Genomic DNA, 144,179 nt, shown 5'->3' on the forward strand with positions numbered 1-144,179 from the left:
CCTCACACCAGTCAGAATGGCCATCATTCAAAAGTCTACAAATGATTAATGCTGGAGAGGCTGTGGAGAAAAGGGAACCCTCCTACACTGCTGGTGGGAATGCCATTTGGTGCAGCCACTGTGGAAAACAGGATGGAGATTCCTCAAAAGACGAGGAATAGACTTACCATATGGCCCAGAAATCCCACTCCTGGTCATATATCCAGAAGGAACCCTACTTCAAAATGACACCTGCACCCCAATGTTCACAGCAGCACTATTTACAATAGCCAAGACATGGAAACAGCCTAAATGTCCATCAACAGATGACTGGATAAAGAAGAAGTGGTATATTTATACAATGGAATATTATTCAGCCATAAAAACAACAACATAATGCCATTTGCAGCAACATGGTTGTCCCTGGAGAATATCACTCTAAGTGAAGTAAGCCAGAAAGAGAAAGAAAAATACCATATGAGATCGTTCATATGTGGAATCAAAAAAAAAAAAAAAGAACATAAATACAAAACAGAAACAGACTCATAGACAGAATACAAACTTGTGGTTTCCAGGGTGGAGAGGGGTGGGAAGGGACTGCCTGGGAGTTTGAAATTTGTAGATACTGACAGGCATATGCAGGATAGGTAAACAAGATTGTATTGTATAGCACAGGAAAATACATACAAGATCTTGTGGTAGCTCAGAGCAAAAATAAATGTGACAATGAATATATGTATGTTCATGTATAACTGAAAAATTGTGCTCTACTCTGGAAATTGACACAACATTGTAAACTGACTATAACACAATAAAAATAAATGAAGCCCCAAGGGGAGAAAGCAGCTGTGGTGTGGTTGCGTTGTGCCCCTACCCCTCCTCACACACATCAGTAGTGGTGCTTTTTTTATAGGGGTCTCAGGCTGTTTTGTTCTGCATACACCCCCAGCCAGAGCTCACACCTCCTTCCAGTCCACTAAGGCTGCCTCTGTGCAGTGGGCCCCAGCCCTCTGCCTGGGATCCTCCCTGACGTGGCCCCCGTAGCCAGTCCTGGCTTGTCCCTGCCGGCTCTCATGTAGGGCTGGGGATCTTAGGGACCACTCTGTGCCAGTTTCCCTTAGTTCTGCCTGCTAAAAGGCTGCCACTTTCTCCTCAGAGCCTTGGAAGCTCTGCTTCTGTCCCCAATTGACCTCCCAGCTGGAGAGGGGGCATCCCAGCGTGAGGGTGCCTTTCTTCCTACACCACTCCCTCCCACAGGACCTGTCCTGCACCGATTTTTTCTTTTTCTTTCTCTTTTTTTTTCTCTTACTGAATTTTATGGGACTCCTCCTGTATTTAGAAATGAGAGACACTCTGCCAGAATTTCGTAGGTGTTCTGTGCAAGTCAGTGGGTTTGTAGATGTAATTCTTCATGTATTTGTGGGAAAGGGCAAGCTGTGAGTCTCTCTACTCTGCCATCTTGGCACCTCCCCTAGGATTTCATACCTGCCTCCTCTTCCATACCTTTGAGCTTTGGATGGTTATTTTCCCTGAGGAAGCTCACCCATACCTTTAAAAACAGCCCCTTTGTGGACCTTCCTCAAATCATCTTGATTTGAGTGTGCATCCTGTTTTCTTCTGGGTCTCTACCTGAAAAACACAAGGCAAGTGTCACTCAGAACAATTACAATCACGCAATCAGTTCTTCTGCTTTTAGGCACAAATATCCTTTCAACAGCCTAGCTTGATGCTTTTCTAATTTTTCCTAATGATTTTTAGGGAAAGAAACTCAATGTCTTCTCTCAATAATGTCTCCAGCATCAAACCTTCCCAATAGTGGATCAAGCATTAAGCTAACATTTGCTAATAGAAAGTTGTATTTTATACATAATGAAAATCCATCCCTTTTTCCCTTTTATGCTTGTCACTGGGATCACAGGATATCAGTGTTAAGACAGAACATTGGACACTATCTAACCCAGAGGTTTCCAAACAGGTGTTCCTGTTTATGCCCTGGTGCATTTTCTAAATTTCAAAACGATAAATGGGAATTATTCATTTGTCTATGATAGGACCACATGGGTTATTCCATTGCTTGCCATGTATTTAGTGGATCGATGCTTTCCAAACACAGTTATATGAAAAGTTGGGGGACCTGCCAACTTAGCTTAACTTCCTCTTTATGGCTTAGAGAGGTTATTGCTTATCCAAATGCACCCAGCTAGTTTGTTGTATAACTCGGAACACAGCCCTGGTTTCTTGGCTCCCAATTAGCCCTCTTTCCATTATACAATCTTCCTTCTTAGATGAAAACTTCTTGCCCCAATATACCTTTATTATCCACTTTCCCTTGGGATAAATCCCCAAAAAGCAAATTGCCAAGTAAGCAAATGCCACACTTGGGAGTAGCATGATAAATGTAGCCTTGCTTCTCCAGTTGTGGTCTGAGAACCTGCTGCATCTCTATAGCCTGGGAGTTAATTAGAAATGCAGGCTCAGTCCTCCACCCAAACCTGCAACATCATAGCAAGATCCCCTGTTGATTTACAGACACATTAGAATTTGAGACACTCTGCCCTGTAAGCTTGCTAATTTTAAATCTATGAATGACACCTGTAGGTGGTCTGTCCCCAGAATCCAGATGCATAAGGTAAATGCCTTATTTTCCCCCACCTTCATCACCTGCAGCAGAATCAGCTGTTAAGTCAGCTTACAAGGAGGAGAAACTGTCTGAAATACCTTTCTTCCCAGAATGACAGATTTGATGCTGTTGCCTTAACACGACCCCACCGGCCACTTAAGAGAGCTTGACTTCTAGTGTGAAATATTTCCGACTTTGCCCAGTGTTGGTTGTCTTCATGAGTTAGAGCTCCTTGAGAACCCATGTTTCTTCCACCTCATTGCCTGAAACCTGCTAATGGAAAATAGGAAATTAAAATTGCCTGAGATAGGCATCTGGAGGCGGGGGAAACCCAGCTGGACAAAGGGAAATCACTTGGAAATTAAAAACAAAACAAAGTATGAATCCAGGAGTCTGGGAGTTGAAAGGGAAGTTTTATGTAATTCTAGCCAGTTGATGTCATTGTAGCCCATTCTCTGACCGACTAGAGAGGCCAAGGGGAGGGGGGATGTGGAGGTGGGAAGGACCCAGACATTCTCCTTTGGGTCTGATGCGGGAAGGATGGGGTCAGTGAGAACAAAGGGATGTGTCTGAGCAAGAGCCAGAGCCATTTCCCTGCAAAGATGCTTCCGCAATCCCACAGGGGGCCCCACCGTGAGCCGAAAGCCCCGTCATCCCTTCTGGGCCTCCCCTCCCTCCGCCAGTCTTTCTGCGGCCTCCCGAGCTCCATCCTCAGCGCAGTGACACGCCCCGGGCTTCGAGCTCATCTGTGTTCAGGAATGGGAGGGTCGGGGCCACTGACACACACCGGTATCCTGCAGCCTATTATTTCCTGCCTGTCCTGGCTCCCCTCCAAGGCCTAGCATGACAGGTGGATGAAGTTCACGAGAAAGCTCAGCCACCGGCCGGTTTTCCAGGAATGCTTCTGCGAACTAGATTCACAGACCCAGCTGCCCTGCACCACCCCAGGCTGAATGGAGAGCCAGCTGAATGGGGCAGAGGTGCTTTTTTTTCCCTCCCCCTCTGTCTCCAGTCTGGATCCTGTGATTGTTTCAGCTGGTACAAGCAACTCCCTGCTCGGGCCCCAGCGCTGGAAGTGCTTCCAAGGCCCTGGAAGGAACAAGGGTGCTTAACTCCAGCCTCCGCTCCCAGCCGATGGTCTGAGGTTGAGGACTAGAAGGAAGGACAGTGCTCCTGAGAGGGTCACAGAGTGTGAGGTCCTCAGACTACTCTAGAGAGAAAGGTCTCAGGGAGACAGCCATCTGTCTGTGGAAGGAGGAGACAGGAAAACACACACACATACACACACACACACACACAGAGTACAGCTTTTTAAAAATATTTATTTTTTATTGAAGTGTAGTCAGTTTACAATGTTAGTTTCATGTGTACAGCAAAGCAACTTAGTTATACATATACATACATATAAATACATATTTTTTCAGATTCTTTTCCATTACAGCTCATTACAAGAAATCTACTACAGTTCCCTGTGCTATGTGGTAGGTCTTTGTTGTTTATCTATTTTATATATAGTAATGTGTATTTATTGATCCCAAACTCCTAATTTATCCCTTCCCCACCTTCCTGCCCCCCATCACATTCCGTTTTCTATGTCCATGTCTATTAAGAAAGCACAGCTTTTAATAAGCCATCCAGAAGGATTTAGAAAGCCAGGTTAAAATTGGAGAAATTACTCCTTTTGAGCAGGGCTTCAGACTGTGAAAGTGTCTGATCTTTCAATAAGCTGATGACATTTTTTCCCAAGTAAAACAGAGTTAATAGGGCAAATAATGATGCAAGTGCTTCTTGTCTGTTGCCTCAGGTTGAACAGCTCCAAGTAACCCTAATAAGGTACCTTCAACAGCAAATTCACTGAGCACTAAAGCTATGCCTCCCACTGTACTGAGAGGGAAAGGAGAAGGGAGGGAAGAATGGACATATAAGTACATATAAGTCCCTGCCTGCCTGGAGCTCACAGTCAAGCAAGGAAGACAGACACGCAGGTGGGTAAATTGTAATATGGTGTAGCTGGCATTGAGGTGGAGGCCTGTGTAAATGCCATGGCAACACACAGGAAGGAGACACAGGATGTTGGGGGATGGAGAGTCATACTCTTTGTGACTCTGGATAAGCCAGACCAGAACGGGATGGGTCTGGCTCACTAGATTCCAAGGCAGAAAATCTGCTAATGGAGCTGGGAAAGGTGACTATGCATAAAAGAGCAATCTGTGGGCATCTCGTTGGATGCTAAATGATCACCATCTCTTCCTGATATAAGCCCAGGCACCATTCTGCAAATGAGGCATTCGCAGAAGTCCTTAGAAAGTTCCTGCCAGATCAGCATGGCTGCTGGGGGAGCTAGCTTCAGATTTGACACAGGTGTCCTAGAGATCTCTGGAGGGAAATTAATTTGGGGAAAGATGTATTCCAATGTCCTGACCAGTATCTAAATGACTTGCTTCTATTATTGTTTCCATGGTTACACACTAAGTGTATTTTCCCTGGGCCATAGCGTCAGAGCAAAGGAATGAGCCAGAAGCAACCATACTGCACCCCAAAACACTTCCTGAGATATGCACTTGCATTTCCAGTTTCCTGCGGACATCTCTGCATGTGAGCCTTTCTAGTACCTCAAACTCTATGTGCCTACACTAATGGGAGTCATCATTTTCCATCAAACCGGTCCTTCACATTATCTCCGTTTTTGTGAATAATACCATCAGCCTATCATTCATCACATTTTCCTACCCAGCCTTTGTTCCAACTTCCACTGACACCTGGCAGAGTCCATGAGATGCCTTCAAGGTATCCCCAGCTAGGAGGAGAAGCACTTGTATCTAAATAAGAAATAACAGGTGCAGAGAGCAGCTTTCCACTTAGCAAAATTCCTTGGAGACTTTCTAAGCCTGGTGGCCTGTCTCCCCTTTACTCTTTTTTTCTGGTCTGCAATCCTTGGCTCCTGATCCAGACTTAGTATCTGCTTTCATCTTTGATATTTGAGGCTCCAACTCAACTTTTCTAGACTGTGGATTAATGGCTAATCTCTGGAACCTCAACTATTGCAAATACTCATTAACTGATCTCCCTTTCTTCAGCATCTTCCTGTCTAATCCAGCATTCCAAAAGGGATCACCTTAATCATCCAAATAATTCCTTTAATAACATTACTCCTCTATAGATAAACCTCAAGAGCTCTTCCACTGTCGGCAGCATAAGTACTGAATTATTTTGCCTGGAAATTATGTGAGGAACTGTCCCACTTGATTCTTACCTATCTTTCTAGACTTATCTCTCACTGTTACCCTGGATGAATTCTTTATTTAATGTCCATCTAATTTACTTAACTGTATAAGTGAAGTGTATTTTTTATTTTTGGTTGTCCAACAGTTCAACCACCTTAGCTTTTTATTTGGGGGATAACCCTTCCATTATGTTATTCTTGATGGAAACAGGGTCAAATGTACCATCTCTTCTCTCCTTGCTTCCATTGTCTGAGCGCTGACTTAGCCTTGGCCAATCAGATGCTTCCATCCAGGACGATGACTGCTAAGTGAGTGATGCAAAGATGGAGAAGCAGTTGGAATTCACTTACGGTGGTATTGGTGATGTTGGCTGGGTCCTCTGGCAGTTGTAGCAGCATCCTGGCTAGATTCCTTTTGCTGAAAGACTATTGCACTGCTTGCTCCTAGGCTTTGGGGAGTACGTTTGCTTCCTACCTTTTTCCAAGCCTGGTCCTCCACCTTTCTGATGATTCTGTAAACTGCTGACATTATTCCAATACATTTCCATTGTCCCTGTTACAGAGATAGTTCCTACTGCTTTCAACCTTAAGAATCCTAACTTATCTATCCCCCAAAGTGCCTTGTTGTTTTCACCATTGTCTCTTTGCTATGGTTATTCTGGGTGTAAAACACCTTTCTTACTTCTCTTTGCTTTTCCACATCAAGTTCAAATCTTACCTTTCTTGATCATCCTTAACATGATCCAATATATAGGAATACAGAGAGACAAAATCTACACAGCCAAAAGACACAGCCCCTGTGTTCACACTGATGTCCTGCTTAGTGAAAGACAAACATATGAAGAACAATTGCATTTCAAAAAGACAACAGCCAGAAGGTGTGCACTATGGTCATTAGGGCATGAAGGGAAAAGTTCTTGCTTGTGCTGAGCTGAGCTTCAATAGAGAGAGACTTGTCAGGTATTGAACTGGAGGACGGGCAGTGCAGGCACCAAGCAAGCATCAGTAATGGTGAGAAGGCATGAAAAACATGGAATACAGAGCAATGGCTGACGTTCAGTGTGTCTACAACATAGGATGTGAGGGGAAGAACAGTGGTGGGACATAAGGTGGTACCTTCCTGACAAGTTCAATGTGGTGGGCTCTGTGCTCTAGGCTGAAGTCTCCCAAACTTCTTGATCATGCATTCCATCCAATTTTTTTTGAGCATTTCCCCAAATATATGTGTACTTAATTATAAATCTTATATAGTATTTTGATGGATTCATACAGGAAGATTAATTATATAATTTCATATCTAAGTTTAAAAGGTAACAATAAATACAGCACTAACATGGCCTTCCCACGTGCCAAAGGGTTGTCTTGCTGGCCTGTCTGGTGTTGTTAGAAGAGTTTCTTAGAGGGCAAAGGCAAATTTGCTTTTCTGTAAGATAATTCTACCAGAATGGAAAAGGGACTAAAGGAAAATCCTTGAGTTTTGAGATGTGTAAAATTGACTTGGGTTATTTTAAAAATTAGGCACCAGAGCCCCCAGTGAGTTAATGGAACTGAGCAATGATCATCAATAGCGATCAGTATTATAAAAACACAATCAGACATGTGGTGCCCCCAGATGGAGGCATTCAATACTTCATACCACCTGTGAAATATTCTAGACAAAAACATCAAATCTGAACCTGATCAAGGCTTTACACTTCAATGGTAATAAGGGAATTATTATTAATTATTATATACTTAGAACATAATAAATTGTAAATTTAATTATTGTATGACATTATTGGATATATTAAAGAAAAAAACAGGGATCAAAGTGTACGTTAAGTGATATCACAAAGATGTAACCAACAAAATACAGACTATGGGAAACTGTACAGGACAAACAAACCAATTTCTTCAACAAATAAGAGGCAAAAGGGAGGAAGAGTGATAGAGGAGGAAAAAAGGGGGCAAGCGATGTATCAGCCAATTGCAGTGTAGGAAATTTACTTGGGTTTTGATTCAAAAAATTGTGTGACCACATGGGAAATTTGAACACTAAGTGTCTGATATAAAGAAAATCTTGCTAATTTTTAAAGAAACAATAATTGTATTTAGAGTTCTAAAAAGTCTTTATTATTTAGAGATACATACAAATATTTACAGATGAAATGACATGATATCTGGGACTTGCTTCAGAATAATGTGGGGACAGGATATTAATCAAATAATATTGGCCGTGAGTTGCTAATGATTAAATCTGGTAATAAATACATGGTGGGTGGTTTACTAGACTTTTCTCTTTGCTTTTTAAATGTGCTTGAAATTTGCTTAATAAATGTTTTTTTCAAATCAGATTCCTTGGTTTCACTCCTGGTAGATTCTCATGCCATAAATCTAAGATGGTGCTCAGAAATCTAAATTTTTAACAAGCACTACAGAGAATGTGGAATCATCAGATGGCCCTAAGACCATAATTGAGAAAATCAGTGATGTGTCTTGAAGGGAAGAAATCAAGTAGGAGAAATTGGCAGTGTCAAGTAGAATGGCGATAAATATCTGCCAGTTATATCAGATAATCGTTTACAAATAGTTGCCCCAAATCTTAATAGTGTTATGTATAATAATCAGCCAGGGTGTGATGGCTATTTCCTGACATGGGCCTTTTTTTTCTATTAGAGTTTTTAAGCATCTCCTAATGCTTGTCTCCTGAACCAAGGCTAGTTCCCTGATTAGATAATCATCCTTATGAATGCTTTCTTCCTAATCACAATGGTACGCGAGATGTCGCCAGGCCTTCCAGGAAGGGAGAGACACCCAGTTGTGACCACTAAATTGGCATCGGCTCCCACTCCACCCCTTCCAGGAGGAAAGGCTCTTATAACCCTGGAAAGGGGACAGAGCAGGGAGGTGACCCATCCATCCCAGTGCTGTCAAGTCCCATCACCTTTCAAACACGCCCTACCCCCTTTTTTCTGTCCACATTTGAGACTTTTTTTTTAACGGGAAAGCACCCCAGGTCCTGGGTCTGGGTGTGTAATGAAGACAGGGTGGGTTGTGTTATGAGGCAAGCTAACTGAACAGGGGGTGATCCCGCCACAGGTCCCTTTCCAGCCAGAAACCTGCAGGTGGCCCGCCCAGCAAAGTCAACACCAGTGCTGCTGCTGGTTGAACCGCCCTGGAATTGCGGACGTGATTTCCACCCAGACAATGCTCGGCTGTCCTGCCAGCAACTGAAAGGGAATCTTCCAGGAGAATCTCCTCCTTCTCTAGAGCGGTTCCAGGCTTCAGACCTGTCTGGATCAGCTCATCCCAGGGCAGGTAGATGGGGGCTGCATTCCACGCCTCCTTCCCCAACACACTGTGAGCCACGGTGGCCCTGCCTCTCCCTCACCAGCCAGGAAACCTCGCTATGCCCCCCTGATAAGGGAATGAAGCAACAATAGCCCAAGACAGGCCCTGTTCACATCCTGATTTTATAGACAAAGACTTTGAAGTTCAAGGCCTCCATGATTTAGCCAAGGTCACTCAGCTCAGGGTCAGAGCTAGGATCAGGTGATCCTGCTTTAGGCTTTGTGCATTTCATGCCCTCCGAAGTTTTCTGCCATTTGCCTGGATACAATCAATTTGTCTTTGAAACCCTGTTCTGCTCCTGGCCTGTGTGCATTTCCCTGAGCAAATCCCACTTGTTCTCATAGATTTCCTTTCTCTTTCATCTTTCTTTCTTCCTGAAATGCTTTCTTCCCCTCAACTCCAATTTCACTAATTGAACTCCTGCCCCAGCTTCAAGGCCCATGTCAATGGCACTTCTTCCAAGATGCCTTTTAGGATTCATTTCCCCACTCCCATCCCAAAGTGATATTTTCCTCCTTTACATCTTCATCATCTTCTGCTGATAACATTTTTTCTCACTCACATTTGGTTCCTTTTCTTGTCTTTTTCTTCCAGCAGATTTATGGCCACATGTATACTTGCCTTAAGAATCCTGTTACGTTGCAACCTCCTTGAGCCTGAAGACCATTTATTATTCAACTTTTTATTTCCCCTTGAATCTACAATAGCTTTATATATAGTAAGAGCTAAAAATCTATTGAATTGAATGTAGGCAATTGTAAAATATATCAAACTTAATTTTCTTTTAAGATATGATTAAAGGCACAGGCTGAGATGCTGCAGAGGCTTAACCCTGTGATTCGTCCTTACACAATTAAAAGAAGCATTTCTTAAGCAACACTATAATTTATATCTTTGCCAAGTCTTTATTTACGTATGCTAAACACACTGCAAAGGGACTGCTTTTGTGTTTTGAATGTCTTGCTCCCACTTCTCCATTTTACGTAGGTGAGAAAGGAGACTAGAAGACAGAGTTACGAGAGCAGATCTGTTCAGAGGCTCACCCTCACCCTTCCTTGCCTTTTTGTGATTCCAGATTGGATAGGGTGTGTGAGGAGGGAAAGGGCAGCCCTCTGGGGAGATTGATAATAAGGTCTAAAGGATGAACATCAAAGAACAGCTTTGGCTGTGGACCACGTAGTAACTGTAGTAACGGGCAGGGACTCTCCATGCTCCTCCATGGCCCCTGTAATCTCAAACTGCATTTTGCACCCTCTCCTGGGGTCAGCATCCTTCTCAATTACACCCACCCTTATTTCTCTTAAGCTCCACTTCCTGCAAGACCATAGGTCTGCTGTTTACCTGCCATCCGACACACCACTAAGAAAAGTTTTACAAAATTAATGTGAAGCCAATTTTCAGTTAGTATGAAAATTCAAGGGAAGTTGGTCTAAACATTCCTTAAAATAGCTGTCCAAAATGAATTATCCTAATTGGTCTTCTACAGCCTTTAACTTCACTAACTAACTAAGTCATAAACTTCATAAAAGTTTGTCTTTTAAATTATCTGTTGCATGTTGTCTGGGACTTAACTCCAAAATAATCTGGTGGTAAATGGGAGTTGGGGGGGAGGGTACCAATGAACCCATCGGGCCATGAGTTGATAATTGTTGAAGCTGGGTGATGGGTACCTGGGGGTTCATTATACCATTCTCTCTTGTTTTAGTATATGTTTGAAATTTTCCTTGAGAATTTTTTCTTTAAAGAACTTATTTTGTCTTCACATTCTGCCTCCGCACAGTTCAAGTGTGGTTAACGTTTCTGTTTTAGAAGATGGGAATTCTTTCCTTCTGCCTTTCTTATGGTCCCAATTTGTCTTCTTTTCTTGAACTAGCTGGTGAAACAGGGCGGGGTTTGTCTCCTTGGTGAATCTTAAATACGATCCACCGAGTGGCCCAGGAACCTTGGGCACTGCCAGTATGAACGCTCAGACTCCTTTCGCAATGGTTTAAAAATACGCCTTGGTAGCGGGAGTTCCAAGCCTGAGGGTTGCGTTTTTACCAGAAACTTCAAATGCTGCCACTCAGCTGCAAATAGAAATAGAATGGTGGCTTGTTCACAAAAGTTGATCTTTTTCTCTTTCCTCATTCCTTCTCTCTCTCTTCTTTCTCCTCTGTTGGAAAACTATCTACTGATGGGTAGTTAGCAAGTTGGGTATACAAGCACTCTCTGATGTTAAATATTTCCAGGATATCAATTTTAGAAGGCTGCTTGGACTGCTGTGAATGACACAGTAATAAATCAGCACCCTCTTTGAAGAATTAAACTATATTGTTGGGCTGGGAGGAAAACAAACTCAAAAGGCAAATGTGAGCCTCTCTATGAAAGGTGACGTGCAAGTTGTGCTTCACAGGTGTTTGGCACACAAAAGTCAAACAGGGCATTTCTGAAATCACACCAGCAGACAGACTCATCATTTGACCCACAGCAGAGCTCGTCCTGCACAAACCACGTCCAAAATACTATTCCACTCAGTGGACGAATCCCTGCAACGTGTCACTGGCAGGCGTCCCTCGAGTTCTGCTCTGGGGAGCGTCTCCTGAGGGGCTGCCTTTCTTTACAGTTTGTCTGGCTCCATGAGGCCAGAGACTCCTTGAACAACCAAGAAAGGCAAACTGGAGAAATCGAGCCATCTGACTGGTCAGAAGAAGCCTGGCTGTGGAGGAAGATGGCCAAAGCGGCTGGATTTACAGCCGTCACTCACCCCTTTCATTTTGCACAGGGAAGGCATTTCTTTAATCCACCTGTCCAATTATTTATCATGCTTGTGTGTTTCCTCTTAAATTGTCACTCGGGCAAAGCCTTTATGTTGTAAGGCGACACCCTAGCATTTTTTAATGACCTTAGGCAAAGTGATTGACACTGGATCCCAGAGTCAGATGTTCCCAGTGACGCAACTTGTTCTCCTCAGTAGCAGAAAAGCTTCCTGCCATGATTAAGTTAGAACTGTGAAAGCGCTAAAATGTGTTGTCAGCCTTCCTCTGATGCAAGCACTTTTATTACAGAGTCGAGTTGCACAGGAGTGAGGCAACACGGATCTTGCCTCCAAATGCCCCTTTCCTCTCCAAACCAGCCACGCTCCATAGAAAGGCACTGTGTGGAAATACCAGTAATCACGCTCACGCCTTCTCCAAACCTACGTTTCTTTTTTCTGCCTCTGCCCTTTCCCTCTTGTCTATTTCTCATTCTGGTTTCATAGGACAGTGTGATCACAACTGAATTATGTCTGGCGGGCTGCCAGTCTCGGAACTCTCATTAACTACCCCAGTCAAGCAAAACAAAAAGCCGTCCATTCTGTATTTGAACTTGAAATGGAAAATCATCTGTGTGTGCTTTTCTCGATAGGAGGCTGAGATGGAGCAAAAGTGTCATTCTATTTTAGTTGGACATGGCCTTCACTTCCTGACTGAAAACGCTTGAACCCCTGAGAGCTGTGAGTATCAGACCCACTGTGACTCAACGCTGGATGGTCCGTTCCCTGTTAAAACAGGACGAAGGGCTTTCTCAGTGTCCCCTGAATGGGTTCTCTCTACTACTATTCAGGGTTCCTAAGTAAAGAGCATTTTTTTTTTTTTTTTGGATGTGGCTGCCTCCTGAGTGAATAGCCTCAATTATCACTGATTCAGTAATTTACCAATGTACCACAACCAGTGCAGTGAGACCAAAACACACATAAGGCCATGGCCTATAAAACTCTATGATTAACTTAGAAAGGAAGGAGAAATCAACGGACCATTCTTACACTTAAGGCTCTTATAGGTATTTATTCTAAATTACCATAGGCACTTTGTTCCCATTCTAGCCTGATACCAGGGGTACTGGAATCCAAATACACGAGGTTAATACACAGACTAGGAAGTTGACCCTATAGGCTTTTACTGTTTTTGTAGGATTATGCCTGAATACCTAAGCCAGACTTAATTCAATCACAAGACATTTTTTTGCTTGAATTTCCAACACCTAGATGTGCTTAATACATTACTGTGCACGCTCAGCAAATATTGGGCAAATGAGTGAGTGGTGAATGAATGAACAGAGAGGAACCTCTTCTCAGAAGGGAGCTGGCATGAGTCAGCAGTTCCCTAACGTTGTGCATACCAGACTCACTTGTTAGTGCTTTATTTTTATTTGTAATATTTCTCCAAGGACCACTTTATTTCTCCCTCTCATTCTGCATCCTTTAAGTCAGTGCTCATAATACTAATTCAAACAATACAGAGGACCCTAAAGAAAAATTGCCTCCTTTTTTCTGGAAGTAACACCCCAGTGGTATACATTCACTTCGTGATTCACCACGTGCTCTTCTATAATTCTTCTTTGTTTAAAAGAGCTCGAATACACTGCCAGTTTATTTTATAGGAATAGTATTGGATAATAAATATTAGCTGAAAACTTGGTTTTTTATATAGTATGTTGTAGACATCTTTCCAAATTGATGTTAGTACATACCAGTCTGCTTTATTCATTTAATTAGCTACATGGTATACATAATATAGATGCACCATAATTCATTCAAAGTTGGTTTTGGTGTATGCGTGTGCATTGCAGGCAGTGCAGAAATAAATATTCCAGTAATTCTGTTTCATCTCTAACTGTCGTAAATTTACAGAAGTGGGATAGAGAGTGTAGACATTTAAGTTTTAGGAAACTATGGCTGTATTACCTGATTCTTCACCCATACCAGTTCTTGTATTTATCAATCCTCTACTATATTGTAAATCTATTGAGAAATAAAATGGTATCATATTGTGGTTATTAATTTGCATTTCCTGGGACAGTTTGTTTGTTTTTATATATGGATTCTGGACCCTACTGAATCCACTGAACCAGAATCTCTGGGGTCAGCACCTGCATGCACATCTTAGTCTTTATAGAGCTGTTAGGTGGGTCTGAGGCCATCAGTGCCTGGACAGGCGTTTAGGAACCACCAATCAAGACAATCTCTTGATTGAGACATAAGCTTCTATTATTTGAAAACAAAACAAAATCCTCAAAACTGATAAGATCTGGCTAGTGAAAAATATGCATTGCATAATCATGTTATATTTTCTATAAGATTTAGAACTATACACGTATGTCAGATGTCCATGCAAATCTCAGTTCACCAGCTTAACTTTTAAAAAATGTCTGTGTCCAGTCACAAAGAACAATAAAGTGTAACTGTAGGCATAACCCATTTTAAGATTTATTGAAATGTCCTTAATTGCATGGCCAAGGGGCATAGAACCCCAAGGGAGGGCATTTCTGCTCTAATATCTTCTCCCATCTCTGACCTGCTCTGTTCTGCTCCATCACAGCCCAAGTTCTAGTGCTGCACCCCCTTTTAAAAAATATTATTAGCATGTTAAATATTAAATATTAAAAGCAAGTGTTACACCCACCAGCATGACAAAAATGAAAAGACAGCAAATATAAAACATTGATGAAGTGAAGTAAGCCAGAGAGAGAAAGAAAAATGTCATATGACATCGCTTATAGGCAGAATCTAAAACAAACAAACAAACCACGAATGAACTTATTTATTAAACAGAAATAGATTTACAGACATAGAGAACAGACTCATGGTTACCAGTGGGGAAAGAGAGTGGGAGGGGATAAATTGGGAGTTCAAAATTTGCACCCTTAGGGGAGTGATGGAAATGTTATCTATCTTGATTTTGGTGGTATATACAGCTATCAAACTACATCAAACTGTACATTTGAAATATGTGCAATTTACTGTGCAGAAATTATACTGCAAGAAAGTTGTTTTTTTAAAAAAATTGACAGAGGTGTAATGCATCCAGAACACTCTTGTAGTGCTGATAGGAAATTAAATTGATTCAAACATTTCTGAAAGCTGGCAGCAAAGCTGAACACATCACCCATCCTTTAATTCAGGAGTTCCACTCCTTGGTCTTTCTCAACGCGAATGTGTCTGTCTGTAAACTAAAAGTCATGTAAAAGAAATTTCACAAGAGCACAGTGTTAGTTATCTCTTGCTGAATAACAAATTACTCCTCACCTTAGCAACTTGCAACAACAAACATTTATTATGTCAGAGTTTCTCTGGGTCAGGAATCTGTGAGTGACTTAGCTGGTGGAAGGGCCAGTTGACCCATTAGGGGCAGGATGTGCAGTGCCTGGAAACCACAATGCTTGTTGCCTTCTTGCAATAAGTGAAATTCATCTTTCTTTTCCTTTTTTTTTTTCTTTTTTTTTAAGTGGAGGAAAGAGCCCATGAGACGAGTGCTACGGGCCCACAAAAGTCATAGAATCATATATTGCAGCCCTGACTGGGCAGCTCTGGCTGAAGGTCCCTCATGAGGGTTCGGTCAAGCTGTCAGCTGGGGCACAAATCCACTTCCAAGTTCACTCAGGTAGTTACTGGCAGGTCTCAGCTCTTCTCTAAGCCATTGGCCAGAGGCCTCAGTGCCTCACCGCACCGGCATCTCCATAGTGGCCGGAGCGTCCTCACAGCGTGGCAGATGGCTTCCCCCAAAGAAAGGGGAGAACGAGAGAGAGAGAGAGGCACCAAGGTAAAAGCCCAACTGTCTTTATAACCCAGTCCTGGGAGTTATATATCATCACTTCTGCCATTTTCTATGAATCACACAAGCCAAACCAGAGACAACATAGGAGGCGTGTGAGTATCGGGAGACAGGGCTCATTGGGGGCCACCCGAGAGCCTGGCCACCACAAGTCCTATTGTAACAGCCAGAAACTAAAAACTATCCAAATGCCTGTCCACAGTAGATGGGATAAATAAGTGATGGTGCACCGCACAATGGAATGAGGGAGACACACAGCCATGAGAGTGGCAGCATGGATGTACCCTCGTGAACATAATATTGCACCCAACAGGCCAGGCTCAAAGTGTACACACCCTACAATTCCATTTATGTAAGGTTGAAAATCAGGTAAAACTACTCTCTATATTAGAGGTGAGGAGAGTGGTTCCTCCTGGACTGGACGTGGATTCAAGGAGGGCTTTTGGGGGCCCAGCAATATTCAGTTTCTTCATCCGGTTCCGTGGGTTTATTTGTGAAATTCATTCAGGTGTACACTTTTCTCTATGTCTATTATATTCAAAGAGAGTTTTCTGAAAATAGCTGTTGGAACATCTTATTTTTTTTTCTTTTGATGTCCCTTTCCTATCATTCTGGAAGTGACATCAGTCACAGCTGAGTGGCAACCTGGGCTAACTATAATCTGGTCAGCACACAGGTCTGACTCCAGGCCCGGCCGGCTGCGAGGCCTTGATTGAATCAGTCGCTTACCCTCTCTGAACTGCAGTTGGCTTCTCTGCAGAGCAGGGTAGACAGGTGCTTCCAGCCTCCAAGTGTGGTGGAGAAGCTCAAGAAATATCAAGTACAGCTGCGTCCTCTCATGTACGGGGTCAAGTACTAAAGTTAGAGAGCAATGTGAACATCGAGTGTAAACACACCGGAAATCGACACAACACTGTAAACTGACTATACTTCAATAGAAAATAAAAAGTAAAAAAAAAAATCAAGTGTAAGCAAACCCTTGAAAATTCCTTAGATGAGCACTGGGATGCCCTCGAGGCTCAAAAACCGGGAACCAAGAATTTGCTGGGGTTTTTGGTTCTCTTTATCTTTCCGCCCGGGTCTTCTTTTCTGTAGGGGAGGCCTGGGACCAGATTGGCATGAATGGCGGTGGGAGAGGGGGAAGGGAGGTGGGGGAAGGGCTTCTCACTCTCCTCATCTCTTTTTAGTTAAAGGCACATAATTGAATTTCTGTATTCAACATAACTTTTACAGTGACTCCAATATATGTGAAAGCACCAAAAACTCTAACAACACTAAGGAAATGTGAGTTATTTTTCCGTCTTTGAATCAGGTGTTTTCCCCAGATTATTTTGGTCTAGAAACCCTTTGTGGATAACGTCAAGGTTAAACAAAGTGACTAATTAAAGCCTTTTAACCAAAACAGGGTGCAGCTTGATGCTTAATGACATGGGAGTACTATACCTTGAGAAAGAAGCCGAGGTCAACATTAGATAGAGAAATAGCAATTTTCCAATTGCATAGTGCTTTATATTTACAAATTTAAAATTATTTTTTAAAAATTAACTTTGTTTTTAAAGATGAGGCTTAGCATCTCAAGATTACCTGACGAGTTTAACAGGTGAGCTGGGATTCATAACCAGATCTTCCTAGTTCAAAACCATAATACAGTACTTCTCAGGAGACCAGTATCTCTGTCTGTCTGTCTGTCTCTCTCAGGGATGATGGTGGAACAGAGAGGTAGGTTTGAGGATTTGTTATCTGGTTCTCCTGGGCTTATCTGGCCTCAGCCACCTGTCAGGTGATACAGCTTGTTTCTGATGCTCTAAGGTGGGACCAGGTTATCTTTTCAATACATATATGCCTGTATCATGCTTATGCATGCATTTAACACCTGCTTATCACTAGATCATCAAACCATTTGTAAAGACAAACCTCGGGAAATAAAGACACATGTTACAAGATAATTGAGTTACGATGATGATTCAAGTCTGGGTTTCTTCTCGTGGGAGTTGGGAGTCATAGGGCATAAGACTGTCTCTGTGCCTTACAGCTTTGCAGACACGTACACCTTTTAATGTGCCTGGAGGCTCCCTTGCCAGAGTGAGACCTTCCTGTACTTCCTGGGAGAACCCAGAAATAGCCATTGTGAAGTGGCTTAGAGAGGAGGGTAGAGGTGGGCTCAGCGGAAAATCTTCAGCTTCTCGCATCTAGGAGAGAGATTGCTATTTCCAGTGGGATCCTATTTCAGTCCTTATATTTGAGTCATTCCATGGGGTTGCTTTTGGGGCTCTCAGGTAGCAGCATGAGGCCCCCTGGTGGCCTGAAATAATTCATGAGTTTACTTTTCAAGCATTTGGAAGGGTAGGCCCTGCTGGCTAGCTAAGTACAAAGTAGAAACAAGACAGAAAATACTCACCTAGACCCATCGCTTACAGTGGAGGCCGGGTGGAGGAGAATGGCCTATTTTGGGAGATTTGAGAACTGAAGTTTTTCCTTTGCTTAGCTTTGGAAGAAGATAAAACATTTATGGCACTAACATGGTAGAAAATGAAAGTTGTCATTAGAGAATGAATGGAAAGAGACTTTTGAAGGAGCAGTTATACAGATAAATGGGAACCTCTAGGAAGAGGCTGCATTTAAGCTGGTGCTCTGATGAGAAGAAGGGTTTGGATGTGATTGAGTTGGAGAGGAAAATTTCCCTCCTGGCATTATGCAGGAGGGAAAAAGGAAGCTTGGACATCCATGGAGGTGGGAAAACTGAAGCCTGACCCAGGAATTGGTGAATCGTCTGGTCTGGCTAACTCTTGAGTTTTTGAGTTGGAAAGCTGGAGACATCTGTTTGGATCAGACAGTGGCAAACCTTGAACACTTGCCTGAGAAATTTCTTCACCAAGCAATGGGGAGATTTTGAATGTCTTTGAACAGGAAAAAAAAAAAAAAAAAAAAAAAGGGCATGTCAAAGCACAGTCTCCTTCCCACTGTAATACACACGAGGCCATACACTTGCATTTGGTCCAGAGGAGTGTTGAACTGCATGTTTAAGATAATGGTAGGGTACCCTCTGGTATTCAACAACTCCAGGCTTTCACCATCTGACCTTCAAAGCCAGGAGAACCTAGGTCAGTAAGGTGTCTCCCCTTAACAATACTACCTGCACGCCAGGGAGCAGTCAGTGCCCGAGGTCTCCTGCCATATTTAATTAAAGTCCTTGAGAGATTGCCTTTCCTTGGAAATGCTATGCTAGGTTTGTTTTGTTTTGCTTTGTTTTTCCAAGGATTAAGAAACGCTTCATGCTTATCTTCCCACTCTAGGGAAGTCATGAACCAGGGATATTTCTGGCTTGAGTTCTGGGGCAGCATCCTAGCTTTCTGAAGAACAGTTAAACATCCACAGAATTCAAGCAGTAACCTCATTTGCATCCTATTAGAACTAATTCATTTAAGCAGCCTGTGAAGCCACACAGTGCCGGGCATATAGCTGGTGCTCAAAAATATGTCAAGCAAATATTTGACAATATTCAAAACATTCGATAAATATCTCACCCACATTTAACAACATATTATAAAATTCCTGACCCCAGGCATTGATTTCCTAACTGTAATGGCATAGAAAACTTTTTGACTATAGTAAATATAATTAATATTGTTCTTCAGAAGTCATGAAAGAAAAAGATGTGATAAAAATAAAAATCTTTTCATTAAGTTAGGAAGAAGCAATGCGTGCATTTGAGAAAAATACACTTGACGTCGCAAACGAGGCAAGGAAGACGGGCAGCTTAGACTCGCAGTAACAAGAGCTAAGCAGGAGCAAGCATTTAAGAAGTTTCAGCAGCAATGAGTATTTATTATTTTGAATGAAATGTACATTAAACTTTAATATAAAAATCATCAAAAGTGCGATATTGGATTACTTTAATATTAATTTATCCCCCCATGTCACCTAGTAGCTACACCTTTCACCTTTTTTTAACTTCTGACTTATCATGACAATCATCTAAAAACTGTCCAATGTTAAAACATAAAAAATATTAGGTTATTCTTCAAGAAAAGTACCACCAGTGATGAGTTACTGAGAGTGAAAAATAAAACAGTTGCCAGGAAATCAACTTACTGGGAAAAAAATTATCACAGAATTTCATAGGAGTGTGCAAAGTTCAAGGCAGCTTAGACCCTCAGCAGAATGTCTTTATGATACAGCATCTTAAAAGTGTGGGTTATTTCTTCTGGAGGCAGGTCGCTGGTGTGCTAGAACTGTCCATCTTTTCATCTTCTCTTGCCTGCTTTCCAAGGTGAATCAGACGTTGTCTAAGGCCACATACCTCCCGTGACCCCTAAAACGTTTAATGTAGAGAAAAAGTTGATTTTTCAGTCTCAGAAATAGCCCTTAGAATTAAGTTTGTCATGAAAGAAGACACCAGACGAGAACCCCTCCACCCCCAAGGCACCCCCATGCCTCTCGTCTGTGGCAATGCAAGTCCATCCTCTGCCACACCAGCCCTGGACGCACTGGCTGATCAAGTGAGAGTAGGCTTTTCAGGCCACACACCCCGTTTGGTCTCATTCAGTCCTAAGCAAACAAGCTTCTCTGATTTGCCACGAGAGCCGTCTGACTCTCCCGTCTCTTGGCTTTCTTGCTCCTCTGTCGCACCTTCCAGCACAGGGCGCTGGAGGCTAACAAAAGAAGTCCTGACGACAGAAGGACCAGGCCTAAGATGGAGATGATGGAGCCATGAGAATTGAAGCTGTAAGCCACGGCCGTGACCACGATCCCGGCGATGAGGACCACCACGGCGAAGGGGATGATGCAGCGGTAGCAGGAGAGCTCGGCGCCCCCCGTGGCGGCCGTCAGCTGAATCTCACTGACCAGGGGAACCATGGTGACCACTACCTCTCTGTTAGGGCTCTTCTCCATTGTCCCTGGCTTGGGGGACTTTGGGGTTCCCACGGTCTCCTTAACGGGCTCTTCGGTCATTTTTACAGTGGCGTTTCCTAGCTGAGTTCACAGACTAACCTGGGCCGTCTCACCAGGGCCAAAGCTGTGGAGAAGACAGGAGATGTCAGCTAAATGCATCAGAGTGAGCCCTGCAAGTCAGAGTAGAGAGCTGGGGGAAACACCACTGTGTTCTTTTCTAGGAGGCATGGATGCACGTGAAAATCAACTTTAATATTTTTTCCCTGATTGTTTGCATTCTCTTTGCGTTGGGCAGAAAGTGACATAAAGCAGAAAAACCATAAAGAAAGGGAAGATACAAAAAGCAGGAAGCACTTTACAGCACTTACTACACTCTGGCGGTCTACAAATGTTTTACAAGCTTCTCTGCTTTGTCTATTGCTTCTCTTTCCTCCAAACACACAGAAAAGCCTCAATCCTATTCCAAAATCAGCCTCATTCAAGAGGAGAACACGTTATAAACGGCACTTTGCACAGTCCGTTCCACACTCACAGCACCTTGGACTCTGCCAATGTTTCCGGGCATAACATGCATTCTTTCCAAACTGTCGCCCATTCACTGTGCATCAAATCAATGTCAAAATCAGCAGCCAGCGTACAAATGATGTTCTTTTACATCAGTCGACAGTCAGCAAGTCTTTATTGGGGTAACTATCAAATACAGTGCAACACGCATCCTGGGTCCACGGTGGGGGCACAGTTTGGCAAAAATTCAGTGACAGTGAGGTTAGGATTTGTGATCCAAAATGTAGCAATATCCTCTGATCCATTTGAAAAGGAAAAAATAGGAAAAAACATTTCAACAACTTCATAGGACATAATTTTGTGCTCTTTTATGATAAAGATAAAATCAACTGTTAAGTAATTAGCTGGCAGTTCACAAGTTTCCCAATAAACTCAACAAGGAGTTTTGATATTATCTGTACCACGACATGTTTTTAAAAATAAGCATACTCGATTTTCAATAAAGATTTACAAGTTCATTTTTACACCATGCTTCTGTATACAAAAACTTGCTGAGATGCACCTTTCTAGACATTTTGAACCTGAACATTTCAGGATGAAATCTGAGACCCTTGTTCAAAAGCATCTGTTTGAAATGCCATCTGTGAGAAATCAGGGAACACTCTTGTCTTGCTCAGACATGGTCAGTCATTCTCTTTTGTCCTAGAGAAGTGATCTAGCAGCTAAAGGGCTGAGCCGTTACAGTTACTGAAAGCATTTAAAGGAAGATACTGGAGACAGTTTCAGTGAGATGAGTATTTTGATCATATTAAGCATCCACTGAAAACTAATTCAACCCCAAATCAAACCACATAGGTTCTCCCTTGCCCTGGGGGAGTCAAAATATCACACCCTGGGCAACGAAGCTAAAAGTTAAGAGCTGCCTATTTGCATGTAATTTTCAGTCACCAAATTAATCACTGCTGTTCCATGATACCTAAATACTGGCTAGGCCAGTAAAAGGATATTTGAGATTCTGTCCGAAAGAAAAAAAAAATCTTCACACTAAAGATGAGACTTCGGCTCTGTCCCCAAACGACTTACTTACACATACCTCCGACAGATGCAATCCATGACCAGGGAGACCACTGGACTTGGGAGAGAGGGAACCGCAGCCTGTGAGCTCCTCCGGCAACTTCTGGGAAGAGCGCTTGTAACAGCACGTCTGTTAATAAATTGACAGCACGAGGCTCTCCTCTGGGGAAAAGAAAAGACAGAAAACACTGGACTATACAGTTGGCTTTAGATCCCGGAGCTCTTTCTTCGACTCTACCTCTTCCTAAATGACGCTTGTCTTTCCCTCTCTCTCTTTTTATTTCCTCCCCTGCCGGATTGCCCCTCCCTGCCACTTTTTTTTTTTTCCTTCGTTCTTTGCTTTGGCTTCCCCCCGCTCTACTCAGAGACTTGATAAGTCAGAATCACTCTAGAGTCCCCAGAGACAGAAGCCAGCTTTTACTTTTATTTCTCTTGCAGCAGTTACTGAGTACACCGCTTTGCGTTACTCATTTTTTCCCCAGCCAACCTCCAGATCTTCCTCCCACCCAGCAGGCATTTTCATAAGAAAATCCCCGAGTCAGCGTTGCAGATCCAGTGGAGGGGACACAGCCGAAGGGACAGACGCTTTTAGGGCATCAGGAACAGCTGTGAAGTCATCGGGCAGCTGAATCCAGCCTCTAAACCAGCAGAAACCCATGTTCCTAGGTTTCCCAAGAATTATTTATTCATATATGTGTGCTGGTCATAGAAAACTTTCTTAAAATCCCCCTTATTTGATGCTAATTCATTTAGGAAAGAGGGTGGGAGATACAAATATTTGTGGTTAAGGGGGAAAACCAGTCATCCTGATCTAAACAGGATGATTACTCATGCTAGGAAGTGAGTGACTTTGGTGATGCCGAAATCATCATCATCACCATCGCTGTCATTTACAGAGCATCTATTATGCGCATGGCACATGCAAGGTGCATGCATTAACATGAATTCTCACTGGTTTACAAATGAGTGTATAAATAATTTATAAATGAGGCTCAGAGAGGTTAAGTAATCTGACAAAGGTCACACAGAAAAAGAGAAACCTTTGGTTTGAATGCTAGCCTTTAATGGGCACCTAAATCAGATGGGGAACTTGTTAAATGTAGATTCTGATTTAGCAGATCTGTAGCAAACTCCTGTCTGATGCCAATCTGCTGCTCTCTGACCCATTTTCAGGAGCAAGACATTTGAAACATTCAAACATATATGGCTTGATATGTCACACTCTCAAACAATAAAGTTAAAGGTCTATTTCCCACTCCCTCGCTCCGATGGACTTAGAGCTTTAGACTTTCTTACAAATAAGCTATTTAAAAATTTAAAGCCCCAGATTACTGGGGGGAAATGAGATAATACTGGGTGACAACTTAAGCTCGTTCCTATACTTCTGTAGCTAAAAGTTATCCATCCTCTATTTTTTAATCTGTTCAAGTTTGAATAACTTTTTCCCAATTGATATAATTAATACTACAAGTATAAATTAAATCTTGAAAGAGATTTGTTTTCTTCTCTCTCTTGAGTTGTTCGCTTTGTCTAGCTCTGACAGAGGGCATGGATATTCTGACATCTCTCCTCCATTCCACAATGGTCTGCTCTTTCTGACCTTGTCCAGTAACAGTACCTTGGTGATATTGTCATAAAAGGAGAGGGTCCAGAAGTCCGTTTTTCTAGGATGGAAACCAGAGAGAGGGCTTCATCATTAAAAAAAAAAAAAATTGAAGTTGGAAAGTTCCTATATCCTGGCTAAGTGCGGGGAGCCTAGCCTGCTGAGGAGGATGAGTGCCTGGTGGGCTTCTGGCCATCACTATCCTTGAACGTCTAAAACGGGGGTGTAAAGGGACACAGCCATCATCCAGGAGGAGTGCTGTCACCTGGTGTTTGAGATAGGGGATAATTAGAACCAGCATGTTTCAGCACTTGCCAGCAAAGCCCTGGGAAGATGGGGATACGGGGGCCACTAGTTACATAATCAGAGGTTCTTGCCAAGCTCCTTATGAGAGCACCAGTCTTCCCACTGGGAACCGCGGCCTTTGGAGGCAATTCCTCTCTGCTTCCTAGCAGGGGCCCCTTCCCCATCTGCCAAATAATCCAATAACCTCACTGAAGCTCTGAATATCACCTTAGCCGGTTGAAGATCATGTTCCCCCACTGCCAAAGGCAGAGGTAGATGATTTGAACTTATTCCAGACAGAAGCCGGAGGCACCTTTTTCCCACAGTGAGCTTTTGGCTGAATTCATAATGAGGGGCAGTGAATGTATCTGTGTGCTGGGAGCACAGCTGGTCTGTCATTATTGCTCCTAATACCAAAGCTTTCTTTAGCCTTTTCAGGCTTCAGATGCTACATTCACCTTAATTCTTCTTAACAGTGTGCACATCTGCCCCACTACACAGATGCGCATCCCCAGACTCTAAGTAGACAGCTGATGTTTGTACTGATAAATACAGAGAAGTAGAAAGCTTAGGCATAAAGAAGAAATTGTATCTAAAGAACAGATAACTCTCATTATACCCTTGAACGCCTGCAGTTTTAAGTGACTTTTCCATCTTCAAGTTAAAATTCAAAGATAATTCCTAGTGATCAACCCCTGAAGTCTTTGAATGATTCCCCTACTCCTCCTCTCCGTGTCTATAAGATATTAAACACTCCTCGGAATGCTTTAAGGGACACCTGCCCACAAATGCAAAATTTCATCCACAATGCAACCAGCTTGCTTTCTGCCAGCCTTATTTCAGAAGGGAGAGGAAATCTTTCTGGTTCTTTTTAAACACATGGCTCCAGAAGATTCCTTTAAGCTTAGAGAACTTTTCAGAAAGCTTCCAATTCATGAATGAAATCTATATTCCCCCCACCGCACCCCACCCCTCCGTAGACATTTAACATTTCCCTCCCAGATCTTTCAAAAACCAAGGCAAAGATCCTTACCTTTCCCAGCCAGAATTGGACTGAGACAGCTGCCAGCTCTGGCCAACAGCTACCCAGAGAGGGGGATGCAAATCGCTGCACTAGGGACCGTGAACAAAGTACTCAACAGGCTTACACACAATTAAGGGACCGGAGAAAAATTGGTGAGAGGAAATCCCTTAAGCGCTACTGTTATTTTCTTCTATGACAAATACAATCCACTTTATTTTTTTTTTAAAGGGAACCAAGTTTGGAAAGTGTCCTCCTTTGTTTTTCTTTCTTTGTATCCTCATTCAGGCTTTCATTTTCAAGGTTTTTCCCTAACCAAAGCCACCATTCTGATCCTATCCCTCTGTAACACTGTTAACCTGCAGAAAAGAATTTGTAACCCTTATTCTGTACTTCTAGGAGGCTGTGGAGTGGGGGGAGTATGAAAGGGGGGAGTGAGAAAGCAAACTAATTTTTTTTCACCATAATATGTAAGTAATGAGAGGAATAAAAGAAGAAAAGGATTGATGGCGGAATAGTATTTGGCGCCTTGCGTGGGCAGTCTCCGTAAAGCCAGAGGAGAGGTCCTATGAGCGCTGTCCATCAGAGGGCGACAAGGCACCATGGAAACAGTGGTACACTAGACGATCACATCACTGAGCGACCCAGGCAACCTTCCACCAAAGGCATCTTAAAGAGCAGGGTTAAGAACACTCACTGTTCTGGAGAAAACTCCCCCAAATTTGGAAACAAAAATCTCATTTTACTTAGAAACAAGCCAGAAACAAAGTTATTTGAGTGAGCGAGGTACAGAAGTGAAGGAGGAAGATGGCGAGTACCATGACAAAGATTTTTGCCTCTTTCCCTTCAGGAGGCACCAAAGGTTCAGTTTCCCAATTGGAGAGGGTAACATTTTGATTTTGCCACTGGGTAGACGCTGTTGAAGACCTAAGAAATTTCTCCTTTGGGGACACACACACACTTTTCATTTTGTGAGGAGCAAACCCATGTGCATTTGATTACTCGCCCATATTTACATATTACAGTTTGCTTTTGCTTGGTGTGGTTGAGTTGGTTCATTCCTAGCAGCCCTGAAGATGCCAGCTCCTCCTGGCCCTCTGTCCGTCCAATCACCACATGCCTTTAATCTCGGTCATCACCTAGTCCAATTGGATTCAGTGAGATTCAGGAAGCTGGCCAGTTTTTCTCCTTTCCAATGCTTCTTTTAAGGGTGTGTCTGCATTTCTGCTCTGAAATCATGGACATTTGGGGGAAGCGATCTGTGCTTGTGTGTTCATTCTGGATAACAGGCTATGTTATTACTACCCCCTCTCCCTGCCCCAAGGCACTTCTCTTTGAGGTCTAGGACCTTAAATAGAGAGATCTGAAAGTACCAAGTGGAATAACAGGTATGCCTTAAATCTGTATTTTACTATCTGCTGATCAGTTTCCAATTACCCAAAACTCATAACATCCAGGTGGATACAGAAAGGAAAACACACCTCCTGGTCACCATTCTCTTACCCATTTTGTCCTGAGTCACTATGAAAGATCGCAGAAACACTTAAAAAAAAAAAACCAAAAAACAAAAAAACAGAGTTGCTGAAATCAAATAACACAGTGGGACCTGAGGGACGGATGAGAAAATTATCTCTCACTTCAACAAGAACTGATTGTCATTCTGGCCTCAGACGAGAAGAATGGATTTTCTTGTTTCAAAATCCAAATTTATGCTGAAACAGCAATGAGCCTGATACATCCCCATGTACCTTGCACAATCCTTTATACTGATATATATTCTTCCTTGGAGGTGTAAGATGCGAAGCCCAGAGGCAAAGATTTACAGCAAGTTGTGCCAATACTTCCCCCAGAAAAGGTCACAGCCCTTGAGTCAGCGCCCCCTAGTGGGCTCCGGGTCATGTATTTAAGGGCTTGCGGAGCTCACCTTTTGACATTTCCAGAGAAGGGAAGGGACCAAACCGCCCTCGCCCCTTTGCCACTCCTCTTGGTCCCTGATAATACGGGGCCATTCTATGCCTTTTTACGGAAAGAATCGCCCCTCGCCTCTGTTGACAAATATCACTTTCCATAAAATGTGCGGCAACATTGTGTGAGCCCAGTCCACTCCTAATCAGCACAAAATTTCTAGGCTTCAGCAGCAGCCTGGTGCTGGGGATTTGAAACTGCCCTGCAGCGTGTAACATTTTCTAAAAGCTAATAATCGATGGCGCTCTGTAAGGGTCAGCCAGCTTCTCTTTGTGCCATATAGATAGAGCGGAACGGATCTTCTTACCTGATTTGCTAGTTCCCGGTTGTGTGGCAAGTGTCCTAAAATGACCAGCACAGGATGGGTGCACCCAGTCTGGCCCTCCTCCAAATAATGGAACATTCAACCATAGATTTTTAAGCTCTGTGCTTGAGTAAGAGGAACGTGAGTTTATTTTCACAAGTAGTTTTGGTTATCTCCTTTTTTTTTTTTTTTTTGGAGAAAGAAATGGGGGTACAGAGGATGTTCCTGTTCCCAGGTCTAGCTCCAGGGCCTGGGCTGCTTTGAGTAGCCCATGTGGCTGAATTTGAGAGAGCCCAGGGCAGACTGGGAGCAGTCCAGCTAAAGACTGGAAATGGTGACTAGTGAGATCATTGCTTCAACGTTTGGACTTTGGAGAGCAAAGTTGAAAAGGATGGCGTAGTCAGCTCCGTGCATTGTCAGTAGTAGCTTGATTAGAGTACTGGGATGCATGGGAGTGCTCTGGGGAGAGTCAAAACAGGGAAGGCAGAAAGCAGACCAGTTAGAAAACCTTTCTGATGGTCCAGGTGAGAGTGCCGGTGATCATGGGAAAGGAATAGAATCAACAAAACTTGGCAGTGAATTTCATGGGCTGCGGTTATCAAGGGAGAGGGGTCTGTAAGGTTTTTAAGCCTAGGTAATTAAGAGCTTATTGATATATCAGCAGAAGTAGAGGCAGAGCAAGGAGCAGGCATGGGGTGGAGGACTTAGTTAGCACTTAGTCTGGTTAGCATAGCTCTCCATTTCTCCAGCAGAGAGGCACGTGCCAGACCAAGTCGCATTGCTGCCTGACTAACAAATTCGTGAAGCATTGTCTGAGTTTCCAAATAGTGCTGTCTTGGGCTCACAGATGAATGTTCCACTAGAATTATGATTGAATTTATAACTCACTTCATTTTATGCCAACACACAAAATTGCAGACACACAGGCAATATACAGACATGATTTGAGGTTGCTAACCTTCTGCCTAGAACAAGAAATAAATATTTTAAGAATTCTAATTGGAACCTTTAGTAGGACTGACTATATGCAAATCACATATGGATTCAGTTTTAAAGGTCAATTTTAAACTCCTCAAAAACAAGAACATAACTATGCGATTATTTTTGTACAGTGCCTAGTATGGGAAAAATACCTCTGCGATGTTTTCTGGGAATGAAAGTGTTTTTTCCTCCCATTAATCTCTACCCCAAAGTACTACTCACAGACAAAGGTACATACAGAAAGTTCCAGTCACTTCACATGTGGAGAAACGCCTTTGTCTTGCCAAGAGCTAATTTTATATTGCCCTGTGAATTAAAGTTTTATTTGGTTTCTTTTTTTTTTTTAAGCAGTCCCACTCCAATTATGGATTTCTTTAGAAATGTCATGTTTTGGGCCTCGTGCAATATAAGCAAGTCTTCCCATTGGGGTTTTCCAAAACCATGTTGATTGGAATACCTCCCATAAATTCCCAAAGGATAATACCGGTAACTGTGCGTGTGTGTGTATGGAAAGTCTTTGCCAAATAAATGAACAAATAAATAAAGAATGACTCCACATTGAAATCAGATATAAGTTTTTATTTACTTGTTTATTCTGTTAAGTGCAGGTAAAGGGGATGGAACCCAGGACCTTGTGCGTGGTGAGCATGCCACCACTGAGCTATCCCCTCCCCACCGAAATCAGAGATAAATCTGAAAATTAAGATCATTATTCAAATGGAGTATTTCAAAGTGTCCACGTATTTAGTGCCAAGAGTACTAATTACCCAATTATGATTGATAATTACTCAACGATTATTGACATTTTCCCAGTATTCTTTGGATGGTGCATACCATGTAGACCCAACAACAGGCTCTATCTAATAAACAAATTTTTATTGAACACTTACTTTATGTGCTATAACTTTTATAGATTTATTATGTCACTTAATACTTGTAAATAATCCAGAGGTCAATATCAGATAGTTTCATTATAAAAATGGCAAGATTAAGGGACTTGTCTTGGGAAGTCACCATTTGGGAAATGGTGGTGCCCAGAACCAGAACCAAAGCCCGTTTGACTCCCAAGTTTACCTCCTAATCTCCGCGCGATATTGTGTCTGTGTTCAGATGATTTGCATTCTTTCTGTTGCTCATAAAGAGTTTACTCTCACCCCCACAATGAACTCTGGGGTTTTGAAAAAAACTATTTTGCCAGAAAAAAACATGCAATCACCTTCCCACAGAGCCTCCATAGTGACCCGTTTATTGAGAGTAGGATCAACTTAAGAAACTGGAAACATTTTTATCCACTTAAAAAGTCTTTGATGCCCGCGATGTGGGTGGGTAGTGGGAAACAAAACCATTTGTCCAGCTGAACCGAGGTCAAAATAGAACTATTTATCTTGGGAACTTATGGAACAATGCAGAGAGCCAATTTCTGGCTTTCATTCTCTAGAGAGAAATTTTAAAGTCTTGCTTCACAAAGGAGATGGTACCTTGCTGTCTCCTTCTTGTTTACTTAAACAACTATACAGGAAACAGGCATTGTTGTCTTTGTAAAAGCAATTGTAAAACTTGGTAAAAGTAATGATCTCAAGACAGTGCATGGCCACAGAATGAGAACACGATGTTTCTTCCATCGTGTACACTGAAGTCATTAAGTCCATTCTGAATTCCAACTGGCCACTGTGCATGGTTAGTAAATCTGCCATTGATAACTTTGGATGACTTCCAATTTGAGGGGCTCAGTGGTCTCAGGGGAAACTCTCTCTTTCGACTTATTTCTTGCTATTTATATTCTAAGTTAAACTTAGTTTGGAAGACTTTCTTTACAGCTCTGATATGACTTGATCTTTCTTCCTGGGGTTACAGGGTAAGGTTTTGGATCACTTCCACAACAAAATGAACATTTCTGACTCTTCACTCTTGTGCAATGAAAATAACCATAAACTGGAAGTCAGGAAATTTGGGTTTAAATCTTTCTTTTCCTCTATGTGGACTTAGGCAAGACACCCAGCCTCTCAGGGTCCCATCTGTAGATCCTTTACTATTATTTCCTTTTATTCTATTTTAAAAATCCTACTTGGGCTCCTATAATTTCCTATATTATCATCAGAGAACATAGATAAAACAGTTTGGCAAAATAGCTAACACAACTATCCAAGCTACCAGGAAACCCCTTTTAAAAAAATATTCCCTGGGGCAGCATCTGTCAGCAAAGCCCTTGACCTCTTATTGTGGGCATTCCTCTGTTTCCCTGAGAGAAGAGCCACGGGCATCTGGCTCAGAGACTGATCACAGTGCAAAGGTTTCCTTCAGTTTGAATCAGAAATTCTTGGATTGCAGTGAGTACACACTAATTTCCACTCTCGTTGACCCAAAGGTAATGCCGTAAGAAGTGTGGGGTGTCCAAGGAAATCAATAACGCAATACATGGCAAATTGAATTTGGAAGGCCAGAGCAGGGGCCAGAATTCCCTCTTTGGAGCCTTATTTTTCTATGGCTGATACGGCAAGATCTAAGCTGGAGACCTCAGTTCACGGGGCCATGTGACAGGACACAGGAGCAGCCAGCTTTAGGGAAGACTGATGGGAAAGCCCAAGGGTGAGTCCCTCCGGGAACAGGAAGCAGGTACCGCTGTACCAGGAAGGCTTTCAGACACAGAATCTTTCAAGTTTCGCAGAAGCAACTGGGCTCCCCAGAGGCTGTGAAGAGGGTGTCCCGTGGAGCATGCTTCTCCCCTTCCAGATCACAGAATCCAGAGAGGAGCAGCTGTGTTGCTACGTGACTCGAATTATCACAGTAGATTCCTGTATAAGCACCCAGCTCAGATTCTCATATCATAGATTAGAGCAGAGAAAAGGAGGAGTCTATATATTCCTCTCTTTCTGAAATTCCTTTTTGTTTTCTTTGTGGTGGGATCACAGTCTTATCACTATCAAATCTTTGGATTACCTGCATCAGAATAGCATAGGGTTCTCAAAAAATACAGATTTCTGGGCTCATTACATCATTGCATTAGGTATTTTGTGAGTGTGTGTGTGTATGCGTGTGTGTGTGTGTTGGTAGGTCAGGAATCTGCATTTTTTTATCCATATCACAAATGAAGCTTGAGATCCTCTGCTTGACACTAATGTAGCAAGCTATTGAGTGCGTGAGCCCAACCACACTGCTCTCTAGTTAAAAACCATCAGTGATTCCCTTTTATTGAAGGGTCAGCTTCAGCTTAGATCAAATTACAAATGCAACACACTATTCCATGGTCCTCACGCCCACTGGTTTCCATTTTTAGATACTCAGGGTGATGCCTACTCACCGTCTGCTTCCCTGAAAAAGTCCTCCTCCATCTGTGGACCAGGCAGGCTTGAGTTTCCTTCCACTGTGTCCCTACACTGCTCTGTGCTAGGGTTTCTCAGCCTAGGCACTGTGACATTCGGGGCTGGATAAGTCTTTGCTGTGGGTGGCTGTCCTGTTCCTTGATGGATGTTAGCAGCATTCTTGGCTCCATCCACTAGATGCCAGTAGCAACCCCCGAGTTGTCAGAGCCAAAGATGTCTTCAGACATTGCCAATGTCCCCTGGGGGGCAAAACTGTACCTAGTTGAGAATAGTGCTCTGAGCTTACAAATATCACAGCCCTCACCAAATCGTGTGGAATTGGTTTGCTTGTCTATCGCCTCTGAGATTCTGGGAGTTTGCAAAAGCATATCCTTGTGCCAAAGCATAACACCTAATGCATAGTCAACATGTAATACACGTTTCCTTAGCAAAGGTACTTCACTGAGGTACTAGCTGTCAGCAGACCTAGATTTTGGCTAGTCTTGGCTGGATCTAGTGCTTAAAATGTGGTGACTGTGGACCAATCAATTAGCATCTCTGTTCCTCAGTTTCTCACATTTGGAAAATGAAGATAGTAAAGGAGACTCTCATGCCTTCGGGTTGTATGTGGACGGAATGCCACTGGGTATGTAAAATTGTAAAGTGCAGAAGGAAGCCTGGTTAAGGCGACGTGTCCTGACGGAGACGAGCTGCTGTCACATTTGCATCCTCTGGGCACAGAGTCAGGATAGGGCTGGAAGTTCAGGTCTACGCAAACAATACAACGCTCTATAGTAACACCTGGAGGATTCCTTTAATGTGGAGTATTCTACATATAAGAAACCTTGTTGAAATGATTGAACCTGCTGTTGGGAATGAGGCCACCTCAATTCCTAAGCATGCTGCTGTACAACGCACCGTGGAAACCCTAAAGGGCCAACTCTTGGCTCCCTGTCCCAGATCCTGAAAAAGACGCAGCCAGGCCTGACCCTTCTCGGCTCTAGGTCTGTCTGACGTTCTGCATCCTTAGGGGGCTGCCAAGCCGATTCTCTGAGTCCTATTCTGCTCTGTGCTGGGACTGTGGCTGCCTTGTCTCCTGAGATTTTTGTATTAGTGGAAGGAAATTAGCAGGTTTTGTATCTACAACTGCACAGAATGCTGGTGTTAGTAGGGAGTCAGTCTCATCCACTCTTCGTAGAGGTTTTTTTCTCCTCTAATGCACCCTACAGGATGCCTGTCCAGTTATTTATTACCTTCAAGAAGGCTCTTTCTCTCTGTTTCTCCCTCTGCTCACCTACTGTATGACGTCCTTTCACCCTGGGCGTTCCACTGCTGTTTCCTCTGTGTCTCCCAACACTGTGGTGGGCTGCTTTACATCTCGTCCCCCTCCTTTTTAGCAGAATTAATTAGTTTCCAGATTGAGTTCAGCTGAGAAAATGTGGGCTTGGAGACTTGTGTGTGTGTGTGTGTGTGTGTGTGTGTGTGTATGTGTGTGTGTGTCTGTTTACCACCAATCAACTCCCCTCCAGCTGCAGCCAGCCAGGGCATCCTTGTTAACCATTTCATGCCCCTAACATGTAGGCTTCAAGAGCACTTACAAAGTGTAAAATTCTATACAAAGAAGTCAAAAAGTCCCAATCACAGGTACTGTTAGGGCTGCAAGAGGGCTTGATAACCATCCAGTCTAGCTCTTCCATTTTAAATTTGAGAACACTGACCAGGTTATCCAACTCGTACCATTTTCTTTGGAGTTTCTGACCATCCCAAAAAGCCAATCTGAATCATTCTGTTACTTTTAAAATGCATCACAGCTCATCTCTATTTTCCAACTTTTTCTCTACTTTGTGATCCTCTCTTTAAGCTTAAAATAATAATTTCCTTTCAATATTGGGTTTGGGGATGTCTCCTCTGAAATAGGTGATAGAGTTTTTTTTTAAATAGTGGGTTTTGTGTATTTTTACAGTAGCACTTGGTTAAGAGCAATGAACAGGATTTCTCCTCTTCCCACTCAAGAGAACTACCTTTTTCCATACAAATTAAAAATAACACTATTCTGTTCCAAATTTTTTTTCTTACAATTTCTTTTAAAAATGTCTTAGGCAGATTACTGGGATTTGTTTGTAAAAAGACTGCTCTTGGGAAGGGATAAATTTGGGAGTTTGAGATTTGCAAATGTTAGCCACTATATAGAAAAATATATGAAAAAGCAAATTTATTCTGTATAGCACAGAGAACTATATTCAATATCTTGTAATAACCTTTAATGAAAAAGAATATGGAAACAAATATATGTATGTATACACATGACTGGGGCATTGTGCTATACACCAGAAATTGACACATTGTAACTGACTATATTTCAATTAAAAAATTTTTTTTAATGACTGCTCTTAAGAAAATTTGCACTGCTCATTAGCCACTGCAATTTTTCTACTTGCTCTCCCTCTCTGTTTGTCTAACTGCAGCACTCAGGGACAGTTTTACTGAGAAGCTTGGCAGTCTGCTGCAGCCTGAGAGTCCACGATTGTTCACTGCTGATCAAAACCAGGGTTTCCTTAGGAACTCAGATCAGTGGGGGAAAAATAAGTAAAATGAGGAAGGAGAGACTGATAGAGCATTTCAAAAAAAATTTTTGAGCACCTAACTTGAAGAACCAGGAAGCAACAGTCCCTCCTGCCACGCACACCATCCCTAATCCGTTCTACCTAAAATTCCTTTGCATTGTGGGCTTTCTTTTTCATTTTAATAATTGTATTTTAAATTAGGCTTCTAAGAAAGGAGGTGACATTTCTTATTCTTTTCAGAGTGGCCTGGGAAATGCTACATTGATGCACCTGAGGGGGGGAAAAATAGGAGAACAAGATCTCTTGTCACTTTGTTTTGGAATCAATGCTCCAAATAATAACCAAAAGCAAAAATCCACTGGTGTGTCCGTGAACAGGATGCTGGGCCAGTCAGGTCAGCCAACAGCCCCCGAGATGTTCTCCTGTGGGCTCTACGCCGCAGCTGCAGGCCCCTAGAGCAATCGATAATGTAGGACAGAATGACCAGGACTATGATGGCAAAGAACATCAGAGTGAAAAGACCCAGCACTGTGGAGCCTTTGGCCAAGGGAGTCCTTGGATTCCAGGGAAATGCGAGCTGTGAGCAGGGCAGTTGCAGTCAGTGGAGAGAAATGGCTCCCTCTTCCCTCCACTGCTCAGCCCTCCTTTTCCCCTCCTCCTCCTACCAGGGCCTGAGACTCAGGGATGCTGCAGCTCCATCAGCAGCTTACTTCCCTCCTCCCCCTCCCTTCACAGCCAGCCAATCACAAAGCCCGGAGGAGGAGGTAACCAGGGAACTGCTTCCTTCAGATCAGGCAGAACTGAAGCTCAGTTACTCCCTAGGAAACCAATCCCATCCCTTGGCATCTAAATGGAATCTGCATTCTGATCTCTATCCAGATGCCTAAGGAATGAATCCTCCTGAGTGCCTTTCTTCTCCCTTTCCCCTCTCACACACCCTGGGCAAATTATCTCAGAAAAATGATGGTTGGGAATTGGACAGGCTGGCCACCTGCAAGTTATAACAGTCATGTCATGGAGGGACATGGACAACAGTCATGTGTGAGTCTCAGCTGGCATCTGGCAATGGAGCTAACACTCATGGGATTCCTAAACTGTCAGACATCACACATGTGGCGTAATTTTTTAGAACAATTCAATTTATTTAAAACAAAACAATTCACCCATCCTTCCACCCCAACCATCAATCTCTTCTCTGTATTTATGAGCTTGCTTGCTTTCACTGAGTAAGTACTTAAAAGAAAAAGCAAAAGACCCCCTGCGTCAAAACCCTTGACTGTTTCCTAAAAGAAAGAGTACTTTAGGGCAAAAACAAAAAGAATACGATATAATCTCACCACATTGCTTTATGTTTCACGTTTTCAGTGTGTGTCTCTAAACTGACATGTGGAAATCACCAAATCTAGATTAATTTATCCAGGAACCAGAGATGTGAATTATAACGGCAAATCCCATTAAGAAAAAAATGGAGAACCAAAATTATTTGATTTGTATTGGATTTAGCTATTGTTCATATCGTGTGGCTCTTCCGTGGGGCCAAGGTGTTAGTTATTTATGAAAATTTCTAGATTATTAGAGAGACAGCATAGGAAATTAGGATGCCAGACACACAGGCCCGGCTAAGAGAATCTCTCATTTTACCACGTTCCATAAACCACTCAGCCTATTTGCTCCCTTATCCGTAAAAGAAGGATCTGTTTTACAGGATGCTGTATGAAATGAAATAATAAATCTGAAAGCATTTAATAAACTATAAGATGGTCTGCAGCTGTGAGATTTTATCAGTTTTGTGGACTTCTTCTTTAACCAAAATCCTACCAAAACTGTGTTAATCTGTTTACAATGTTTACAATGTCTGGTGAAACACCCAAATGCGTTCCATGTAGGAGACTACCGTATATAATGAGGATGTCAGTGCCTGGCACAAAATGGGCACTCAGTTATTTTTAGTTCCCTTTACCTACTGCAAATACGTGCTTTGACGCTCTAGGTAACACATCACCAAACGTTTTGCCACATAAGTGATAACCAAACTGTAATTATGCTTCTCTGAGCTTTTTGAAATTTTCTTGGATAAATGAATGGAAAGGAAATCAAAACAATCTTTATGTGATAAAAACTCTCGACCTACTCACACACTAGCTTTTCCCCTCACTTCCTTCTGTTTCTTCTTGCGCCCTCTACCGACTGCACATTTGTATTGATTTAGCAAATTGAACTGTTTTTCCCTCCAGTCTCTGACTGAAAGCCTGTGACTGTGATTAATATGTATGCTATTTTTCTCACAAAAAATGGGATCATGCTGCATCTAATTTTTACAAACTTGCTTTTAGCACTAACCATATATGGCAAACATCTTTGCATGTCAATAAATGGACCATCAATGGCTACATAGTGTTCCGTGGCAAGGATGTACCATAATATCTTTATGAGTGCACATGCAGTCGGCTTCAGCTTTTCTCATCGCTGGTTTTTGAGTTTCCTTATATGTCTCATGTTCTCCGTGAAGATGTGTTAGAAACTAGAGCCAACATTGATAACAATCCATAATTAATATTGGAGGCTAAAATGATACACTAGCATTCAAGATCATTATATACTATATTGTTAAATATTTCTCCTGCCCCTTTCGGCTCTCTGCACTGCTTATCCTTTTCTACTCAATCACATCAAGGTACATTTATCATAAAAGAAGTTGTGATATATTTTTACAATGGAATACTACTCAGTGATTTTAAAAAAAGAATAAAATAATACCATTTGCAGCAACATGGATGGACCTGGAGATCATCATTCTAAGAGAAGTAAGCCAGAAAGAGAAAGAAAGATACCATATGATACCACTTATATGTGGAATGTTGAAAAAAAAAAAGAGAAGAAAAGAGAACACTAATGAACTCATCTACAAAACAGAAACAGACTCACAGACATAGTAAACAATCTTATGGTTACTGGGGGAAAGGGAGTGGGAAGGGATAAATTTGGGAGTTTCAGATTTGCAAATGATAACCACTATAAATAAAAATAGAGAAAAAACAAATTTCTTCTGTATAGCGCAGGGAACTATATTAAATATCTTGTAATAACCTTTAATGAAAAAGAATACGAAAACACATATATATATGCATGACTGGGACATTATGCCATGTACCAGAAACTGACACACTTTAACCGACTATACTTCAATTAAAAAATAAAAATTAAAAAGATACATTTATCATAAGAGCAATCACTTAAAATGATTTGAAATCTTGTTCTCAGTAAGACCCAAGAAGCTATTTCATCTCCCCAACGAGGGTTGGTAGTCATAAAGACGGACAAATCTGAGGTCTGGAAAGCCTGGGTGAAAATTAGAAATATGTTTGCCATGTTGAACCCCCAGTAAAAGAATGAATGTCCTATATTTTACTGAAAAAATTTCAATTAATGAAACTGAAGAAAAACTTGAAAGGTCTCTCAAGATTCATGGGGAAAAGAATAACTGAAAATAATGAAAGGGACAGAAAAGAAATAAGGAGTCCAAAAGGTATAGTTATGCAAAGCACGAATTCCAGAGCAGGAAATGAAACCAAGAGAACACAAACAAAACTTACACAACAACAGAAGAAGAAGTTTTTGAGTGAAAAATATTTAAGTTTGAAGCTCTAAAGAGGTTCACTAAAAATAAAGGAAACATATGCTTAGGTACACCCAAGCAAAATTCTTGATTGTAAAAGACAAATCAAACTTTCTACATGAATTGAGGCTTTTAAAACAAAAAATTGTATTTTCTAGAGAAGAACACAAGTCAAGCTATTCTCCCTAAAGCTAAATGCTAACCCTCACTGTTTACAGAATTTTGAGGCTGGGTCAAAGTTAAGAACTCAAGAATAGTAAAGACATAGTTTAAAAGAACTAAATTGAACAATAAAAGCATGGCTTTGAAGCATTTTGCACGTGTGATAATACAATCCTTCAAAGAGGAGATGCATGTTATAAACCACAGCAGTAATAAATAATCTAGGTTATCATTCAATGATAGGCTTCAAAGGTTCATGAAAGGCAATATAAAATCACTATATTTTTTCTTTTTGATGAGATTAACATTTTTAATTGAAGTATAGTTGATGTACAATATTATGTAAGTTACAGATCTACAATATAGTGATTCACAATTTTTAAATGTTATAGTTCATTTATAATTATTATAAAATATTGGCTATATTCCCCATGTTGTACAATATATCCTTGTAGCTTATTTTATACCTAATAGTTTGTACCTCTTAATTCCCTACCCCTTTTTGCCCCTCCCCCTTTCCCTCTTCTTCCCTGCTGGTAACCACTGGTTTGTTCTCTATATCTGCTAGTCTGCTTCTGTTTTGTTATATTCACTAGTTTAACTTATTCTGAAGATTTCATGTATAACTGATATCATACAGTATTTGTCTTTCTCTGTCTGACTTATTTCACTTAGCATAATGCCCTCCAAATCCATCCAGATTGCTGCAAATGGCAAATTTTCACTCTTTTTTATGGCTAAATAGTATTCAATTGTATATATATACCACATCTGCTTTATCCATTTATCTGTTGATGGACACTTCCTTTTCACCCATAGGAAGTTTGTTTCCCTATCTTGGCAATTGTAAATAATGCTTCCATGATCATTGGGGTGGGGTGCTTGTGTCTTTTCAAATTAGTGCTTTGTTTTGTTTTGTTTTGTTTTTTCAAATATACACCAGGAGTAGAATTTCTTGGTCATATAGTAATTCTGTTTTTAGTTTTCTGAGAAACCTCCATACTGTTTCCACAGTGGCTGCACTGATTTACATTCCCACCAACAGTGTATAAGGGTTTGCTTTTCTCCACATCCTCGTCAACATTTGTTATTTGTGTTCTTTTGATATAGCCATTCTGACAGGTGTGAGGTTTTGATTTGCATTTCCTTGATGACTCACAACGTTGAGCATCTTCTCTTGAGCCTGCTGGCCATCTGCATTTCCTCTTTAGAAAAATATCTATTCTCCTCCTCTTCCCATTTTTCAATCAGGCTGTTTGTTCTTTTGATGTTGAGTTGTATGAGCTGTTTATATATGTTGGCTATTAATCCCTTGTCAGTCACATCATTTGCAAATATTTTCTCCTATTCAGTAGGTTGTCTTTTCATTTTGTCAACTTTTTTTTTTGTTCTTGATGCTAACACATATGATCTGTGTATTCAAAACCCTAGCCATTAGTAGAATGTTTTCTTCTATTTTTCCTTCTTTTGTAAGACAGGTAGGTGGATAGGATGTATGTCTTCTGTTTTAGTGATCTATGGGTGCTTAATGAACCACCCTGAATCTTGAAGGCCTAAAACAACAGCCATTATTCATTTTGCTTGTGTATCCGTAATTTAGGTAGGGCTCAGTGAGGACCACTCGCCTCTGCGATATGCTCAGAGGGACAGCTCAATGAAGCATGGAAAGGTTGGGCTACAGTATCTGCTTTCAAGATGACTCACGTGGCTGACAGGCTAGTGCTAACTGCCAGCTGGGAACTCAGCCAGGGCTGTGGGCCAGGGGTCTCAGAGCCCCTCCAAGGCGTTGTCTTCATAGGCTGCTAGGGCTTCCTCATGTCATGGTGTCTGGGTCCTGAGACAGATTTCCAAGGGAAAAGGAAGCAGTACTATCTTCTATGATCTGCTCTCGGAACTCACAGAACGTCACTTCTGATGTGGTCAGAAGCTCACCCTGCTTCAGAGTGAGGGGGCACAGACTTTACCTCTTGGTGGTAGAAGCGTCAAAGTCACATCGTAAGAGATTACGTGGGATGAGAGATACTGTTGTAGCCATTTTTTTTTTCAGAAAATACAATTGTCTACCTTCATATCACCAAAAGGGAAGGATATTTTAAAATCTCCACATACATGGCCTTATTTACCTTAGTAGGTATGAGAAATGGCTGGGCTCAGAAAGATCTGGATTTGAATCCTCACTGTGACATTTACTTTCTTTGCATCTGTGGACATTTCACTTAGCCTTTTAAAAAACTATTTGTTAAATGGAAATGTTGAGACACAGCTCACAGGGTTTGCAGTGAGAAAACTGCTGAGCATAATCCCTGACTCATAAATAGCCAATACATGATCATTTAAACAAAGACAAGGGTGACGGTGACACCACTGTTTACATTGTTTCAGAAGTTCTAGTGCAGATCAACAGAATTTTTATGTTAATTCACTCAACTGGTATTTACATGCAGATGTATGTTCATAACTGGGGATGCAGTGGATAGGTCTCTGCAGTGAGTTTGTGCTCTGATGGAGAAGATAGATGTTCAGCTAAATATAGATCAAGACTGATGCTGGAAAGCAAATAGCATTTATTTATTTACTTTGTATTGTTTTCCTCCTGCCCCCACTGGGGCACACAGGTTCAATCCAAGTGGAAATACACTTTAAAAAGAAAAAAGAAATACACTTCATACAGCTAAAAAGCAAAGGGCTGAGATAGCAAATAAAAGAGACTGGGGAAGAGAGTCTGTGGAAGGAAGATTTCGGCTGCTACCCGAAGGTGGAGAATGAGTGAAGAGGGTGGGAGGAGTAGTTGAGGCAGAGAAAAGAGTGATGGCTATGTTTCCATGGAGATGGAGCTGCAGGAAGGGCCAATCAGATGGCAGAGGCCTCTGTAGGCCATGGGAAGAAGTTTGAATGTTATTTAATGTACTGTGAAGCCAGTGGATGATTGTAAGGAGGGGAGTGACAGGGTGACTCAGCATTTTAATACAGCTCTCTGTCTCTGTGTGGGGAGTGGACTCCAGTAGGGAGACCCATCAGAAGGTCACTGGGCACTCGATTGAACAGTGACGGTGGTGGCTTTGGCTAGGTGGGCAGTACAGTTAGAAAGAAGTGAACAAATCCAAGCTATGTGGGAAACAGAAATAGCAGAAACTGTTAACAAATTCTACCTGAGGTTTGAAGGAAAGAGAGGAGTATCACTAAGATTTTTAAACCTCCAAATAAATCTGATCTATCCTCAGTAGTGAGACAGCGAGTAGAAGGGACCCAGATGAGAGCATCGTCTACAATCCCAGAGAAAGAGAGTCAGGTGTTGGATCCAAATTTGAGAGCTCCACTATAAAAGAGGATTCCAGGGGTACAGAAAAAAAAAGGCGTCGATATTTATGCAGACTAATACAAGAATGGGGATCACAACCCAAGTGAAACCCTAGACTCCTGGTCTCAAATGTCCAAGTCCTGAACTCGGATACCTGCAGTGATTAGTCAGGAAGGAACTTGTAATACAACACTTCCAGCTAGTCTCTGGAATCCCCTTACTGGAAGGAAGGTGCTTGATGACTTTATTCTCTGATCCCTTCCAGGATTCAAGCAAATCTCATTTTATGAACGATCATTTTCATTTAGTAAAGTTCACCTGACGTATATGCTTTTAACAGACAAAACTATAAACTCATCTTTCCTAACACCTAATTTGCATGTTTTATTACATTTATATTAGCAGGCAAAATACACTAGGGACCCTTGGTCTGCATGGATGTGTGACATCATGATTTGACTAACTGGATAACCAAGTTATTATCTGAGTTATTACCTCTTTGTACCTCAATTTTCTCATCTATAAAATAAAAATGGTGGATTAGTTAATATACGGCATATACATCAAATACTATCCTGATTAATTGAGTTAATGTGGACAATAAGCTAAAGATGAGAATTTGCATGTCATTTTTCTGCCCTACTGTAGCTGTTACTGCCATAAAAGCATAAAATCTCATACTTAAGGAGGATTCAGATATTGTCTTTCATTTACTCTTTTATCTGTTAATGTAGTCATTTGTTTGATAAATATTGATCAATGTTCAGTAAATACCTATCAATAAATGAGTACATGAATAAATTAATAAAAGAATGAATTAAAGGTGATATCTAAATCCTGCTTACAGTATTAAATTTTATAGTTTTATGGCTATAACGGTTCATAGAGAGTCTTTTAGGAATGGGAATCTTTACAGATATAATTGGGTTAGAATTAATGTTCACTCCTTCTTGTCTATAGATCCTACATCAGTAGTAGGTGACCTAGACATGAGAAAATGGGTTCTAGAATCCAACAGAACTGGCTCAAAACCTCAGTTCTGCCTTTGACCTACCCATGTGGCCTTGGACAAGTTCCTTTACTTCCCTAAGCTTCAGTTTCTTCATATAAAATCTGGGGATTATAATAGTACTGATTTCAAAACTGGTATTGTTGAAACAGAGCAGGGCCCTTTGGGGCCTTCCCAGGGCAGATCCCCCACCCATGTCCTCTGCCTGCCTCTTGTCTGGAGAGAAAGTTTGGCCAAAGAATAAGCTTAATTGGGAATAAGAAAATACAAATAAAGGGAAATAGGCAAGCAAAACAAAATAATAATAGTTTAGTCATTAAACAAAGTCAAGGACATTTAGTTCCTCCTCAAGGGCTATAGATAATATTCTGAGCTGTATCCTTTGAGCTGTTCTGTAGCTACTGAAACCCCTATCAGGTAGAAAAAGTTAACCACATAATGACCAGACTGTAGCCATGACAGAAGCTGCCACCATTCTGAGAAGTGGCCTCAAAGAAATGGAAACACACCAACCCTGGAACTGAAGATTAATGCACTTAAAATAGTCAAGATGGTACAGATCAGACCACCACGTGACTAACTTCAAGATGACAATCAGAGGACGATCAAGATGACCATGCTGTTCTGCATGTAGCCCCCTCCCTCTGCCTTCACATCCCTGAAACTCCCCTTGAAAAGCTCTTGCCACTGATCTGCAGTGGGGAGTTGGCCTTCGGACACAAGTCCACCTTCTCTCCCCCATCCCCTTCCCAAACCCATTGCCAGTCTCTGGAATAAAGCAAACTTTTCTTTCTACCAGACTTGCCTTTCAAGGGCTGAGCAGCCAGACCTGAGTTTTGGTAACATTGTAAGGATTAAATGAAAACACTTAGCATACTTTCAGTCATAATGAGCACTCCGCAGACTTAATCTATTATTAGCCAACTTATAGGTTACTATTTTATGAGCTTTGGAGCCTGGTATCAACGACATACCCCTCTTCTGCTTCTCCATTGCCCTATCAAGAGGGAACCCTGGAGCATTTTAATAGGAGCAGACAATCAACAGCACAAGTTGAGTAGAGTAGAGCTGCAGTGATTTGGATGGCCTTTGAAACAGATTAACAGCAGCTCAGACATAGAATTTCACGTTAAATATTGAGACAATGCACTTCCTAATGTTTACTTTCTCTTTACAGAGCACTTTCATTTGTACTATTATATTTACATCACTGTTAAGTAAACAGGTTTAAAAAATCAAAGTGATTTGCCTGGTCCTTAAAGTCACCAGAACCCAGATCTTTTGATTGCGAAGCTGGTTTCTGTGACCAAGATAGACTTGGGAATCCACAAATGAAGTTAGTTCTGTCCTGTAAAAAACAACCCGAGTGAAAGGAATCAGTTCTGATCTTTACACAGATGTTTTATCTAGGGTACCCTATATTTCATTTTTCAGTTGCTTGGTGCCTAGCAACTTTTACTAGCAAGTAAGAACAGATATTCGTTTAGTCTCCAAATTATAAACAAAAATAAAAACACTGATCAATCACAACAGATAATTCATGTGCTTCCTGTGCAAAGTTCAGCATTTGTGAATATTCAGCATTCATTCATTCATTCATCAGAGTATCCCAGAACAGTGTTTGGCTTTTTATTCCACTATTAATGGCAATTATAGTACTACACTTTTATTAGAATTATTTCTTGTATTTGTTTAAATTACACACATTTCAAGTATACAGAGAAAGGCAGAGAATATTATGACATTCACGAACCCACCACCTAGCACATACATTAATATTGTACCTTATTTGCTTCATAATTTTTTGAAGAAATAAAATGTTATACTGAAGTTAACAGGAATCCTCCCCACACACAGTCTCCGTTTTCAGAGCATATGTATGGTCTTTAAACATTATAAAATATCTTACTCTCTACTCCTTTTGCAACTTGCTCTCTTCACTTGTCAGTGTCTTCAAGATTTATTCATGATTTACAGGTAGATTCTTTTTTAATTTCAAAAACTGTGTAATAAATAAGCCACAATTTATTTATTTATTTTCTAGTTGGTGGATAGTCATGTTTTCCCCCTTTTTATTTCACCCCTAAAACAATGCACATCCTTACACAATATTCGCAGCTCTCTCAGGCATACTGGTAGAAGTTGTGCCAGACAATGTGCACTCTCAAGTTGAACAGATCTTTTCAAGCTGTTTTTCAAACTGTCACTTACACTTTTTAACCAGAGTATTTTATGGAAGAGCTATCATTTCCCTGTAGAGTCACCAATGCCTAATTGTTAAGTTTTTGCCAATTTCATATAAATTTTGTGTAAGTTTATTTTGCATTTATCCACTTACTGTGGAAATTAAACAACTTTCCATGTGTTTTTTGTGCTATTTGGGTTTTCTCACTGTGCATATTTTCAAATGCGTTCTTTGAGTTTTTCTCACTGATGTCTAGGAGTTCTGTGTGTATTGCCCATATCGATCCTTGGTTGGTTTTGCGAGCATCAAATGTCTTCTACCAATCTCTGTGTTGGGTTTTAATTTGTTTATGGTATGTAGTTGAACAGGAATTCTTGCTTTTTTAATGTAGACAAGAATTAATCTTTCCTTGTATGGTTTGTGCTGCTTTATGTCTTTAAAAAGGTTTTAAACTCAAGTCACAAAGGTTTACTCCTATATTATCTCCTAAAAATTCCAACATTCACCTTACACAGTTCTTTTACAGTTCTTTTATACATCTGGAATTGATGTTTGTGTCTGATATGATACAGTAATCTCATTTTTGTATAACGCCAGTCCATCTGTTCGAACACCATTTTTCAAGTTGTCCATTTTCTTTCACATGCTAACTTTCAATAGGCATGTGGATTTGTTTCTAGGTGAAAGTTGTTTCATTGTTTTATGATTATTTTCTTAGATTTGGGTCCATATCACACTATTTTCTGCATTATTCTAATATTTGATCAGGGATGTTTCCTCTCTCCCCTCCCCCACTTTAAAAAACTGCTTTCCTACTTTTTCAAATTGCTTGATCCCTATCCCTTTCCTAGAAAAGAGTCTTCAGATGTTCCACTATGATTATGAACTTGCTAATTTCTCCTTGTACAGCCTTTCATGTTTATGGGTTCTGAATCCTTGATTTCAATCAACCACAAATTGAAAAAAATTCCAGAAAGTTCCAAAAAGCAAAACTTGATTTGCCACACACAGGCAACTCTTTACATAGCATTTATACTGTATTAGTTGTTGTAAGTAATCTAGTGATGATTTAAAGTATTTGGGAGGATGTGCATAGGGTATTTGCAAATATTATGCCATTTCACACAGGGGATGTGAGCACCTGTGGATTTTGGTATCCTTGGGGGTCATGGAACCAATCCCTAGAGATACTGAGGGAAGACTGTGTTGGTGACAATTTTTGCCTTACTAACGCGAGATTATGTTGTGAAATGAAAATAAATTTTAAGCATTCAGAATTCCTGAAGAATTGTGTCTTTGTCCTTTAACTCATGAACTTCTTTCTACTAATTTTTTTCTTGCCCTGACGTCTATTTTGTCTGATATTTTTAGAGTCACATCAGCTTTCTTCTGTTTAAGGCTTGCTTGTGTATGTTTTCCCTGTATACCTCTGCATTTTCTATGTTATTATATTTTAGTTATTGTCTCATGTAAACATATATAGCTGGGTTTTCTCAGAATTTCTATTTTGAATAGTTTCAAATATGCAGAAAATTTGAAGGAATAGAACAGAAAGTATTGCTACCCTTACCTAAAATCATCAGTTACTTATATTTTATCACTTTTGCATTTCTCTATGTAAATTACACAATTTTTTAATTGAACAATTTGAATGTACATTGCAGGTGTTATGTTACTTTGCTCTTAAAGTGAATGACTTATTCTAAATTGCATGCATTACATTATATATGTGTGTGTGTGTATATAAACACATACATGTGGACACACATTCATATACACACATTTTAATCATTTAAATGTTTATTGCCAAGTAGCACTTCATTGATGGATACATCACAACTTGTTTTATCAGTTCACCCATTGAAAGACATTTGGGTTGTTTCCAGTTTTTGGCTATTACAAATTAAGATGCTATGAACATTTGTATATATAAGGGCAATGATATATTTTTTTCCTCTTGGGTAAATACCTAGGAATGGAATGGTTAGATTGTGTGGTATGTGTATGTTTAACTTTTAAAGAAATTGTTAAGCAGTTTTCCAAAGTGTTTGTACCATTTCCATTCCTGTCAGCAAGGCATAGGGTTCCACTTTTTCCATAACCTTGCCGAAGCTTGTTTTGGTCAATCTTTTGAATCTTAGCCATCTAATAGGTGCATATTGGTACTTCATTGTGATTTTAATTTACATTACTTAATGACTAATAATGTTGAGTATCTTTTCATGTTCTTGTTAGCCATCAGTATATATTCTTTGGTGAAATGTCTGTTTAAACCTTTGCCCATTTTCATTGGTTTGTCTGTTTTCTTAATGAGTTTTAAGAATTCATTTCATTACATTTTAACATGCAAAGGAGACTAAATTAATCAGTATCTCTTAACAATTTTCTACACAAAACTCTGGCTTTGCCCTGTTTGTTTGTTTGTTTGTTTGTTTTTTGTGGTTTTTTGCTGTTTAGAATTTTAGTCCCACTTTATCTATCTCCTCCTCACTCATCCACCTCACCGCCTAACCTTTCTGTTCTCTTCCTGTGGAACTCCAGTTAGAAATGCTTCACCTTTTCAATATCACTTACTTCACCGTTCATGATTTTACTTCTTTTCCTCTCTGTGTTCCTCTCTTGGAATTTCCTCGTGGCCACCTTCTTATTCCTTCTCTTGAACTTGAATAGTTGTGGCAGGACAACCATTTTACCTTCTCTTTTAAGTTTCTAATTTTAGCAACTATTACAGTTTTCATTTGCAGAAGGTGGTCTGGTTTTTTATATTCTTTTTCAAAGTCATTTTTCATGTATGTGTGTGTGTGTGTTTGTGTGTTCCATTTCTAGACTTTCTTTTACTTCTTTAATTATCACAAATACATACTGAATAATTTCTGTCACATTGGTCTGTTATCTATGGTTCTTTGCTTCTGACAGTTCTGTCTGCACATTTTCTACCTCTCTCCCATAGAGACTCACTTCCTCGGGTCTTTGTAATTCACTTTTGATACATGCATCTGCTGTGAGTGTTGTTTCCTCTTGCATAATTCCACGTGTCCTAGTTGTGAGAGTGTCACTGGTTTTGATTCTGGCAGGGTCCCAGGGGTTTCAATGGTCCTGAATCAGCTTTCATGTTAATTTATCTCCTTGCAGCTCCCATACAGTGCAGAAAATATAAATTTGAATTCCATCTCTGGCACAGGCATAAGGTGTGGTTTCTTTCAGTTGCCTTTTTCTTTCTTTCTACCTAAGTCTTTAGGAAAAGCATGAACTGCCTTGAGGGCTCCATGGTCTACTGGCTGGGAATTTTCTGGTTTCCTTAGAATGAAAGGGGCAGCTCTTAGAGGATCTATGAAGGAGTACCCTGGTCCAGCTTCTCACCAGCAATGGCCCAGCACCACATTTTTAGTCCATTTGTGAGTATTCATGAAACCAATCTCAGCTCTTAGAGCTTCTATCAGTTAGGATTTTAGGAAGCCTCAAGTATATTATTCCTCTCTTTGCCACCTGCAATGTTGCTGGAGAGAGCGTTTTTCACAAAGGACAGAGGCTGGCCTATTATAATAGACAGGTCTTTCTAGACCCCTTTCCAATCCTTTTCCAGACTTTTGCCACAAAATAAAAATTATTCCCTGATGTAGCTTTTTCCCCCATTAGCTGTAATAAAGTAAACATGGTTGTAAATCTCAAAATACCCCAATAAATATACATTTACCTTCTGAATTTAGTAGGTAAATATACTTCTAAACATGTGTCATAAATATAATTTAAATTTCATGCTTTATATTTTATATCTTGCATAATGCCATTTATACTTTAATGCTTATCTGCATGAATCCACTGCTATATAGTGATAAAGGTGCAGCTTCATTAAAGCACCCCTTTAAAATGGGATTCCTTGGCGATATTTGAAAATGCTTCATAGCAAATGGTTTTTGATGAAATTCCTTTTTTTAAGTGATTGAATCTTAGTTTAAATATTTTTTGTAAGGATGAAAGAACTTAAAAGGCATTATAAAAAACAGTAGTCTTTAATGTCTTGTGTATTTTGTCTATGGATATACCACATCCCTCTTCCCATCCTCATGAAACAGAACAGAACCAGCGTTGAATAGAATAAAGCAGAAACTTATCTATGTTGCCACGTCTGATCTCTTATTGGAAATTGGCATCAGTGTAGGTTTGCCATCAACTTCAAGGCTTGCTTGCAAGTGCAGAAGAAGAAACATTTCAATATAGTAATGTAAAACAAGGGGAAAGTTTTATGAACATTTACTTCAATAAGCACTGTGCAAACATGTTCTGTGTTTATTTTATGTGGTCACCTCCTCCATGATAACTGGTTGCACAATTCTTTCCCTATTTTACAGATTAGGAAACATGGGTTGCCAGAGTTTACTGGCACCCATGTGCTGTTACATTGATTTGATGTTTAAACTGTCAGCTTTATTCAAACCAAAGTACAGTCTGGTGGTGAGAAATACAGTAATACCAAAGGGACGTGAGGGAACAAAAAGATTAGTTGCAAGACACCTAAGTTACGCAAGCTGCAGAAATCCTGGAGGGAAGGCACATAACTTTTAGATCATCTTTCACAACCAGTTGGCAAATCACCATCACGGATTAGTTCCCTAATCCTTTTCGTGCTATGGTCCCCTTTGGCCTTCGGGGAATCCCATGGACCCCCACTTAGAAAAAATGCTTTAAAGTGCAAAACAGGAAGAATGGAAATTTTATTGAAATATGGGTCTAGCATTTGACCCCTGAGATTTTCAAACATTTCTGCTTTGTCCATCTCACCTCCCAAGTCTACCAAAACGCTCGGAGACTTTCCATAACCTTCTTCAGAGAAGGTAAAGGAGAGACATCCAAGCAGATATGGGGAGGGTCTGGGATTGGGGGGGAGTGCGAAATGGGTTACAGACATGTTTCTGAGATGACATGCGTGTCTTCCTTTTCCCATTTAGGAGCCTCCCCGTTTCCTAGCCCCTTCATCCTTTCCCTAGATCAAGTCCAGTGTTTCTCTGGATTTACTTCTTTTCCACCCTCTTTACTTCTGCTCAGCCCAGTCCACTTCTCCAGGCCCGCCCCTCACTGGCCCAGCCTCCCTTAGGCTCCTCCCCCAAGTCCCGCCTTCTCCCAGTCTCTTTTCGGTTACCTGCCAATCTTGCTGGGCCAGCCTCTCTCCCCGCCCCCGACAACACACCAAGCCGGTCTCCGGCCTCCCCTGCGGGCGGTGGAGCCGCGGCTGCGGAAGGATGGCCACTGGGTCCGGGGTCTTCTCCCAGGAGCAGTTCTGGCCGACCTGCGCGGAGCTCCAGCAGCCTGCAGTTGCCGGGGGCGACTGGGAGCTGCTGTTGGAGACCTTGGGCCTCAGCGTGTACCGGCTACTGGACCAGGTAGCGGTCCGCCCGCTGGAGGACTGCGGGGCGGCGGCGCGCCGGGGTGCCCCCTGCCCGCGGGGAGTGCGGGGCTGCAGCCCGAAGTCCGGGCCCCACGGGTCTCCTGGAGCCGGGAGGAGCGAGCGCTCGGGCGGTGCCTCCAGCTGACTTTGCCCCCTGCGGGTCGCGGGGAGTGGGGAGGTCATCCAAATTTAGTCTCAGGTCTGAGGCCCAAAGTAGGAAGTGCTTTGTTACAAGTTAATGATCCAGTTAACAGGCAGGTCGGTGGAATCTTAGCCCCATGCAGTTGACTGCAAGAGACTGGGAGCCCCCATCCCCGGTGGATGCCAGTCCTGTGTGCGGCCTGGGGCGGGGGAGGTGGGCTGGGGGGCGGGGGAGCGTAGTACGGATTATCCCCAGATTGAATGGATGTAGAAAAGAGACTGAACGTTTCAGAGAGTGGATGTGCAGGGTGACTAGCGTGGGGGGAAGAGTGTTGTTGAGAAAGGACCTACTGTCATTTCTAGTAATTTTAGTAACTTGCTTGCTTTGGCGGCTGCGCCCTTATCGCACTTCATAACTTTAGTCTGAAGCTTCTGGGAGAAAGTTTAACTGAAAGGCTAGGAGGAATGGAGTTGGGGGCGTGTCTGGAGGCCTTTGGAGCCAGGTAGCCAGCCAGGTGGATTGATGGCTGGTCATCTGTTGCTCCCTGCGCCAGAGTAGCTGCCTGGCAAGTAGGTGAAAAGTCTCCTCTACGCAAAGTAGGTGAAGTGGAGGTTTCCTGGCAGAGGACCAGTGTTGCAGTGCCAGTGAAGGGAGGGGCTCTGCATGTGTGTGTGTGCCAGGGCCACTGGCTACAGCAGCATAAGCACAAGCTCACAGTCTAGAGCAGGTAGAATTCATTTCCGAGTGTCATTTCAGCAGTTACCTTGGTGCAAAAGTGGACATGTGTTCAGACAACATCCGTTCACCTTCTGACCATTCGTTTTCCACACCAAACACATCAGGCATTTGCCAAGTGTTGTCAATTCACTGCTCAGATGTATCTGATGTCTGGCCTGTTTCCCTTCCTTTTTTCCCCTTGACCTTTGCCACTTTGGGTGACACCTCTCACCTAGAATTGCACTGACCTCTTAACTAGCTTCTTGGCCTTCCTGCTCCCTGATTCCTTCCAGCCTACGCGTTACCCTATTGATGGCAGAACTAAAAATAATAGTAACTACTGTAATAGCTGACGCATTGCAGGCTTTCTTAGGCTCCAGGCACTATTTAAGTGCTTTGCAGGCATTGACTTACTCAATCCTCGCATCAACCCTAATGTAATGCACTGTGATTGTCACCTTTTTACCTCCATGGAAAAGAAATTTACTTCCACGGAAAAGGCTAAGTTGATTGCTCAAGACTGGCTTGGCTGTCTAGCTCCAGACCTGTGCCGTAAACGCCCTCCTGCACTGACTCTCTGTAAGGGGGCAGACACTCCCAGGTGGGCTATGCATGCAGAACTAGAGTGGTCCCAACTCACATTTCCAGCTTTATCTCCCACGGCTCATCCACACACCTCCTGTCCTCCAGTCAAGCCAGACCTCTCACCCCACGTTCCCCTATGGGCTTGTGCTCTTTTGATTTTGCGCCTTTCATCCCACAACATCCACTGCCTGAGCTGAGACTGGCTTTGTCTTGTGTATTGTTTCCATTGTGTTTTGTCATGTAGCGGACCCACCTCCCTGCTGCAGAGAGGATGGGAGTGGTATTCAGCATAGTTCCTATCCCCACCAACCGTATTGTAAGATATGTCTGTTTCCACCTGTTCTGGGCAAGAGGGCAGTCATGGCACATTGATGTAAGTTACAGGTCTTCACAGAGAACTTCCATGAGTTTGGAGGCCATGCGATTCCCATAGGTGTGCCTTTGAGTCTCACCAGCTATGTTGGAGGGCAACTGCCCCATGGCCACTTTGTTTCCATCTGTATTAAATGTCAAGAGACCCTGTTGGGTCAGGTACAAGCCCTTTCCTTGAACCATCAGTCCATATCCAGCATTAGATGCTGCCTGACCCACTTTGCTAGAGCCTCGTTTTCTTTCCAGGTTGACTCCCATCCTTTATTTTCCTTCTGGAAGAGAATTCCCTCTAATCTCCAGTTGGTAAATCTTGTCTTCTGAGTACCACTCCACATCAGAAGTGAATTCGGCTTGTCCCATACTCTTCCTAGACCTCCACTCCTCTCCCCTAAAGCCCTTTGCCCTTTTCTGTCTTGCGGGTCAGTGCTGTTTCATCACCGTGCACGTTGATGCCATTACATGCCTCTTCCTCCTCCACCACCCACTTCCCTGCCCTGGCCCCTTTACCAACACCTGTGCTTATGGCCTTGAGCCTCCTGGTCCCTGACTGGAAATCAGACCAGAAGACCCAGGCCCTTCTGTCAGTCTTCACCTCGATAATACACCTGACTATTGTCCCAGGTGATTCCAGGTCAGGTTTTTCATTGCAGTCTTTGCCTTCTGGCTTTTTAAATTCCTCCGACTGAGGTACATAGAGTGGACTTGTTTGGGGCCCCGTAATGTTGAGGGACCAACAGGGGGTCCTACTGATCTACCCAACTTTTGATAGTGCTGCATTAAGACCTTTACTTCAATCCCATCAATATTCATTTTATTTATCATATTTCTTATCTTAATAACCGTCTAAGGATTTCTAGTCTTCTGGAATGTGCCCCTTGATTCTCCCTATCTACCCCCATTTTCCTAATAATTACTCTGATTTTCTTGGCATCAGTAAGACCCATAAAGAGACACTGAGCCAGGTAATCTGATTAGGCTTCTTGGAGTGCTCGATTTTGCATCAGTAAGGTTACATGCGGTACCCAGGCAAAAGGGACCCTCTTGATCAGTTTTTGCCAAAATTTTGCTAGGCAAGGGGCATATTCATTGGATGAATGCCTTGATCATGACAGAGGAAGTCCAATATAGCTTGCATACAAAGTGTTTAAGCTACTTCATCAAGGGTGTACCAGTTGGATTTTATAGGATAGGACGAATTAGTCCCCCCTTTAGGACTTTACAGTGGTTTTTATCCATTGGAATCAGGCTGGCTTTTCCCTCGGGAATAACCTGCTGTGTGTCTGGATCATGTGTAACCATCGCTGATTGTTCAAGAAGCCACAGACATCTGTGATCATAATTGAAATGAAGCTGTAACAAAGTTACTGGTACATGTTTTGTAAAGACTGAAATGAGTATAGAGGTCTTGAAAGACTTTGCAATGTAACAAATAAATTATATTTAAAAATAAAAGATGGTGGCTTAGTTTAGTACACAAATAATTCTGAATCTTGTTCTTGGACAAATGGCTACTTTTGATAATCAACATTTTGATACTTTTTCATTTTCTCTTTTTCTATTAAATCACATAATTCCAGATTTAGAAAGTTTCTTTGAAACCATTCTGTCCAACACCATCATCCTTTCCTTTACTTGTTTTTTTCTACTTTGCTGACTCTTTTTCTTTGTTGTCATCTATTCTTTTTCCTCTCCATGTTGCAATAGTAATAAATAATCTTCACATGGTGCTTTAATATACAAAATGCTGTTACATGTAAGTTTTCATTAATCCCTCTCAACAAATCAAATAGGCAGAGACAGGCTATTTTCCTATTTTATAGGCAGCAGTAAGACCCAGAGCTGTTAAGTTTGTCATGCAAGACTTCATAACGAGTAACTAGAAAAGATCCAGTCTACTCTGATAAACTCAGTACCAAATACACAGCATGCTTCAATTCAGAACTACATTTTCTGGAAGCTAAGCAAAACTAGTACAGAGCTGCCACGTGCTATCCCGCATGGTACTGTGAGAAGAGCTTAGGTCTGGGGGCAGACAGTCCTGAGTTAAAATCTCTGCTCTGCCCCACTATCATTCATTTATTCATTCGGATATTGATCGAATGCCTCCCGTTGTGGTACTGCCCTCACAGGGACTAGGCACAAGTAGGGAATAGGAAATTGGAGCTGCTGTTTCAATGAATGAGCTTCTTGAGGAATGAACCATATTCACTAATGAGAATAAACCCATAGTATATAATGAAATAGGAGGTGGAAATGCTACAAAGAAAGTAAGGGGGATAGAGGGAAAGAGAGATGGCATGGCATGGGGAGTATCCAGGGGTGATGCGATTCAGTTTAGTTAAAGGGACTCTGGAAAGCTCCTCTGCCCAGAGGTAACATTGGAGTGGAGATAGAAGTGAAACGACAGACTGCGTCCAGCAAATATCTGGAGGAGAAATGTACCAGAGAGTGTTCTCGAAGCTCAGTCACTTTCGAACCACCTGGGGAGCTCTGAGGACATCACCAAGTCCTACCCTAGAGTCTCAGATTTAATTGAGCTGGGGTTAGGCGGGGCTTGCGGGGTCCTTTTGAAAAGCTCCCCTTTCATACAGAGGTTGATTTTTCTGGCCTTTTTACTTCTGAGTATGTTTGAAATGCGTCATAATAAACTGTTTTTGCTATTGTTTTAATAGTAAAGTTTCCCAGGTTAACAAACATACTGGGTTTTAAACCCCTGAAGTAGAGGGAACACTGCGTGCTCGGTCCCCAAGCTGAACTAGGCTTGCCTTGTCTTCTGGGAAGAGCCAGAGGGCCACAGGACTGGGGTGAGGCTGGGACTGGGCAATGGCCAGGGGCCAGGCCCCACTTACTAGCTGGATATTATTGGCCTTTTTTTTTTTTTTTCATTTTGAAATCTCAGCTTCCTGATTTGCAAAACAGGTATAATACTTACTTTTCAGTCAAATATTAAATGAAACAACATAGGGCAGAGTGGTACCCGACCTTGAGCACGCACCAGAATCACCTGCAGGGCCTCTTAAAAATCACCGTCAAAACCTCACTCCATTTCTGATTCAGTGGGTCTGGGTGGGGCATGAGAGTTGGCATTATATTTCTTTAATTCTTTTTTTTTTTTTCTTTGCAATCTGTTTTAACCAGTTGCCAAGTAATGCTGAAACTCCTGGTCCAGGGACCACACTTTGAGCACCACTGGTGGGGAGCATCGAGCATGGTGCTCAGGGGGTTCTGCCATTAAGAGAGAGGAGGGGGCCCTAGTGATGAGAAGCAGTGGGAATTGAAAGGTAAGAGTGAGAAAACAGAATATCTTAAGACAAAAGCAATGTCTACTTTAAGGCTGACTCTTCCTTTTTAAATTAGTGACCACTCGGGAGTCATTGTGGTCCCCTGAACAGTGCTGAGAAGTCCCCCTGACAGAGGAGGGCTCTGGGTCACTTACAAAAGCTTTCCCAGTGATCTGCAGTCAGGTCTCGTGGGAGCCTTAGGCTGGTCACCTTGCCAGTAGCCACCGTGACATGACAAGAGATGGCGTGAAACCAGGGTGCAGAGGCTCACAGCAGATTTAGACCAAGAAAATGTTGGACTGAAAAGATCTGGCTGATGGCTGGACTTCTTCCATTTTTAAACTAAGTGTCTGGCACTGTGAGAAGGGCCTGCCTTTGTCCTTTCATACGTCTTCTAATCAATGCGTTTGTGAGGAACAGACAGAGCTCTGCCACGGACTGTTCTTTCCTGTGCTGTTGACCTATTAAAATACAGCAACTTTTTCAGGGGGGCCAAGAGGAAGTTTGGCTCTTGGGAGGGAAGCAGAGATCTGACTGCCCTGAGAACAGATTCACCTTGACAGTGGAGAAGCTTCCTCTCCCATTCCCCAGGTGGGGTCGCAGTCTGATTTGCATCCTGGGCTTCTTTACTTCTGGATGACAGGACTAGTCTGCTCCCTTCTGCCTCTCCCCTAGGGAAGGAGTAGGTACCAGCATGACTGATGGAACATTTGTTGCACCCAGGACACCTGTGCAGCCGTATTTACCAGTGGGTAGGGCCACCGTGTCTTAAAGCTGAGCACCCACGTGTGGCAACTTCCTGCCACTGCTTGAGGTCACCTGTCTCTCTCTTCCATCCTTCCTAGGCATAGAACTGGATAGACATGTCAGAGCCTCAGTTCTCCCTCTCTTCACTTCATCTCGGGATAAGACTGTGGTATGAGGCAGTGTGAGGATGCTGGCCCCAAGGCTTAGATGGGGAGCATGAAGGGAGAGGGACGAGTAGGATCCCTCACTTCTGTCTCCAGGTGTAACCCTCTCTTTCCCCAGGTCCCTGCATGAGGTTTACGGGAGTGGGCTATTAATAAACCGAAACTTTGATTTTCATTGGGCTTTGGGAACCCTAGCGAGGAGAGGTGACTTGTAGGAAGGATTTGGACATTCTAGATCCTTGGACATAATCCTGTACCAATGCCTGGGAGGTTCAGGGGCTGGACTGGGGTAACTCCAGGTGGAGGTCGCTTTCTGCTTGGCCTTCTAACTTGCTGTTAACATCAGAGTGTGGGCAGAAGGAGAATTCTAGCTGGCTCTCCAGTGGGAGTGCTTTGGTACTTCACAAGCTCACCACTCCCCAATGTTATTTTGGAAGACTATTTTACCCTCCCTGGGAATTAGGCCAATGAATATATTTTTGTCAGAAATCCATATAAATATAAACTTTGAACTTTAGCCTGGGACTTTTAATGTGTTATTAAGACACCAAAAAAGACCACCTTATCTTGCCGTTTAGTTTAGGAAAGACACCTTTCCATAGCTGCCTTTGGGTTGTCTGCGTCTACCCCAAGGAGAAGAAAGCTCCAGGATACAGGTTCATGACCCATCCAAGCAGTCTTTCAGGACCTATCATGTGCCTGCATTGTGCTAAGCCCTGGTGATACCTGACAAAGTTCATACCTTCCAGAACCTGTATTTACAGCAATAAAATCGGCACTTTTATGTTATATAGATCAGATTTCCTGACTATGATTTTTTTTTTCTCCTTGAAAAACTCCTTTTAACATTTCTTCCAGAGCAGGTCTGCTGAACTCTCTCAGGTTTTATTTGTCTGAAAAAAGTTTTTATTTTTTCTTCATTTTTGGAGGACAGTTTCATTGGAGATAGAATTCTGGTGGCTTATTTCTTTGAAAACATCACATTTCCACTCCGCTTTCTTTGGGCAGGGTGGTTTCTGACTCAGTTTTGGTGGGGTATTGATCCTGTATGGTGTGCTCAGGATGGTCAGATTTACTCTGAAAGATGGTCTGAACTTAAATCGTAAATCCCCGTGTGATTCAAAATAAATATATTTGGGGCTTATGACACTAAGATTCCTTTCTTACATGTGTAACTGCAATACGACTTTATAGTAAATCGGAGCTTCCCTGGGTTGTATGTTTTGGAAATGGTGGTGGCAATGGTCTAAGACAGGCACTGCCAATTTTTTTTTTCTGTAAAGATCCAAATAGAAATTATTTTAGGCTTTAATAGGCAAAATGGAGGTTATTTATTACTTAAATAACTACTTGAAATGTATAAAACATTCTCAGCTTGTGGACTGTTTAGAAATGGCCAGCATGACAGACTTGTCAACCCCTGGTCTAAAGTATTGTTTTGATGCCCAGTTGCTCTGTGATGTTAGATTTTATGAACCTAAGACCCTAGCTGAGTCTCTGCTTCCCCGTCTATAAACGAGATAATTCCTGCTCTGCCAAATTGTGCAGAGAGGATGCATTTTGAAGCACCTAGTAAATTAAATGGTGTCTGTGAGCCACGGCAGGGTGACCTTGTGTCCCGGTATTACCCACCACAGCCTGGTTCACACTTGCCCTGGTGAGACATTTTACAACACGCCTTTCATTCAGAAGTGTTCTGCTTGGAGCGACGTGGTCACCACAGCTGCAGCTACATGCACTCCGAGGGCTTATAATTTACCTAATAAGTAAAGGTCGAGGGGTCAGCGACAATTTGGAGGCTGTATCACAGATCTTGAAATCTGCTGTCACATCATTGGCATCAGGTTCAGGTTCTGTGGCAACTAATGACTTCAAGTCAAGTTCATTATGTGTCTGACCTTGGGTGAATTTCATAACGTCTTTTACAAAAAGTTTTAACAGCTTTATTGAAGTGTCATTTACGTACCATAAAAGTGACTCATATTAAGTGTACGGTTCAATGATTATGGAGTCATGCAACCTTCCCCACAGCCTAATTTTGGGGCATTGGTGTTACCCCCAAAGAAACCTCTTGCCCATTTGCAGTCACTCCCTGTTCCCATTCCCGATGCCAGACAGCCACCAAGCTACCTCCTGTCTCTACAGGTTTACCTTTTCTAGAAATTTCTCAGAACTTCTTTAAACCTCAGTTCCCTTGTCTGAATCAATGAGTTTATCGATGGTCTGTACCTCATATTGTCATTGCCTGGATTAAGTGGGATGAACCCTGCAAAGCACTCAGCCCAGGGCCTGGTATTCAGTAAGCACTCAGTCAGCATCAGTTATCAGCACTACTTTACCTAACTCTCTGCAGTCCTTCTGGAGTAAACCTACCATGTGTTCTCAGAGAGATCTCAAATATATTTTGTGTGTGTATGTGTTTTTATTACATCTCTTTTTTTTAACTGAAGTGTAGTCAGTTCGCAACATGTCAATTTCTGGTGTACAGCATAATGTTTCAGTCATCCATATAAATACGCATATTCATCTTCATATTTTTTTCATTATAGGTTACTACAAGGTATTGAATATAGTTCCCTGTGCTCTACAGAAGAAATTTGTTGTTTATCTGTTTTATATATAGTAGTTAGTATCTACAAATCTCAAAGTCTCAGTTGATTCCTTCCCACCCCTCTTTCCCTCCTGGTAACCATAAGTTTGTTTACTATGTCTGTGAGTCTGTTTCTGTTTTGCAGAGATCTCAAATACTAAATCAGATTTAGTCAGCTGTCTTTCTTCATAGGATCTTGGTACACACTTCCCAGCGGCAGCTGCAGCTTTGACACCTGCTGTTAGGAGTGATTCTCGTTGGTGAAAAATGCTAACTTCTCACACCATCTGAGGCTGTTACTTGCCACAGAGAGCTGGAGTCGGAAGCTTCCTCAGTGGTAGATTGGGAAGGCTTCCTGGCCCTTGAGGGATGGAAATGAGCCCTTCCATGAGACAGAAAGAGATTTCAGTGCACACTTGACAGCACATTTACAGGATTAGAGAGATGTGATTCATCAAGGCTGTCTTGTAATTAGTGATGTAAACACCATAATTGAAGAAAATGAGTGATGCCTCTCTCCAGGTCAAGTGGCAGCGTGTGGGACACTGGGGATTACTAATCACTCCTCCGTGGGGGTTACTCCCTGTGTGGGACCTGCAGCACTGTGACATTTTGACATTTCTCATATGTACACACATTTGCTTTTACAGAATGTATTCTGCTTAGGCCAAGTAAGTGTCCTATTGGCAGCAATGTTTTTCTAAATATTTTAACCCAATGAATGCAAATGAAAAAATTGCAGTTTTTGGATGTAATTTCGGTAAGAAAAATCACCATTGGGAAGAAAAATAACAACTTGATTTTTAAACAAGTTAGCCAGAATGGCAAAACATCTCAAAAGTTAGTGATGACAGTAGCAAATTGCTAAAGTATGTATCTGTATCCCCTCCATGTCTTCACTGGTAAAGTGGAGTTCATGAGATGCTTAGTTCTCAGGATTACATTGAGTATTAATCTCTAAGCACAGTGACCAGCTTAGAGCAGGTACCCTATTTGTGCTAGTTTCCCCCTAAATGTGCAGTGTGTAACAGCTCTGAATCATTAGATCTTTAATCTGGTAGAAGGAGATCATTATTACACCTACCTCAGTGAAAATGGTGTCTAATACTGACTAACTACTTTTGTACCAGGCACCCCAGGAAGAACTTTAGGTGGATTATCTAATTTAATCCTCAGAATCATTCCCTTAGGTAGAAACTCTCATTAGACCCACTTTGCAGCTGAGGAAGGCAAGTACGTGGAACAGTTTAGACGGCACCTGGGCTATGACCCCCAAGCCCATGTCATAACCACCACGCAGTATTTTCTGGCTATGGGATTTTTGAGATGACTCTGGGGTAATACATGGAAAGACAGCACAGCCACAGTTCACTGAAGGAGATAACATTCATCCTTTCTCCATTCCTGCCTTTTCCTTGATTCTTGTCTCAAGACCCCAGCAGCAGTGTCTAAAAAATTCCTCTTCTGGCTGTTGGATGTCTATTGGACAAACAAGCCAGGCTCAGGGACTCAGGGGAGTGTCTCAGTGTGAGGTCCATTCTGGGTGGTCTGGGACAGGAACAGTGTCTTGGGGACTGGAAAGAACAGGTCTCCATCCAGGTGTAGCCACCAACAGTTTCTTCAGCTGACTCCTGGCGAGTCAATGACATCTTTTACGTAAGAGTCTAAGTCTCCCTCCAGCTCTAAGATTCTTTGTCATCTTTACTGTAATCATTAGCTTGTGGTTTAGAACAGCGGCTTGGAGAAAATGTGCAGAGACAGTAGAATTAAATTAGGAGACATTTTGGTGGGGGGAGAGTGTTGCGTTCTTTCTGGCTGTCCCAAGTGCTGACTGTTGGGCTCAGGCAAGTAATGTAGCCTCTCTGAGTTTCACTTCCTCATATAAAGGTGGAGACCACACCAGTGTCCCTGTCGATATCACAGGGCTTCGTTAAAGATTATACGAGATAATGAATGTGAAACTGGAAACTGCACTGTATTTAGAGAAACAAATACTAGCATTATTGAAAGAATTTATAGCAGGTCGACGTGACTGGAAGACTTCCAATCTGTTGCGATGACTGCTGACAGATCACCAAGGGAAGTACCAGCTGAAAAGCCAAGTACAAGCCTATGCCTGATGTTCCCTCAAGGCCAAGAACACAGTGGGTCCCAGGAAGTCCATAAATTTTTTTTTGAGTTACATAGTGGAAGGAGTTGGTACTTTCTGTTATAGAATATGTGCATTTCAAACACTCTGTGCAAAATTAAATATGCTTCAATTTAATGTCCATTAATAGTGCCCATTATCCCTTACTTCTCTTCTTTGACAATACATTTTAGTAATGTTTATGTAAGTCTGTACTATTTTAACGAATTTAGCACAGAATCCTATTTCCTTGTAAATGTTCATAAGTCTTACCAGCACTATTTTTTCATCCTACTTTTCTACTTTAAAGTGATGTCAAATAAGAAACAAATCTAGACTTGGTAAGCAAGGATTTTTATTCAAGAGGATTATTGCCAAGGTTGGGGTTGTTATAATAGGAAGAATACTTTGACCATAAGCTCCATGAGTGTCTCAGGAATGAGGCAGGAAGGTCTTTCTTTTATAGAGAGCAGTTAGCAAGGTGGAAGCCATGTGTGGGGAAGGGAGATGAAGGTGGCCTGGCTGGAGACTAGAAAAGAGAGTGTTTTACCCAGAGGCCAGTCTATTCTCAGGAGGAGCTGGCTACTGGTTCAGGCTGAGGGTGGGCCAAAGTTTAGAGTCCTGAAGGGGAGAGAGATGCTTAACCAGTTTGGTTAACAAGCACTTTATTCTGATTGATCCTTGGAATAAGCAGTTTAGCCAATCATTGATGGGTCAATGAAAGGGAATGTAGAGGTGCTGAGTCTGGCCTTGCGATAGCTTAACAAGGGGTGCGTCTGTGAGTCTCATCTAAGTCATGGGGGAAAGTGGGTCTTTTGTGATAATCTGTTTGCTGGAACACAAAGGGTGAGGGTGTTTTTTAACCTCTACTCTTCTCCAGGATCACAGGAATCAAGTAAAATTCATTGTCAGTTAAGTACCACTTGTAATCATTAGGATTGCTTTTAGCTGCAAGTAACAGAAAACTGGACTTAAACAAAGCAGGGTTTTATTTTTCTCACCTAAGAAGGACTTCAAAGGTCAGCAGTTGCTGGCATTGGTTTAGATGATCAAGGATACCAGTAAAGCTCTTTGTCTTTTTTACTCTGCCTTCCCATGTTTGTTGCCTCTTAGTCCCAAAATAGCTGCTGTAGCTCCAGACATCCTATTCATACTCAAAACAGGAAGGAGGTGTCTTATAGTATCTCTGTCTGCACAGAAGACCAAGAAAGTTATCATAGGCCATAGGGGTTCTCTTAGCAGGAAAGAGAGCATACGCTATAACACATCTTCTGTTTCTTCTGGTAATTATATTCTACACGTGATATTGACTGATTCTCTACCATTGAGTAATTCTTTTACTGTCTGAAATGCAGGAAATTAAATATCCTATAAATGAGCATTAGAAAAGTATGCAGCATGTTTTACTTTAGATAAAAAATTGAGCCTTTCTTAGAAGTGGTTTTCGGGGGGAGCTTCAGGAAAAGCCTCTTGAGTAAGCTTGTTTATTGAAATGGTAGTAAACTTGCAGACATATCAGCAACAAACGTTGCAAAGAGTTTATCTCTCTAATTTAAAGGAGACTTACATATCAGTAGTAAAAACATTGCCCAAATAAATGCACAACTTGTTTTTTTTTTTTTCCTATTAATTTGATTGTGAAAACAGTGGAATCCAGTCCTCATGATGGGCTCCTTTGCTACTAGTGAAAGTGTAAACAGGTAAAAACTTTCTTAACAATTTGTAAAAAGTATAACAGACCTTAAAATGTTAATGTCCTTTACCCTGAAATTTATTCCCAAGGAAGTACCATCCTCCTTTTCCTAATGAAGATGTTAGAATTATGGACCAAGTTGGTCCGTATGGAATAATTGTTTCAGTAAGATTCGTATTTGTCAGACTACATGGAAACGTATATAACTTACAAGAATAATTAACTTAGGTGTGATCTCTCCACAGCTTCATGCTCTTCACTGCATGTTGTTAAAAGTAAGAATGCAAGCTCTTTATACCGTATTACTCCCATTTTGTTACATACAGAATTATTATTCACTCAAAAGTAATACATCAGATATTACCATTAGGCATTTATGGATTATGGGGTACATGCCATTTTAAACTTCTTTATTCTCTTTGGCATTTTCTGATTGTCCTTAATGCATATGAATAATTTTTATAATTATTAACAGTTCCCTTAATTTTTTTTTCAGAGACATAATACAAACATGAGTTCATTTGCTGAGATCTTCTAAAATAAATGATAGGTGACAAAGTGCTTTGATCCAAGAATTTGGGTGAGGCTCCTCAGTGCCTAGAAAGAATACTTTATTGATAGACTAGGGAAGGTGTCACCAAGCATTTTGTCCTCTAGTGTCTGGCATCTCTCGGTTCTGCTAGGAAGGGAGTATTTAAAGGGAGCTATCACAATAGTTCTTTCTCTGGTAATCATGTAAATCACTTTGTTCTATTCTTCTCTTCCTAGAAGGCTTTCTGTTTTTCACTTCTGTGATATGTGCAGGACTGAGGTCACTAAGGGCTGAATCTACATTCAGGAGGGGAGGGGAACCAGTTCAAGGAGACAGTGTGTCTTCATTCATCCAGATATCCAAAGTTAACTCATGTGAAATTGGAGAGATTATCTCAATACATAATTATCCCTTTTGCTCAGTATGTGTAGAAAACAGGGCCCCACTCTTCCTGAACAGAAGCTAATTGTCTCCCTTCCAAGGCTGATCAAAACGTGTGGATGTAGGTGTGTGGTATGTGTAAACCCTCACCATCTTCCCATCTGTGAGGGGAGGGAGGGGACAGGAGGGGATGAAGATGTTTCTCCCGAGTCCTGCCCTTCCTGTGGGACAACCATGGCACAGCACGTAAGGGGGTCAGATCTACCAGTCTGTCATTTGCTGGTTGGAAACCCTTGTTCTAAAGCCACATATTTGTAGAGCTGAAACATCCTTATGACTTCAATTTCCGTTTTACCTTCCACTTCCTGCCAGGTATTCTTAAATACATCTGAGATCCCTAAACTGGAATGTGCTTATCCCTGGGTTATGCCAGGAGACCCTTGAAGCCTCAGGATCTCTAGAAAGATTCACCGTGTTTACCCCTTGACTTCATGTAAGTCCCTGGAAAGGTGTTTTAAAAGATAGGTTCATTCATGTTCCATTAGCCAATGACATTGCGTTAGCAGGTAGAAGAGTGAGTCCACCTGAAAGTTTCATTTTTGTGTGTTTGTTTTGTTTGCTTTTGAATTGAAATTAATCTAAAGGCCATCAGTTTAATCTTAACCATAGAGCCTTTAGGCAAGGGGAGGGTAAGAATTGTTAGTTACCAACGTGCAGAGAGTGAAGCGTGTGGTCGTCCGACCCCAGCCCAGAACCCTCACAGACAGATACGGAGGATACAGCTCAACGTGAAAACAAGGGCATTCTCTTGTACTTAGGAACCTAGAGATGGGCTTTTTCTGACTAGAAGGGACCAATATGATTTGAAGCTGGTGTTTCTTTCCCCCTTTCATTCTTTCATACACGAGTTGTTCATAGAAAAAAAGAAACAGTTGTTGAAAAAGTCTGTCTTTAAGTTGGTACAACAAAGTGTTGGGTTTCTTTACACCCTGTGGGTATCCAGAATAGTGGTCTGAATCTTGAGCGCTAGCTGCCTATGTGACGCCCCCACCTGGATGTTTGATAAGCATCTCAAACTCTACTTGCCCAAAGTAGAACTCTTGGTTATTCCACAGTTATAAATCACCTCTTCTGTAAGTTTTCTCTGTCTTAGAAAGTGGGGCTCCCTTCTACCTGGTTGTCTAAGCAAAAGGTTCTAAGTGTTATCCTCAATTCTTTGTTTTCTCTGTCCCCACAGCCAATCTGTCAGCAATTCCTGTTGACATTACTTCCAAAGTATGTTCCTAAATCACTGACTTCTGCCCATCACTGTTGTTTCCTCCCTGTCCGATCACCATCATCTTCTATCTGGACCATCGCACTGGTCTTCTGACCCATCTCCTTGCTCCCTTATGATCTACTTTCTACCAGCTGGCAAGAGTCATCTTTTAAATGTCACTCCCCTGTTTTGTTGGTTTTCCATAGTAGTTAGGAAAGAATCTTTGCCCCTTTCCCCTGGTTTATAGAGTCCTTTGGGCCCAGCCCCGGCTCCCCTCTCTGACCTCAGCTCCTGCTGCTCTCCCACACCACAGTTCTCTGGACCCCCTGCTTTCTGTTCTCTCAGCAAACCAATCCACCCACCTGGGGGCCCTCTCCCAACCAGGAATGGGCTTTCTCTTCTTCCCACAGCCGGTTCCTTCTAATAGTGAGAACAATCTGCTCTGATAACTCCCTCATAGAGGCATTTCCTGGACACCTGATAATATAGGACCCACCACCAGCCCTCCAAAACCAGGCGCCATTTGTCATATAACCCTTCTTTTATCCCCTTAATTACCTGGATAGCATATAGCTCTCACCACCAAGAGTGCCTAAGGCCAAATATAAGACCCCCGAGAGCAGAATCCACATCAGCTTTTACACCACTGTGTCCCCAAGACCACAGAGCAGATGCTCAATAATGGTGCTGCACAAACAGCTGTTTTTCATGTGCTGTGTCATCGCCACATGGGAATCAATAGGTTGTCCCTGCTGTTCTGTTTCTACAGCAGACTGGACTTTATGAGTATAAGGTCTTTGGCGTTCTGGAGGATTGCCCACCGGCTGTACTGGCAGACGTCTATATGGACTTAGACTACAGAAAACAGTGGGACCAATATGTTAAAGGTGAGTGACAACAACAAATTAGAAAGTAGAGTCTATTAGTATTTGTTCTAGTCATTAGAAAGCGATAGGCTTAATTTCTACTGTATTATGTTTCATTTTTAATTTTGGCATAAACATTTTAAAGTGCCAGGCTCAAATGTGACTTTGCTATTCCTAGGACCTGCTCCTGGCATACTCTTAGATTCGCTCTCTATTTTGTTCTGAGGGCTACTTTGCTCTTACTGTAAGTTCATCATCATCCTTTGTACCTAGGGGAAGCCATGGAAGGCTTCTTGGAGGAGGTGGTGTCTGAGCTTTGTTTGTTTATTGAAGTATAGTCAGTTATGATGTCAGTTACAGTGCCAATTTCTGATGAATTTCTGGCACAATGTCCCAGTCATGCATATACATACATATATTCATTTTCCTATTCTTTTTCATTAAAATTTATTACAAGATATTGAATATAGTTCCCTGTGCTATACAGAAGAAATTTGTTTTTCAAGCTTTGTTTTACAAGTGGAGTCAAAGTTTTAGAGACAACAAGAATACATATATGTGAGGGGGTGAGAGAGTGAGGGGGAGAGTGGTTTAAGGGCATTTATGTTGCAAGGAGCAGCATGAGTTGATTGAGAAACAGCATGAGTAGAGTGAGGAAGACATGAGTAACAGCATGAAACATTAAAAAAATGGGAGTCCTCAGGTGCTGTTGGGTTGTCAAGGTAGCAGAATCTGGAACGAGAATGGGAGAAGGGTCCACATCCCCAAGGGCCTAAACTGGCCACCAGGCTGCAGTTCTTAGATTTTTACCCTGTAACTGATGGAGGTTACAAGAGGCATTAGCTAGGGGATCCTCCTGCCCCCAGAGCAGGGAGCAGCCTCTGCTGTCCCAGTCACAGTGGAACAGGTACGCAGATAGCCCAGGGGCACTGAAGCCCTGACAGACCCTCACTGTGGTCAGGACTCTGGGTTGCAAGTAACCAAAAGCTAACGAGTGCCAGTGTCAGAAAAGGAAAAAGTGTTCATTGGTTCATGGCATTGAAAATCCATGGGTATCTGGCTTCCCAGACAGCTGCATCCAGTACTTCATTTCTGCGTCTTGACTCTGTTTTTTCCAGTGTTGACCTAATTCTCGGGCAGATTCTTATGTCCTGGCTGAGATGGCCATCAGGAGATGCAGGCTTACACTCTAACCACATACACAGCCCCAGGGGAAGAGGAACTTCCCTGACGGCTGCCGGAGCCCCAGACTTACCCTTATCACCTCAGCATGGACCACATGCTTGTTTCCTGGGAATGTTTGTCATGGTTCTGGGTCTCTTAGTGTTTTCAAATACTCTTCCAATCTACGGGAATTGTGATACCCTCCTATCCAAGGGAGAAGGCAGATGTTCTCTGTCCATCTCCTGAGCAGCTGAGATCCAGTCATGTGCTCCAGACCTAGGCAGAGCCTCTGATGTTTGTTCCTTGGCGTCAGCAGCACCTGCTATGGAGTATGGTCCAGAGGCAGCATCCGTTTAGCTTCTCAGGAACAATCCTGAGGTTCTAAACCTAACTCTGGTCCTCCCAGATCTTCTGTGATCTACCTCAGAGCCTTTATTAAACCACTTTTTGGTGTAAACTTGCTAGAGCTAAGCTAAGACTCTGACCAGAGGTACCATCCTTGAACCAATCCCTGTGGCCATGGCTGGCTCAATTTCCCAGTCCTGATATTAATGCTGAGTCAGTCCTGCTTAAAACACATCGTGGAGAAGAGGGGAGGGGTGATGCCCTGCAGGAGACTGAGATACGGGTCCAGGAGGAGGGGAGTCAAAGCTGAGCAGCAAAAGCAATAGATGTCCACTCCTCCCTTCCTTTCAAGGGCATCCTCAGCCTCTTGTCCCGATGGGCTGGCAAGCTCTTTACTCCATGGTCTACTTCCAATAGGGTTTCTTTCTTTCAAGAGCTGAATTAAATAACACATTTCCTCAGTCAGCATCTCCTCAAGGGCCTCCCTTGGTTTCTTCAGCAGCCTTGGCTTGGCTCCTTTTCTAAAGGGTCAGTTAGAAGCTTTCTGCACAGCTTGGGGGCAGAGGCTCTGTATGCCCTCGAATTCCTTTGCTATCTCCCTGCAGGAGCTGCTGCTCATTGCACTCAGTAGCATGGTGGATATCAAGGAGATTTGGTCACTGTAGCTGTGATTTAAAACGACATGGGAGAGAGGCAAGAAACTTCAGGTTAATCACATTTATGCCACTTTCTAGCAGTTGAGGAATGACACTGAATTTTCTGGAACCTTCATTTCCCAGCTGAGCTCACTAGACTGGGTGACTCAATCCCAGGCTACCTGTCAATAAATCTGAAGTGGGGAGAAAGGGCTTAACAGTAAAACTCTTGGTGCTCTAGCGACATCTGGTGGTTACTATGATTTTTTTTTTAAATTGAAGTATAGTTGATTTACAATATTGTTAGGTTCTGGTGTAAAGCATAGTGCTTCAGTTACACAAATATATATATATATTCCTTTTCATATTATTTTTCATTACAGATTATTACAAGATGTTGAATATGGCTCCCTGTGCTGAACAGTAGGGCCTTATTGTTTATCTAGTTTATATATGGTTGTTAGTAACTGCAAATCTCGAGCTCCCAATTTATCCCTCCTCCCTCCTGGCCCCCGGTAACCATAACTTTCTCTTCTATGTCTGTGAGTCTGCTTGTATATTGTAAACCTGAAACTATTCTTGGATGCCAAATGTTGTCTCGTTGCATTGTATTTGAGAATGTTGTTTATGTTACATGATGAACAAGTTTTGTTGGGTTCTTTTACTTTTACTGTGTTTTTATATCTACTAGACTCTGCCACTGGGCAAAAAGCTTTTAGTGGTAATGAATCTATCTGACTTTTTGTAGAACTCTATGCCTTATGAGTTAGTGGTTTATCATTCCCTACAAAGTCATCATGTCAAACCTTCTTGTTAATTGAAGCCTAAGTGGCTTCCAGATGCGGTAACTTCTTTTGTTTTTGTTTTTGTTTTTTTAGAACTCTATGAAAAGGAATGCAATGGACAGGCAGTGGTCTACTGGCAAGTGAAGTACCCTTTCCCCCTTTCCGACAGAGATGTATCCTTTCCAAAGACACACCATTACTCAGCTTTCCAAGTGTTTCTGTGCCCCATGGCCATCACCCAGTGGTCTTATGTCCAGCAGGTGTGGACATCATCTTTGATTCTTGCAGAGGCATCTGCTGCTAAAGCTGCTGCTTCCTGTGTGTCTTTCAGAGACCTCCGAGTGTGATTTCTGGGCCTGACCACGTGGAACATCTGTGGTCACAGGAGGGTAGCTCATTCTTTCCTGAGAAGTTTTCTAGGGCTTGAAATTATTGGGCCACAGAATTGGGGACCTGAAAACAACTTTTCATAAAGAGTATTCAATACACTCCCTCAATCTATAGAGAGGAAGTAGGGACCCAGAGAGGTAAATAGATGGAGGCACACGGACAGGTGCCTAGAGGCAGAGTGGGGGCTGGAACTCGGCACCACATTCCCGACTCTATCCGCCTCCCGTTTTGATGCCCCCACGGTGTTCCCTCTTTGACCACTGGATCTGGACACTGGGTATATGTTTCTTCCTCTCAGTTTCCATACTATATTATGAAACATTTGAGTGGGATGTGGGGAGTTTTAGCTAACACTCCAAGGTTCCAAGAAGCCCCCTTAGGACCAGCCTGGAGGGTTCGATGGACGTTCATTTGTGGGGATGGCGGAGGTAGAATGTAGGTGTGGACAGATGAGATTTTGGCTCCACTGTCTTCTTCAATTATCGCAGCTGAGTGTTTTACACACTGAATTTCCATGGAGGATCCTTTTAGCAAAGGGTCTCATGGATTTAACAAAAAAAAAAAACAAACTCTTAGAAACCACTGAATTGGTTGATCCCTGGGCTTTTCTAGACCTAACATTCTATAAGTGTGCATGTCCCTAAATAATTGTTCTCTAGAAAGAGAGGCGTTGGGGGTGTGCTCGTGGGTATTGTTCGTGTGTGTTTTGTGTGCACGTGTCTACCCCGACCCCAGGGAGATTATAAACTCCATAAAGGTTTATTTCTGGCATGATTCCCACAGACAGCTAGATAGTTGGTGCACTGCTGGTAGGTAATTGAACAATCACGTTTTCTGAATCCCTTAGGTTTTATGTGGCTTCCTGTCATCCTGTGGACAACTGTGCAAGGTTGGCGCAATCATCCCCATCAGACGGTGAAGGAAACTGACGCAAAAGGAGGCTCAGAACTCTGCTCAGTTTCTCATCAGGTTCCCCCCACTAGTAGGCACAGGTCTAGCTGTCTCCAGGGAAGGTGATCTGGATCAGGGCAGCCCCACCTCTCTGAGCTCACAGGGACACTGCAGGCAGGAAGGACGGGGAAGTATTCTCAGGAGTGGACACTGGGGGCTCCTTGAAGTTCTGTTGCCTTGGCCTTCCAATGCCACACAATCCCATAATGAGTATCTTAGTCTATGTGTGTACACATATGTCTCTCCAATAAGAGCTGTTCAGTTGTTGAGAACAGAGAACAGTGTAGTGGAAAAGGACATCAGTTTTAGAGGAAAAGGCCCCAGATTAAGTGTGAGTTCATTTCATCATTTGCTGTGTGACCTTGGAAAAAGCCATTCACTTCTCTGGGCCTTCTCAGTGAACTGATAGTTCTCAAGTCATAGGCTGTGTGGCATGCTGGACCTTCCAGCCCTTCAAAGACCTCTGCCAAATTGTAAGCAATACATCAAGTTAGTTTTTCCTCAGTGGGGTGTCAGGTGATGTCCATCACACGAGCTGAGCAAGTTGTGGGACAGAATTTGCCGTGAGGAAAGGAGAAGGCTTGGGAGAGAGGAAAGCCAGAGTCAAAGCTACATCATTTCTTCTCTAAAACATTTAAGAACTTGACTCATCAGATGTAGAGAGTGGGGACAGTAGACCCCCTTCCCGGGTGCCTGGGTGAGGTGCAGACAACTCTGTGTGCTCTTGAGGCTCCAAAGTGGCGTGGGGCAGCAGTCAGGACTATTGTGCTAAGTGTTACTGTGGACTGTCTGGATTGCTTGCAGCTTTTAATTCCTTCAATTTTGATACCTGAAATCCTGCCTTTGGAAAGTCTAATGAACACATTAATGTGCAGCTATGAAAATCTCTCCAGATCTTGTAGCCTATCTGGGTTCAAATTCAGATTCCATCACTTCAGCTGGGCTGTGGGACCTTCGATAAGTTTCTTTACTTCTCTGAGCCTCAGTTTCATCATCTGTAAGATGGGGATACTCAGGATGGGGCTACTTATGCTGAGCTCACAGGGACTGTCTCAGGATCAGAGCTGGTGCTGTATGTGAGATCCATGATGTTTGTATAAGGTGAGGTCTCAGTACGTAGTGACTTCTGCTGTTTTAGAATTGAATTGTATTCCCTCTCACAGCGCCATAGACAGAGTGGTTGTTCTGTGAGTGTTTATTGAGATGAAGCGGCTTTGTGATTTTTGATGAACCAGACCCAGGGAGGACATCTGCCTAATAAACAGTCATGTATTCACGTGTCTTCCTATGATCAACAGGTGTAAGCAACCTTGCCTGACCATTCTCTGTGCACAAGTCAGTGATTAGGGCTTAGTGGGAGGACAAACAGCAATGGCCCCATTGTTTCTTGAGTGCTTATCCTGCTCCAGTCTCTCTCCAATGCCCCCACCAAGCCTGCCTGCTGGGCAGCATTACCCACTTTCCCTGCGTAGGGAAACTGCATCTTAGAGATGTTGAGTAAGCAACCCATGATCACACAGCTGATAACTGACCAATCCTGATACCTTGTAGTAGTGCCTTCTTGGAGAAAGGAGGACTAGGTGCCCCACATAATTAAAAGCAGCAAAGAATCATTCACAGGAGGGTAATATATGCTCTGAAATGAGAACACCAGGTGGGAGGAGCCAGAGTTTTGCAGGGCAGGGAGGGAGGTAACACTGCAAGGGAGCAAAGGCCAAGTGGAGGAACAGAAGCAGCCCCCTTTGCTTCGGGCTGGCGGGCTTTCCTCCCGCACATCTGAGATGCTGGCCTGGATGTCGAGCCTTGACTGGGGGTGCAGTATGTCTATGTGCGGCAGCGACAAGAGCTGGACTTTGAAGGGCAGAAGGTGCACGTCATCCTGGCCCAGAGCACCTCTGTGCCTCAGTTTCCCGAGAAGTCGGGTGTGATCCGGGTGAAGCAGTACAAGCAGAGGCTGGCAATCCAGAGCGATGGCAAGAGAGGGAGCAAAGGTAAAAGAGGGCATGTCCTGGTGCACCGGCCGCGGCCCCCATGTGAAGGCCACACTGACTGCCAGGCACACAAGATGCACGGTGCTTATTCCCCGAGGTCAGAGACTGGACACGGGTGCCAGAGAAATAAGGGGGTCTCAGTTCACCCCAGGAACGTGGCCAGAGTGCCGGGGGGTGTTTAATTCTGACTCAGTCCCTTCTTTACTGACTCGCATTGTCCAGGTGAAACCAGAACATCCGCGTGGACCAGAGGTTTGGGAAGTTACTTCAGATCGGTTCCGCACATACACACGTGGAGCCGGGGTGGGCAGGAGGGCCGGCAGGACGGTCTCTGAGGATGCAGTGCCTGCTCAGCAAAACCCCAGGGACTCAGGACCTGCCTGCCTTGAGCTCCAGCCACAGGAGAGCAGCTGCATGGGGCCGTGCTGCCACCTGCTGGAGCCTGGCTGGAACAGCCTTGGCCCTGCTGCTGTGGAACATCTGAATTCAGTTCTGATGAGTGTTAGATCTGTCACCTAGGACACCTCAGCTCACTCTTCTGAGTCTCCATTAAACTGAGGTTTAATTCCATCAACTCCTTAGGATTAAGACAATTAATGAGAGGAATAATCAAATGAGAGATTATATTCAAGTGTCTGGCACTTGCCAGGCTTTTAGTAAATAGCAGCAAAATGTGCCTTGGCGGTTTTCCAACATGTTTATATATAAGCCTCCCTTAAGGCAAGGCAGAGAGCGGGTCCACCTGAATTCCCTGTTACCCGCCTCTTTACTTTCTGGACCTGAATGTAAGGGGGGCAGGTTTGCAGGGTTTGTTGATGTATCTTGCTAACATGCTTCCTCCTTCTGAATTGTCCTCTTTCCCTCTCTAGTTTTCATGTATTACTTCGATAACCCAGGTGGCCAAATTCCGTCCTGGCTCGTTAACTGGGCTGCCAAGGTGAGATCTCAGGAGGCGGAGGAGTGTCTTTGAAGTGTGTTTGACAAATACTGACATCGCCCAGGGGGCTGTCAGGCAGAAGGGACACCCTGTCTCAGGCCTGACCAGGCTCTTCTACGAAGCAGCTTGGTTGAGTGACTATGGTTAGGACAGGGGTTGTCAAACTTCAGGATGGAGGCTGGGACAAAATACAAAGAATCTTTAGCTGGAATGGCAGCCCCTCCCTGCTTTGCAGCGAGACCCACCAGGATCACTCTCTGGAACCTCCGGACAGTAAGATGCTCCTTGTAGGAACCATGGTGCCTGTGGGCCCTGTATCTGCTGATGGAGGAGTTAGGCTGACCCGACTCTGGAGACAACCAGATGTGTCCAAGCCTGGGCAAAGCCTCTTGTTTTGTTCCTGTTGTTTAGTTCTGAGGAGAGGGAACCGCAGTGGTACTGCCCAAAACTGTGATAACCATTCAGCCTGCTTTGCAAGGTCCTACTTACTGGCTGGAGGGCTCACCAGAGTCCCTGGGAGAGTGAAAAAGCCCAGAGGCTTTGAGTCAAACACACGGTGTTTTGAGTCCTGGCCCAGCTTCTGACTGTGTAATCGAGGGAAGCCATTGATATCTTCCCTTTGGAGATGGGTATTCCCACCCTGCAGAGAAGGAGTAAGTAAGACAACATTTGGGAAAGTCTTGGGCGATGCTCACCACCCAAGGATGACGTATCTTGTCTTCTGCCCCTGATCCTTACCATTCTCTAATTCTGTAAAGCAAGTCTTTGCTGTCATTTCTTTAGAGAATCTCACTGCCCAGCCCAATGGTGTCCCAGAAATATCTCAGCTTTTTGCTAGAAAAAGCCAAAATATACGACAGTGGCTTCCAACAGTGGCCCCTGCCGTCTAGTATTGCCTGTGACCTTGTCATCATCTGTGGTGACGTTCTGTTGAAATGTGGTCAGGGGCCCTATTGTCATATGCATTATTCCCAAAGCCTTTGCCTCTGCCACATCTCAAAGAATCAGAGTCATCACTGTGATGACATAAAAGTGACAGTCTCCTTTCCTTTGCAGAATGGAGTTCCTAACTTCTTAAAAGATATGGCAAAAGCTTGTCAGAACTATCCCAAGAAAACCTAAGAGATGGAATTGGGAGCCTTGTGCCCGTGAAATGATGTCTCCAGAAGTGCCACAACTACTGACGCTCAGCCTGCCTGTCACTGTTCCATCCTCAGAGGCCCGCACACCCTCCAGCACGTTGTCTCCAAGCGTGTTTGCCTGATGCCTGGTTTCCATTCCTATTCTCCCCACCCCAGGATGGGCTGTTAAATTTGGGTCAGATTAGGGAAAACTTTGCTTGTTTATTCTTAAAAAGGGAATTGCTCACTAGGGAACACAGTCATTCCATTGTGCCACTGTAGGGGGATGGTGGGTGGAGGACTGACAACACCACCTAAGATTGAAAGATCTCAGCATATGGTCCATTCTGTATGTGATTTCTTGCAACCCCAAAGGGGCTGCCAGAAGTTGCATCTCCTTCAGAGTTGACTCTGCACCAAGACTGGATGTCACATGTGGATGTCCATTTGCCTTATGCTTTGCTGACTTGATCTGGCTGGAGGTGATAATCCACTAGGTCTCTCCCCAGTCCCACTTGTGGAGGATCATGAGCTGTTTTGATTTCAGACCATTTTGAAAAGCATTGCAGGCCTGACCAAGCACATAGTGTGATAACAATTTTTTCCCATAATCCACGTCTAAGTTTTTCTCTTTCCCACATGCCACTGGGGAAGGGCTGTCCATCCCTCCCTCGTCCTGCATTTTACTGGAAACTGAGGCATCAGGACAGTTAGCAGAAGCCAACCTGCTTTGCACACAGCATTGAGATAAAGTGTCTTTATATGCAATAAATGAATTTCCTTCTAGAACATTTGGAGCTGTTGAAGGGATAAGAGTTCACAGCCAGGGAAAGATTAATTAGTGGTGCGATGTCCCTACACCTTTTTCTCAGGAATTCTATCTAAGTTATCTGCCTCTTCCACCACCAGAAGTCTCCTAGTTTCCTCCTTTTCTCCTGAATTTTGGAGGAAAAATTATTCTGTGGCTAAAGGCACAGCCTTATGATCTCAGGGAAAAATTTTACCCACTGTGTGTGATGGTACTGAACCTTGATTAATAGGCACAGAAATTCTGGATGTAAAGCTGGAAGCAGGGGATTTATTAAATGGGATACCTCAAACTGTATGTTTTCTCTCTGGAAAGGAAAGTGTATTGAACACCAAGTAAATACAGAGTGTCTTACTTTTGTCTTGTCTGCAGTTTCCTTCCTATCTTGTTTCTCCTGTGGGTATGAATCAGTTAGGTCTCTTCAGTTTGCAAGTAAGTCACGTCCAACCTAACTCATGGACTTGAACATAAAAAGGAATTTCAGGCTCACTTATATGCAGGGCCAAGTGTAGAGAATCCTTAGGTGGGGGTTGATACAGGAGCTCAAACTGACGTTAGATATCAGCTCTGTTCTTCAAACTGTCACTGATGTTGGGCTGGTTTGGTGGAAGGATTGCTGCTAACAGCAAAAAGTAGGCCTGCATCTTCCCAGGCTCATGCTGCTTCAGAAAAAGGCAGCAATTACTTCCAGTCGATCCCAAACCATCCCATGATTTCCTCTAAACCATGTGTCAATCCCTGCCCTAGTCATTGTGGTCATATGTCAAGAATTATGCAAATAAGAAAAGATTTCATATTTATCAGCAAGATATCACTATTAGCAATGTAGCTGGAATTTAATTTAGGGAAACTAAATCTAAATTTTCCATGTAAAAGAGGCCAAGTTGACATTTTACATGTAGAGTCATTGAAACACAAGCACTAGGATTTAAATCGGCATGAAATAGTGTCATAAAAACCATACATTTAACAGTGTCCAGTAGTTTGCTGAGAATGCTGAGAACACTAAGAATACTGAGTTTATAGGTGAGGCAGGTAAAAACAGTCACAAAGCTTGCTGTAATCCATAGAGTTAAGACCATTTGGTATTCATGTTCGCTAAATCGGAAAATACAGTCTTACACAGCATTGATATCCGAGATTACCTGGGGGACTGAGAACCCCTGAGCTGAGAATAAATGCCAGAGGCCCCCTGCAAAATGTGAAGGTTGTACTGGATTCTTCAGGGTCTACCTCTCCGCAGGGGCTGAAAGTATCGTTTGGAATTTGAAACTCATAAATATGTTGTTATTCCACTAGCTCCTTGTTTCTCTTGTTTTACCCATGTCTGTCTCTGAATGGACAATAAGATCTTTGTGGATAGAAACGGTTTTTTCACTTTGATGACTGGCCCCTAGGAAAGTGTGTCAGAGGCAGTCAAATGGTAACTAAACAAGTGACGTCAATAATTTGGAGAAGATTGACCAAATGACACGTATCCAGAAGGCTAAAACCATCCAGATACAGAGGTTTGATATGATTACAGTAAATCTTCCTTTAATATTTAATAATTTAATTCAAGCCTAATTATTTCCCCCAAGTCATCATTTTAAGCGTTCTAGATTTCTCAGGTTCCCATTGGACCCACCTTGAAAGCACTCATGTTCTTTGTTTGCTAACAAGTGGCTTTGCTGGTGTGGCTAGAGGTTACACTTGAATGTTACAGAAATGGCGCCGTCCACACTGAGCCCAGCTGAGATTAGTCACGACGTCTGGATTTTACTGATGAAAGTAGCACGACGGTCAGTGCTAAATTTTTTCCATAAGCGAATTATTCACACTGCACAGCAGTTCAAAGTTAATGACCGCCTTGGAACGGAGGAGTTCCAGCCGAGGGTCACTTCCCTTGAAAATGTTCCCATTTCTCAGTGAGGGTCCTGGCTTGGCTTCCTGGCTGGGATGGATGCCTCACCCAGAATCCCCATCCCTACTGCCTGCCCTTCAAAACTCCTGCTTCCCAGCTGGATTTGAAAGACAGAAAGCAGGAAGAGACCATTCGGTTCTCATGTTTCCGGGAGCACCACCCAGGTGGCTCAGAGAATTGTCTTTAAAAGCTATGAGGTGTGTGTTCACTTAACAGATATTTCTCAATGGTCTGCTGTCCCTCTGGCAAGGGGACAGGCATGGCAGTTCCTGGGATGACTGAGACAGGCTTGGCTTCTTCCCTCAAGGAGCTTATGATCTAGTGAATAAGACACTGTGGACAAGCTGTTGAGAGGGAGGTGAGTTGTGAGAAAGGGCAAGTAAAGGGTGCTAGAGTCTAAATTTGGGGACAGTAACCACATTTGAGGGTCAGGGAAGAACAGGTTGGAGTTGGATGGATGAAAGGTGGACAAGAAAACTATACCACGTGGAAGGAACTATTTGCACAAAACTCCTCGGATGGGAGAGCCAGTTACATCTGAGGAACTACCAAAGGCCAGTAGTTCTGGAGCAATGAAAGGGAGGCAGGCATCTCACATGTGGCTGGAGGAGGACAGTCAAGTGTGCAAGATCCCGAGTGCCACGGTAAGGATTTTGGATTTCACAGCCAGAACACCAGTAAGGTCTGAAGGATTTTAGACTGAAGAGCGACTTATTAAGATGTATTCCTTCCAAACAGCTGCTCATTTCCCTTCAGGGTTCTCCACCATCTCCAACATCCCTCCAACACCATCATGGGGGTGCCCTCCAAGGTGCCCCAAGCCTTGTCACTCTGAATCCTCCCCACTGTCCGGCAGCACTCTGAGTAGCCCACCCCAAACCTACTTTCCAACGGGGAGCATCAGACTCTGGAGTTTAATCAGAGAAAACAGGGGGCAGGGAACACCCATGCCCATGGCCCTGACTCTCCTGGCCCTTGTATTAGGCAGTTAGATAAGTAGGGGCACCAGACAGATAAGGCAGAGGGGAGGGAGGATGGTCCAGAAGATGGCGATACGCCTCCCTGCAGTATAAGGGGCTTTACTTCCTCTAAATGAGTGACAGCAAGGATCTGCTTGGGACCAGACAGCCATGATTGCGTGGTAGTGACAAGGACCTAACTGGACGTGATCCAGTCCTCACTGTAATACAATTAGCATTCTGGTTTAGCACCTCCCCCCACCACCGTGGGCTTTTCTGTGCAAATCATGAGTAAGGACATGCGCAGAAGGGGACAGACATACCTGAGCTCTCCGGGGGCAAGAGCTGTCAATCAATCAAGAGACTGCCTCTAAGCAAAGGTATAAGACAGAAAACCAAGAAAGACTGGGATGGCCATCCTTTTTTGGATCAGCTCACCTTCTGCTCTGGGAGGTATTTTCGTTTTGCCAATAAAATCTTTAAAATCTTGACTACACAGTGCTTTTGTCTCCCATCTGAATTCTTCTCTTTCAGGCAAGACAAGAACCAAAGCCTTCCCGTCTTAGGGTAACACTGGCAGTTGTGAACATGCCCTCCAGTGTGACTGCATCATGCTGCCCATCAGAGCAAAGCCCCCGCAGGAGCCAGAAGTGGCAGAGAAAAACATAAGCAGGTCTGCTTTCCCCAAAGTATCTTTTCCCATACTCCTCCCCAACTACAAGGAAAAATATAACTATAAAACTATATATATATATATATATATATAGTTTTTTTTGCTAAAGAACCCAGAAACACCTTCTTTGTTTAGGTTGGTTTGTTTAGAACCAACAAAATGGGAGGCCTTCAGAAAAATTCTTTATATTGCTAATCTATGAATATTTTTGTGTACATCTGCTTGCATACGAATGTGCTCCATTCCCTAAGATATGATAATGCACAACAACTAAGCAGCATTTATGTGAGTGTCAGTGCAAGTTCCCTACCTGATGTGCTGGGTTCAGTGCTGGCAGTGGCGTTCATAAAGGGGGACAAAGTCTTCCGTGAGAGAATTAGCAGTATACAGAAGTCAGGGAATCTGTGCGTAGTTTATGATAGTGAGAGAATGTGATCACCGCCCTACGGAAAGAAAACGTGGTATTTTAAGAGTCCATCACTAACTGCAATTAAAAACAAGGCCACAGGCCCCAAACGGAGTCACTTATGCTAAGCCTCATGTCCCAACTGAGCCTTCATTACAGTTTCAGCTCCCCTAGAAATGGAACCTCAGATCAGTCAGTCAGGAATGGCTTGATCAGCACTAGTCAATTTGCCATCCCCTAAAGATAGTAACCTTGCAATTACCAATCTGCTTTTTTCCTAATATGTCTTCCTTTTTCTTCCTCCTTTCTGCCTGTAAAATTCTCTCAGTCTGTACAGCCCCTTGGAGCTCCTTTCTATTTGTTAGTTTGGATGGAATTTTTTTTTTAAGCAGTTCTGTGGTCAGAAGTTGACCACATTGGAAGCTGATATTCAGAGCTTGATAGGGACTTTTTTAGGCCTTCTCCTCTATGCTAAAGTGAAGCTATGTACCTGGGGCGGGGGGGACTCTGAGGCCTTTGTGGAAGGATTTACTAACACATGCCATAGACGCACAGCTCTAAGTCTAGAACATAGGACTCTTCTGATTTGCATGTTAGTTGAAGACCATCTTCCTGATGTAAGAAGGGAATTGAGGATGGTGTAGTTGGATGGATGGGTCACCACCCACATCATCCAGGTTGCCACTCGATTCTTTGAGGAACTAAAGACAACCCCACTTGTCTTACAAATCAAGCCTTTGTAAGAACAGAAGTGTATTTCTAGAAATAATTTAAAGCCCATTTATCCTTTTTACCAATCCTATATGTCACCTTTTCCTCTCAAAAGGCTTGCAGATATTGGAAAAACCTGAACTCAGGGAACAAAAGTCCTTCTTGGTGGAACATGCATTCATTTATTGTGCTTTTGAGATGTAAATATTCTATGTGGTCTTCTCTAGGAAGCAAAGTAATTCTTATCAGAAGGATAAAAAAAGGCTATTTTGAAAATTAGGCCTATGAAAACTCTTAAAAGTCTGTTTTATAAATATTAATAAAAAGCTCTCTAAGCAGGGAACCTTAACTTATTCCATATGCCAGAAACACAGTGGACCCAACTGTTCTTATATAAACTAGTGAGTGTTGTATAATCATATCTGTTTCAATGGTTCAGATTCTTAAATGAAAGCTATAAGATCTCTATTTGCCTTTGTTGGTATGTTTTTGTTCATCTAAGGTGTGCTATGGATAGTGATTCTTTGTGTACCTCTGAATGATGCTTCCAAAATTATTTTTAAAGGCTGTAATTGGCTTAAAGATGAACAAGCATTATATAAATCAAATATACTGTCAGAGACATAAGAAGTAACCCAAGTTGTTTTCAAATTTCACGTGATCTAGGATAATCTTTGGTAAATTAAATAAAAGACAGTTTAGCAGGAGAGCTGAGTGGTACTACAGAAACAATAAAAAGTTCTTTCACTTTAATCTGGTTCTACGCCCAAACTTCTAACCAAGAAATAATTCAGCTGTAAGAACCAATTAAATTGCTATAAAACATTCCTTCATCTGTAAAACATTTCTTTTTTGTATTTGTTCGTTTGCCAACTAAACATTGTCACTTGACATCTGGCACTACAAGAATGAAATCTCTAGCTACTGCAGTCACTGACCTTCAACATACCCTGAGAAAAGCTCAGGGTTGGAGGTCAGGAATGAGGCACTCTGTGCTCTGGGACGATCTGGCAGAACAGGCCTTCAGATAGTTAAGAGATTTTCAGGAGAAAATTTTATGAGCCCAATTTCTTTCATCTACTCGTATCTCAAAAAGCACTAAAATCCTGCATGGAGACATGTGTTCCTTGTGACTAGCAGCATCCTTCTTGTGACTAGCAGCAAGCCTTTGCCAAAATGTGTGCTTGACAGCACGTACCCCCCTTCACCAAAATCACATATATTCTGACCTCCTCCCCACCTCTTCAGAGCAGTTCATCAGAGCTATCTGAGAAGCTGTCTCTCAGGTTATAGTCCTCATTTTGCTCCAAATAAAACATCTCACAACTCTCACGTTGTGCAGTTTTTGCCTGTTGACAATTTGGATGACCAGTGAACGGACTCCAAGCAGAATTCTCCTTTGCCTGAACTCTACGAGGAACTGGAACTTGATACCAGCTAGACCATGCAACTAATCAGAGAGTCCAGACAAATGTGGGTGAGTTTCTCCTGGTTCTCTTATCTCCCGTATTGGTTGATGATCCTGGGTTTTATGGGTGGTATATAACAGGTACCTGGTCCCCCAGCTGAAAGATGCTGGGGGGAGCTCACCCAGTTGAAAGAAACTGGGGTTTGCTCAATTGCAATGGATCAAGGAGCCTTGGTTGAGTGGTTAGGTCACCTTTCCTCAATCCTGCAGCCTTACTAGATTTATTGGGATAGAACTGAAGATATTCCATGAAAGCTTTGCTCCTAAGGAGAGTGATTAGACTCCTGCCAGTCACTTGTGGCTTTCTCAGGCAACTGAGAAATTTATGGGAGTGATGGAAGCAGAGTCCTCCTACCATGCAGTGGACCCATAGGGGAAACCCACTCTTTAATGAAAAGACTTGCTTCTCCAGGGACCACAAATAAGAATTGGCCATTCAGTGGTCTGAGCATCCATGGTCAACTTAGACCACCAAAGGGAGAAACTGAGATGTGTTAGAGGGTCTGAGATGACTCTAGGGTGATGTTTAGAGGAGTTAAGCTCACAAGCCAGCACACTGGCCCAACACTCAATTTTATTAGTAAATTTTATCTCCAACAAATTAAAGTTTAAAATGGGAAATAGACCCTCTCAAACAGAGAAATGAATGGCGTCAGAAAGACAGCCTCTGCCTAACATCCCTGCCAGGCTTATATACATACAGAACTTATAAGTACTTGCTTAATTGGGAATTAAAGGAAAATTTTGGCCTGAAAATGGACAATACAGGCTCCTTTACTGCATACACAGTTGTTAGAGAAAACTAGCTTGATATGGCATCTTTCCAGAATTCTGACTCTGAGGGAAAACTTCCTTCTAAGAGAACTTGTTTTTCTCACCCTGTGCCTAGAGATGTAAATGTTCTTACCAGGATTCTCAGAAACACTTATCTTTTCCAGACCATCTGTAATTTCTGAGACTGAGGGGAAAAAAGGAGAGAAAGAGGCCTTTTTAAATTCACCTTATTGAAATTGCTATTTATAAACTAGTGAGCTTTATATTGTAATATCTGACTGGAGAATGAAGCTATGAGGTCTCTGGTTGTGTCTGTCCATATGCCTATGTGCATGTCATTATCCAAACTGATTTGTAAATTAGCTGTATTTAATTGGAAATTAAGGAAAGGAAATTAAGCACTTATATAAATTCCCAAAAGACTGAACTTTGAGAACAAATAAATGTTTAAATTATTTTTAAGTTACAAATGTTTGTCTCTCAGTTACTTTTTGGTTAATTTCATTACTTAAAAAAACTTGTTTTTCTTCCCCATTCTGATTCAGTACCTTTGGAAGACTTGTATGGATTACCTAGAAGTCTACACATTAGAAAGGTACTATTGATGCACCTGGGGGAGGGCAGACGGGCAGGAGGCAAAGCTGGACAAGAAGAGAAGAGCTGCTCATCTGCAGAACAGGATCCTGGAAGTTAAGAAAAGCTGGTTCCCCCGGGGACAGGTATGTCGGTTGGTAGGGGAGCAGCAGCACGTCAAACCCACTTTCTTCTGTCTATTTTACCTAATTCCCCTCTATTGGCTCATAAACTGAGAAAAGGCCAACGGGGACCAAGCAGGACAGAAATGATACTTAGAGCTCAGTGAAGGACTTAACAACAACCTTTGTTCGATGTCAAACTGCTTAGAAGGGGCTGGTTCTGTTTCTAAGTGGTCGTGGATTCTGCTTACCAGTGATTCTGGTGCTTCATTTTCCCAGGGAAAGTGACTACTATTCTTCATTAGGAGCCTATATTCCAGGCTGGGTAATTGAATAATCACTGGATTGCAGACAGCATCCAAGCAGGAGATCTCCCTCCACCACACTGCTTGCCTCATGTGCCCATTCCAGCTCCTTCAAGCTCTTGTAAACAGCATTCATTTTCCATTACAAGCTAGGAAATGTGGCTGTGCAGCAATGGTGCTGGGTCACTGGAGAGGGCCTGCCAGGGAGCCTGCTTCCTCACATCTCAATTTAGTTTGTAACTTGCCGGCGAGGTTGGGTCATCACTAAAGCTCCATGTCTTCCCATCCCTAACTTATAAAACAGCCAGCGACCCGCTGGAGGACTAGCAGATCAACCAGATGTTTCCTGAGCAAAGACAGCATGCACATCATCTTGTGAGGGTGGGGAGGGGTGTGCTGGCGGGACACTCACCCTGTCTGACATCATCTGGTGGGAGAATTTCAAAGCAGAGCATCTTGGCCAGGGAAGAGCTCAGCTGGCAGCTGTGTGCTGGGATTAACTGACCCAGATAACTAGGGAGAAGGAATCAGCAACTTATGTGTGTTTATTCCCCAGGGCTAATTAGACCCTCCACTCCCTGAATCTCATGGGCTACAGAAGAACCTCCCCCATGGCTCCACATACGCAGTCAGGATCATGTTCACCACATTGCTTCTCATCCCAACTCCTTGTTTTCCCTGACTTGCAGCCGAGGCTGAAGTGGGACAAGCTCAATTGATTGCAATGAACAATAGTAAAAAATTATTATTATTAATAATAAATCAAATAATCCTCCTTCCCCCCCCAAACACAGGGAGCTCAAATCCTAAAATATATGATTTCAAATCATCTCTTTAATTCATCACTAGCTTGTCAGATTCAGGTTGCTAAGACCAGTAAAATAAAATAATTTTTTAATATAGGGACATAGACAAGAAATTGACAGCTTCCTCTCAGAAAGACCATTACAAGTAAACGAAATAAATGAATAAATAAAGTAGAATGCACATACCATTGCTATCACTATGATCTCGTAAAACAAAGGTTAATTTAACCTCCTTGACTCACATCCCTCCAAGGAATTTTCCTCACTCTCATAATCAAATACAAACTACTGAGACCTAAAAAGTTCCATATGACTCAGGATCTGACCCCTGCCTACTGTCTAAGCTCCACCTCCTCCTTCTCTTATTGTTTTCCAACCTTTCCTCTGTCCCACAAACATGCACTGGTCTTTGCATTTGCTGTTCCCAACATCTAGAATGCTCTTCCCCCAGATCTTGTGAACACTGCACTGCCTGAAGCAAGCAGCTTTCTGATTTGGCTCCCAGTGATATAATTCCTGGGATTCATGTCCTTGGGTGATCCCTTCCTCTGTGTGTAAGCTGGAGCTGGAACTAGTGCCTTGGTTCTAAAGAACAGAAAAGAAGAGATCTGCTCTAAAGAACAGCAACAGCGATGGGCTGTCATACAGAGATGAGGTTCCAGACGTCTGAGACTTCCTTCTTGCTCATGCTCTCTCTCTGGCGCCTCTCACTTGCTCTGATGAAGCAAGTTGACATTTGTGAGCTGCTCTCTGAGGAGGCTGATACGACAGAGAACTGAGGGTGGTCGCTTGGCTAGCAGTCATTCAGGACCTTTCATCCAACAGGTTGGGAGGACCTGAGTCCTGCCAACAACCTCCCAAGGGAGTCTGAAGCAGAGTCCTCCCTGTCCTATCAGGCTTTGCAGTGACTGCTCTCCCAAGGACACCTTGGCTGCAGTCTTGCGAGAGAACCTGAGCCCATCCCTGAACAAGCTCAGCCGCATCCAGGTCCCAGAGACACTGAAACTATGAGATAAGAAGTCCTGTTTTCAGCCCATACATTCTGGCATAATTTGATATACAGTGAAAGATGACTAAGCTGCTTCCTTACTCCACTCAGGTCTCTGCTCAAATGTCTCCCTGCTTAAAGTACTCTCTCACCTCCCAAACCAACCAACCCACAAAATTCATCACACACCATGCTCTATTCCCTTACCCATCTGCATTGCTCTTTATGGAGATTATCAGTACTCACATTTGTATTATATATGTATTTATTTACCAGGTGGTTTCCCTACTCAAATGAATAAAAAACTCAGCGAACACCATGTCTGTCATTTTCCTGGTAAATAAAATGAATATATACTTGCCCTGATGGTGCTCAGGTTTATTTGACAAATACTTATTGTAGGCCTACTATACACCAGGTCCAGGGACCATAGGTTATTTATTCCTGTTCCCTGGTATGTGGGCCTATTAATTTTAATTTGTGGCTAAGCCTCCTTTTTAAATTAAGCTGTTCTGTTTGATAATGCGCCTTTATATGCCTTTAACTGAGTATTTCATTAAGATGTCAGTATTTTGTCAAGGCTGGGGCTTGTATGTGATTAAAGTCCCAGGTTGAATGATCAAGATTTGAAAAATTCTTACTTCACTCCCTTTTCTATTCCTCTCTCACAAATCTGAATTAAGTGGTTAATGTCCAATCATGCTTTCTTCTTCTTCTACCCTTGGAAGAATAAAGTTCTTAGAAACCCCTCAGAAACTCAAATCCATAATATATTATCAGATGCTTTTGCTTAGCAAATTGGTTGTCCGAAGAGGTGAAGTCATCTATCACCTTCAGATTTCTGTTTGTTGAGGTATAGGATTAATGTCAAGGCAGTGCCATTCATAACCAGACCACATGGGCTGAAATTGCTGCTAGGTCATAAATGGTTTATTGTCAATTCCTGTCTTGATTTTGCATGTTTGTGCTACTGGCTGGTGTGCCGATCACTCTGTCTATAGTGTTACCTTCCCCTTAAAACCTGGTGCTTCTTCAAGAACACATTCAATGCTACATCCTCCAGTGGCAGCTTCCTAAATCCCTTCCTCCAGCTTTTACTCATGATGTTTGCACTGTATCTTGTCACATCTCAGAATAGCTTAAGTCATTTACTGCTGTGCTGTGTCCTAGCTCTGAAGAGGTTGAGTGGATTCTTGTATCCTGGAGGCTGCTGGGTCTCTGGATAAGTATTAAGATGATGCTGGCTTTCTGAGTCTCAGACTGTTTCATCCTCGAGTGGCTGATGCATCCAGGTGCTTTGAAGACATTTTCATTCTAACCTATGCTGTTGTGAGCTCCCACTAATGATTGGGGAGAGTCAGCAACACTCAGGGAGGATAAGGACGCATGTCAGGGAGGTACAAGACCACATATTTCACCCCTCTCTCCTCACCCTTTAAGTTCCAGCCATGCTGAGCATGTTTAATAATCTCGGTGCTCTGCACTGTCACTCATTCCTTTCCCTCTGCTTGACACGCTCTTCAAATCCTCTCTACCTTCTGTGTCTGATAAAGCTTATTCACCCTCTTGGGATCTCAGCTGAAAATATCACTTCCCGTAGGAGGAGTCTCCTGATTCCCCTATTATGACACTTCACTTACTACACTGTAGGGCAATTGTCAGATTACATGTGTGTTCCCTTCACTTAATTGTAAGTTTCTTATGGGAGAAGATGCTATCTTTCTTGCTTATTGTTGTATCTGTAAAGGTTAACACAGTGCCTGACATGTAACAGTTGCTCAACTTGTACCTATTAAATGAATTAATGAATGTAGTGTTCCCTGCTGTCATGGGGGCTGAAATGCTATAGTATGCACAAGATAAGCACACAAACAATCAGCATGTTAATGCCTCTCATTGACAATCCCCAAGGATTCTACGGAGATAGCATTGTTCCTCTCATTTTACAGAAAGGAAAATTTAGGCTTAGAAGTTCTAGCATTTCCCAAGATGATTTCCCAGCTAGAAAGTGGCAGAATTGGATTTGAACTCTAGTCTTCTGATACCACATTAAGTGCTTTGTACATAATGTTGCAACGATATGCAGCAAGTGTTAACAAAACTGATACAAAATCTTTTCAGAAATGGATGAATTCATTCCTAGATAATATGACATTTCAGTGTGAATCTGAAAGACAAATCAGCTTCTTTAAAAAGGATGATTGTCGATTACCAAAATATAATCAAACAATCAATCTTCACGCATTATGATAAATTCAACTAACACATACATGTTTAATGCAAGAAGTGGAAGTTTACCCCACTCTTCCTCTCACTATGTTCCTAAGAGATAACCATCATAAATCATATCTGTATGTTCACACATGATAGGGTGGTTTTGTCTTATTTAATTTAAGAAGATTGACACTATAAATACTATTCTGCAGCCTCCTTTAAAAAAAAAAAAAACTTCGATACAACTTGAGCTGCCTTCTATCTGGTATCTATATATTTAAATACTGCACATTTACCTGCTTCCTTCCATTCCTTTGTAGGAATATTCCATAATTTGTTTAATCATTCTCCTATTGGGGCATTTAGGTAGTTTTCTATTTTCTCCTCAAATAAATAATTCTGCAATAATTCTCTTGTGTATACATCTCTGAGCTGTTGGCAAAGACGTTCAGTCCATCAATTTCTAAAAATAGGGTTTCTTGTGTCATGGGTTACATGTAATTGAAACTGTGAATGAAACTCACAAAAATGCCCAGGATGTGAAAAAGTTCAAACTGGAGGGCAAAAGGCATTCAAGGTGATGAAAGCCACATAAATAAAGGTATGTAAAAACCTTATGAAAAGTGTAAGTCACATTCCTTTATTTTTTCCAAGGAATTTCAGCATTTTGACCCTGCGTGTGAGCTCGAAGGGCAAATTCCAGCTCCTGCCAAGTGACCACAAGCTATTTGTCGGTCTATCTCTAACTTCTTTTCTGCCCCTTCAGTGATGAAGTCCCCAGCGGTTAAACATGCTCATTAGTAATCTTATCACTCGAATCCTTGAAAACCAATGTTTGCTGCCCTTTGGTTCTTTACTTTAATGACCCCCCTCATCGCACACAGACCCCTCATTGTGTTATTCACAACTTTCCAGCTGAAACCAAAGGCTTGATTCAACTGTAGTCAAAGAAAATGAATTCTGCACAATTCCACACACATACGCACACTAACCCTCCACTGTCCACCAGCAACTCAAACTTAACATTGAATGATCATGACATGTGATGCTTCTAAAGAATTATCCCCTGGCCTGCAGTTTTCTTAAAGGGACAAATGTGCAGTCGCCTTTAATGGTGTTTATTTGGAAGCATGTGATGTTTACCCTTGGAAACCTATTATGCATTTCTCACCTTACATTGAACAAAAGGACATTGTCACTTCACATAGTCTGACTGCTTGCTTAAATTTAGGTCTGCACTCAAATGAGAAAAATGCTGGAGTATCAGTCATCTTGGAATCCAGGGGACTTATTCATAGAGCATGTGGTTCTCTCTTCATTTATGACTTTGCATAAAAGGGAGTGAGGACTGTGTGTTTGTGTGTGTGTGTGTTGCTCAGAGAACCATGGACTGCCTCTCCTGAGTAACTTATTCAAGGTCAATATTTATCCAAGTGAGCCAAGAATTGTGCCACAACTCTCCGACAGCCAAATGCTTCATTTACAGTTTCTTCACCCATTGAAGGGAGCACGACAGATTGAGATGTTTGCGTAAAAACTGCTTAAAGTGGTTCTCACTTGGTTCCTGTTGCTTTAGAAACAACACGATGCTTTGGCTGAAATGGTAGATTTCTGTCACAGATATTGTGCGTGAGTAACACATAGTAGACATTAAAAATGTATTTATTAAATAAATGACTAAAGGGAAATAAGCAAACATTTTTGTCACTGTTCCTGAAGCAAGAAAGTGTTTCCCACTGAATGTGTTCTTTTTACACATATTAATTCAGCAACTGCTAGGCCTTTTGCATTGAATGAAGACAGAGTTCTTACTTGCAATGATCTTCCAGGCAAATATCTAAATAATTAAAGGCATCATAAGTGAGAAGTGCTATAATTTTAATAAAATTTTTAAAACAGTTTTTTGGAAATTCAGAGGAAGGATCAACTAATTCTGCTCACACAAGTTTTGGAATGATTAAGAGTCAGTGGGAGTTAAACAGCCTTGTAGTGAATGGAGAATGGAATTTTAAGAAGACATAATAGCGTGAACAAAAGAACCACAAAAGCCCTTCAGACTGCACAAATGGGATAGATGGGTTGCCATGAATGATTAGAGATCTTGTGTCAATAATAATAATAATAATAATAATAATAATAAAGCTATAGTTTTCCATTAGACCTGGATTGTACATGGCCTTATGCCCTCAACCAGTGAGCTGTTACCTTATTTTGTAAGTGAGAGGATACTGTTAGAGATTTCAGAGATAAGAGTGGATAGAGGAGATTCTTAGAGATAGGAGTGCCATAATCAGATTTCCCTTAGTGATGTATTTCTGGTGGCACCATCTATATCATCCACACACCATCTAGTAGAGAAGAATAGAGAGGAGACGGCAAAGGAGTTCCAACTTGCTTGTCAACTCATGTAGTGTCTCCTCGGGATGCTGCTTTGAGAAGGACTTTTCAACTTCATCTGGACTCATCAGGAAAGCCTCCAATAATAAGGAAGTAATGCCCAGCATTAAGGTAGGAAGGGAAAGATGAGAGAGTGGCAGTAGACGTAGGCGAAGCATTTGCCATCCCTGAGTTAGCAGGATGTTGGGAAAGTCTAGACAAGGTATCAGAAGTCCCAACTTAGGGCAATCTCAGTGTATAAGTGGGAGGTGAAGAGAGCATATTAAATATTTTATACTACATATACTAAATAAGTTCAATGTGCTACTATAAAATATCATATATTATATATATATAGTCCTGAATATAGAGAACTGAATGAATCATGTTAGGTGTGAGATAAAATAATAGAGAATGACTTTATAAAGTTTGTAGCTTATGGTAGGGTCTTGGGGAAAGTAACCAACATGGATTATGACAGGGAATAGAAGCAGAAAAGTCAGTTGAGAGTAGTAAGGAAGACAAAAGGAAGATGATGATTTCAATGTTGACTATACTAAACTCCAGGAGCACAGAAGATATCCAGAAAGATATTCCATGAAGTGTTTGAAGTATGGGGTTAAAGCCAACATGACTATTCTGGGGTGGAGCTATGACCTTGGTTTTATGAATATGGATGGCATTTCAGGAATTGCGGGGATACTATCAGTTGAGAAATCACGAGGAACACCAACATTTAAATAATGGACAGAAAAAAAAGGAAGGTCCATGTGGATGATTTAGAACATCCACAAAGTGTATTTACAATTTGAGAAAGACGTGAGGTTGTCTCTCAGCCTTCCATCACCACACACACATAGAAAAACAAAAGGGATTTCCATTTCTGAAAATGATAGACTAACTTCTTTCAGACCAATCATCCTGCAGGGAAAAACTAGAAAAGTTAGATTAAATTCTGTTTGACAGCATGGGAGAGCAACAAAGAAAGGGATGATTTAGGGACTAAAAAATCCAGGGAGAAGTGCAGATAGATGAACCTAATGTTAATATTTTCTATTTCTTCTTGAGGTTTTTGTCTATTGATATGTCACGGCAAAGGCATTGAGAAGCTATGCAGAGCTTGGGAAGTCTTCCTAGGGCTGTGAAGCAAAATGGAATTTACAACCTGCTGAGGAGAAAATGCTTGGTAAACACCACAGATTTTCAGTTCGTACCGGGGCCAGGACTACAGTGAAGCAAACTTTTAGAAGGCATTGACTTATTAAATCCTGTGCCCTATGGACCTCACCTCCTTCATTCTAGTCCTGACCATTTCAGGACACTTAAAGGGTTATCGACAAGTAGTAAGGAAAATCTGGTACTAGATTATCCTTCACAAAGACCAGTTCTAAAATAGATCAGTCCAAAACTGTATCGTGATCTGCCTCTACTATAATTGCCTACTGGAAGCAAAATTTTATCCTTGCTGGAGGTAAAGATTATCATTTAGAAATTCATATCACTATCACTACATTTTTATTTCTGACAAGATGCCTTTCTATAAAAATTAACCAGGTATGCATGGATGTAAAATGTAGTGATTAAAGGAAGAATAAAATCAGACAAAATTCGCAGACTTGTAGGAGAGTCAGATACTGTATTTATAAGACTTAGTTGGAAAAAAAAACTGGGAGATTTGTATGTACGAAATTTTAGGTGAAAAGATGAAAACTTTTAACTGTGAACCAAAATATATTAAGAATATAATAAAATCAGGAAGCTGAAAAACTAAAACTGAAATTAAGTACTTAATATACAAACATAACAATAGAGTAAATACAAGTAATGGGAAAATTAATCATTGTGAAAATATATCTGTTGGAAATACACAGAATAATGGAGATAACAGAAGAATGGAAAACACAGAAGAATCTAAAAAAGATATGGAAGAAGATTAAAAATCTAAATAATGGGCAATTGTGATATCATAAGAGTGAGAAGAGATAGTGAGGAAGAAGCAATATATGAAGAGACAGTGATGGAAAAACTTTTAAAATTGCTGAAAGACATTACAGTAGAGATTGAAGAAGTGTTACAAACAGGAATAAATACAAATAAAACCACATTTTAATTCATCACATTATTAACTGAGGAAACAAATAAAATACTAAAGCAATCAAAGGAAAAAAAAGACACGTTATGCTTAAAAAAAAACAAACCTAAGACTTACAGCTAACATCTCATTAGAAATTATGGAAGCCAGAGAAATTGAATGGCATTTGCAAAATATTATAAAGAAAAAAACTGCTAATATAGAATTCTATACACCAAGAAATACTCTTCAAAATGTTCACTTAATAAAATCATTATCAAAAAACACAATCCAATGGAATTCAGCAAACTCATAGTAGACAAAATACTAAAGGATATCTTTGCAAAGAGTTAAAATATTACAGGTAAAAGAGAAAAATTCAGAAAAGAATGAATAACAACAGAAAGATTAAGTTTGTTTTTAAATCTTGATGAATGTTGAGTGTATAAGACAACAATAATAATGCCATATGGGGCTTAAAATCTTTGTATAATTAAAATAAATTACAACACTAGCCTGGAAGAGATCAAGGGGTAAGTAGTTTTAATTTTTTGCATTGTCTTTCAGTGATAAAAATTTATGTTTATATTTATATTAGACTTTAATGAGTCAGATATTCATGTTTTATTATCAAGGATATTCATTAAAGAATTTGTTAAAGAATGTACAGTTAATAAGGTAATAGAGGGTGGAAATGGAATAATAATAAATGAATGGAATGAGTGAAATGAAACAATACATAGACATTCATTTAATCCAAAACATGTCTGTAATCGCTTGAAATGGACATGGTATAAACATTCAAACTAAAAATAAACAAAGCTTTTTAGACTAAAAAAGAAACCCCACTGTGTGCTGCTTACAAGAAACACAGTTACAGAAAGTTATAGAAATCAAGAGACTAATTATCAAAAGATGACCTAACTATAGAAATATCATGCAAAATAGACTTTAAGGCAAAATCAATAATAGAGATTTTTTTAAAAGCATTTCATTGTAAAAGTGATCACTCCATCAGAAAGATCACACAATCATAAATTTACATGTACCCAATGATACCACTTCAAAATTTATAAAGAAAAGAATGAGACAAATAGAAGGAGAAACAGACAAACCCAGCATCATAGTGGGAGACCATACTATACCTCCTTCAGGTGGTGAAAAACAAGCAGACAGATATTGTAAGAACACAGATCTGCACTATCCAGTTAGGAAGTTTGTACTCTTTCAGTACCAGATTTGACTGTGTTTTTGGTTCCGCTTCTGAGACAACATACAAGAAGAGCAGCTGTGTTTGATTTGCGTGTGTGCGTGCGCTTGTGTGCGTGTGTGCGTGCGTGTGTGTACGTGCGTGTGTGTGTGTACGTGTGTGTGAGATTTTATAGAAAACTCTTTGGTCCCATGAAAGAGAGTAATGTATCCTGAAGAATGAAAACAGTTATCTTCTCCAAAAGAAGGGCAGCAGGCTAGTGGGTAGGGAAGGGGTTCTCCTTACTATTCTGGAAGGATAAACAAGAAGCCAAGTGCCTGGGCTTTTTCTCGAAGGGCCATTAAGTTCTTTAAAACAGACTACTGAGTCCAATTATTAGAACATGGAAACACAGTGAGAGCTTATGCATTCAGAAAGGCAAGTGGGAAAGATGAAAGAGGGGGCTGAGACAAAGATCTGGGCACCTGGGTGCCGTACCTGAGAGTGACCCCCTAAAGAGAGAAGGACCTTATGACAGTGTTGTGCTGAAACGCCTGGTTCACCCTGGCTCCCTGCGTGCACCTCTTCCCAACTCCAAGCCCAGTAACATCACATTGGTAGCTTAAAATCACCTGTGGGAAGAATATTTACACCACAGAACTGGCAAATGCTACTAATTGGGGCTTTTGTGAGGGAAGCTGGTTGCTAAACACTTACTCTTATACCACTGCTCGAGAATTAGCATCTGAATGCCCAGGGGCTATTCAGGACCAGGAAAAGAACTCCAGCCTCCTGGTCACATGACTATTTGCAGGGTAGGTTGCCTATTGGAGACTCAACCCGCTGGTGAATTTGACCCACTTCTAGACTCCAGCCACTATTTTATTCAGTCATTATGTACTTGGAAATATCATTCTTCTTGTGCCCAGAGTGGACTCCAATCAATTACTCTATACCTCAAAAGGTGGGAGACAACCGCCCACCCTATGAAGATGAGCCCCTCCTGTCTCAGGTGGCTCTCTGCACACCGAATGAGGGCAGTATGGATGAAGAAAGGACGTCTCCTACCTAAACCTGAGGACTGGACAGGAACATGTGAACATACCCTGAGTTTTGGATAGGAGTGTGAATATCCCTGCTGCAGCATTTTTGTTTGTGGAAGCACTCTCAAATCGTCCCTTTTATTTCATATATGATAAGAAACAGAGAAATGTTCAATTCATCATAAAGAATTGGTTTGTGAATAAAAAAGCAAAAGGGGGAGGGGGATCGAGTTGGCAGAGTAGGAAGATGTGGAGCTCACCCCTCCTTCTATAAACACATCAAAAATACATCTACCTATGGAACAACTCTCACAGGAAACTAACCAGAACTGTCGGAAGGTCTACACAACCAAAAGCTGCAAAACAGATCCCCAGGTGGCTGGGTAGAACAGAAAAAAGAGAAAAAGGCCAGGACCTGCACAAGTGGGAAGGATCTGTAAGGAAGAGAAGGTCCACATGGGTGGACCCTTGCCATGGGGAGACTTCTTGCCAGGTGGAATATCTTTTGAGACAGTAATGTAAATCAACTATACTTCATAAAAAAAAATAATAATAATAGGTTTGTGGACTAGATAGGGATTCCTCAGTTGAGCCCTGGGAAGTAGTGATCTTCTATTTTCCTATGTCCCACACAGGTCACAGATGAATGTTACTCTGTTAATGACTCAGGACACATTTGGTGCAATTTTCCCTGTATTGAAAATGAAATTTACATACATGTGTAGGAAAACACAATACATCAGAACATGTGAAGAACAGCCGTGAGGGGAGCAGTGATTCTGATGGTGACAATCTTTTCTTCATTTGCTGAACTTTCCTTTGATGCAGGAGTTAGATCATAATGGGGTCTACGAAAGTGAGCTGTGAACAATAGGGCAAGAAAGTTGTGATCATGAGTCATGGTGATTTTTTTATCATCAGCGTCATCACCATGACGGCAACTTGGAAACCACTGGGTTTACAGATGCCGTGTTATGGAGGGCTGAGCCCTCACATGTTTATAGAACTCACGTAACTCAGAGATTTCTATGGGCAGAAACCAATCATCAGCATTCTGGGCTGTCTAGTCTCTATTCCTTTCTCATCTGGGGCCTGACAAGAAATAAGTATCAGAATTGTATGTACAACTTTGTTTGAAGATGGACTATTATTATCCTACTTTAAACATGAAGAAACTGAGTCCTAGGGCGTTTAAGTGATGTCCCCAAGGTCACCTTGCTTAAACCACTAAGATGTTAACCTCTTGAGGTATCACCTCACACCATTCAGAATCATTAAAAAGTCCACAAATGATAAATGCTGGAGAGGGTGTGGAGAAAAAGGAACTTTCCTACACTTTTGTTGGGAATGTAGTTTAGTGCAGCCATTGGGGAAAACAGAATGGAGATTCCTCAAAAAACCAAAAATAGACTTACCATATGATCCAGTAATCCCACTCCAGGGCATATATCCGGAGGGAACTTAAATTCAAAAAGATGCCTGCACCCCAGTGTTCATAGCAGCACATATACAATAGCCAAGACATGGAAACAACCTAAGTGTCCATCGACAGATGACTGGATAAAGAAGTTGTGGTGTATTTATACAATGAAATACAACTCAGCCATAAAAAAGAATAAAATAATGCCATTTGCAGCAACATGGATGGACCTAGAAATTGTCATTCTAAGTGAAGTAAGCCAGAAAGAGAAAGGAAAATATAGTATGATATCACTTATACGTGGAATCTAAAAAAAAAAATGACACAAATGAACTTATTTATAAAACATAAACAGATTCACGGACATAGAAAACAAACTTATGGTTACCGGGGGAGGGGGAAGGGATAAATTGGGAGTTTGAGATTTGCAGATACTAACTACTATATATAAAATAGATAAACAACAAGTTTATACTGTATAGCACAGGGAACCACATTCAATATCTTACAGTAACCTATAATGAAAAAGAATATGAAAACAAACATATATGTGTATATATATATGACTGAACTGTTATGCTATACACTAGAAACTGACACATTATAAACTTCAATAAAAATTTTCGAAAAATAAAAAAGATGTTAACTTCTGAGGTCTCCCCAGGGACAGAACAATTTCTCCTAGGAGGTTTTGCCTCACTCAGCTGCCAAGGAGGTAGGTGTTATGTGCAATCTGAATACAGCACCTGGATGGAGAAGCTTGCTTGTCTGATGATTTACACTTTTAAATAAAATAATAAAACCTTTGGCTGGACAGCTTCAGCCCAGCTGCGATGTGGTCACTGTGGTTCCAAAACACACTTGAGTGAGATTCCAGCTTAAACAGTATAATTTGCACATTCAGTTGTCGAAGTTCTGCACGGCGGTCTTGTGATCATACTCCTTGCCCAATGCCTGCCAAAAGCTGGCTCATGCTTTGGCTCCGTGTCCTGCTGCTCTTTGCTGGAAGCGGCACAGGGGAGGGTGGGATGCCTGCTCCTTTAGTTGCAAATCTAAGCTAAAAAGAGACAAGCTGAGTAAGTGACCTAAATCTACATCCTGATTCAACCATTATTTACTAAGCCCTCAGTATGCATCAAACATTTTCCCAGTATCTTATTACAGTGGGTCATCCCTGGGGCCCTGTGGGGTAAGTATGATTATCCATGTTTTACAGATGTGGGAGAAGATTTAGACGTGCTGAATACTGTCAAAGTCGTTCCGCTACTAGAATGGAAGGAGTCTGATTCCAGTTTCCCTGCTCTTGCTGCTGCATGAAGGTGCTTCTGGCTCACTTTACAGTGAATGAAGTGAAGAATGGAGGGGAACTAGAATGAAGATGATGGGCACAATAACAAGCATGACTACTAACATCTACTGAGCTCTCACTGTGTCCTGGGCACCATGGGAACACTCATGAGCATCACTTCATGTTGTCCTCACAACAACCTTATAAAGTGGGCCGTAGTGTTTCCCCAAGCTACAAAGAAGGAAAAATGATGCTCAGAGATGCTGAGTTGTTAGTTCAAGACAACTAATGCTGGCATTAAGATTTGAGCCCCAGGGTTTTGTCACTGTAGCTTGTAATTGCTGTAGATAAACATGTGACATGCGGGTTCTGGATTGGATTCTTCTCCTGCCCTGGCTCTTCATGCTGAGTGAGCATCAAGAGCGGTGAGAGAAGTACTTTGAAAAACAGGTCAGCCTGCCAACATGGCCAACGGAACCCACTCACCCAAAGTCCACGTCTCAACCCTCCCTCCATATTCCAAGGCTGGCTTAGCAAAACTACAGACAGACTGGGGCAGATGATGGAGTTATTTTAGACAGGCAGCTGTACCTGGCCTGGAGGTCAGGATGCCCAGGTCAGTTAAACCTGTGTCACTAAGTCCTTCTTATCCCATCTGATTGGAGGTCAACTGGGGAAGAAATGTGGGTGCCTTGCCAAGCCTTTGAAAAGTCACAACCCTGTCATTGAGGTATGAGAAGGACCTTTTGCTTAGCAAGTGTTCTGACACCCCTCCTGGAAGAGACCAGCCATGTGCCCTCTGCAGCTATGGGAGGGGTTGTCACTCCTCACCCCCCGGCCAGGGGGCAGTGAAAAATACTCCCAGAGTGACTGAGAACAGAGTCGTGCTTGGCAAGGGAGAAAGGGGAAAAGAAAGCAAATGACATATTGGGGATGAGTTTTATATCCACTTATTAACATACCAAACCCAAAAAGAGGTGGGCTGTTTTGTGTGTGTTCATTATTTGTGACACATTTTCCTTCCCCTTCTCATTAAAAAAAAAAGTATTTAAACAAAATTATGGCAACATTAGAAGTTTAACAAAGAAAATATTCACATTCTGCTTTGGTTCTTTACAGCCTTGCTATCCTTTGCTCATATATTTTCCGTTTTTATGTGACTGTAATCACAGACCAGAGTGAGTGTTCTTCCATGTTGTCCTGTTATTTCTTAAAAACATTTCTTATCAGAAGAGAACTGAACGTGTGAATGACCCCGACCTGTTACTTTTTCCTGTCTTCTCTTCCTTGGTACCTGTGATGTCTGAATCTTCATTCTAGAGTATGAGCTCATTCATAGCCATTCCAGAGGGTGCAGAAAGCCTGAAAATCCAGGGAAACATGTATTTGTCAACTCTGTATATTCATGACTCCCATTAAAAATAAAACAGCGGTTATTATGAGAAAGGAGAAGGTAAAAGAAAAAAAAGGTCAAAACAGTTTATTAAGATGAGATTTTATTCCAGTTATTTTCAAGTTAGAAAACCGAAGGTGAAGAAATGCACAAACAGGCTGACAAACAGCTCTGCCCTCTGCAGGCTTGGCGGCTGCCTGGGACAGCTGCTCCCAGGGGAGGGCACCTCTGGCTGTGCCAGCAGCCTTGCCAAACTGGGCGAGGTGTGGGGGAAAGAAATGCCTCGCATACCTTTGGCTCTGTTTAGTCACTGACTCAGGAAATAGGTCTGTATCACTCAGCTGGTAGCATCACTTCCTCTGCCCGGGAGGCCAAAGGTTCAAGTCCCACACCAGAATTGTGGCAGCTTCCCAAAAGCAATGCTTGCATTGTCATGGAAAGAGGGTGGCGGCACCCTGTGGAAAAGGGAGCTCTCTCTCTCCTTGGTTCTTCCAGGGAAATGGGGATCAGAGGAGCAGGAGTGTCAACACATCATGTTAGTTTGACCCACGAGTTACAAAGAAATCCAGTATGAATCTGGCACAACTATAGCCCAGTCACAGGCACTTCCCAGAAGAGAGGAAAGATTGGGTTCCCTGACCCACACTTCACCATCTCCTTAACTCGAAGCTCAGCTCAGCCTTTGTTCCAGCTACAGGAATATAGGGACAATGACAGCACAAAATGGTATCGTGTCCTCATTGTCAGAGTGAGGAAGCAGAGGTCCACAGTTACAGAGGACACCCACCCTGGAACTCAGGTTCACACTCTTCCAGAATACTCTCCTGAGGCACTTACACATAGCACTGCTTGACAGTTTAATATTACGTACAGAAGCAATTTATCATTTATAATTGATACCATTTACAATATCATTTATAATATTTATAGTAAGCTCAAAAGTTTAAAAACTATTATCACATTTGAAATTATTTGGAATTATTTGGATTAAATTCACCTGATAACTTCCCTTTTGTCTGTAAATTGGAAATTAGGGGAACAAACAAAAATGGTGGCAGGGAGGGTGTATGGGGAAGGCGAAGATGTTGATGGACTTTTTAAAATGAATAAGCCCACCCCAATAAAAAATAAATCCCTTAAGCAGGAAATATAATTCATTCTTGTGTCTGAAAAATTTCTAAGGCAGCCTGCAGGGTCTGAAATACAGGTTTGTGTCGTTTGTGTGTGGGGCAGTATTTAGGCTTATAAGTTGCTGTAGGGCTAGATCGTCTTGATTTATTCTGTGCGTAACCCTGATTCCAGAGCCCTTTCTCCGGGAGTATCAGAGGCTGGGGGTTGGAGGGTGATGCTCTTCTGGAGGTGTTGTCTTTAGAATGGAGAGGCTATGGTCACAGGAGACAACTCTCACCAAAGCCATCCCTTTCTTCCTTCCCCTTTAAATAAGACACTGTGCTTGGGACCAGCTGTCAGGGAGGTAGGGCTTGCATTGGGACCCCACCAAGAGGTTCAAGTCTGGTGTTTCTGCTCCAGAGCATCTTTTGCCACCTTCCGGTTTCTAGTCAGTTATTAGAAGCTCTCTTCCTGCTCCTGTAAGCCCCTCTCTCCCACCTGCCAAGACTTAAGCATGCCCCAAGAAAGAGGGTGATGGTTCCAGACTAAAGAAAAGCCCAAAGCTGGAAGGAGGCTCTGATGTTTGGATCTCCCTCAGCCTCTGAGGTGCCTCTCTTTAGTTCTTTGTGTTTCCACCTGAAATTGTTAGCATCTTTCCTCTCTTTGTAAGGGCAGAGTTTTGTGTTTTCTTTAACAGCTTTATTGAGGTGTAATTCACATACCATACAATTTGTCCATTTAAAGCACACAGTTCAAGAGCTTTAGTATATACACAGAGTTTGTAACCCTCACCACAATCAATTTTAGAACATTTTATTATTACCCCCCAAAGAAAACCCACATCTTTTAAACCAGCACTCACCAGCCCCTCCATCTTTCCACCTCTAGGAAACCACTAATCTAATTTTTGTCTCTATGGATTTGCCTATTCTGGACATTTCATAGAAATGGAATCAATGATCGTATTAAGCATCCCACTTTTCATCCACAGAGCCTGGCAAAAACCACGAACCTAGTAGGTATTTGAGTAAGGTTAAAGTAGTTACTGACATTAGGTATATTAGATTACCTGGTTTTAGGATTAATATAAACCAGGAAGTTGGAAACTAGATAGCCTTAGATGAAAAGCCTCAAACACCATACCCAGAGTGTGCTAATAGTTGGGATATTATCAAAATGGAAGGAAAGCTATGGTTCACAGCTTCCCCTCGGTCAGCTCCCACAGACACAGCCTCTTGTGCTCCCAGCCTGTTCAACGATACAACACGGATGCCATCAACAATTCAGAAATCAATTCCTTAGAAGACTGGCGTTCTCTCATGAGCTGGCACACCACTGTGTGTTAACAGGCAATAACACTAAAATCACTAAAGACCATGTAATTTATTCCCAACATGCTCTTATTCTTTCCAAAACATTAGCTTTGGAGCAGAACATTTGCTAAATGTTGTCTTTATTTCCAAAGCTTGGGGTAAAGATCATATGCAACCAATGGCTGAGAGATAATTGGCCACTTAAGTCTCAACCTCAAATGAACTCCCCTGTCTCAGTAAATTTCCTGGTAAGAGGTCCCATTTTAATAGAATGTGAAAGCTGCAAGCAACATGGAGCTTACAGATCGCAGTATGGTCTGTTAGATCAATGACCAGGAGTAATATTTCTTAAAACCACACTTTGTAGACAGAGTTAACAGAAATCCCAGGGAAAAAAAATACCCAGTGGTTCAGTATTTATGCTTTAATGAAAATAACATGTGTGCCTTCAGCCCAAGATGTGCCAGGGCTTGGAAGAAAATTGGCAAGGACCAATACCAAGAGCCTTTCGGGGGCTGTTAGCCATTGTTATCCTCGGTCTGACCTCACAGCCTTCTCTTTGAGGAGAAAGCAGAAGGTGACTGCATTAAAGCTTTGCTCTCAGACTTGTGACAAAGAGTCCAGAAACCTGGCTCCTTTTCACTGAGCTGGCATCGAGTCAGGAGTGAAATTATCATTTTGTTTAACAACTGAAGACGTAAGTGGCTTGCATTTTTTAACTTAAAGGTGCTCTCTGGAACAAACTCTAGATCCCTGGATGTTGAGAGGTGTCTAGGAACATTAGGGTGCCCTTGCCCTGCCTTTAAAGTGAGACCTGGGTTTCCTCCTTTGGTTTATTATCTTTTCTGAGATCTGCCTCCTGGTGACCTGGTGACTGTGAGTTGTGTTTTGCAGAGTGGAAATACGGTTTTACTGCTTTAAGTTCAAATCTCATAGACTTGAGACCCATGGTTTAGGATTCAGATTCTCCACAAAGGAAGGAAACATGGAACTGTCTGAGCCGTTCATCTACTTGGGTAGAGAGGTGGTTTATAACTCTTATCAGAGAGGGAAGGTGTCAATAGGAGCTCATCCTGAACATTAAATAAGTTGTTCAAGAAACATTGGACCAGGCGCTATCCTGAGTCTGGGGGACCTGGGAGAACTAACCATAACCAATACCTTCAAGGTGCTTATGATTTATTGGTTACTGGTTGTGGGGGAGAGGAAGGAGAAAATAAATGTGGTGATCACTGTGACATAGGTGAGTATGGGAATGATGGACAACAGCCTAGCAGAAAGACTTCCCAGGAGAAGTGATTCCTTTATTGGGTTTTGAAGTAGGAATAGGAGTTGTCCAGGCATCTAGAAGTTGGCAGTTGATTGGAAGAGTCAGGCAGAGATACAGGCCTATGAAAAAGCACAGCAGTAGAGACAGCCTGACATTGTTCAGCATGTCTTGGGTGATAGGTATATCCTTTTGGAAGATGGGGCTGGATGAGCTAGCAAAAGCCAGAGAACTAGGAGCCTTGTGTTTGAAATGAGAAATACCATACCACTTTCTTAGCTCTTCCAATATGGCCACTGGTGCTGTCAGATCTATCTTAGCAATTAGAACTTTATGCATATCTCTCTCTTTTGCTCCAAATGGACAGATCTATAATCAAACTCTGGCTCTGCTACTTACTGCGTGTATAACCTCAGACAAACGAGCCACATGGAGCCTCTGTTTTCTCCTCTGAAAAATGGGATCAAACTAAGAACAATATCATTGGGCTATTGTGAGTATATTATCAGGATCAAGCCAAGTACAATGCCTGTCATTAAAAAGTTCTCATAAAATAACTGTGGAATCAAACGGGGTATATGAGTGAAAAGGAAACTCTACTGCCTGGAAAACAGCCTTTTGCTTTCCAAACACCAGCAGCTGCCAAAGAAGTCTAGGACACCTGGAAAGGATAGAAAGGGGATCTGAACCCTGAAGAAGAGTGACAGGAAGCCAGGGACCCAGAACCAGGAGACAGTAGTCCAGAGATGCAGATCAAAGTGGGAGGGATGCAGCTTGAGCCAGAAATGCAAGGGCACCTCTAGGTCAGGACTGCAGGCAGGAGGGAGGAGGTGATGGATGCTTGCTCATAGGGCTCTTCAGGGAATGGATGCACAGCAACCCATGGCTTCCTCTTTCCTGGTGTTGTCCTGGTATCCTACCAGGCTCTGGAAAGAAATCAAAAAAGTGGGGGAAAAAAGAGAAAAAATAGAACAGCTGCATACTTGTATAATAACAATAACACTTTCATGCTAAATACAGTCAACAAACTAGGAAGGGAAGGCAACTTCCTCAACTCAGTAAAGATCATCCATGAACAGCCAACAACTAATCTCATTCTTAATGATGAAAGATTCTTTCCCCTTAAGATCAAGAACAAGAAAAGATTTTCTGCTCTTGCCACTTTCATTCAAAAATTGCACTGGAGGGTCTGACTAGGACAATTAGGTACTAAGAAGAAATAAAGGGCACCCAGATTGGAAAAGAAGAAATAAAACTATAGAGATAGTTTCTGGATGACACAACCTTGGATGTAGAAAAACAATCTTGAAAAAGAAGAAAAAAGTTGGAAGATTTCACAGCTTCAAAACCAATATTTATCAGGACAGTGGCTTGAGGATAAACATGGATCAGAATTGAGAGTCATAAACAAATCTTTTCATTTATGATCAGCTGATTTTCCACAAGGGGTGCCAAAAATTCAATGGGGAAATTATAACTTTTTCAACAAACAGTGCTGGGACAACTGGATATCCACATACAAAATAATGAAGTTGGACTTCTACCTCACATTATATTCAAAAATTAACTCAAAGTGGATCAAAGACCTAAATGTAAGAGCTAAAACTGTAACATGCTTAGAAGAAAATATGGCCAAAAAATCTTCATGACAATGGATTTCACAATGATGTCTTAGATACGACACCTAAAGCACAAATAACAAAATAAATAGGTAAACTGGACTTTGTAAACATTAATAAACTTTCTGCTTCAAAGGGCATCACCAAGAAAGTGAAAACAGCCCACAGAATAGGAGGAAATATTTTCAAATTATACATATTTGTGTGAAATACTGATAAATGCTACAACATCAATGAACCTTGAAAATATGACGCCAAGGGAAAGAAGTCAGTCACAAAACACCATCTATTGTATCATTCATTTATATGAAATGTCCAAAATAGACAAATCCATAAACACAAAGAGTAGATTATTGGTTGCCTAGGATTGGGAGGTCATGAGGAGTGGCTGCCAATGATAGTATGGAGCTTCTTTGGGGGGAGATAAAATGTTCTAAAACCGATTGTGGCAATGGTCACACAACTCTGTGAACATACCAAAAGCCACCCAAGTGTACACGTTACATGCAGAAATTGTATGGTATGTGAATTGTATCTTAATAAAGCTGTTATAAGAGATACCAATAACAATACACATAGCCATCATTAACTGAGTGCTGTCCAAATGCCAGGCACTGTGCTAAGCTCTATAATCTTATTTAAGCCTCACAATAAATATGCCAGAAAGGTTTTATTATTTTTGTTTAAAAAAAAAAAGTTCAGTGATATTAAGGAACGTCCCAAGGTCACAAAACTAGTAAGTACGGTAATAGTTAGGAGTTTGGACTTTGACCTATTTTTGTCTCACTTTGTGTTTCAGGGTCTTATTTAAAGGTCTTAAGAGGATCTTGTGAGCCTCCTTGTGCTCCAAGTCCAGAATGTACAATATGACCAACCCACACAAACAGCAGGAGTTAGTGAAACTTCTGCTTCCCAATTTCTCCCCATGGAATGTGGCGAGGTGTTGGCTCCCAGTTGCAGCCGGGTGTGGGGTGCAGAGGAGTGTATCCCCAGTGAGCTGTGCTTTCTGGCCTTCCAAGGACACACTTGTTCTACAGACTTCCTTAATTGCCCCCTCGCATGTGTCACAGCTATAATTCTGGAAGTAAGACTCTTGACCCTACACCCTCAGCACTTGATTTTACAGATTATGTCTTGTGTTTGAAACTGAGTCCTGTTACTTTTGGCTCTGTCTGCTTCCTAGTTCCAAGAAATGAAACACAAGAAGGAAGGTGTTAGGCCCACGAAGACAAAGACGTCAAATAGCTCTCACCAAGGAAAATTTGGATGCGTTTTGGGAAAATGACTCTAAAGCAGATGGATTACACTTTCTGTTTGGGCTCAGCAATTAAGGGGAGAGAGGGGACCCAAGCCAAATGTGCTTGGGATCTTGTCAAATTCCCAACATTAGAAAACATTTCAGGATGTTTGACTGAGCTTGGCAGAATCAGTACCTTGACTGTGCTTTCTTCTTAGACAAAGGTGACCGAACCACTTTCAATGATCCAAGTCCAAAAGGAGCAATAGGCATGATGACCTTTTTGTGGGAAGTGGTCAGTGGTACCTTCTGCCAATGGAAATTTCAATGAGAGTGTTATCTATGAAGACGTTTATGATAACAAGGGTTTTTGAGAAACAGAGTGAAAATTAACTGAAGGAGCAGAATTCAAATCCCAAAGAGAAGCAATGTATCTTTCCATTTTGCTCTTTGAGACCAAGAGCAGAGGCTGGGTGGGGAATTGAGTCTTTCTCACAATGACTGTCCCCACAAGGGGACATGGCTGTCCCCCACCCATTATTCTGTGCATTCTGAAGGATTCTGAGGAATTCTTGTGGCTTCATCTCACCCTTTGGTTTTTCCATTGGGTTCTTTAGAACTAGAGCAGGACAAAATGGGATGTTCAGGATCAGAGGGCAGTTTTCCAGTTGTCAGTAGACCCAAACCCTCCATGACAGATTGGGTGGAAGGAAGGGGGAGGCAATGGTGGAGTCATGGGAGCAGCTGAGCCCTTGGTGGAAACACTGAAATGGGTGTTAGGCTGCAGAGAAGCTGATTTAATGCTTTCAAACAGGTTTCTCTCATTTATTCACAATATTTACTGAGTGTTCACCATATTCTATGCACTAGAGAGACAGCAATGAATAAAACAGACAAAATTCCCTGCTCTCCTGGAGTTCACATTCCAAAGAATGAAAAAAACCATTGTCATTTGGCAGATATAATATTAAATTATTAAAATTTTAAGAAGTCAGTCGCTGAGTTGGTCAAAGAGGGGCAGAACTTAATTTTTTCACCTAGAAGCAGCTATAATCCCATCAGAATGTTTACCCTAGTACTATGAATGTGTATTCTATTTTTCTGGTAAATTTTAGCATTGACCTCCACTGTTAGCCTAGACGGAATATATTGTCTTTACCGTAAATATAGTGTTTTATGCCCGAAGTTAAATTTTCTAAGAAGGAGATGCAACTAGATGAAACCTTTTAAATGATTTTTTTTCCTCCAAATGTCTAAAAAATGGAGATTTGGAAGTGCTTACCTCAAGATGGAGCTAAAGCTTCCTCCATGGGTATCTTTTTCCTTCTCTTTGTCTTCTCATCATCAGATACATTTCATGCACCAAGGAAGCAAAATTGGAGAGTGAAGATTTAAAGTAAAATCCTATGAAAGAAGAAACCAGCATCTTTGTATCTTCGCTTCAAAGCAAAAGGACGCTTCCCAGTCTCCCCTTCCTTCCATCTCTGCATGAAAATGTCATCTATGAATTCTTTGTGGTAGGAAGTGTTATTTTTAGTGGATTCCAGTCCGGGTAGTTGTCAACAGAGCTCTTGTATGGTAACCACTGTGCACATGTTAAGAGGTACAACTTTTTCAAAGCTACATTAACCTCAGCCTTGCTGTCACTACTTCAGAGTCCACAGCTGGTCACAGCTGGTTCTGTTGATGGTCCCCAGGTGAAGGGGACCCTTATCTGCTCCTGTTGGACTTGAATAATGCAGCATGACTCGCATTCCAGGTTGGCATTATATTATCCCCGACCAAGAATCAATGACCCCAGGTGACAGGGGGCCTCCCACACTGCTTGCCACTAATTAGATCTGAGGTCCACCAGCAGGACTGGTTGCCAGAGGGATTGAGTAAGTTTGGGCTTCAGCTTACTCCTTTTCCCTTCTTCCCCTACATCCACCCAGTCCACAGACTGGAGCTGCTGCCTTGAGGGCCTCACTTTTGTCCAGATTCTAGCTATAGTGACCCAGTCACTGACCCGGGTATCCTCGCTTTGATCAAGACATTGGAGAGTGTGGCTGTTAGACTGTGTCCACTCATCTAATTCTAGCTCTACTGACTGGAGGCAAGTCGTTGGTACAGCCATTTCCAAAATGAACACGGAGACAAATTCAGCCCCAGGCACACTGGGTATGACCTGACTCCCAGCATCTCTAGAGCTGTCCCCTGTCTCACCTTGGTGTGCATGTTTCAGGCTAACTCCTGCTCCATCCCCAGCTCACCTCACAATACTGTAGGCATCAGTGCAAAGTTTCTAGGGTCCAAATCTCAAGCACTGATAATCTGTAATTAAAGCTACTTCATGATAGGAAAGAAGCTTTTGCGCCAACATTTATTAGCTGTTAGACATTTGAAGGTCACGTGGTCACTATAGAGTTAGGCAGACCTGGGTTTTATATTTATCCCAGTTTCCTGAAGGAGGTCAAGGCCTTAGAAGCAGGAGTGGCCTGGAAGTTCTCTGGGACTAATTCAAGACCCCATTAAACTCCCTCTCGCAACACCCTAGAATCCACAGCCACAGAATCCTTGGTGTACCTAGAACATGGCATGGATTTCATATTACTACCAGTCCCTTATATGTTTCCACATTTTTTTTCATCTTTACTCTAGTGATTCCTTAAATAAACCCAACTTTGGGGATACAAATGAATTTGGGAGAGGGAAGGAGGAATCTGGGGGAGAAAGTGAAGTGAAGAAACTCATTTAGAAACGAATGGCTCTTACCTTAGAAAAGTGGGCTACATTCCCATCAAGTGCATAGATATTTTTTGTGTCTTTTCTTGTTTAAGAAAAAGAGGAAGTTAGCCAGCTATATGACTCTTTGTCAAATACTAGATTCTTATCTTTTCATCCATGTCCAGGCAGGGGTGAAGTCTCTCAATTTGTGCTCTGACAGCCTGCTGCTTAGAGCTTGAAGAATGGCCATTCTCTTCTTTTTAAATTTCCATGATTCTCCAAGTCAAGTGCAAAATAAGGAGGAGAAAAACCTAAGGCTGCTTCTTTCTTTTTTTAAAAAAATTTTTTATTGAGTGATAGTCATTTTACAATGTTGTGTCAAATTCTAGTGTAGAGCACAATTTTTCAGTTATACATGAACATATGTATATTCATTGTCACATTTTTTTTTTTGCTATGAGCTACCACAAGATCTTGTATATATTTCCCTGTGCTATACAGTATAGTCTTGTTCATCTATTCTGCATTTTAAAATCCCAGTCTGTCTCTTCCCACCCCCCACCCCCTTGACAACCACAAGTTTGTATTCTATATCTATGAGTCTGTTTCTGTTTTGTATTTATGTTTTTTTTTCAGATTCCTCATATGAGCAATCTCATATGGTATTTTTCTTTCTCTTTCTGGCTTACTTCACTTAGAATGCTTCTTTCTTAACATTGAATAAATGCGTGCTTGGCATACAGAAGGAAAAGTGAAAGAAAAAAAAATGTGAAATGGTTTGATGGATTCATAGAGAAATAAGTGTTGGTTGCTACTGCCATCTAGTGATGATTTAACACCTGGCTGCCAGGGGAAGGTGTAGAGCCCTCTTTTTGCCCCAAAGACAGTGGCATCACCTTATAGCCTATCACAGCTTTGCAGGCTCTGGAATGGAAGTGACATCTTCTAAATTATCAGAGGAAGGTACCTGGTGAAAAAAGTCGACTCTTTACAACTGTGAGAGCAATGCATGGCCTCATATTAAACCCTAAACCTCTCTGCCTGTGATATTTCTGTTTTTGTTTTTAAAAACCGGCTCCTTTAAATATGACTCCACCTTCTCTAACACGTGTTCACGTGTTGCCAGAGACCAAGTTCTCTAGCACCCCTCCCTGTGTCTGTCCACAGCCTTGCTCTTCACAGAAGCATCATTAAGGCTCTGTCTAATTCCAGGCACTTTCCTCCTCTCCCTGTTGCACTCACATGGTATCTGGGGTGGGGGCAAGGAGGGAAGAAGAGAAATCTAGGATTGCTTGCCTACCTTATACTAGGAGATTTACGTTCATGGTGACCCTCACTATAATGCTTTAAGGTGAGATCCCTCCAATATGGAAGATGAGGGAACTGAGGTTCAGAAAGGTTAGGCACTGGCCAGAGGTCACACAGTTAACTGCTAGTGGCAGAGGTGGAGTTTTAGAGTCTGGGGAGCTTTCCGTGGCCTGATAAGCACAGCGGTACAGTGTTGGGAAGGATCACTGAGGGTGGCCTACGTAGAAGATGCTCCCTTGCTCAGGAAGCCGCTGAGTCCAAGTGCAGCCCCACATGGCCCCCTCTGGCACATGTACAAGTGCAAGGAAAGCACAGATGTGCACAAGTGAAAAGGGTTGGCAGTTCAAGTGCACGAACAGGTCCACACCCAGAGCAGATCTGTGAGAAACAGAGAGTGACTCCAGGACACTTATTTCATCCCGTTCCACTACCCCACCTGAAGAAACTGAATGTCTTGTGAACATAACCATCTCCAAAGGATTAAAAAGGCAAGAAAAGTAAAGGGAAGGGAAGGGGTGGGAAGGAAAAAGATGATCTAAGCACAGCATAGCAGTCCCTCTGGTGAGGAAAGGAAAGACACTGAATTTGGAAAACAGGATAGAGAATGGGACTTCTGTTGCCTTGGAATTTGGGCTGAAGCCTTAAAGATGAGACAGTGGAACAAACTTATTTCATTTTAGTCCTTGGCGCCAAAGAAGCTTCCCTTCTCAGTTAGATAGTCAATGGAATCTGAGCCAAGTTCAGCCTAACAGAAATGATGTTTTGACCTCTGAAACCTTCTGTAAAATCTTCTATGCCCTCTTTTTCTCTCATGTGAGTGAGTCCATCCTGGTTCAGCATTCAGCCAGCCCCCTTTGCTCCCCACTAGCTGACCACAGAAGCATGAGTAAGCCCATGTGAATTCAGCTAAGCCTGGTTCAGAGCAGTAAGAATGCCCAGCTGATGGCATTGTGTGCATTACTAAATACTATTTTCAGGTACTGAAGTTGGGGCAGCTTGTCATGTGGCATTAGCTAGCTGACACACCTACTATTTAACATGCTCTACTAGACAAACCCCAGCAGGAATTACTAAGGAGGCAGCAAAACTGGCTCTGCTTCAAAGCCAGAAGTTTCTACATTAGAAGAGACATCACTGGAATTAGGAGTTAGAGGTTTAGAAGGAGCATGGAGTGTTCTTGGTAAGAATTCACTTCATTCTGCCCCTCGGGGAAAAGACTAGAGGCTTTTCCACTAACAGCCCAGGCCAATTAAGGAGAAGTTCTGAGAAAATCACTTTGTAGAAACTGGTGGGGTTGGGAGAGAGGACCTGCAGGAAGCAGGGCTGAGCATCTCACTCCCCGGTTAGATGTTTGTTGAATTGCAGACCCCATAGGACTGCTCCACTGCTACCAAGAGAGCCAAGGACTATGGGGGAGTTCTTGCTAGTGGCTGACTCTTATGCCAGGGAATTTGAGGGTGTTAAGTTGCCTATTCCTCACTTGGAAAATTCTGAAGGCAGGCAGATTTCTGAAGCAGTCTGTGATGATAGGCAAAGGGAATATAAATTGGTATGTGGGTTTCCTACGGAAGAAGGAAATTGGTAGCCAGACCTGAGCCATTTTGCCCGTACAGTGTCTGTATTAGCATCCCAGGGCTGCTGCAACAACCTAGCACAAACTGGGTGGCTTAAAACAACAGACTTTTATTGTCTCACACTTCTGGAGACTAAGACATCTGAAATGCTGTGCTCTCTCTGAAGCCATCAGTGAAGGATCCTCTTCCTTCTTCTTCTTTCTTATTCCTTCTTTCTTCTTGATTCTTCCAACTTCTGGTGGCCTCAGATGTTCCTTGGCTTGTGGTAGCATGATTCCCAGCTCTGCCTCCATCTTCACATGATCATCATCCTTCTGTGTCTTCATGTGGCATTCTCCTCTCTTTGTGTGTTGGTTTCCAAATTTCCCTTTTCTTCTAAGGACACCAGTCATTGGATTAGGACCCACCCTAATGACCTCATCTTCACCTGATTACATCTGCAAATACCTTGTTTCCACATAAGGTCACCTTCACAGCTACTGGGGGTTAGGACTCGGGGGGACAGGGGGAACAATCCAACCCAAAGCAGTGTCCAAAAGGAAGGTTGGATGCACCGTGAGGGCAGCCAGCTGTAAGAGCCGTAGAGGTTGATGACTCAGGCAGAAGCCGAGGTGGGAGTAGAAAGAAGTCATGCTGCCATTCAGGGATTCCTGAAGAATGTACAAATGCACCGTAAGAAAACCAGCAGGAGGGCTCTTTTCTTATGATGGGCGTAACAGCCAAGAGAGGACTCCTAATGGCCCCAGTCAAGTAAAAGGACTCTTCCAGCTTCCCTCACTCTTCCCTCCCAGTCCTTACGTGTTGGAGGTAGAAGAGACACAGAAAAGAGGAGGATGTGTCCCAGGAATGAAGGATCCGGCCACAGTCCCACTCCCCACTGAGGACCCTGGAGCCCTCTGGAGAAGCCACAGCTGAGAGAAGAGAGGAGAAAGGAAGGGCTGGGCTTAGTATGAGGGTGATGGGTTGAACTGGATCGGACTGAACCAGGCTTCATGAAACCTGAGTGGACCTACAGGTCTGAGATTTGCCCAAGAAATGATCAAAGGGTAGGGAAAGTCAGGCAGTTCAGTATAGGAGTGCTAAGAGTTCAAGTCTAAACTGTGACCTTGGGCAAAGCTTATACCACCTCTGAGCCCCAGCTGCCTCATCTGTACAACTTAGATGACAATCTAACACACACACACACACACACACACACACACACCCTCTGCAAGGTTGTAAAGGGACTTTCTAAGTTTTGGGGTGCTGCTGTAGGCCCCAGAACCCACGATTGGCATTCTCTTCTCCCACTTCTTGGTTGTGCTGTCTCACACGACGCACTCAGCTTCTCTGTGCTTCAGCGTTCTCATCCCCAAAACCAGGCTGTGAATCATGGAGCTAATGGGAAGATTAAATGAGACATGAAATTGCTTTTTATTTTGTAAAGTGTTTTATGTATGTAACACATTTCTGGCATGTCTATTTGGTTTATAAACACCAGAGAGATGTAATAGGTTGAATGGAGTTTAAGAGCTGACATTACTCAAACTGCTTTTGATAATAGTTTGTGATCAGCAACCAGCCCTGTACATGGGAGACCTCTGGAAAGGTTTAAGAATACTGATGTCTAGGTCCCACTCCCAGAAGTTCCAATTTAATTGATCTGGGCTGCAATCCTGGGCATCTGGGTTTTCCCCAGCTCCCAGGGGATTTGCGGGTGTGGGGTGTGCTGATGGAAAGTCCACTGCTGTGCCTAAAGGCTGGGTTACTTCCTTTTCATTTCCATTTACTCTGACAGCTGCTACCTGCAGTGCAGTTTTTGTTAATGGGATAGGAACATGTTGACTTGAGGCTGATTTTCTGACTACGCAGTGATTTATTTTTTCACTTTGTTTTTGTCAGGTTTGATCAATTAATTGATCATTTTCAGCTTGCAACACAAAATTGTACCTGTCATCGTAAAAACAAAACTGGGCTTAAAAATTCAGAATGCCAACAGGAAAAATAACATCGTTATTGGGAATCTGAAAGATTTCCTTTCTATTACTGAAACAATTGCTTTGATTTTTTAAAAATAATCTGAAGTATCTTAAGAGGGCTACCATTGCACTGTGGGATAACACATGATATGAATAAATGCAAAATACATCAGAAAGTGTCAAGCAGAAAAAGACCAAGAATATCAATCACTTGGGAGAGAGGAGTTGATGGAGGTAGCTGTGATGAAAGAGGTTTTCGGGGAGAAGGTTTAAATATACCTAGGAACACATGAGTCCACTCAGGCTGGCTGCTGCAAGGCAGCAGTGAAAAACCTGACTTTGAAAAGGAGTGGCTGAAAGCTTGAGGTCAAACCGATGGTACAAAGGCAGATGTGTTCTTAACAGAAAACCTTCTTGTCGGCTGTGAGTGCCTTCTCTTCCAGTCCGGTTTGTAGGGCAGGGGCAGCGGGCTTCTGCCCTTCAGCCTGAACAGGAGAAGAGTTCATTGAATCAATTACAAGCTGTCCAAAGAGAGCTGAGACCACATGGCTTTCTTCTCTTCCTCCTCCTTCTGCCCCAGAAGGAGCAAGGATGAGATGCCAGATTTCAAAAGCAGCTCCGTTATGACCGTTCCTTTAACACTCTCCATCTCAGCTGCTCTCCTGACTCCAGGGTGTAATAATTCTTGTACTTAATTGGAGGTTCAGGAGAGCATATTAGCTTGCTCTATTGTTGAATAATTCAGGAGTTTGGTTCAAGCTTCCTAAAGAGCCTTTTCTTTGCTTTTGGTCCCAAAGGACCATTTTCCAAACGGTTTGTTTTGTCAGGAACCTTCGAGATGGTGAGAGGGCTGCAGACACCAGTGCAAGCAGCAAGGCTAGACAAGCAGGACAGGGAGATCTGGTCCCATCCCTGCTCTGCTGCTAATTCACTGGGTGGCATCATCCAAGCAGCCGACTCTCTGGGTGTCAGTTCCCTTCCTTACCAACGAGAAGGCAGTACTGGGTCAGCGTTTCCGAGTGTGTTCCCCGGAACACTGTCTCTCAAGATGTTTCTGAATAAAAAGTTTCTGTGGCCTTAAATAACCCCAGGAAATGCTGTGTATCAGGCCTGCCTGTGGGGCAGGTAATAGATGGCCCCAACAGCCTTCTAACTTGTTGCCTTAACCCTGCATTTCCCAAACTCCTTTGCACTAGACTCCAGATATGATTTAGGGTCCCAGTAAGATGCACTTGTGCATCTAGACTGAAGTAACTGGGCAGGGAGGCATCCACTTAACTGGCATGGTCAACGATTCTGGTGGCAGCTTCCTGGATGTCTGGCTTCCTGGTTGTGGCTGGGTTCCTTTAGGAAGACAGCTCTCAGCTGTGCCTCTGAAACTGGTTCCTGGAGGCCCAGCATGGAGCTTGCTTTGCTGGCGTTCCAGCAATATTGTCAGTTTCCAAGTCCCTGTATCAAATCCTTTTGCTAATTAAAATGACAAGAGTGATTTTGTTATCTGTAGCTGAATTTGACTGATGCGTAGTCTTTTGAGTATTCACCAAAAAAAAAAAAAAAAAAAAAAAAAGCCTGTTAAATGTTCTAAGATTTTTGGCAGGAAAGAAACCTATTTCACTTAGTATGTTTCAAATTTAATAACTTTATATACACAGGTCTATATCTTCTGTTGACTATTCCTATACATTTTATATTTCAAAGACTTATGCCACTAAAATTCATTGTGGAAAGCAATACATGTATTTTTCTTTATGTCTAACAGTATGTATTTTTCTTTCTTGTCTTTGAGAGCATGAAGAGGAGGAAATCTTTATCCTTTAAGAAACTGCACACAGGGAAATATATTCAAGACCTTGTAGTAGCTCACAGTGAAAAAGAACATGAAAATGAATATATATATGTTCATGTATGACTGAAAAATTGTGCTGTGCAACCAGAAATTGACACAACATTTTAAACTGACTATAACTCAATTTAAAAAAAAAAAAAAACAAGAGTAGTTAGCGGAAAGAGATTGCTGCAAATTCTCATACCAGAAGAAAAGATGCCCAACATGTGTGCTAGATGTTAAACACTGTAATTTATAAAAATAAACATATGCTCAGCACAGCTACTTGTAAAGTGTAACATTAGTAATAAAATTTTAAATAGGCATTGTATGCAATATAATAAAAAACAAAGTCAATATTAAAATAGAAAAAAAAAGAAACTGCAAATTCTGATCCTCACTTTGCTTCCAGCCTGCTTGATGTAGCTCTTCCAGCCGAGGGCTTGATGGAGATAGGTGTTCATGATCCTTCTGCTCCCCATTCTGCCTCTCACTCCATTCATTCTCCAGGACTCTGAGTGACTAGCAAACACCCCTGGTGATTCTGGTGCAGCCAATGCGTGCTCCATTACTTCAGAGTAAGTGCCCAGAACTCAGAATAAAAAGTCCAGCAGGTGCTCATGGCTGTTTTCCAAGAAGCCCTCCTGTAGCCACGCAGAACTTTGGCCTGAGAGCATCTGTCTCAGCAAACCCTCCCTCTCCAGCAGCCAGCATGGTGAGCCCAGTTACAAGAGGAATATATATATATATTTTAATACGCAAATGAATTTATTTACAAAACAAAAACAGACTTAAAAACAGAAAACAAACTTACGGTTACAGCGGAGGGGGAAGGGTGAGAAGGGATAAATTGGGAGTGCAAGATTTGCAGATCCTAACTACTATATAGAAAATAGATAAACAAGTTTATACTGTATAGCACAAGGAACTATATTCACTATCTTGTAGTAACTTATAATGAAAAAGAATATGAAAAGAAATCTATGAATATGTATGACTGAAACATGATGCTGTACACCAGAAATTGATGTACTATTGTAAACTGACAATACTACAATAAGAAATTAAATCAAATTAAAAGACACTGTAAAAAAAGACAAAATAAGCCCCTAAAATATGATAGGATGAAAAGCAGGTGAGAAATAAATCTATGTACAAACGTGATACATATCTACCGTTTTAAATTCCATTTTCACTTAACAAGAGGAATATTTTAGCCCCCCACTTACACTGAAAAAACTGCAAAACCGTATTGAGGAGCATTGACTAGATGAAAATGTGTATCACATAATTGGATGGAAAGAATGAATATTCTAACAAGGTCAATTGTTGCCAAGTTAATAGGAAGGTTCAATGCAATTCTAACCAAAAATACCAATTTCATTTATTTTTTTGTAGGGTCGATAAAAATCTTAAAGTTCATCTGGAAAAAAAAATAGGCAAGAATAGCTAAGAACTGGAAAAGAAGTGCAGTGTACACCATACTAGTTAAAACGTAACAGGGTGAAAAATAATTACAACATTAGCCCAAGAATATAAAAATAATCAGATAAAATTGAGTGCACACCAGAAGCTGATCCTACAACTAATCTGCACATTTTTTAAAATGCAAATTTAAAAAATTGAAGTATAGTTGATTTACAATATTGTGTCAATTTCTGATGTACAGCAAAGTGATTCAGATATATACATATAAATTCTTTTTTAGATTCTTTTCCATTATAGGTTGTTACTGATTCAGTGACAAAATGTCTGATTATAACCCTTTTTAATCGGACAAATTGCCATTGAATCAGTCACACCCCAGCGAGGCTGGGCTCCTTTCTCTCTGCATTTGTGACACGCCGCAATGCTTCTGTCATTCTGCTCTTGGAGTTCTGTCTCTAAATGTCCCTTTCAGGTGAGGATGTGAGATCTTTGAGGGCAAGGTCTGTCTTTCAGTCATCTGTGATTCCCCTAGTGTTTAGGACGCTGTCTTGCACAAAGTACATTATTAATATTCATTTTATTTATTTATTTTTAACATCCAGACTCATTCTTCTTCCAATATGGGCACTATCTCAGGACACTGGGAGGAGGAAGGAGAAATAGAAACTTCTAGACCAGGGAGACTTGGAATGAGGAACAAAGAGCAAATTCTCTCATTTGGCCCAGTCCCAGTTCTTGAAATCTCTTGCCTACGTGCACGTTTGTGTTGTCTCTTTGCTTCGCGGTTCTTCCAAAAGCAAGACTGCCCAGTTGGAGGATGTGGACTCAACCTGAGAGCGTTTCCTAAATGTGCACAGTGCTCCCGGGCCTGGAAGAACTGCTGTGTGTAATTCCTAAGAATATGGCTTACTGGTGCGTCTATCAAATTACGTCTTATCTGAGCCATCTGGGCACAAGGGAATATTCCATTGATTGATACGTTTGGAGGGCTAACACAATTTTGCTAGATATCAATTATTGCTGTGTTCTGCTAGGCCCAGGCCCTTGGAATGGGATTTACAACAGCCCACGTGTTTTGATCAGGGCCACCAGTGAAGCTGAGTGCTTTGGGAAAGCACTAAAGGGCTGTAACAGCTTCATTACAATTCAGTATAAATGGTTTAGGAGTTTGCAGACGGTTGTTCCCCTCTGGGAACACTTCCTCTTGTTCTACTTTTCTGTCGTGCGTTCCCCAGAGGCTCCTGTACCATATGGTACCATATGCTTCACGGGGACTGCCACTCTGTCCCTTAGCAGAGTGGGGACCGAGGTGGTTAGAATTGGTTTTTGGATGTGTTCTCTTAGGAAATAATCACTCATTAGAATTTCAAGAGCAAAAGCTGAGTAAAATCATGGATGTGAGGAGGTTAGAGCCAAGAGGGCCCTAGGAGATGAAATAATTCCACACCCTCACTTGACAGGTAAGAACCCTGAGACCCAAAGACACACGTATAAACTTGGAAGCCAGCACTCTGTGCTGAATACCACGAGGAGCCTCCAGGATTTCTATTTCTATTTCTAGGAATAATCAGAGAAAGAACTTAAATCATGCTTCCTACAGAACTCCTCTACATTTCTCCAAATTCTTTTTTTTTTTTTTTTAATGAACAATTGATCTGCAAGGCTGGTCCATGTAAGGGGGTGCCCTCCCACACTGGGTTGCCTGAGGGCCCTCTAGTCTGATGCGCCACTCGGCTCTGTTTCCTGAAGTAACACCAGACTTCAAAATTAGTAGTTCTCAAAGTGTGGTTCCCAAGGAAGCCTCAACATCACCTGGGATATTGTTAGAAAAGCAGACCCTTACACCCCACCCTAGACCTACCAAATCATAAACTTAGAGGTAGTCCCAACTCTCTGAATTTTGACAAGCCTTCCAGGTGACTCTCGTGCACACTCAAGCTTGAGAACCACTGAACGCTTTTGGCCTCCCCTTACACAATGTGATCTTAGAATCGCAGTTAGATTATTCCCCATCCTCCCAAAGACCCTGCCTCCTGCCTGCTGTTGCCTGGAACCTCCACTCTTTAGATTTACATTTTGGGATTAAGACTTCTAGCTCTAGTTTATCCTAGAATCCAAAACACGTTGCATCTTCAAATCCTTTATGTATCAGTATGTACAAGCTTATCAAAAGTTTCTTTAAGACTAGATTTTGATAGAGTGTATTTATAGCTTATTTGTAGCTGAAGCGAGTGGTTAAGAAAAAGTCGGAGAATTTAGTGTAATGGAAGGAGGGCTGTCTACCAGGGACTGGAATGCCCCCAGTCATCCTCCTTGCCTCTCGTCTCTGCTCTGCTCCAGAAACCCGTTTTGTTCTCCTTTCATGCTGGACACTGTCTTTCTCTGCTCCTCGGTCCATCGGGGAGAAGATGGCTGTAGCCTGCAGCTCTGAATGGAACAGGTCCAGCCACCATGAAAGAGCCTGTGTGTCTCACCCAGTCTTAGTTCCAAGTTTCAGAATGGGAATTTCAGTCCAGGTAGGATCGGCTCTTCACCTGAAGTCAATCACTTGTGTGTTGGGGGTGTAGGAACATGGCCTTTGGGAGCCCCACACTTGTAATGGTGCGGATGGTGGACAGAGAGTTTTCTGAGAGGAGGGGATGGCTGGGAAGTTAACGTGATAAAGAGGACCTTGGACTGGAAAGAGATTAGAGGGAGTTCTGTTGAAAGGTGGAGGGGCCATGGAAAAGGAAAGGGAAGAGGGGGATGCAAAGAGTGAATTTCCCAGATGAGAGTTCTAAGTATTTGTTATGGGTTAAATTGTGTCTTGCCCAAAATATATGTTGAAGCCCCAATCTCTGGTGCCTTGGGATATGAACTTATTTGAGAATGGGGTTCTTTCCAATGTCATGAATTAAGGTAAGGTGATATCATACTGGAGTAAGGTGGATCCTCAACCCAACATGACTGGCGTCCTTGTAAGAAGAGGAAAATTTAGACACAGACATGGACACCAGGGGAAGACAGTTATGTGAAGCTGAAGGCAGAAATTCTAGTGCGGCCATCAACCAAGGAACATCTGGAGCTACCAAAAGCTAGAGGAAGAAAGGAAGGATTCTGCCCTAGATTCTTCTGAGAGAATAGGGCCCTGCCAACACCTTGATTTCAGACTTCTAGCCTCCAGAAATCTGAGACAATAAGTTTCTGTTGTTTTAAGCCACCCCGTGTGTGGTAATTTGCTAATGGCAGCCCTAGGGAATTAATTAATACAATGTTCTTTAGCCCTTCCATGCATGTTGCATTGCCGCCCTGCATCATATTCCAAGTGCCACAAAAGGCTAACCTTGTATAGATTTAGACATAATACTACAGGCAGCTAGTGGTAGAAGCAAGAGTTTAAACAAATAACAAACAGATTTGTCTGTTCTGACTCAACCTGCATAACAGAGCCACAGAAAGGTGCAGAAGATTCTTACAATGTATTCGTGTGATGTTGTCCGTGGGCACCTACCCTTGTTGGGTATCTATAATATTTGTCTTTGGTAAAATGTGCTTCTTGGGTGACTTGTAGGTTTAGAACTCAACATGTCTAAAAACTATCTCCTGGTGTTCTTCAGTGCCGCCCTCCTCCCTTCCAATCCCAAAACTGGGTTGCAGGTCTTGGCAAAGAGCACCAACATTCCTTTGATTTTGCAATCCAGACTCCATGAATTTCTTTCTCTTTCTCTTTCTCACCTCCTACCGCAAATCCTTCATCAAAGATGTCTATCTTACCCCCCTGAAATATCTGTCAAATCCATCATATCTCTCCATCTCTGTCACCAACATAGGCCCCCGCCACCTCTTGCCAAGAGGACTGCTGCCTCTTCCCTCATCATTTCACCCTGACTCTGCCCGCTCCGCTCCAACCTGTTCTTCACGCCCAACTGATCTTTCCAAAATGTACATTTGATCATATCACCTCCCTGCTTAACATCTTACAATAACCTTCTTTGCTCTCAAGATCAAACACAATGTGTTAACATGGCCTCCGAGCTCCTTCCATGTCCGGTCTTTAACCCTCCCTCAGCTTCACTTCTCTCTGCTCCAGTCACTGTGAATTCTCCGAGTATACTGACTGCATGGACCTTCTCCTGCTATCCCCTCAGCTCAGAACACTCTGCCCTATTCTTTCTGCTTACTTAACCTATATTCCTACTTCATTTCTCTGCTCAAGGGACACTTCTTCGGGGAGCCTCTTCCAACTCCTCTGACCAGGTCAAGTCCCCTTAGAACATCTTACAGCTCCATGGTGGTGTTTTTGCAGCTACAGCTTTGCATTTGTCTCAGTTAATTATTTTCTGTTTCACTCACTAGACTGCAGGCTCCATGAGGGAAGGCTTGACACTGGTTTGGTTCGGTTTGGTTTTCACTCACCAGGTAGCCCACAGCCTCAGAGAGCATCAGTGGTATTTGTTAAATGAAAAGTGACTAAATAAATACATCTCAAATGATGCTTTTTGTTGAATATCTACTGTGGACCAGGCACTTCACACACATTATCCCAGACCTTATCACAAGCTGGAAAACTAGTCGTTTTTTACAATTTTAAAGATAGGAAAAACTTTAACTCAGAGATGCAAATTTGCCAGTGATTACAGAGTTTGTAAGTGGCCTCTATCCAGGATTAAAACCCAGGTCTGTTTGTTTCTGTAGGCCATGCTGTTTCAAATCCAGCGTGCAGAATGTTAAGGCTAGAGGGAATCTGGAAAGCATTTGGAAACACTGTCGAAAACACTGTCATCCAGCTGAGAAGGAAGCTGAGACACAAGGTTAAGAGAAAAAAAAAAAAAACAATTTCACACAGAGCACCCACAGATAGAAACTAAACCTCTCTCGACTGTGTTTGCTCTATTATCATATGTCATTTTAACCCTTTGAGGAGACAGTGGATGCAGTAACTTAACAGATCTTAGTTTATTTTGCACCACCCACAGTTGCCGAAAGTGGCCACCCAGATCAGGGTCATAGCTAAATTATACCTGTAGCAAGGAATTCTGGCAGACTTCGAGGTCTAGGGACTGCAGAGGGAGGGAGGGAGGGAGCGTGACTGAAGGGTAAATAAAACCAGTTTTCTTGATGCTGACTTTCTCGCTACTTAATATAAAGCCATAATTATTACCATGGCAACGTGCTCATTGCACACAACATGAATATGTAGATTCCCTGGGGGAAAATGGGATAAACTGTACCTTTGTGCACCTTTACTTGAAAAAGGAAAAAAGCCTGTAGAATTCTAGTCCACAGTTGCATAAGCAGGGCTCTGCCTCCCTGTTGATAACGGTTTCAATGAATCCATAACCACTAGAAGTTAATGATGTGTCCACTGAAGCCACAGAAAAATAACAAATAATTGATGTGTGTGCACGCATGTGTGTCTGTGGGGGGGGGTGTGTATGTCTGTAAGACAGAGAAATAGAAAGAGAGCGACAGAGAAAGAAACCATAGGTATGGAATTTCTGGAAGGAAATTCATAAATTCATTTAAATAGTGACCTCCTTTCAGGATTCAAGCTTCCAAAGTGCCCTGATTATTGAAATGCTTGTGTCATTGAGGCTCCAGAGGTTACCAGAGTGGAAACTGACACTCAGGGAAAGCAGAAGAATGTTCTAGAATTTCCGGAGAGGAGGTGGCCATCAGGTGAGAAGGTTGGGGTGGGTCACCATGGTTTTATTTAGACTACATTTTTACTGGGTTAGTCATAGAGATGGGAGTGTGATAAATGCCCCCCGAGCCACCCTTTGGTACCGGCACTGAGATGAGCCCTCCCCTCCAAGTTTTCCATGTCATCTATCCAAGGAAGACTGATGACAAGGTCTGTGGTTTGGAAATAGAGACGGTTCTGGATCTCAGCCTGATATCCCAGGTAAGGCCCTCATATTTTGGATGGGGTCTAAGTAATGAGCACCAGACACCAGCCTGGATTTCCTGGAGGAGCCCCAATTCCAAACGCTCTGCTGTAATTCTATAAATAATTGTTAGATTGGGTATGTTTACTATTCCTACAGAAACCTTTGTGTCTAGAAGCGTACACATGGTGATCCTCATTCTGGCTGGCTCTGTCTTAATGCTTCTATCATCTCTCACTATATCTCTTCCTCTACACCCTCATAAACACAAGGGTATCTCTACCTACTTACCTACTATCTACCTACACCTTCATCTCTATTTGTCTATTTACCTAGTCATCTTTATTGAAAGATAGCTGTGAGTGTGCATTTATATACCTCTTAATATACCCACACGTATAGATATATGGAGGGGAACAGACAACAAGCAATAAGTAAAATAAATAAGTTACAATGAAAAGGTACACAAGACTCAGGGTTGAGCAAGTGGAATGGGGGTGGGGAAGGTTGAAATTTTAAATCAGGTGAGCAGGAAAGTCCTCAGTGAAGTGATACCTAAATCCAAGTGTATGTTATCCAGGAGTGGCTCCAAAGTCTCAGAGCAAATGGGAACTGTTTGGTTTAAGTTGCATGGTTTTTCCATTGCCTGACTTTCACTGAGTCCCAGGACACCCTGCATTGTTAGATCAGTTCTTGAAAGGGCAGAAGTTTGACTGAAAAAAGCCAGATCCTAAGTTAATCAGAAAGAGACTGTAAAGAGCCAGCCTTTAGTTTAAAAAGTGAAGAACCAGACTGGGAAGATCAAGACCAGATCCTGATGACAGGTTGGCGTCAGCTTGGAGGCGTGAAGAAATTGGACAATGTATGGTCAGCCAGTGAGGTTGCATCATAACTCCTTGTCTGCACAAGAGTGCCAGGGAAAGAACAAATAAGTTTTCCGGTTCTATTTTCAGTTTGTGTTGCTCTTCTTTTTATGAATTTCAGACATTTCAAAGATATTCTTGAATGGCTTTTGTTTCCCAGGGAAAACCAGAGAACAATACTGGAATTTCGTAGATAAAGTGGGTGAAAGGAGGGCTCACCCTGTCCATAATTCTGGGAAGGACTGTTTTGATTGACCAGCTAACTGCAAAGTGGGGAAAACACATAAACAGAACAGGCTCTGGAAAGTGCATGTAGTGGTGACCACATCCTGTCAAAGTGGAGAAGATACAAAGAAGGATGGAATCATTTACTGTTTGTAAGAAAGTGTTCTAAACCCAAGAAGCTGATTCATAGATGCTATCATCACCCTGCAGACACATTAAAAATCAAATGCAGATTACATTACACATACTATCCTACAATGATGAAACGCAGACATTGTCAACAGCTTTAAAAAATTCACCCATTGTATTAATTCTCATTGTCATATTATCTTATTTCTCTTAGTCTCAGTTTTGTTTCTTTTAGATCTTGACACTAAGGCCTTAGGAATATTTTCTGACTTTACTTAAGGATGACAGAATTGCAGGAAACCCTTCAATGGCTTCCAAAATCTTTTAGGGTAAAATTCCTTTAGGATGAATTAAATGGCTTATAAAATATTACAAAGTCCTTTTGATCTGACCCCTGCCTACCTCTCCCAACTTATCTTCTGTTGCTCTCCCACAGGCATTCCCCTGGCTGCCTAGAATACTTTCATGCAATTCCTTGAATAATTCACACTGTTCCATGCAGCAGTATATTTGCTCATTACAGTTCCTCTGCCTAGAGCATGCTTCCCACTCTGACCTACTAGGCTGGATTGGTCACTTCCTCATGATAGTTTTTCTAATCTTTCTTTTTCCTTCAGGCTACTTTGGGTTGTTGAGCCTCACAGTACCCTGCATAGCTCTCTCATAGCCAGCTAGTCATGCAATAGCTCTCCTTTTTGTTTTCTTACGCTGCAGACTACAACTTTCTTGAGGGCAAAATTGAATGGACGAATGGTGGATCAATGTGTGTGTGTGTGTGTGTGTGTGAGAGAGAGAGAGAGAGAGAGAGAGAAACAGAGAGATTGAATCGAAGCACTGAAGGTCTCAAATTTTGCAATACTCACAAGCAAAAGAATGAAAACTTGGCAACTTCTTGGCAATCATTAAACTAATGCTGATAACAGAGATCAGGCTTAGTAAGTCATAACTATTATTATAAGAAATTTTCCAACCGCAGCAGCTCATTATGAGCAGTTAACAGGTATCACTGTCTTCTCCATGACTCTGCAGGGGACAGATCTATTGGGTCATTGGGGAGATAAATGGTTTTTCAATTTCATTTACTTCCAAAGTTTCTAAATGCTGTATCTCCACATTTTCAAATGAACTCCAAGGAGAGTGGATACTGTTCTATAAACAGAACCGATCCAATCATAGCATGGCAGAATATTTTGCCTTTGATCTAAGATGGACCAGCTAACAACCGTATCTGTGCAAGGCTATTTGTGTCCAAGTTAGGAAGTAGGTGGAATCTGTGATTATAGGACACACACCTGGCCCTGGCTCCTCTGTCTAGGCCTCCAGCCCACATCCAATTTTCCCAGGCACCAGGTTCCCCATTGCTATGCCCTCTGAAAAGCTGACACCTCCACCCCTCACGTCCTATCTTGTGTCTCCTTCCAGTGCTGTTGGCTTGCTTGCTAATCTATACTGAACCAATTCTAGGTAGGCTGTCAATGCCATAGCTTCATAGTAGTTTAGAGTTTCAATCCTTAGAGGTGGTCTAATGCAATCCCTGCATTTTGCAGCAGAGAGATGGAAGGTCTCAAGGCAGAAGGTAAATAGCTCTAAGTCACGGAGCTGACAGAGGCAGAACTAGCAACTGGGCTCTCCCCAACCTCACAGGATAGTCCCACAGAGCTGGGCTCAAATCCCTGCTCAGCCCTTGACTGGTCACGTGGTTGCTGAAAACTATTTAAGCTTCCAGAGCCTCCAGCTCTTTCTCTCTCAAATCCAAAAACAACAAAAAAGGCAGCTTCCACCTGACAGCATTGCTATGAAGATTAAATAAGGAATGATATAAGGGATATTAGCACAGCCTCTGGCATATAATAAACAATAAATGCTGAACAGCTTTACCATTAGTCTTGGATCCTGGGGGGAGGTGCTGGAGCAGGACCACCCTTTCAGTTTCCACCTCTGCCAGTGGGCATCCCTGACTTGGACCTCTTACTTGTCTCATAGGTCTTTCCAGATCAAGCGAACATTTCTAACAATTAATGTTTTGGAAGAGAGACGCCACTTAAGCCTCCTCCCTTTTATTTATACTTCCAGATCATCACTTCTCCCCATGGGTATCCGGCTCTGGACAGTTGCTTGTGTAGTTGGAGCTGGCCGTGCGTAGAGTTTTCAGCAAAATGCTCAAGGGGGCAGTGTGGTAATGCCGAAGAAGGCAGCCTCGCCTCGAGGAAAGCCTTGGCCATTTTTGCATGAAAGTGTTTACCCTGGAAATTAAATTATATTTGGGATTTTTGGTTTCCCTTCCCCCACCCCCGCCGTGGGAGGTTTCGGAAAGTTACTGTGGTGACCACTGTAATCAGGAGTCTGTCAGCATTTCAGCTCTGCACTGGCAGGCCCTGCAGGCTCCTTTAGCACGTGGACCCCTGGGGACTCTGTGCACTTGGGGGGACCCTGTTTTCTTGGGGGGCTGGACCTCCAGTGCAGGTCACTGGCTCCACACTCCCTCCCCACACAGACATTCTCCCATCCTCAGCCACTTTTGATCAATAGCTGAGCATGAATTTCTAACTTAACTTGAATAGTTTGAGAGTGTTGTTTCTGTTTGTTTGTGGGTGTGTGTTTTCCAAAACATTTCTGAAAGTAACTCTTAAAATGCTCCCTGTCTATCCATGGATTCATGCATATTCATAGCTTGTTTCTCTAGGTCGGTTAGCTTTCACATCAGCCGATGGGCATCCCTGACTTTCACCATTTACTTGGTTCATAGGTCTTGGAGGCATGCCTGTGTAGGTATAGGTCTGCCTATACATATAAGGAACACATACATACATGTTCATTATATAATAAGGAATTGGTTCACATGATTATAGAGCTGAGAATTCCCAAGATCTGCAATTGGCAAGCTGGAGACCCAGGCAAGCTGATGTGTTTCTAGTATGAAAGTTGATAGTCTTGAGACCCAAGAAAACCCAACGTTTCAGTTCAAGTCTGAAGGCCAGAAAAGACCTTCTGTGAGAAGATGTCCCAGCTTAAAGCAGTCAAACAAGAGATGTTCCTTCTTATCTCAGGTAGAGGCTACTTGTTTCCTATTCAAGCCTTCACTGATTGGATGAGGGTCACTCACATTAGGGAGGGCAATTGACTTTACTCAGTCTACTGATTCAGTGCTAATATTATCCAAGACACCCTCACAGCCACACTTAGAATAGTACTTGACCAAATATGTGGACACCCTGTGGCCCAGTCAAATTGTCGCATGAAGTTAACCATCACATTACCTATCAGCCTATCAAAGAGGAGTGTACATAAGGGAGACTTGAGCTAACTTAGAGAGAGAGAGAGAGAGAGAACCTCATAGGTGAGCAGCAAGTTGTGGCAGTTTCTGGGAGGAGAGTAAGTTGTCAAATCTTGGTACAAGCAAGAGGAGAAGAACACTTTCACTTTACTGGGTCCAGAAAAACCAGTGGAGATAAAGGCAGTGATGGGAGCAGACGGGACAGATTAGAATCAGGAAAACCCCACATGCACTAATAATTTCCTTGAAATAATGATTCTCTCCAACAGTCACCTCCAAATTTTGTTGCAAAAATAGCAGTGAAAGAAGAACCAAAAATGAGTAAGAGCTGGTGCACTCTCAAGGATTTTGGAGGAACTTTGAACTAGGCCTCAAACAGTTCAGTCTGGAGGTGATACTGCAGCCCCTTCCTGGCTTCAGGATCAAACACAGAGAAGAAGAGACTCTTAACCATCAGTGCCTATGACAGCAGAGCTGGAAGTTGGGAGTTGAGATAACAAGAAACGTCCTCAACTTTCTAATGTTGGGGATCAATTCCAGATCAATTTATCACTTTGCAAAATGTAAACAATCACTTTTTCAACTTCAGCTATTACACATAGAAAAGAGTTTACAATCTCTGGGATAAACCAAACAAAATAGGAGTATAATTCAGCCTCCACTGTAATTATTTATACAATTTCTTACAATAAAATATTATGAGGCATATAAAGAAGTTAGATAAAAATATCCATCATCAAAAAATTCAACAGAAACTGACCCACAGATGAACCAGATGTTGTGACAAGCAGGCAAGGATTTTTATGTTATTGTAATCATGTTTGAGGATGTACAGGAAAAGATGAAGAAAGTAAATGAACAGGCATAGAATCCCAGGAGAAATTTGGAAACTGTTAAAAAGAGCCAAAATAGAAATTCTAGTGCTAGAAAATGCAGTAGCTAAAATTTTTTAAAATACACTTTAGATGGCTGAAAAGGAAATTTCCAGGTCCTTATGGTTTTACTGACAAATCCCACCCAACATTTAAAGAAGAAATGACACCAATTCTACACAATCTCCTTGAGACAATAGGAGGAAAAATGCAACATATTTTATGAGATCAGTGTTACCCTCATACTAAAACTAGACATAGACAGTACCAAAACAAAAAACAAACAAACAAACAAACCCACAGACTAATATCCCTCATTATCATAGATACAATTTTTTTAAAAAAAAGAGATTAGCAAATTGAATCCATCAATAAAAAATATACCAGAACCAGGAAGTTTATTCCAGGAATGCAAGGCTGGTTCAGAATTTTTAAAAATCTGTCAATATAATCCAACATATACAGTTGGATTTACTTTGTAGTAAATAAAGTTTATTTATATTAACAGTTTAAATAAGAAAGACTACATGATCAGATCAACTGATGCAAAATGAAAAAACCCACATTTAACAAAATTCAGCACCCATTTAAGGAACTTCATCAAACTGCTGAAGGACATCTACAAAAAAATCATACTTACTGGTAAAAGACTGAATGCATCCCTTACAAGATTGGGAAAAAGGAAAGGATGTTTGCATTAACAACTTCTATTCAACATGGTACTAGAAGTTTTGGGCAAGAAAAGGGGAATAAAAGCAAGCCAACTGGAAAAGATATTAAATGGTCCCTGTTTACAGGTGACATGATTACGTACATAAAAAAGTATCAAGGAACCTACAAAAAAGAAGTTCTATTCCCAGAACTAATGAATAAGTTTAGCAAAGTGATAGAACACATCAACACAAATAGCAATCATATTTCTTTATTTTCTTTTTTCTAATTTGTCCTTTAAGTTAATAAAATTATTCATAGAATTTTACTGTACAATGCTAACATATAGTTTTTTTCCAATTTAGCTTTTAAAATTTTTATTCATTGTAGTAAAAACAACTAACATGAGATCTACTCAATTTTTTAAGTATACAACACAGTCTTGTTGACTATAGGTACAATATTTTACAGCAAATCTCCAGAACTTCTTCATCTTGCTTAGCTGAAACTTTATGCTCATTGATTAGTAACTCCCCAGTTTCTTCCCCCCATCCCTGTCAACCACTATTCCACTCTTTGATTCTATGAATTGACTATTTTAGATTCTTCACATAAGTGAAATCATGTAACATTTATCTTTCTATGATCGGCTTATTTCAGTGTAATATCCTCAAGTTTCAGCCAAGCTGTTGCATATTACAGAATTTCCTTCTTTTTTAAAGTCAAATGGTACTTCATTGTTTGTATATATCACATCTTCTTTATCCATTTATCTGCCAATGGACATTAAGGGTTTTTCCACAACTTGGCTATTGTGAATAGTGCTGCAATTTCTGTAAAAATGCCATTAGGATTTCAGTAGGCATTTCATCTGTAGGTCACTTTGGGTAGTATGGACATTTTAATGATATTAAGTCTTTTAATCCATGAATACGCAATGTCTTTCCATTTGTTTGTGTCTTCTTTAATTACTTTCATCAATGTTTTGTAGTTTTTAGTATTCAAGTCTTTCACATTCTTAGTTAAGTTTATTCCTAAGTGTTTTATTCTTTTTGGTGTTATTGTGAATGGAATTGTTTTCTGAATTTCCTTTTTAGATAGTTTGTTGTTAGTGCATAAAATAAGCTTATTTCTATATACTAATATTAACAATATGAAGTGAACATTTAAAGCAAGATAGCATTTACAATAGCCCTGAATAAATAAAACACTTACATATAAATCTAAAAAAAATATGTACAGAATACATAAGCTGAAAACTGCAAAGCACTAAATGAGGAAGCAAAAGAAAACCTAAACAAATGTAGAGACATACTATGATTGTGAATGGAAAACACAGTAAATGTGTCAATTCTCCCCAAGTTTATATACAATTTATATTAAAAATTCCAGCAAGATATTTCTAGATAAAGACAAGCTGATTCTAAAATGTATACAGTATAGCAAAGAAATTAAAGTATCTGAAATAATTTTGAAAAAGGATATAGTTAGAGGAATCCCACTATTTGATTTTGAGATTTACTATATATAGTTATGGCAGTCAGTATATATAGTTATGGCAGACAGTATAATTTTGGTAAACAGTTAACATAGATCAATGGAACAGAATAGAGTCCAGAAATAAACTCACATGAATATGGCCAACAGATTTTTGAGAAAGTTACAAAAGCAGCTCAGTGGAGAAAAATTGTGTTGAAACAATAATACATAGATAAGAAACATAAATCTTGATAATAATTTGCACCTTATATAAAAATTAACTCAAAAAGATTATAAATCAAAACATAAAATATTAAACTGTACTACACATTAGATGGATTAAATATCAGAATGAACACAGCAGAAGAAAAGATCAGGGAACTTGATGACAATCCAGTTTTCAAAATGCCCAAAATGAAGCACAAACGGAAAAGACTGAAACAAAAACAGAACATCATAAGTCTGAGAAAATATCAAGCAGTACAATATACAGGTAATCAGAGTCCCAGAAAAAGAATGAGACAGAATAGTATTTGAAAAAAAAAACCCATATGATATTTTTAAATAACAACATTCAAATTTGATGAAAGCAGCAAATCTTAAATATTAAAAGCTAGCAAATCCCAAACAGGAAAAATATGCTGAAAACCACACTTATTCACAACATACTTAAATTGCTTAAAAACAGAGAGAAAAATCCCAAAGGAAAAATTAAGAGAAATTTATAAATAACTTTGGGGTAGGGGATCGGGAGACATCACATATGGGTGAACAATAAGATTAACAGCTAATTCTTCTCAGAAACAATGCAAGTCAAAATACAATGGAATGACGTCTTCAAGTTGCTGTAAGTAATAAAAAGAACTGTCAATTTAGAATTCACTATCCAGTGGAAATATATCTCAAAAATGAAAGTAAAATAAAAACATTTTCTGACAAATGAAAGACGAGAGAATTTAGTATCAGCAGATATGTATTACAACACATGCCAAAGAAAGTTTTTCAGCTAGAAGTAAAATGAAACAAGTTGGAAACTTGGACTTGAAGGAAGAATTGCAAAGTCAGAAATGGTAAGTGGATAAGTAGAGAAGACTACTATGTATTTATTTTTGTTTTACCTTTAAAAGATTTTTGACTGTTTAAAACAATAACAATATATGAGGCTTATACCATAAAAGGCTAATATTTTAATTTGGTTTGACCTACTAATATTTTGCTAAGAATTATTGAGTCCATGTTTATGAAGGGTAGTCATTTGTAGTTTCTTTTCTTGTGATACCTTTATCTGACTTGAGCATCAGAGTCGTTCTGCTCTCATTAAATGATTTTGGAAATAATCCCTCCTCTTCTATTTTCTGATATATTTATAGAATTATAGTATTTCTTCTTCAAATATTTGATAGAATTACCCTGTGAAAACATCGAAGGCTAGAGTTTTCTTTGTTGGAGGGTTTTTAACTATGCATTCAATTTTCTTGGTAGATACAGAACCCTATCACAGTATGTAATACAGTTAATTTATTTCTTCTTGAGTGATTTTCAGTGGTTTGAGTATTTCATTGTTAAATTTACATTGTTAAATTCATGGGATTAGAGTTATCTGTTATATTCCTTTATTATTTTTTAAATTTCTGTAAGATCACAGTAATATCCCTGTTTCTTCCCTAATGTTTATAATTTATATAATCTTCTCTTTATTTCTTGGTCAGTTTGGCCAGAGATTTATCAAAAGAAAAAAATGAATAAAATCTAGACCAATGCAGTCATAATACATGACCTTAAATGTTTCTGAGGAAGGAGCCCACAAAGGCAAAAGGACGTGGGGCCTACTCATAATGCAACCATGCTCAGGAATTATGGAGATCATAGTTAGTTGGTAATCTTGATTAAATTGTGTCACTTTAATGTCTTGATCTGTTTTCTCATCTATTAAATAGGAGATAGTATATGTCTCATAGCAATGTGGCTTTTTGGAAGATGAAGCAAAATCAAGGGCTTAAGTACCTCTCAAATTGCCTGTTATACAATGAACACCCAATAAGTGGTAGCTACTTTTAAAAAATGCATGCCTATGACATGCCTCCTCAATGAACGACAAAAATAAAACACAGGTTGTGGGAAAACTCTTTACTTCTTGGGTTCTTAGCTTTCTTCATGATGAAATGATGGGAAGTGTTAGATCAAAGCAATGGTTTTCTTCTTTTCTGATTATGTTTCTAATTTCAAAATATCTTCAGCATACAAAATGATAGATGAGCCCACATATAGTCCTCATCTGCATCAACAAGTCTTACTGTTTTTTTAAAAGAAGTAATGTGTAAGACAGAAATGATCTTATTTACAAAATGGAAACAGAATCACAGATACAGAAAACAAACAGGCAACTATATTCAATATCTTGTAGCAACTTATGGTGAAAAAGAATATGAAAATGAATGTATGTATGTATGTGTATGACTGAAACATTATGTTTTATACCAGAAATTGACATCTTGAATTGAAACCTCGGAATAAATGTGAAATTCAGATATGATGGGATTTATCTTTGAAGAATAAGACCAGAATGTGTCCTCTTGTCTCCAGTATTCTTTCTTTGACTAGTCCTCATGAAACATGATGACTAGCTGGGAAAATCTTGATATTGTGACCACTCTCCTGGAATTCCTCTCCAAACACAGGACTTAGAGTCACTCTTATTGGTATTTAAACTGGATCACACAACTCCAGCATATACTGCCAAACTAGATAGTAGATCCTAGGAACTGAAAGGCCTCTTAGCTTAGCCACTTCATTTTTACCTGGCTGAATATTTGGAGCTTCTGTATTGTTTATAGAGGGATTTTACTATACAGATAAATCTTATAATTTATCTGTTCTATTGATGAACATTTTGGTTGTTTTCAATCACTTATTCCTAGTGTATTTAGCGTCATTTTACATTTTTTTCCCTACCCACATATGCATATTTCTCTAGCATATTCATCTAAAAGCAGGATTGCTGAATGAATGAATATGTGTGTGCATCTTCAATTTTGCTAAATATTGCTGAATTGCTCTCTTAAGTGGTTGGACCAATTTATTCTCCAACAGCTATTAGGGGCTGAATGTTCATGTCTCCCAAAATTCTTATGCTGAAGCCGTCACTCCCAGTGCAATGATATTTTGGGGAAGACCTTTAGGAAGTATCTAGGTATAGATTGGTTCATGGAGGTATGACCCTCACAGTGGGATTAGGGCCCTTATGAGAAGAGGAAGAGATGTGAGAATTCTCTCTCCATGTGCACACACAAAAAAAGGTTATGCCAGGGGAATATAAACAAGATCTTATGGTAGCTCACAGAGAAAAAAATGTGACAATGAATATATATATGTTCATGTATAACTGAAAAATTGTGCTCTACACTGGAATTTGACACAACATTGTAAAATGATTATAAACCAATAAAAAAGTTAAAAAAAAAAAAAAAAAAAAGGTTATGCAGACACCCAGCAAGATGGCAGCTATCTGGGGGCCAGGAAGCTGGCCTGCGCCAAGAGTTGAGTAAGTCAACAATTTGATCTTGGACTTCCAGCCTCCCGAACTGTGAAAAAATAAATGTCTGTTGTTTAAGCCTCCCAGTATTTTGTGTTAGCAGTTTGAACTAAAACATCAGCAATTTATGAAACTTCTCATCGCCCCATATCTTCATTCCACATTCACTTGGCATTGTCAGATCATTGCTGATCAGACCCATACAAAAGGGTAGGCACAAAAGTATGTATGAAAAGGCAAGGCATAAAGTTCCTGTTGCTCCGCAACCCTGCTGTCATTGCATGCTGACAGTTGTTTTCATTTGAGTCATTTTGGTATATGTGTGTAGTCGAATCTCATGGTGATTTTAATATGTATTTTCCCATGACTCATGAAGTTGAACGTCTTCTTTATGTTTACTGAAATGAGGATTTTCTCGTTTGAGAAGGGCCTGCTCAAGTCTTTGGCTATTTGAGAGAGGAGTTGTCCGCCTTTTTCATTTGATTTGTGAGAGTTATTTACATATTTTAGACGTAACTTCTTTAAGATGCATATTTCTGAAAACATACATCTTCCTCACTTGGAATTCCTTCACTTTGCCGCTTTAATCCATAATAGCATCTTTTTTTTGACTCTGTATGACTTTTCTATGTTTTTTATGTATTTCTCCTTTATACATTTTTTAATTGATTTTTTTTTTATTTGGAGGGAGGTAATTAGGTTTACTTATTTATTTGTTGTTTTTAGTTCAGATACCAAAGATTGAACCCAGGACCTCATGCATGCTATGTATGCACTCTACCACAGAGCTATACTCTCCCCTCTCTGGATATTTCTATATTTCATATTCTCTGTATATTTTAAACCACATAAAATTACCTTTTAAAATTGAGCATAACACATATGCAGTACATGTAAACATTCAAGTCAAATTTTCACACACTGAACACATCCATGGAACCAGACCCCAGATAAAGAACAGAACATTGTAAGTAAGCCACAAGTCTGCTTTGCACCCTCTTCTAGTCACAGGCTTCCAAAGGTAACCACGAACATGACTTCTCAATCCACGGAGTAATTTTTCATGTTTTTGAACATAGTATAAATGAAATGATACTTTTTTTTTTCTTTTCTTGAGGGACAGGGAGTATGCTGGTGTCTTTTGTTCAATAACAGGTATTGTTTATTGCAATTCTCTTATTTTTAAATAGAATTCTCTTGTATAAATTCCATAATTTATGTATTCATTCTACATTTAATGGGTATTCTGATAATTTACATGTTGTAGCTGTTGCAGATAGTATGGCTATAAACAATTTTGTGCATTTTTTTGAGAATATATATTTGTTCTGATCTAGACAGGCACGGAATTGCTAATTCATAGGATATTTGTATGTCCAGCATTAGTAGATATTTCCAAAGAGCTTTTTCAGTCTTTTTACCAATCTGCACTCCCACCAGCAGTTTTTGGAGACATTTGAGGAAGCTAGCCATGACCGAAAGAACTGCTAAGCCCACTTGCAGACTTGTAAGCTAAAGAAATGTTTATTGCTTTGAGCCGTTGAATGTTAGGGTGGATTGTTGCACATAATTATCGTCACAACATGTAACTGATGCACTTGCATTTTGGATTACCCCAAGCTGATTACAATATATTGTCCTTTTATATATCACTGAATTCGAATGGCTAATATTTAGATTAAGAATTTTGTAGCTGTCTTCAATAGAGATGTTGGCTTTTAAATTCCCTTTTATTTTTGGTAGTACTTTTGTTAAGTTTTAATATTAAATTATGCTGGTAAACAGAGATGAGAATTTTCCATTCACCCCACCCCCCAAATACTTTTCTCCCCCTAATCTCTGGAGGAGAATGTGAGAAATTGCTGTCACTCTTTCTTTAAATGTTAGGGAGAATTCACTGGTAAAGTCTGCTAGGCCTTGAGATTATACAGTGGAAATAATTTAAATTCTAGATTCAATTATTTAATACATGTGGAATTATATCTCCTCTTCATATTTTAGTTTGGCAATTAGGGAATTTCTAAAAATGTGTCAATTTGACTAAAATTCTCAAATTTATCTATTACGTGAAGTTGTTAATAATATCCCTTTAGAATCCGTTAATGTCTGCAGCATCTGTAGTAACGTCCTAATTTTACTGTCTGATATTAGGGGCTGTTTCCCAGCTCTCTTTTATGATCAGCTTTGCTAGAAGTCTATTAATTTTCTTAGTCTATTCTAAGTACCATTTCTGTTTTTTAATTTTTGCATTAATAAATTTTTTTCTATTTTATTAATTTCTTCACACTGTTTTGACCATTTCCTTTCCTTCACTTTCTTGGGGTTAATTTTTTTCTCCAGTTTCTTGGGTTTGGATACTTAGGTAATTGATTTTTCAGCCTGTCATAGTTTCTAACACATGTACTTTGTCTGTAAATTCCACCCTTAGCATAGCTTGAGCTGTATTTTGATCATTATTCAATTCAGAGTGCTTTCTAATAGTCTTTGTTATTTCTTCTTTGACATTTGGGTTATTTAGACACTTGCTGCTTATTTTTCAAAAAGTGGGAATTTTCTGGTGATTTTTTTTTTTTTTTTGCACCGTTCCGCTGTGGTAGAGAATATATTCTGAGTGATTTATCTCTCCTTGTTCCGTGTTCCAAGCAGAGGACAGGTTCAGGGTACAAAATTATCATGCCATCTTTGTTGGTTTTCAAATTGTGACCCACTGGGTCTTGTGGTTTTCTGAGTCACTTGGGAGTCAGAAAGAGGGAAAATAACAGGCTGAAGTCTCTCCTGCCCTTGCCCTATTTCATTTTATTTAGAGCAGTTCCACTCTGGCTTATTTATGAGGTGTTATATTAAAAGTTTTTTGTTTAAAAAGAATTTGGCTGTTTAAAAACCACTAAATTCGAATAACCTGCAGTTCTTCCAACTTTGGAATACCATTATTCTATGTATTTTGCTATAAGCAAAACCCCAATCACCCTGCAAGGGTCAGCATGATCTTATCAGGTTAACGTGGCACCCTAGACTTCACACAGTGGCTCCACTAAATTGATCCAGTTACATTATTACTATGTTAATTTTCATATATGATCTGTATGTGAATGACCAGACAAGCCTCTAATAAATTTTTTAAAAATCAATACAGTCAGTTATCAATTATTCTAATATTGTCATTGAACATCTAAAAGCTGCTCAACCCATCCTAGGAATCAGCAATGTGCAAATTAAACCAATAGTGTTAAGTGATTTTCTTTATTTATCAGAATGGTATAGATTAGGTACTTTTATATACTTTTGGTGGGAATCTATGTCGAAAATTATTTGGCTTCAATATTTTTGTTTAAGGAAGGAGCTGGACTAAAGTCAGCTGTCACAAACTCAAATGCCTGCAGGAGCCAAGGAGGGGCAATCACACTGACATTACTCTTTCTCATGGCAGCATTCAGTTGTAAAACCCTCTACAAATTTTCCGAAGGTGTGACCAAGAAAAGCTTCACTTTGAATATAAAGACAACAGTTAGACATACTCACACATGAAGCATTTTCACATCAGTAGCCCTTCTTATCACAAACACACACTTACACTTGATTGCAAATTCAGCCGATAGAAAAGCATGAAACAAAACAGTTCAATCAGAACTGAAGGAGCCACAGTAAACATATTAGTGATGTATACTGAGTTATTTTAAAAATGAAACCAATATGAACAATTCTGTAAATTATATTTATAGAACTGATTACTCATGTGACAAAATATAATAAAAATAATGATTAAGGTAATAAAATTACTTTAAAAATTAAAGAAGCAGTTAGAGGATGGAGGAGGAGGTGTGAGGTTGTTCTTTGATAGGGTCAATTAACAGAGTAAGAATAGAAGTTTATTTTTAAAAAATCAAAAACATAATGACTCCAACTACTCAGTAGTGTTCATGATATCTTTCATCATGACAGAGATATTTGGGGAAAATAATAAGAAATAAGGTCACTTTGTACTTTTCCACTTTCTATTAAAATCAAGTTAAATCAAGTGAAGTCTGTTATGCAAAAATATCACAGAATCTTCCTACACTTATAAAGTTTCAGATCTATTTATTATTCTATGTATATATGAAAACTGATATCTGAAAAGATATTTCTCTAAGAACAATGGCTATTTCTTGGTGGAAGATTTAAGGTGACATGGGAACTTTCTTCATTGTACTGTTCTCCATAGCTAAAATTATAATAATAACCAAGTAATAACTTTATAAGAAGTCTAACCAAGTTTCCTTCTACTTCAAAATTAAAATAAGCTATTATGAAAATAAACATATAAATAAAATTGCATGGCTCATTCCACAGGCTAAATTGTGACCCAACTGAGACTTCTCTAATTCCAAATCCTATCAGGCTGGTCCCAACAGATGAGAAATGGGAGAACACAGGAGGCATCTGTCTGTGCCCATCAGAGGGCATCCTGTCTGCTTTCTGCTCTGGCCTTGTGATGGGGGCTGGTCTGCCCCCTCCTCTTCCCACCTGCTGCCTCTTTGTCCCCTTCTGTCTGTGGGTATAGGCTCTTCCGCTGCCCTGTGTCAATTGGAATTTGAGTCCTACAGCTACATTGCAGGACCAATGGATCTGAAGAGAGCTTCCTTCCCTGCCTACTTCTCCCTTGGAGGGACTCGTATTTATTGCTTTAATTAGAGCACCGAGCTGTGGGAGGAAGTGCAAGTCTCCAGTCTTTCTCCTGACGGCTTCAAACTGGAGAGGAAACTTGGAAACCCTTTGCTGCAAGGAGTGCCAGCTGGATAATTAGTACTATGCAGCTAATAGTTTTAAAAAATGTGGTAGAGGGGATGAGAATCGGTGTAAACATCTTTAACAACCTTTAACGTGCTAAAGTGGGTTTCCAAATGTGTTGCCGGTGAAATGTTTGGGAGATTTTTTTTCCCCAAATGTGACTTAACGTATTAATGTTCTCTTTGTGTGGAAGGAGGAGCAAGGTGTTGACATTCATCTAACCTGCAGCAAATGTCATTGAATTGCTGAGCTGGCTTTCTTTCTGGGTTGAAAGGAAAGAATTATTCCCCACAATTACTTCTCCAAGGAGCATTAAATTTCCCAACTGATTAAGACAAGAGAAGACAAAGTTTCTCAAGGTTATTTTAGGAATTCAGCAAAGTCTGAATAAGTCGTGAGTTTTTTAAGATAATAACCTGTAGTGTGTTCACGGGAGATTTCCAAGATTATTAATGACTAGGAAAGTCTGGCCTAGACCAATCAGAATAGAAGGTAGGCATTATGCTGCACAGAGCCAGTATACCTCAATATTGGCCCCAGTTGAGTCTGCAAGGATATAAATCTCTGTTGGGGGCAAGGATATAAATCTCTGTTGGTGTCTGGGAGAAGAAATTATTTACAGGCAAATTTAATGACTTTTCATAAATTCTGAACATGATCACCCCTCATTCTCATTCATGCAACAACCAAACACTGAAGGCACTCTGTGCCAAATATTAGGGCTACAGAGAGAAACAAAAAAGACCACATCCCTGCTCTCAGAATTTGGCTCTTTAAAGCAGGGGTCAGCAAACATTTTTGGTAAAGGGTCAGATAATCAGCGTTTTCAACTTTGCAGGACAATTTGACCCTCCTGTTGTAACATGAAAACAGCCGTAGATAACACATAAGTAAATCAGCATGTCTATGTCCCAATGAAATTTTATTATAGACACTGAGCATTGAATTTCATACAACTTTCACATGCCACAAAATAGTCTTCGTATAATTTCTTTCTATTAGAAAATGTAAAAATCAATCTTAACTGGTAGGTCATACCAAAACAGGTGGCTGGCCACATTGGGAGCATGGCTATAGTTTGCAGGTCCCTAATCTAGAAGTTTAAGACTGAAGGGGTCAAATCACTTGGGGCAACTGGCTGATGGTGAAAATGGAGTGATAAATTAAAAACTGGCACAGATGACTGTGGGCCCACTGATGTGTGAATTAGAGAGTCTTAGGGTTGGAAGAAATCTCAGAGACTTTTTGGCTTCAAATAACCTTCACAGAGTATTTGCTTCCCTTCCAGGACATAACTAACAGGTAAATAGCCCCTGTTAGAGCATTTTCAATGGCAGGACATTGGCAGTTTCCCAATGCAGCCTATATTATTGTTTGGCAGAGGCATTTTCATTAAATTTGCACTTTTATTAAGTACAAATACACACAAGTAATAAGGACTCAGTCCCAGTATCCCTAATCTGTTGTCTTTGACAAGCTTTGGGAAATAAATACAAATAAATTTGCCACATGACCTAATTTACAGACAGCTGTCCCACCACTTCTAAGTCTTTATATTACTTATATTGCTTGTTCAGTTTTGGTCCCATAGTTTGGTTTTTCTAATTGGAATGTTAAAAATGTGTGGTTCTAGGGTTCTTATTCTTTCTGACTCCTTCATATATACATGATTAGCTCATTTGTTTCTAGCATGGAGAAAATTAAAAAGAAGGATAGGGAGAAGAAAACTGGGTTTTCTCCGTTTAAAGTGGCAACTTAAAACATATTTGCATGATAATAACAATATGTGCCAATGTGCCCTATTAAAATTAATCTGCTTAAGTGATAAGGCTTTGGAACATGGTATCTAGCTTAGTTTCGCCTTGAGAAAAAAATGCTAATCTCAAATAGGCATTATCTTCTCTGAAAAATAAATATTGCTGGAGCTAGCATTCTAACCTTTCCTGTGTTTTCTTATCTTTATTGAAATATAAGGCAACTGGTTGAAATCAGGTTAATAACAGCAGTTGCATTCAAATGGACCAAAATACTAGGGAAAAATCCATGCTAGGGGTGTCTAGGTGTGTGTGTGTGTGTGTGTGTGATATTGCACCTATAGAACTGTATCATACCACTGGACATTGTACTGTATTATGAATATAAGAGATTTTTGAGTAAGGCAGACTATATTAAAGTACAGTTTCATTACATAATATTTTAGATAACTTTGGGCAAGTTATATCTCAGAGCAACTTTAAGTCTTACTTTATTCATTTGTAAAATGACAGTAATAATACACATTTTATTACATCAAATGAAAAATGTTAGAAAATTGTTGAACAGAATGCCTTGTACTCAAATATTATTCTCTCTTCTTTCCTTTTCAGCCTCCACCAAGTTGCTTCTAAAGTTAATAATTGGTAAATTGGGAGTGAGAGGCAAAAGAAAAAAAAAAAGAGGGCAAGATAGATACTGGAAAATTTAACAGAAAAATCTCAAAAGGAAATATAAATACACCATCCAAGCAATTCGCTCTTTGGCTTCTTTACATAAAAAAAAAAAAATCTTTCCCTAGAGTAATTAAAATATAGTGGTACTATTATTAAATATTTAGCTTAAAAAGAAAAAGAAAATCTCTTTCTCATTTGGAGGTGTTTATAAAGAAACAGGCTGATGTGGTCCTCATTTAGAATGTAAATGTTGGTTGAAGGATGGGAGAGTATCTCAAAGTCTAATAAGCAAACAAAATCTATTGTATTCTTGGAGGACATGTTAAGAACTTTTGCCCTAGGACACTGAAGTATTTGGGTCGCTGTTGCTAACACTTTTATAGCAGTTTACTGATACCTTTAAACTATGCACTTTACGTGTATCAACTTCTTTAATCCTTGCAACCAAGCTTGAGGAGCTATCTTTACCCCCGTTTACAGATGGAGAAACTGAGATGGGTGAGACCCACAATGAGTCAGTGGCAGTCAGGATCTGGTTCTAGACTGGATGGCTGTAGTTTACACTGGCCCTCTTGTATTCTCAAATGCACTCCTCCCCTTTCCACTGCCCTTCATCCTTTCTCTATATATTATTAGGAGAAAACCTGAGCAATACTTTAAACTTCATGAACAGAAGTCCTAAGCTTATAGCCACTAAGGGTCAGCAGATGACATGAACAAGAGATGAAGGTCCTACAAGGAGGTCCATAGACAATGCCATGTAGAGGGAGCAGACAATACCTAGCTCCAGTTAAGGTTTTTTTTTTTCAACATTTAGCAAATATTTGCCAGTCTCCTAGGCACTGAGACTACCACGGTTAAGAAAATAAAACCCCTGTTTCTTGGGTTGAATAATGTCCCCCCTCAAAATCCATGCCCATCCAGAACCTCAGAAGGTAAACTTATTTGGAACTAGAATCTTTGTAGTTGTAATTAAGGTAATGATCAAGATGAGATCATACTAGATTAGGGAGGGCCCTAAATCCAAAGAGAATATTCTCATAAGAGAAGAAAGGAACACACAAACACACAGGGAGGAGAAAGCATTGTGAAGACAGAGGCAGAGATTGGAGTGACGTGTCTACAAGCCAGGAACACCAAGGCACCAAGGACTGCTGGCAGCCACCATGGACCAGAGTTTCCCTTGGAGCCTCCAGAAGGAATCAACCCTGCTGACACCTTGATTTAGACTTCTGACTTCCAGAATATGAGGAAAACATTCTGTTGTTTTAAGCCACAAGTTTGTAGTAATTCATTACAGCAGTCCTAGGAAACTAATACCTTCTGCCTTTCTGCCCTTGCTGATTTGCATAATAGTAAGAGAGAAAGAAAATACATAAATAATGACATAATATAACAGTCTTGAATGCTTCTTATCATTGTAAAAAAAACTACTGAAGGACTGAACATTTCCCCTTAGCTCCCCGTTCACTAAACCCACATTGATTCACAAGGACTACTAAACTGCAGCCTTAGTCTTGCCACCCCTATATTTTGTCCCAAGACTAAGACAATCTCGGTTTTCTCGGTGAAAAATTCTTGGAATAAAAATAAACATTCGCTGACCTTCCCTGATTTCCCTATAACCTCTTTAAGCTACTTGCATTCTGCAGAATAGTGATCTTGAGTTGTTCCCATGATGAAGATTTTAATAAAGGCTTGAGCTAGAAATTTTGGTTGGCTTTTTCCTCCCACATCTTAGAGTGGAAGAGATCTTGGAAATCCACTTACTCTACCCTACATTGTAGAACAGTGAAGATGCCATTGGAATCAATAATGACCAGTTGGCCGTAAAATCGCTGGTCTTATTCTAGCACATAGAAACTGTGTGAACTTAAGTCATGCCACCAATCTGACTCTCAGTTTCCTCATCTGTAAAATGGGAAGGAATTGGAATAAGTGACCTCAAAAGCTCAAAATACTCTTGTATGTCCTTATGTGTCCAGCTGTATGAGAACAAAAGTCAACCAGCTGGATATTCTGTGGCTTAAAAATACTTAAAACCAAAATCAAGACTAACTTAAGCATTCCATCATTATTCAATACATTAAAGACCATCTAATCACCAATTTTACGTCAGAAAATGTCTTATTTGTAGTTCATCTAGGATGTGTTACTTTTTCCAGCTGTATGATAAGGAAGCTATTTATTCATGAGGTTATATTCATGCCTATTGTTGGTTACATAATTTGACCTTCTCTATGAAATTTCATCTCACCTCTTCTGTCCAGGACAATCTGCCTGTTCTGTATACCTTAACCACTGACTGGGTACAACTAAGGGTCCCCGTGTGTGACACTTAGATTTTCATCTGGACTGTGACTTCTTGATTAATAAGAGTCCAATGAGTCTACATTTCACACCTACGGTTTTTCAGGAAAAAACAGAGATCTAGATTTATATGTAAAATCTTCTTGGTTTTAAATGTTATCAGTTAAATCAAATGTTTTCAAAATACCATGTGGCTGTGTATCACATTGACAAGAAAATTTATTTCACGGGCTGAGTTTGAGTCCTCTGAAAGAGAGAATCCATAAAAGTTTGAAGATTATATTTTGGGGAAAGAGAAACTCTCTAGAACCAGTGTCCATTTGATAATCCAGAAAATATTCCCAGTTCCTATGTCCAGAATGAACTGGGAAACTCTTTAATATTTAACAAAATATTTGGAGTCTGTTTGCTAAATATTATTGCTGCCCTCAAGAAGCTGATAGTCTTTTTCAAGAGCAGATTTTTTAAATCACGCACTAACACATATCTATCATATATAAATGAAGCTCCCCAGATCCTAAATAAAGTGTGAGAATAACAATTCTCTGTAATTAAGTTGATTAATGATGTTTTATCCCAGAGATGCAAGGTTGGCTCAACATTAGAAAAATCTGGTGCCAGACTTCATTGCATTAAGAAAATAAAGAGAAAAATAAAAACTATGATCATTTTCAATAGAAGCTGAATTTTTAAAATAAAATTTGGTATTAATTCCCGTTAAAACTCTAAGTAAAATAAGAAATAGAAAGAAACCTCTTACAGAAGATAATGTCCCATTAACAGAAACAAATAAACTTATTTAATGGTTTAATGTTGTAAGAATTCTCATTAAAGACAGAAATAACACAGAAATGCCTACATTCTCCACTGTTATTCAACTTAATCAAAATTACAATAAAACTCATAAAACTCATACAAAAAATTAAAAAGAAGCATACAATGGTTTGATGAAGATGACATTTAACTGAAGAACATAAAATCTGAATTAAGGAAGACATATATGCTTTTTCTGAATAGAAGCTTGGACACTGTAAAGATGCCATCTATTTCTAAATTAGCACATTCATTCCACAGAATCACAGTGAGAATGCCAAGGTCTATGTTTTCACTTTGTGTTAGTGGGAGGGGAGCTTGACAAAGGATAGTAAAATTTCACTGGAAAGAATACAAGCATTAAAATAGGCAAGAACTTAAATTTTTTTTTATTTGAAATATTTTTAAACTTATAAAAGAGTTGCAAAAATAGTAGCGTTTCTTTATAGCCTCAATCCAGTTTTCTCTTATGTTAACATCTTATATAGCCATAGAACAGTCACCAAAACTAAGAAATTAACATTGATATCATGTTATTAACTAAATCTACAGAATGTATTCAGATTTCACCAGTTTGCCCACTGACGTCCTTTTGCTATTTCAAGATCCCACATTGCATTTAGTTGTCATGTCTCTTTAGTTTCCCCCAATACATGACAGTTTCTTAATCTTTCCTTATCCTTTGTGACCTTGACAATTTTGTAGATGACCAGTTATTCTCTAGAACGTTCCTTAATTTGGGTTTGTCTGATGTTTTCCCATGATTAAATTGAAGTTATGCATTAACAGGAAGGATGTTTAGAGGTGGTTTGCCCTTCTCTATGTGTCATATTGGAGTATGTGACATTGACATGTATTATTGGTGATGTGAATTTTGATCACTTGGGTAATTTGCTATCTGCCATGATCCTCCACTATAAATTTATTATTTGCCTACCGTGATTACTAAATATTTGGCAGAAGATATTTTGAGGCTATATGAATATTCTATTTCTGCTTAATTTTTGCCTACTAATATTAGCATTTACTGATGAATCTAGGAAAACATTTTGAAACAGGAGATTTTTGCATTAAGACTTGCCCAATCTGATTTTAAATGTACTATACAGCTTCTGTGACTTAAAGCAGTATGAAGAATAGACAGATTAGTGGATAAGGAAAGAGAGCCTATTAAAATCTCCAAGTGTATATACAAATATAGACATAATAAACAATGGGGAAATATGTATTATTCAATAAATTATGTGGGGATAATTGGCTAACAACTTGGAGGAAAATAAGGTTAGATCTCTATTTTATGTATGCAGAAATACATATTCCAATTATAGAAATATAAAATTAGATCTATATATGTATTAGAATTAAATACAGGAAAATAGTTATATACTCCTGAAAATGGAAAGTCTTTACTATGCATGATTCAAAACTAAAAGCCTTCACATTTTCACAGAATTAGAACAAATCATCTTCAGTGGAATACTACTTAGCCATAAAAATAATAAAATAATGCCATTTACAGCAGCATGGATGGACCTGGGGATTGTCATTCTAAGTGAAGTCAGGCAGAAAGAGAAAGAAAAATACCATATGATATCACTTATATGTGGAATCGAAAAAAAAAAGAGATAGCAAGACAAACGAACTTATCTACAAAACAGAAACAGACTCACAGACATAGAAAACAAACTTATGGTTATCAGGGGGTAAGGGGGTGGGAAGGGATAAATTGGCAGTTCAAGATTTGCAGATACTAACCAATATATATAAAATAGATAAACAAGTTTATACTGTATAGCACAGGGAACTATATTCAATATCTTATAACTTATGGTGAAAAAGAATATGAAAATGAATATATGTATGTTCCTATGTGACTGAAGTATTGTGCTGTACACCAGAAATTGACACAACATTGTAAACTGACTGTACTTCAATAAAAAAAAGTACAAAAAGGAAAAAAATCTGAAAACCGTAAATGGAAAAATTGACAGATTTGACTGCTGAGAAGTTTAAACTTTTATCCAGTGAAACATACTATAAACAAATACTAAAGAAATAAAAAGGAACAGAGTGGGAACTGTGTGTGTGTCTGTGTGTATTTGAGAGATTTTACAAATCAATGTAAAATAAGAAACCACACACACAAAATAGGCAGGAGCCATAATAAGGAATATATAAAAACATATATACATATATAGATTTTATTGCACCATTACTTGAAATATCAAGAAGCAGAAACAGTGTCAACTTATACAATCCTAGGTAAACCAGTTACAGTAACTACACAGTTGTTAAAAATAATATTACTTATCTATATGTTGTGACAACCAGGAACCGTATCTTAATTAAAGTAAAAGTAAAGTCAGAGTGGAAAGGATACATCAAAAATTCATGAGACATGTACAATTTCTTTAGTAATTATAAAACTAAAAACATGACAATGAGAATGCAATACGATGCAATAAAACTATATATTCATTTGAATGCAATA

At 41.1% G+C, this 144,179-nt stretch overlaps 2 protein-coding genes across 4 annotated transcripts; one reads left to right on the top strand and one right to left on the bottom strand.

Moving 5' to 3' along the window:
- Nucleotides 1–19,516: 19,516 nt before the first annotated feature.
- TMEM100 (transmembrane protein 100) lies at nucleotides 19,517–25,132 on the bottom strand. 3 transcript variants are annotated; one of them, XM_031468098.2, is made up of 4 exons: nucleotides 25,114–25,132; nucleotides 23,811–23,856; nucleotides 22,212–22,354; nucleotides 19,517–20,738 (listed from the first exon to the last, which is right to left on the bottom strand). In XM_031468098.2, the coding sequence occupies exon 4, from the start codon at nucleotides 20,672–20,674 to the stop codon at nucleotides 20,270–20,272; it is 405 nt and encodes a 134-aa protein (XP_031323958.1). In that variant the 5' UTR covers nucleotides 20,675–20,738; nucleotides 22,212–22,354; nucleotides 23,811–23,856; nucleotides 25,114–25,132; the 3' UTR covers nucleotides 19,517–20,269. The 3 variants fall into 3 exon arrangements, with proteins under 3 accessions (XP_031323958.1, XP_064351021.1, XP_064351020.1); XM_064494951.1 differs by lacking the exons at nucleotides 23,811–23,856; nucleotides 25,114–25,132 and adding an exon at nucleotides 21,152–21,414 and having other exon boundaries at nucleotides 22,212–22,836; XM_064494950.1 differs by lacking the exons at nucleotides 23,811–23,856; nucleotides 25,114–25,132 and having other exon boundaries at nucleotides 22,212–22,831.
- Nucleotides 25,133–49,632: 24,500 nt separating this feature from the next.
- On the top strand, nucleotides 49,633–74,809 carry PCTP (phosphatidylcholine transfer protein). Its single transcript, XM_031468096.2, has 6 exons — nucleotides 49,633–49,862; nucleotides 65,227–65,344; nucleotides 68,346–68,425; nucleotides 71,413–71,584; nucleotides 72,454–72,521; nucleotides 73,578–74,809. Exons 1-6 carry the CDS (start codon nucleotides 49,722–49,724, stop codon nucleotides 73,641–73,643), a joined length of 645 nt encoding a protein of 214 aa, XP_031323956.1. The 5' UTR covers nucleotides 49,633–49,721; the 3' UTR covers nucleotides 73,644–74,809.
- The last annotated feature ends 69,370 nt before the right edge of the window (nucleotides 74,810–144,179 follow it).

The sequence above is a fragment of the Camelus dromedarius genome, chromosome 16 (assembly GCF_036321535.1).
Source record: "Camelus dromedarius isolate mCamDro1 chromosome 16, mCamDro1.pat, whole genome shotgun sequence".
NCBI classification, from domain to species: Eukaryota; Metazoa; Chordata; class Mammalia; order Artiodactyla; family Camelidae; genus Camelus; species Camelus dromedarius.

Bases quoted from the DNA above. Each gene is read 5' to 3' on its own strand.
- TMEM100 (XM_031468098.2), bottom strand. From the start codon at position 20,674: ATGACCGAAGAGCCCGTTAAGGAGACCGTGGGAACCCCAAAGTCCCCC.
- PCTP (XM_031468096.2), top strand. From the start codon at position 49,722: ATGGCCACTGGGTCCGGGGTCTTCTCCCAGGAGCAGTTCTGGCCGACC. The intron at 49,863-65,226 runs GTAGCGGTCCGC...CTGTTTCTACAG, and splicing joins TGTACCGGCTACTGGACCAG to CAGACTGGACTTTATGAGTA. The intron at 68,426-71,412 runs GTATCCTTTCCA...CTGGGGGTGCAG, and splicing joins TCCCCCTTTCCGACAGAGAT to TATGTCTATGTGCGGCAGCG.